Consider the following 144,179-nt stretch of genomic DNA (forward strand, 5'->3'; position numbering starts at 1 on the left):
TGTGTGTGTGTGTGAATGCCTCTGTGGTGTAGCAGCTGAACAGACTTGTTTTGGGACTGGAGCTAGGTGCTCCCAAACAGTGTGGCTGCCAAAGTACGGAGCGCCGCAGTCCCGGTTAATGATGTGTGAGAGGAGAGGAGAGAAGATAAGAACAGCTATTCCTCAGCACACGCAGACACGAGCTGACGTTTGATGCGCACGTGCACACACACGCACAGACACACAGAGACTGACGGGTCCAGGTTTATCTCCAGTCAAACGGTCAGACTGCCGGTGAATGTTTATTCACCAGCAGAGAGACCTATCATCCGCTGCCACAAACTATTGCCATCCACGGATATACACTGCTGAGATAAAAGGCAGCCCAGCTTGAAGACTCGGGGAAGACTCCAATGGCTTTTGCGTGTCGTTGACCTTAGAGTTAACAACCTAAACAGCTGCTCGTGCTTTTGTGGTCCTGTGTTTTAACTCAGCATGCAGCCCTCTGTGGCCCTCTGTGAAACACATCTAGATCAAATATTTTTGTTTCGGATCGGTGCGCATCCATTCACCTACACCAGCCAAGGGAGTCATTACCAAATTACCACAAACCATATCTCATTTTCATTCATTCTCGTGACCACTTAATGTTATTCAAATTTTCGGGGAGAAAAAAAAAATTAAGAGGAGATAACAGAAATGTAAATATATGGATAGAGCCCAATTTAAGATGTAATTTCACCTGAACACTGCTCATAATAAAAATTTAAAATTAGATTTTTGTAATGGAGGATGTTTGTAAATAGCTGTCTTTTTAAAGTGTGTTTTGTATGAATCCTTGCATTTTTGTCTCTGTTTGCAATATGTTTTTATTTTCTTTTCTTTTAGAGTTAAACTGAATATTGCAGCGGACACACAAACTGTCTTTTTTTTTTGCAGTGTCCAGTATTGTCAAAAAGTCTTTGTTACCACATGTGTTAAGAGGAAAAAAAAAAAAACAAAAAAAAAAAACTGGGGTTCAGAGTTTTTACATCGCCATTCAACAGGATTCTAGTTGCTCAGAAACTGTTCAGGACTGAAGCTTTGTCACCGAGCGGCTTTGAAATGGATAGGTCATTGAAACTATGAATGATAAGGCCCCTTCCCTGTTGGAGACAGCACTTAACTCTGCATATGAAGACTGTGTTATTCCACTGCCTTTGAGTTACCTACACCTTCCACTCCATTATGAAATGTAACAAAAACATTTTGCTCCACAAAGATTAATCTTTTCTGAGTTTTAATAAGTCTATTGGGCCAGACGGAGAGACGCAGACAGAGAGAGAGGGAGAGGGAAAGTACAGGAGGGGGGAAAAAAAAAAGAAAAGAAAAGGGGCCACGTATGAGAGTGTGACCGTACTGCGCTCGCCAATAAATCATCCGGTTTACACCACTCATTATCTCCCAGGCGGTCCTTTGTTTTAAAGTTGCTCTCTCTCCTTCTCTTTCTCTCCCTCCGCCCCTCTCCTTTGTCATCCCTCCTTTCCTAATTTAGCACAAGGATGTTGGTCGCTCATGGTTTGAGTCTCACTGTAGGTTGATTTCTGCTATTGTTCAAAGCCACAGTATTATTTTTCAATGTGCATGTGTAAGCAAAACCTGTTGAATTTGTTTCCCTTCGTTTGAATCATAACTGTCATTTTGTTATTTTATTTCTTTTTTTCTTTTTTTTTTTGCCATTCACTTTTCTTGCCGCTTCTCAGCGTAACCTATTGGCNTGTGTGTGTGTGTGTGTGTGTATGTGTGTGTGCGCGTGTGTGTTAGTCAGGGCTCGGTGCTGGGCCAGGAAACTCTCCAGATAGCTCAGGTATCAGACACAGTGTGTGAAATAATGTGTTCCTCTCCCTTCGCACCTCTGATGTTTGCCTTACTTACTATTTTTGATGGAGGATTTCCTCGAACCCTGAGTCAGTTCACAAAGCAGTTGTATTTTGTTAGACTTTTCCTACAAGTGCACAATGTATAGAGTTGAATAGATCATCATTATCACTCCATCTTCTCACTACCCGCGTCATCCATTGCGCTCATTCGTTATTTTTCCAAGAGAGTACCTTGACCTGGACTGTTGATGTTGAAGTGTGTATGTGTGTTTATGTGTGTGTGTGTTTCCGGGAATACTCCCTTCTCCACTGGTCTGATATGGGCTTTACCGTTACTCTGGTATTTATGACCTATTTGTGTGTATCTGAGGGCGTTAGTTTGTGTGTGTGTGTGTGTGTGTGTGTGTGTGTGTTTGGGCATGTCCAGACCTGTCTTGTATCTGGGCAGACTTATTGGCTTAGGGCTGGAACAGTAAGTTACTGTATCTTGAGCTTCAAAAACAAGACAGACAGACAGACTGACGCGCCGACAGGCAGACATCTTACAAAACCCTTCTAGTGCTCCAGCTGGCAGCGATTGAAGGTTTTTTATTGTGTCTGATGAGCTTTCGGGGAGATAGTTTTCAAGACAGCAGGCAGGTTGATAGTTGTTTGTTCTAGCCTTTGGTGCTACACTGCAAGCATCAAACAGTTAGTTTGGTGCCTGCTGCCTAGGCGAGATGGGTGTAGGTTGGATGGTGGGCACTGATTGGCTGGCCTACATAGGTAGGATGCCCTATATATAAGTTGGATGGCGAGCTACGGATGAACATTGGGATACAGTATTGTCAGATGCCAATTGCCAATTGGCTGCCATCTGTAGATGAGTCAGTGGTGTGCGCAGTCAGTGGCATCGCCAGCGTGTGACTAATCTATGTGCCATCTCCGTGCCCACACTCACCAGCCGGGGAGGAGAGAGAGCGAGAGAGAGAGAGAGAGAGAGCAGCGGATAAAGGAGAAAATGTTCCTGTGACTTGGCTTTAACCTGAGAGGAAGATGGCGGGTGGGGGTGGGGGCGCTTTGGGAGGCGGGGGTAGTTTAGATTCATGTTTTCCATCCTCCTCACCAGTTGTGCTGTGAAATAACAAAGCGCCTGTGAGAATTTCTTCCAACAGTTCCAAGGTGTTCCGCCAGCGAGGACACTGCAGCTCAGCTATCACAACAGCCAGGGCAGCGGGCGACCCAACAGGATGTCTACTGCAGCCTCGGAATGTGGTGCACGGTACGTGCACAACGGTGGCCGAAGCACTCCAGCCTTTAATGGGGTTGGGTTGGTGGCGGGGGGTGCCCGGGTTGTGGGTGTTTGCGAGCTCTGTCTTGTGTGCATGAACATGTGTAGAGTGCTTCTAAGTGTGTTTGCTATATTTGTGCTGTTTATGCATGTTAGCAGTTGTCTTCCCGCTCTCATCTCAAGTATCTCTCTCTCTCTCTCTCTGTGTGTGTGTGTGTGAATGCCTCTGTGGTGTAGCAGCTGAACAGACTTGTTTTGGGACTGGAGCTAGGTGCTCCCAAACAGTGTGGCTGCCAAAGTACGGAGCGCCGCAGTCCCGGTTAATGATGTGTGAGAGGAGAGGAGAGAAGATAAGAACAGCTATTCCTCAGCACACGCAGACACGAGCTGACGTTTGATGCGCACGTGCACACACACGCACAGACACACAGAGACTGACGGGTCCAGGTTTATCTCCAGTCAAACGGTCAGACTGCCGGTGAATGTTTATTCACCAGCAGAGAGACCTATCATCCGCTGCCACAAACTATTGCCATCCACGGATATACACTGCTGAGATAAAAGGCAGCCCAGCTTGAAGACTCGGGGAAGACTCCAATGGCTTTTGCGTGTCGTTGACCTTAGAGTTAACAACCTAAACAGCTGCTCGTGCTTTTGTGGTCCTGTGTTTTAACTCAGCATGCAGCCCTCTGTGGCCCTCTGTGAAACACATCTAGATCAAATATTTTTGTTTCGGATCGGTGCGCATCCATTCACCTACACCAGCCAAGGGAGTCATTACCAAATTACCACAAACCATATCTCATTTTCATTCATTCTCGTGACCACTTAATGTTATTCAAATTTTCGGGGAGAAAAAAAAAATTAAGAGGAGATAACAGAAATGTAAATATATGGATAGAGCCCAATTTAAGATGTAATTTCACCTGAACACTGCTCATAATAAAAATTTAAAATTAGATTTTTGTAATGGAGGATGTTTGTAAATAGCTGTCTTTTTAAAGTGTGTTTTGTATGAATCCTTGCATTTTTGTCTCTGTTTGCAATATGTTTTTATTTTCTTTTCTTTTAGAGTTAAACTGAATATTGCAGCGGACACACAAACTGTCTTTTTTTTTTGCAGTGTCCAGTATTGTCAAAAAGTCTTTGTTACCACATGTGTTAAGAGGAAAAAAAAAAAAACAAAAAAAAAAAACTGGGGTTCAGAGTTTTTACATCGCCATTCAACAGGATTCTAGTTGCTCAGAAACTGTTCAGGACTGAAGCTTTGTCACCGAGCGGCTTTGAAATGGATAGGTCATTGAAACTATGAATGATAAGGCCCCTTCCCTGTTGGAGACAGCACTTAACTCTGCATATGAAGACTGTGTTATTCCACTGCCTTTGAGTTACCTACACCTTCCACTCCATTATGAAATGTAACAAAAACATTTTGCTCCACAAAGATTAATCTTTTCTGAGTTTTAATAAGTCTATTGGGCCAGACGGAGAGACGCAGACAGAGAGAGAGGGAGAGGGAAAGTACAGGAGGGGGGAAAAAAAAAAGAAAAGAAAAGGGGCCACGTATGAGAGTGTGACCGTACTGCGCTCGCCAATAAATCATCCGGTTTACACCACTCATTATCTCCCAGGCGGTCCTTTGTTTTAAAGTTGCTCTCTCTCCTTCTCTTTCTCTCCCTCCGCCCCTCTCCTTTGTCATCCCTCCTTTCCTAATTTAGCACAAGGATGTTGGTCGCTCATGGTTTGAGTCTCACTGTAGGTTGATTTCTGCTATTGTTCAAAGCCACAGTATTATTTTTCAATGTGCATGTGTAAGCAAAACCTGTTGAATTTGTTTCCCTTCGTTTGAATCATAACTGTCATTTTGTTATTTTATTTCTTTTTTTCTTTTTTTTTTTGCCATTCACTTTTCTTGCCGCTTCTCAGCGTAACCTATTGGCACCAGCTACAATGGAAATAACGTTCCACCAGTTTGGAAACAACCGCATATTGATAAATAAAATTTTTCCCATGGAACTCGTGCTGGAGTGATGGTTCTTTCTTTCTTCCTTTGCTACGACGAATGTTGGTAAAAGATTTTATCTCTCATCTCACTGACCACCTTGGTTCATGGTGGGAGCATAAACCAGCCGCCCACGCTCACAGCACTTCCCCTCTCAGCCCCCCCCAAACCCTCACCTCAGGGGTCAGTGCTGCACAGATGGGTTTGTTCTGATACATTAGTCAGATTGAAATCGCAAGCAGGCTTCATAAATTCATATTCGGGGAGTATGGACACGCCTTTTTGCATAGTAACTAATACCCGTATCAACCCGCTCTGCCCTGGTGTCCTCCAGAATTACATTTCTTCATACATGATTAAATCTGATTGGCTGCACTCGGCATTTCCATTGCGTTTGTCTGAAATTACAGTCTGCATTTATCCGACTGAGGAACAAACTCCAAGTCCTTGGTGAAAGCAGAGATGCCATGAAATGTTATTAAAGTGATTGGGCATTTTCTCTGACAAACGCAGCAGTGTTTGTGGGCATGGCTTCTGTACGGCTGATGATGTGAACAGAGACGGAGTGGGCGAGTGAAGAGACTGATGGCAGGAGAGAGAAAAAGTCAGGGCAATGAGAGACATAATGTGCCTGTGGCTTCACTGGCTAGCCCCCCCCCCCGCCCAACTCCCACCTCCCACTCCCCACCCCTCACTCCAACCCCCACCCTCGCTGTTTTTCTCCATGCCCCAGGGCAGGTACGTTCATCTGGTTTCCTGGCTCGGTCCCGAGACGCCCCCATAGATCCACGTTACTGTGGGTTTATTAAAACCTTCCCCCCACTGAGCTACTGTGTGTGACTGAGTCTTTTTCTGTGTATGTCTCTGTCTTAGTGTGTGTGTGTGTGTGTGTGCGTGTGTGTGCGTGTGTACACGCGCGCGTTTCTTTGCCACAGGGTTCTTCTGTTGTTCTACAACAGAGTCATCATTACAAATACAAAATATTATTGTGCTGCAACATGTACAGCATCATTTTTACTCTTAATTTTTTTGAAAATGCATCGGCTAGATCTTTATCAAATTAAATATTATCTTTATATTCAATTGTTCCGTTTATCCAGTAGTTTAGGAGTTTAAATTTTTAATACTAGACATATTAGAAGATTTTTCAGCAGCTTAGATGATGATAAAGGGTTGTCTAGTCTCATTGCATTAATTTTTGTCCATTTACATGTCAGCGTTTAAGCATTTGCAAGCTGAGACTTCACTTCATTTGCATATTTAGACTCCAGTACTTTTTTTTTTTTTTTTTTTTAAACTGCAGTGAAAACACCCTGGTGAGTTCTCGCTTGTTGTGAGCATGTGTAATTGCCCACATTTTTTTTATTTTCTTTTCTTTTGTATAACATGTTGGCTCACATGTCTTTATAGATGAAACAAGTCACCTGGGAAAGCAACAGCTGCCAGCAGTTTGAGGTGGCTTGGGAACAATTTAACTTACACTCATTTTCATCCATGATCATGAATACTAATTGTGAGAAGAAACTCCCAGGAAGCCCCACCCCACCCTCTCAGTTCAGTTTGTAATGTGGAGAAGAAGTACATCGACACGAGATTATCTTAGGGTCACTTTTGAGGCACTGAACAACCTTTATTAGCATTCTTAATCGGTAAATGATGTTGAACTTTCTTCTTAAGCTGAAAGAAGTTGCATATATTGCATATAAATTCATAGCATGTCGCTGCTGTAGTAATTACTATCAGACTGATGTAAAGTAAATGAGCACAGTGTCTTTTAAGGTGAGGAAGCAAAGACGAATGCTTGTGGTTTTTTTTTTTTCTGTGTAATTCATTTTACATTGCACTGGTGGCTGTTTACCTCTGCTGATCTCCAACTGGTTGTGCATTAGCATATTTTACTTATCATTCCTGCCTGGAAGGCAAGTGGTTTTCAGGTCTGACGAGGCCACGAGGCCGGGGGAACTTGTGAAGAAGCCATGAATGGGAGATAAATTTTGTCAAGAGGAGATGTAAAGAGATACGGGAAAGAATTCAAAAACACTGGTACGATTCCTTCAGCAGTGTAAGTTGGCTCCGGATCTTAGTTTCCCCTCACGTTATTTCACTCCTACACAAAATCTGCTGCATGTGCAGACGCCACCCTTGTTCTGTTGAAGCAAGCGAGTGCAAACTCTGCAAATCCTCAACTGTGACCACGCACCAAGAAGGAGAGGCCGTCAATATGGCTCTTAAGCGACTTTGGTGTGTGCCATCACCTAATGTTTTTTCATATGGATCGGGCAGGAGACTCGTAACTCACACCACAATCAATATGACATGCTATGGGACATGTTCTTTCTCATGTAATGTACATATACATATTTAATGAGTTAATGCATCACTCGCCATTCATAAATAATGCAGGCCCACTAATGCCTTTCATCAAATGCTGCTCATCAAATATCAAGCAGATTTTTGGTCAGACTTCGAGCTACAGAGGAAACCTGAGATGGCACAAAGCAACGGAAACTGAGAGAAGAAAAACCATGAAAGGAGAGTTCATTAGTCAAAGAGTAACATATGGATCGTTCATGAAAGGGCTAATTAATGTGATTCAAATTCCAATCAATGGCTGGAACTATATCTAAACAATGTTCCTCTTTAATCCCTCAGAGGGGCAGGAAATGGAAATTCCACCAAAGCATCTTGGTTCTTTTGGGTTATGGTATGCTTCATTTTTATGTTTCATTACACATACTCTCTCTCACACACACACATACACACACACACACACACACACACACACACACACACACACACACGCACACACACACACATGCAGCCGTCAGCCACATATTGATAGCATTGTTATGACCAGAACATGCCTGATCAGGCCTGGGCTATGGCAGGGATCCAGGTCTGACCGAGACTCATCAATCATGCAGCGAGTGAGAGAACCTAAGAGACTTACACACACACACACAAACCGCCCATGCGGCTGGCTGCTGGGTCACAGGTGTGGAGACCAAGGAAGAAAGTGGGAATTATTCCCTCTCTTTCTTTCTTTCCCTCCTCCCCTTTAAAGAGAAACAGCTCTCCCTCTCTTTCTTTGCCTCCCTCCCTCCCTCCCTCCCTCCCTCCCACATCTTTGAAAACATCCCATTTCCATCCACATTTCCTTCACCCAATTTAAAACCCACACTTCATTCGCCCCCTCAGCATCACCACCCCTCTCCTCCTCCATCTCCTACTCTCAATTAGGCCAAGCCTCGAATCTCAGGCACTATCTCTGCTGGCCATTTATATAACATGACTCCAAAACGCATTTGCACAATTTTCCAATTACAGTATTATGCCTTGAAGCTTTGGTTCCCTCTGTCTCTCTCATTTCCCCCCTTTCACTCAAACTGCTCTTGATGTTTAACACTACAAAAGAGTCACCCCTGAAAATACAGACACACATTTCTACTTTAGAGTAATGGCCTTTTTTCCTTTATACATTGTTGATGTTTAAGAAACTTTTATTTTCAACCTGCTTTTAAGCTACATCAAGGCTTTGTGCGCCGGCCTTGGCTGACTGACAGGTGGGTGAAGGACAAGTAAGTCAGTGGAAACGCTTGGCAAAGCCAAAGAAGTAAATTAAAGTCATAAAATTTAAAAACAATATAATCAAATGTACCGTCTGACTCAGTGGTCTACCATTCAGGAAATATTACATGACATTACTGACTAAAGCAACCTGAGTATTTTAAATGAAACCTGACAATATTACAATGACATTCAAAAAATTGAATGGAAATGTAAGAATGTTAAATGAGAAAGAAAACCATGAGACTATTGATGAAAACTTGAGACTTGAAACTTGTTGATCAAAATCCTGAGGATATTAAATTACAGTTTGACAATACTGAATGAGAACCTGAGAATATTGGATGAAATGTTAGGGTTAGTTAATGAAATGTTGAGGAAAAAAGAACATGAGAATACTGACTGAACAAAAACCTGAGAACACAGAATAAAAAAGAAACGAGTGAAAGTGAATGTGACAGTGTCAAATGGAAACGTGAAAATATTTAAAGAAAACTTGAGAATAAGAGACGAAAACCTGAGAAAATGGAATCAGAACAATTGGACTGTTGAATGAAAAGGTGAGAGTACTGAATGAAAAATTTTAAATATTTAACGAAAAGCTTTATTACCTTTATTGTTTTTCAAAATAAAAACTCCAGACTATTTAATTAAATATATACACACAGTTATATGCATGATGTTCACATTATGTTGTTATCATCTTTATAAACTGTAACAGAGTAACAGTGTAACAGAGTAACAGAGCCTATACTGTGTGTGAAACAGTGAGTGCTTAAATATTGCTGAAATAACTGATGCATGGCCAGTGGATTTAAAGTCCAGGGATATACTCAAATGAAACCAGCAGCAACTTGCACAGACTTTTAACTTGAAAATACTACTACTGCTACTGCTAGTATTAGCAGTAGTTATACTGAACTTTACGTAGTAGCAGCAGTGTTCCTGGTGGCAATACAATAGTACAACAGTAATAACATAAGAAGCGTATAATCACATGAGCAATCTTATTTCCACAGCTACAGCAGCATTATTCATGTGCACACTGGATTTTCACAGCGGTCCATATCTTGTAGCCACAGTTATTAGCTGGACCTTAATGCTGTTTGGTATCCGTAAGCGAACACTGTCCGTTATGATTACAAAGAGCTGTACTTCCGGCCTCTCCGGGGTGGCCACTGAGAGCTGACTGGTCTATTGTATCAGTTCCTGGAAACCCAAGCTAATACAAGCGTTGCGGGCCACCCATCTGCAAACTAACTGACCTAAATACTGAGCAACATCTGTGGGGGCAGAGCTGGTGGATGCTGACAGATAGAGTGTGTGTGTGTGTGTGTGTGTGTGTGTGTGTGTGTGTGTGTATGTTAGTCTGTGTGCATGCCTATGTGTGCGTGAGTCTGTTTGACAATGACAGTGTCAGAATAATAACATCTCTTAGTGCAGCAGTGAAGGATCTCTCAATGTCACTCGCCTTGCAGAGATCAAAACAGACCTTTTATATTGGAGCTTCTCAGCTTAACAGACAAATTCACAGCAAATACCCTGCTGAGAAATTAAAACTGAGGAGAGCAGTCAGGAAGCATCATGAGCGGGCGCAGACATGCCTTTGTGTTCCCCGCGATGCCGTGGCTGCACAGCGGTTGACAGGATGCATTAGAGAATCCCTCAGTGAATGGTGACTGACCTAAACATGTGACCTAAGTGCTGCCCTACTTTTGAGGGTGCCACATGAGATCAAGAACATTTCACTTGGCTTTGTTTTATTGCTGGCTCCAGATCAGCATGCCTTGCATTTTGGGCGATGAACTACAGTACACATTCCTCTTTCTTTTTTTGCAGCAGTTAGAACAGCTTTGGGGCAACATTGTTACTGGGGCAACTTGTTTTCCCACACGCAAGCTGACATCAGTGAGACATCAGTGGAACGCAGGGGGCAACTGAATATTCATGAAGGGCAGGGACCCATTTCAGACCAATGAACACTCCCTTCCTCTCCCTCTCTCTCTCTCTCACACACACACACGCACATACACACACACACACACACACACACACACACACACACACTCACACACACACTGCAGTCCAGTCACAAAATCATACACACACAAAAAGTGCAAGGACTTGTTCCATACCAGCAGGCACATACTCATCTCACGCCTCACTGCACTCATTCATATCAAAAGCGCATGCTCATTACATACAACAGCAGAACACACACACACACATACACACACAGAAACACACACACACACATTAGGCCTCATACAATCATCTAACTTGACTTCTCTCATAGAGACATAATAAACATTTGAACAATATCTCTTAGCAGCGGCTGCTTATGAATCCATTAGCTCAATAAGTGCATTTCTTGTTTCATTATAAAATAACTGTTTAAAAATGGCTTAAGGCGAAATCTGCCATATGCAAAAAAAAAAAAAAAAAAAAAAAAAAAAAAACCAATGAGAGGAGACAGTTCTGCTTTAAGCAGATGGTTCCTAGCTGCAACTAACAGCTGGATTCATGTTTCTTGTTCATGCAGACATTGTTTGACATCGTGATTATTAAACAGGCCCATTTCAGTGCCGTTCCTTCTCTGTGTTATTCTGATATTGGTATGCAGAGGCAACCGCAAGATGAGGAGGAGTGGACGGTGCGATGAGAGGATAGACTTGGATGTGATGAGAGGCTGAGGGCAGTCAGTCAGTCTGGACGTTTGGCACGGAGACAGTAGATTCCATTTCCATGCCAATCTGCCTTGTCTCTTTCTGAATCAGACTTGACCTTCACAGGCTGATGACTCCAGAGGCCTGGGACCAGGAGACGCTTTCTGCCTAAAACCAGAGATACACACACACAGACACACACACACACTAAGATATGTTACAGCGGGAAGCATGCACAATGGGAAAAACATTCCCCCTCCGTGCACTCGGCATCTATATTTGCACACACGCACATGCAGCCGTAAGTATACACGTGCACGAAAGCTTTAACCATCGGGAAAAAAAGAGTTTCTCCATTGATTTACTGTAAGGGAGTGATACAAAGGATTGAAATGAGACCAGATCGTCTTTAGAGAGCCAACCCTCGGCGCAGATGGCTCTGTTTTTCATCTTCTCTCTCATGAGATCTCATTTTCTGTGCTCTGTTCAGCAATTTCACTGTTTTCCACCATTTGAGTTTGTTTCCATAAAGCAACAACAGAATCCAGTTCAACAAAACAAATAATAAACAACAACAAATGGCTCTCCAGAGGTTGTTTTTCTACCTCTCACAGGTTTTACACATTCCCCCATCTCCTGTGTCTACAACTACAACTACCCAAGGTCCAGGTATCTGGCACCCATCCTGGCTGCCCCCACCCCAACCCCCTCCACCGTTGTGTTTAAAGCCAGACGAAAATAGACCTTTACAAGTCGTCTAACGAAAGTGACTCCGGGCCCTCTGGTTAATTGACCACCTTTAATGAGTGTCAAACTGAGGTGGTCATTAGACCGGGGGTTGCTACGGGTCACCGCTGGGGTGAGACAGAAAGGAAAAAAAGAGGGAGAAAAAGTAGCGGAATGGAAGGCAGTAAAACAGCTCAAATTCTCTTCCTTGTCGTGAGCTCTGGCGTTGCTTTGCTGTGTTTGTGTTTGTGTGAGAACAGCGTGATGAACAGTGTGTATGGATTTGTTAATGTGCACAGCCTAAGGGCAGCACCTGTCCTGCTAAGAATCCCCGACATAGCGAGGAAAGCAGTGGCCATATGGGTGGAAATTCTTGTATATGTAATATTCTACATCTAGATCAGCTGTCCTTCATCCCACTACCAGCCTCATTCAGTTTTCTGCCTTAGCAGCAGCTGGCCTCTTTTCCACAAACAAATCTAATAAACAAGCCAAGGAAAATAGAAAGATGTTGCTGGGTTTTTTTTTTTTGTACGAGCCTGCTGGGCTGTCTGTCATTTTCCATCTTTCCTTATGATTTAGGAACCTGGGGCAGTAAACGACCACTATCATCTAGTCTGTCATCGCTGGTAGGGAGGGGATCTCTGCTTTCGTGTGTTTCAGATGATCATAAATACCTCTTTAAAGGCGAGCGTTTACTGTTGATGACCTCATTTCAAAAGCATATTGCAAACAAACAAAATGCCCTTGTCCTTTATTTTGTGCACTGTGCAAACGCTCCTCAAGGGTACTCGCAGACACACTCCTACATGTGCGGGCACGTGCGCACACGCACCCCTGTGTTATTGGATTGAAATGGAGCCCCACCACACATTTCCTTGGAGTATTGATTTAATCAACTGCGTATCATGTTGAGACCCGTATCATCTCATGCAACACACACCACCAGCAGCAAAAAGAAGCGATCCATCACCATTTAGCCGGACAGGCCCTTGTAGTCTAAACACGGAACCATTACGCATGGTTTAACACGGACACTTTGACCTCTGGGAGGTGACAAGGTCAATGACATCATTAGACAGAAGTCAGTCTGTGTGCCGGAGCGAGACTAATTGCTATCAGACCTCAATCACAACTAATAAATGCTCAGATTTGTTTCGATACTCATATTATCCACTTCTAATATCCTGTCAGATTTGTTGCCGTTTCCACACCGGCACGGGGAGAAGCTAGTTTTGCACCTCATTTCGGTTTGTTGCTACGGTAGCTCAGTAGATCCCTTTATCTGAAGACTCAGTTAGTCTATTCAAAGGTAGCTAAGCTTACAAAATAGCTAGAGGGTGATTTCCCACACACACACACACACAGATTCCCAGACTTGAAAATCACTTTCAAAGCAGGCTCTCCTCTTAAGATGCTTTGAAGCCCCGGAGAGGAGCTTGAAAAAGTGACGCATTGGGAACCTGAATTCTGAGTTCAACAGAAATATTGAGACTTTGTTATCCCTCGTGCACCCTGTAGTCTGGCCTGACGCTGCAGTTCACATCCTGTCGCTCCAACCTGGTGTTCGTCCTGGAGGCGCCACACACGGCCTCGCCCATCACGGCTTTGTCAGCGACCTCACTGGACCATGAACGCAGACAGACCACTCCGGAATGTCGGCAAAGGGCCGGTATCGACCTCAGCGCTCAAATGGACGAGGGCACAGATGAGTGCATGCAAACACACACACACACACACACTGAACACACACTGAACACACACTGAACACACACATATGTGAGTAGAAGTAACTTGATCCAATGACACAGGAGCTGCCTCAGTGTGCGGCTAAATGCCTTATCTCCCTCTGGCCGCGCTCCTCTTTCCTCTCAACATTCTTTCAGGTATTTGGCTGAGACCTTTTCTCTTTGTCTGCCCTTTTCAAAGACCTGCTTTATGCTGGGAGCCCTCCAGCCGTCGTGCTGCAATCTCCCCACTGCCTCTCTCTCTCCCTTGCTTTCTTTCCCTCTATCTCTTTCTTTCTGCCTTGCTTTCTCTTTCTAACCCACCACCCCTCCCTCTCCCTCCCCATCCTCCTCACCTGCTCACCGTGTCTCTCACATCCCTCTGTCCTCCACTCTAATCCCCCCCCCCTCCACTATCCCAGCTCGCAGTTGAAGATATCGTGCCACCTGTGCTGTGTCCAAGAGGAGTGTGGGGGTGTGAGGGGGTGGGGGATTTGTAGTTCCTGGCCTATGACGCTCAGACTGAAGTGGACTGAGGATAGACTAATGGGACCTGTGATCTGGTCTTTGTAATGCAGCGAGAACGGCCTCCCTTGAGGAGACGGGTGAAGTGGTTCTGGATATATAAGGGGTAGGAATGCAATCAGTGTGCATCTGTGAAGGGCCATCCAGCATCTTCAAAAACCACCAGACTAATCTGTCATGGGATAACTGACTAGTGATCACACTTCAGAAAGCAATTGCACCCTGCTACCTACACAGATGCTCTTTCCCGAGGTGATCTATGCATTTTTTTTCTCCCCTTCCCTATATGAATACAATCAACACAATACCTGTGCAGCTTTTGGAGAGCTTTAGGACTAATCAGCTCTGACAAGTGGAACAAAACAATTTAATACAGGGCTGATTTCACATCTGAGCGGCTCGTCATTTACATAAGCTTTTCACAGTCTGCTCACTGAGCTGCGACAGGCATGTGGTGTGCGCCCAGAGAGACCGGAAGGCTGCTCCAAATATTCCCTCTCTATCTGACCTCACCAAGGAGAAGGCTACACACATGTGCCTGTACATGCAAACACTCATTAGGATACACATGTGTGCAGATCTTAGCCCACGGTCACCGTGTTTTTTCCATCACACAGACACATACGCATGCATGCACACACACACACAAACTTTCAGTGTCCTGTGGTTAGCAGAGAGTGGAAGCAGTGGCGCATCTCAGTGCTGACTTAATGTCTTTTAACAGTTTGGCTCCAGGACCAGGGTTGGTCAGAGCTGAGCTAAAGCCAAAACTGGGCCTGATCATCTGTGACGGCAAAAAAAAAACCTGAGGCAAAGTGTGTGTGTGTGTGTGTGTGTGTGCGTGTGTGTGAGATATGTGTCCCCTCCCTCTCGCTCTCCTCTCATTTTCTCTGTTTCACTCTCCCTGTATCTGCATGTGTGTGCATGAAGTGTGTGCAGATGTGCGCGAGACACTTTGCCGGTGGAGGCTACAGGGGACAGAAACACCAGTGGACTGAATTGCCCTGGACAAAGCCACTGACAGAGGCATTAAAGTGACAATAGAATATTTACAGCCCACAGAGCTGATTCACTCTACTGCCTAATATGCAGCACATCAATATCCTGGAGAACGCTCATAGCACACTGCAGTGCATCGCGGTGGAAATTAGCCTGGCGTACAATCTCGCACACACATACACACACACACACACACACACACACACACACAGAAGAAACTACTAACTGGTGCTGACTTGAAGGCAAACGGGGAGGGATTGGGAGCAGAGCAGAGTGGGGAAATAACTGCTGCTCTGCTTGAGTAAGTTCCTCTCAGCACTGAGGAGAATAGATTGCTCTGTCCCCTCGCAGAGCTCTACCTCTCAGGTGGCCTACAGGACACCAAGTCACCTTGTCATTTAATATCAGACACAGAAGAACAGCTGTACCTTACGCATGTTTATACTGCTGGGGATTGGTGGCATAATTACCTGTGGCTCTGTGTGTGTGTGTGTGCTCATGTATGTTTGGGAATGATTTGAAGTTCATAGCCCAAAGGCCCCCGGGTTACCCCGTTCCACCAGAGCTCCTCAGAAAAATCTGCATCAGATCACACAAACATGTCATTCAGTTTGCTAACTTTCCTTCCCCCCCCCGACCGCTAACCGCCGATCCATTCCCCGTATTCACAGCCAGTTAGATCATGCTCACATGCACGACAGACCTCTCTCGTCCTGTCTCAGTTTCACAGTCCAGAGCTGTCGAAATAGCCAACATATGTTTGGAAAATGAATGTGCTGCGTGGAGGTCAAACAGTTACGCAGTGCACAGCTCTGGGCTCATTTAGTTAAGTACGGACCACCGCGTACTTAGCTTGATTATGAAACTCTCTCTGCTGTTGCTCTATGCTGCTTTTTAAATCTTTTATATCATTCATAATTCACCAGCTCAGGAAAATTAAGAGCACTTACAATGGTTGTAATTTGAGAGAATAAACAAGTCGGCGGAGTGCTGCATGTTGACAGTGATGTATTTACATAGCACTGATTAGAAATGTACAAATTGCTATGTAACATGCATTAGAGAGAAATAGAGACTGATATATTGCAGGCTGGCATGAACGCTGAAGTGTTGAAATACATTGAGCTCTAATCCTGGAATGTGGCCTCTATGAAATAAGCCAATTTCCTCAGTGTTTGGCATTGAACAGTGTATGAGAAGATCTCAGGAAAGGATCTGCAGACTTTCTGCTGTCGTATATTATGTGTTAAACATTGACTTACTATACAGTGATGTTACAGTTAAAAAGGTTAATGCTGTTTTATCACATGCACTGTAAAAAAAAAAATCACTTCCTATAAAAAGAGCAAAATACTGCAAAGTCTGCACTAAAATTTGCAAAGTGGGATGCAAAACTGAAAAAAAGTACTTGCAAAATTGGAGAGAGAAGTCACCCACAATGCAATGTTGCCAGAAAAAATAAGTACTACAATAACAACAGATCCGGACTTTTTGATTACCAAATATTTTCTGTGTCCAAACCTGGCCAGATCTCAACCATACAGATAACAAATACATATATGGGTCATTTGTAATGTTTCTGAAAAACACAAGTGAACAATGTTGATGGGAGGATTACATCAGGAAAAAACTGAAGAGGGGTTGTTTTGGAAGGAAATGACAAAAGACCTCTTTGGTGGTCTAGGTTGCTGAAAAAAAATGAATTTATAAAACACAATAATGTATACAGTTTACAGTTATGAGTTTATGCTTTACCTGCTCAGGTATATGAAATGTTCCAGTTATTACTGAATATTTCAGTCGTTCATTTTATTATAAAAGAGTAATTTGATCACTGACTTTTCCATTTAATTGTTAGAATAAAACGATACATATTCCTTCATGAAATTAAACTAAACATCATTTATATGGACACATATCTGTGGAGAAAATGGGATTAAATGGGTTAAATTAGGCAAAGATGTCTAGTTTTCTGTTGCAGTGACAGATGTTTGGGATATGTGTGTGACAAACCGTGCAATAAAGTTTTCAGTCTTGCTCCTTGTCAGCCGAAGCTGAAAAATAGATAGAACATCTTAGTAAGACAAATTAAGACCAGTTGTGTCGTGTTAATAATTCACGACAAATGGTGCTTGACAAGATTATTCATCTTGGATACGAAATAAAATTGAAGATTTAATCAGCCTAAAATATCATAACTTTCTTGAACTGCCTCTGAGTTTATCATTCAGATTCATGTCATATTGAGGTAAGTTTGTTCCCACGAACAGAGAGGCGAGTGAAGTAAGTACTGCTGGGTTTTACAGCATGCAACTGAAACAAACCGGTGAGTCATACCAGTCCCGCTGTGAGATGCTAAACTTTCTCCTCTGAGCCAAGTGGGAGCAGGAGCAGAGCAGCAGCGCACAGACGTGGATATTGACCAACAACAGACGACACATGAAAGAGTCCAGCCTGTCTGCTGTCCTTCATTAGGACTTGTCCGGGATGCAGCTGGATGTACTTACCTTTAATAGTGCTGATAATTAGCCCTGCCATTTGACATTCTCCCGACATAAACACACTGCCACTCACACACATATACACAACCCCACACGCGCGCACACACACACACACACACACACCGCAGAGTTTATTACTTGGAAGGGAATCATTATTAGGGATAATTTGAAAGCAATTTTGAGGCTCACCTATTACCTCTGTTTTGGTTCCTCCTGGTCATTAGCAGAGCTGTCAGGAAGATTGAATATTACACATTTAGAGGGGGGTCCCTGACTCCAGGTGTCAGGAGAGGTTAGGTAGAGCAAACGCAATGACAGACCATCACGCATAAAGCCGCGGCCTGTCCCCTGACCTGCACCTACATTTGTGTTTCTTGTTGAAAAATGAGTTTAGTTAGTCATTTCGCTCGTTTGTGTATTTGTGGGGGTGGGGGGGTGATTCCATCTGAGCTAATTCTGGGCTATGATTGGTTAAGCCAGTTGTGCCAGAGGTGCAGGAGGAAGTTAAGCACGTCTCGCCGCAGTTTTTTTTTTTTTTTTTAACTGTGAAAGATTAATCACTGTTTCAGGAAATGCGCTGGAGAGGCTGTGGAATATCAATAAAGGGCCCAATTATGAATTTGAGGTGCGGCCATTGTCTGTGGAAGCCTTCCTCTTGCTGGATTAATTATGAGGCTGCCTTTTACCTGCTGATTTTATTAAACCTTTTCATGTCTCAGGTTCCATCTATTCTTTGGGCATTAATATGCAGATCAAAAAAGACAGATTTTCCCTGGCAAACAGCGAGGTCATGCTTCAAATTAGCATATTACTAATCTACATAAAATTGCTCCAAAGACATAGTCTTGTTAGCGACGCAGCTCTGGGTGCAGTTTTACGTCGACTCGACCGTGACAAGGTTGAGTGGGCTTGTTATTCTAAATGTAACACTATTAACTTTACACTGGTACATTCCATGGTATATGCTTGCATATATTTCGTCTAAATGGCGCTGCGCTCATGGTCGGAAATTTACAGCCCTTGTATTGAATATCAGGCCATTTTAAACTTCACTCACTCAACTCTTTCAGCTCAGAGTGAAGAGGGAAACTGAAAGACAGAGAGAGCTGTCTGTGCCAGCATCTGAGGGCTTATTGAGAGACAGTAGTAGAATAGGCAAGCCCAGACCTATGAATAATCTGCCTGAGTGTTGTTGATATTTACAAGCTGAATGCAAATGTCATCGTCTCAATAGATCATCTCTTTTCCCTTGCGCCTGGTTCTTGGGTCTGTTTTGTATTCTCTCAGCACTTTAAGGTAAAGCCAGAGAAAATTAAATCATGAAATCATTACTGAGAAAGGTCAGAACATAAATATTTCATAATCTGATATTTTCTATGTAAGATTGAGTTTATGCATGGTGACGTTAAGGCCGTGAGAATCCAGAAATACCAGGCTACTGTGTCTTTATCTTAGCTAAGCAAGTTCACACTGTGATGGCAGGAAAATCACTGGCAAAATTTATGCTGAATGTCCAAACTCTGGCCAGAGTCTGGACTATGACGAATGAAAACAAGAGCCGCTGCACTTCTTTGTAGTCCCTGCTCCAGCTGTCTTGCATAAGTTAATCCTTTTTACCACTTCAGGCAGATCAATAAGGTTCTATACCTGCTGGTCCGACTAATAAAACGGTCGGGTAACCCAAGTCTCCACAGCGTGTCCTGGGCTGCTGAGGCCCACAAGTCTGTGCGTTCTGGCTCCCCACACCCTTCCCTTTCTTAATGATCAGGATTAGAGAGGCTGGGGCCTCTACTGTAGGAGGAAGCAGCTGCTTCCATGCTCATTATAACCTCACAACTCCATAGAGTGGCAACAGCTGGAACACACGTTTCAGAGGGAGAGAGCTGGGATACTACGAAGATCTCATGTGGCAATAAGCATTCCACAATGAGCAGTGAGCTGCAGCGCTGCGGCATTGCATGACAAGCAGATGACAGGGAAAACAGAAGTGAACTGACTGATGCATTAACCGAATCATTTGTTTAGGCGTTTTGTAATTTGATGTTATCGGCCGATGTCTGCTGATCGGAAATGCTGCTCAACTTTCCATTACTTTCATGTCATCTCATAATTACCCAAATTTCTGTGTAGATGAAGAGATGGATTGGTGGCAAAATAAAAACAGAGTGTCTCTTAATAGAGGATTTTAATCAAGGGAGGTGGCGTAGTTAAATGGCAACCGTTATCTCCGCCAGACTATATCTGCTACTGATGATAATAACAAGATGAGGTGGGCTAATGAAAGGGATGGTGGAGTACACTGATAAGGCTGCCAAGCCACAGTCCGGACTCAAATATTACTTGAATGACTTGATCATCCTTTGCATTTATAATGGGACGGTGGCTTGTCTGCACTGGGTTGATAAAATGGTTACAGAGTGCAAAAGTGACAGGCCATTTGCTAAACATAAAATCTCACAGCTATACCTGCAGTGAAACACAGTCGTACTGCGAATATGACCGCAGTGGCAGAGACAGAATGAGTATCAGTGTGACACGTAGACACTTAACAATAACGTTTAGAAAGTGAATGGCTGGAGCTGCCTCACTTGACATCCACTAAACACCTGTAGAAATTGAGTTTGCTCCCATTTAAGCTCTCTAAGAGCATCCATTTTCTTTAACCCCCCCCCACCCCGCTGTGAGAATGTGAAATATCCCTGCTGGCTGGCGAGGCCAAGGCTAGGGCTGAGGCGAGACGGACTGTGTAAATTACCGAATGCCTAGCCTTCTATAATTTTCCACTAATTGTCTGAAGGCTCTGCATTCAGGTGTGGAATAATACTGACCGGGTGGTGTATTGAAATTCCACTGCTCTGCTCCCTTGGGTCACATTCACAATCTCCAGCTTCGCAGCACTGTGAATCTAGAGTTTAGCCTTCTGCATGAGGTAATGAAGAGCCATGTGCATTCAGAAGAGTTCCTCCTCCACCACAATGAGGCAGTGGCACCTTTGGGCTTATTATCGCAGCACTGCTGTGACAGGTACAGACGCTTCACACCCAGACACCCTGAACTTTCATTACAGAGCACCTCGGCGGAGGTGCCGGAATCGTAACAAGGACTTTTATGTTCCTACATCCATCCAATCATGCCTGGGATAGAGCTCCAATAATAGGATGACACAGCAAGAGAAGAGAAGAGAAGAGAAGAGAAGAGAAGAGAAGAGAAGAGAAGAGAAGAGAAGAGAAGAGAAGAGAAGAGAAGAGAAGGAGTAAATAAATGAAACAGGCACAATAAGAGAAGATAATGGCAAATAAGCAAGACAATAGTAAAAGGCAGAAAAGGGATTTTGCATGATAAAGTAGTGCATGACAAAAGCTCCACAGCAGGCCTAAAGCTACTCCCTGGCAAGCCTCCTTTCCATTATAACCCTGCTATTGAATGTATGGACAGCATGTGGGTATGCATACATCCTATACCACTAACTCCCCCATGATGACTAATGAAGTTGACACAGGGCTTTAGACTATTCATGACTTGAGGCCTGAATTATTTGTTGGGTTGATGTAAGCAGACAAACTGTGTTTCCAGCGATCAAGCCTTAAGAAGAAAAAAAAAAAAACTGTCCCCCTCTGTGGGAATCTTCTGACTAGGCGTGCCTTTGATTTCAGAAGCACTGTCTCTGTTTCCTACATCAGCCTCTCACAGTTTACAGCAGCTCCTTGGGGTGGATGCTTTGTGCAGCTGTGGGCATGTGAGAGAGAGTCATGGAGAGACAGAGGAAAAGAGAAGGAAGAGGCTAAGCTAAACCTCATTATGCGTCTTGCTTACAGGCGTTGTGTGGATATTCTATTAGCCATATCTAAAGTGTAATTGTACCGTTGGGGGGGACAGTGTTGTCGGGGTGCCAAGCTTTCTCTCAGCGACTAGCGAAGTGTGGTAATCTCACACACCATCTCATTACAGTTTAAACCCCCAGCAGCTGCTCGCATTAGACTTTTATTACACGCTGCCGCTCACAGCTGTGCTGGCATAGCCCTGGACAGGATGGTGAGAGACGGGAACAAAGACAGACAGACACAGGGATTCCAGCACAACATTTGGCTCCCATCAAAAAAGTGGAAATATCGAAGCAGAGGGTTGTAATGACCCTAACAGCCTCTCAGTGTGATAACTTCGTGGCCCCCTCTACCCCAGACCCTAAACCGAGGCCAAGGACAGTCGCACAGATGGACCAAGTCAAACTCAGTCAGATTGGGATTCAATCAAAACTGCCAGAGCAGTGGTCATGCAAAAGCTTCACGCAGGGCCAGCTTTCATAAGCATTTGTCTCATTCTGAAAGCAGCATGGGGCGGTGGTCCTCTGTTATCGCAACAGTCACATCTGTTTTATGCAGCTGTAAATGTGTGTGTGTGTGTGTGTGTGTGTTTGTCTCCATGCTTCTATACAGGAAACAATGAGCAGAAGAACATAAACAGCTGTACTACATACACAAAATATTATCATATGTCTGGATGTTAGATTATGAGTAAGTAGTCCAAACCGCATCCCCCAAAAGAAAAAAAAGAATCTTTAAAATGTTTAGTTTTGCATACTGTTGGCTATTTTATTGAGGTACCTGTTGCACTATACTCCCAACATGAAGGTAGATGGGATTTAAAGCCACTAAACTGGTGGTGGGGAAATTCATATTGATATTATATATACTGAGTAATATACTGACTAAAATACTGGAACCAGCTCTATAAAAATCAACCAAGTGTTAGTTTTTAATTGTAATCTTTTTTTAATTAAGCATAAACTCGCACCAGTACGCTACAAGCCTCAGATTCATACAAAACAATACTAACAACATTGACTCGGTGTCCTGCAGCCCTGCTCATAGGGATCACATTATGAGTTTTAAATTGATTTTAAGTAAAATGCAACTCAAGTAAGAAAAAAAAAATGAGAGAACAAATTAGTTTAAAGCAAGACTGAATTAACACATAATCCTGAATGGAACAGAAGACAGGCCCAAAAAGATGATTACTAAGATGGATATGTAAATTAGACTCAGTATATCAAACTTTAATGAAGAAAAACTTTTCACATATTTTATGGGAAGAGGTAATATGTTTAAATCCGAGGAAGCTTTTGTAAAAAAAAAAAAATCATTTATTGTAGTTATGGGAAGAGATCATTATTTGGTATTCTGAGAGAGATGCTAGGGTTTCTGGCTGGTGTATATAGACCAAGCCAAAAAGAATGCAGGTTTACCTAAGAAAATGATTTTCTTGATTAAAAAAAAAGCAGGATTGTAAGAAAACATTAAGTCTAGACAGTTGGCTGAGGGACCACAGAATGCTAAATATCCAGGAGGGTGTTCTTATTATTTTGTACCCCCTGAATATACAGCATACAGGAGGAGCAAAATAACATAAACAGCACAATATAATGCAATCCTGTGCAATAGCAGCAAAATGAAAAAAAAAACAAACTTATCTGAATCAACAGCACTTTGACAGGCACAACAAAAGCTATACATAACAAGCTTCACAATATTTCTCCAGAGTGATTAAATGAAACTGCTATGTTGTCCAGGTGATCATGTTATTGTGTGTATTCATCTATGCATGCATATACTGTGCTCTCTGTGTGGCTGCACGTCTGTCTGTGCGGGCTCTGTGTGTGTGTGCTTGTGTTTGTGTGTGTGTGTGTGTGTGTCTCACCTTGACTTCAGTGTGAATGCGGTGTACTTGCAGAGGACACTGGGACACAGAGCCCAGCTGGGGAGGGAGATGAGGCACAGCTGGTGATAATTAAACCCAGCACTGTCTCCATGAAGGGGACGGGCGGCCATGCTGGCCTCGTGTCCCCTAGACAGAGCAGCTTGGATTGGGACTGACTACACCACAGTCTCCCTTCACTGTGTTCCCGGATCAGAGGGAAAAGGCACAAATCTGACAGCGACTCAGCGGTAGAAATATGTCTGGATAAAAACCCAAAGACACAGCTTGACTTTGTTGGTATTTCCCCAAATCAGCAACACTTTGTGATGCCACTCCTCGGCAGTGCTAGACAATGCAACGAGTGAAGGCATCTGAAAAGATAATTGGCCAGACCACTGATAACACGGAGGTTAACTGTAACAGACCTGGCCAACTTTATCAGCTCTAAATTTGCCTTGGCTCCGGTATGAAGCGTGGAAGCTGGCCATATCACAGCCAGGGCTTGCCCGCATCAAGCTGGGGCTGGGGTTTGTCTAATGTGAGGAATGCTTTTTCCTGTTTCTCCTCCACAAGGCTGATTAATTTACAATGGCACCTCACTCTGTCTCTGCCGCGCTGGTTCTGTATCATTGGAAATGAAAAGGTTTACTTTGGATGTTGTGTTAGAAAAGTGAAACCCTCGCCAGATCACCCAAATACCTTTTTGAAAAGCTACACAGCATGCCAACCCAAACAGTTTTACATTGAATGAATTGACCTGTCCTACATTTAAAAGGCCTGTACTTGGTGCGATGATAAAACGGCACTTTCCAAGAAACGTCAACCTCCTCGCCGTTGCCAAAACTGCAGAGGTGAATGACCTAGCGCGCAAAAAAATTGCTGTGTGATTAATCAGGAACGGCTTGGGAGGAACGCACTGTTGGCTGTTCCTGCGCCGTCGCCACTGTTTTCACTTCCCACTGTTTGTTTGAATAAGTTCGACTGCTGAACGGAACCATTTGATTACGAAAGGCATTGAGCTGGCTCATTAATGATGCTCTTAATGGCGTCCTCCATCATTGTGAAATCACTATGTTGTTGCACAAGCAGTCAATACAGCAGGCATTTCACTGCCTTTATTAAGTTACACTTTACTGGTCTGTAAAATTTGACTGCAGACGTTTTATTCGCCACTTCTTGATAGCTGTGCCGTGAAATATGGGCAGAGTGGAACATGGAGGGGCATCTATCTCGCTCGTCAACTTGAGCTTATCTTACACTTGCTAAGTTGTAAATAATGCCTGTTCCTCATCTCCCTTTGCCCACTATTTGCCTGCTTCATTGCAGCCTTCACCTGTGTGTAACTGTGTCTCCTTCGCAGTGAAAAGAAGCGAACAAGGCCAGTGGGAGATCATTAGCAGCAGTTAGCTCAGTTATTTTTCTGATCAGAGCCTCGATGCTTAGTCTCGGAATGTGTAATATGTCTTCATTATGGAAATCATTATTATGTATCCTGAGTAATGGAGAACCCAATTGCACCAGTTGTGAGTAAAACCGCTACAGGATTTTTTGATCAAATCCCAAGGTACAGACTTTAGATGAAATGAGCTTCATTGGCAGCGATATTTGCATTTATTGCCTGAGCTTTTTGCAAAGAAATGGTTTTTCAACAAAGCCAAGCTCCTATCTCCAACGCAAAGCATTTCCATGACAAGCATGGTTCTCACAGGAAGATGCGTCAGTGGCGCTGCTGTAAACAACAAGGGTACAGGCAGACACACAGTCACGTGCGCGCACCGTGATCAGTCAGGCGTGCGTTGCAAAATAGACTCTGGATGCATTATCAAGCGGATTAGGAGCAAAACTGATAAACCCTGTAAGCAGAGCAGCTCACAAACAAGTCATCTGTTTGTTCATTTGGCCTTCAAATTTACTCCAGTCTCTGTAACCAACGGAGAATGAGAATGACACTCATTTCATATCAGGTAACTATAGAGATTAGCAAACATACTCTCCCGCTTCAGTTGCCATCGCAGCTCACAGATAACGGCGCTTCCCTGCCTCACTTGTACACACGCACAGTGCAAAGCAAACAATTTAATTTCAGTGCATCTTCATGTCTATGAAAGGATCATTAAACTGAGGCCTAATAAATGCAGCTAAGGATGATGGATGGCTGAACAACTTCATGGTCCTCTTCCTGCCTCGATGGAGACAAGTTGTTTTTGCGATGCCTCATGCATTGTGACGTCTCCTCAGGGTTCTTGCGGGGAGGGAACTCACCCCACCCTTTGAATCCATCAAGCTTTTAGAGTTGGGGGTGGGGGGTGGGGGGTGTTGCTCTCTACAGCTTGTTAGAGTAACACGTATGACCATGTAGGAGCCCTAATGAGCGGGGAGCTAGCCGGGAGAACCGTGTCTGGACGACAGAGAACATAAATCTCCTGTCCTGCTCTGCACCCTGGGGACTGCACGAGCACCAAAATTGTGTGAGTCTGTGTGAATCTACAGAACCAGTGTGTGCGTGTGTGTGTACAGTATATGTGCGTGCGTAGGGGGTGCATGCATGCAAACACACACATAATGCAGATGACTATAGCAGTATCCTCCTGGGAGCCTCATCTACCATAGTTGAAAGAAGCAGGTTGTTTGAATTATGATCTAACAATAGTGTTCCACTCCCACTCTATAAATGAATGCAATACTGGCATATCTATCATTACCACAGGACTTGCAGTCAGCTTGCTTCTTTTTTACTTGGAACAGGTTTTGGAAATCAATCCAGCCATACTCTGCTTTGCACAAACCACCCTGCAGGTTATGATAATTTCCCTCTGTTTTCAGATTCCCCGTACATAAACTGCAGTCTGTGGCATTGATCGGATTTAATGTGTCTCACTCGCTTCCTCCCTGCTTCCTGAGAGAACTCTGTCTGTCTGTCTGCTATGCTTGTCTTCGGCTGTACCTCGGTGATATTGAGTAACATGTGCACTGGTAGTCTTCTTCCTGAGACATGCCTTCCTTCACCTTGCAGGGCGAATGACTGCAGTGTGAGTCGTGTAATGAAGGTATGAAACTCCATTAAAGTATTGATTTGTGGGTGAAGTTTACCTCTTGCACTGTGGGATACGAGCTGGTGTGCGCCTTTAAATAAAACTGTGTTTTCCTGTCTGGGTGGTGTCTGCATTAGAGAGAGAGAGAAAGAGAGAGAGGAGTATGGACAATGTGCTTGCATATGTGCCACAGCAGGAATGTGTACCAGAGTGTGTGTGCGTGAGAGAGAGAGACAGTGTATGTGTGAGTTATATAGCCCCTGGGAGCTGCTATGGTCATATTTTAATAACTCTCAGTATGTTGGATTATGTACTGTGGACTTGTAATATCACACCGTCAGGGCAAAGCCCTAACAGACTCTCTGTTAGCTGGCCCTTAACAGAAAAAAAAAACACATATCAGGGGACTCGCCAAAACATTGTTTTCAGTTTTGCAGCACTTGTGAAAATGTGAGCTCCCACATGATTCCAGTTCAAAGGTACGCCTTCGTCTTTTTGTCTGCCTCAGCACGCCGCGCTCTCTCTCCTGGCTACAATGAACAGAGCTCCAGGTTTAATAGGCCTTAAGTAGAGCACCCCCATTGCTGCCTTTGAAGAGCAAACACTCTTCTCGCGTGCACATGTACACACACACACACACACATATATATATATTTACACACACATTGCTGTGTGAGCAATAAAAAACAGTGGAACAGTGGCTACTTCTCTCTCTGACACATCAAAAGGGGTGCTGAGGGGAGTAATGTGTGGAATGATGTGTGTGTAGACCAAGGCCGGGATGCCATTCATGGTTGTAGCATTGTGGTTTTAACTGCCGGAGGAGCCTTTAAGGCTGGCAAGTTCCACACAGTAGTTTGAACACATGGCCTGCTGCAATCTCAAGTGCTGTTTGTGTAGTGAAAAAAAAGATTTGCCTCAGTGTCTTTTTTTTTTGTTGTACCTGAACAAAGTGCAGAGCACATAATTATGACAGTCAGGTGCTGGGAGAACAGCAGCAATATCACTCCTCGTCATTAAAGTCACGTCTCTCCCTCTATAAAGCAATAAAGACCATAAACTGCACTGAGACAAATCCAAGTCCTGTTTGTGAGAGAAAGAAAGTGAAGCTGAAGTGCACAGCATGGGTGCATCTGTGTGGGTGTGTGCTTGCATGTAAGCACATATGCATGTTCACATGTCTGACTGTGAGCTCTCATATAACTCAGGCACTGAAGGAGAAAGGGGAAAGTTACAATTAGCCTGCTGCCGAAAGCATAGCCTCATGCTATAAGGCATGTTTACGCTTTAGTCATGCAGTAATTACATATGTCGTCTTTTGTTTTCTATTTCCCATAAAATGGGGAACATAATGAGGGAAAAAGCAAATTAGAAGGAAGAAAAAAAAAAGATACTACACGGTGCTCTTTTCGTCTTCAAGCTCATTTAGGCCTCAGAGAACATCTATGAGGTTTGAAATGGGAGGAGAGGAGAGGAAGAGAGGACTGTAAACAGGGACTTTGCCTCTCCAGATGGGAAACTTCTGCTAAGCTGTAATGAGAATTCATAATGACGCAAACGAGCTTGATGGAGCTAGACATGGCAGCGCCTTCATTCAGGAATATGAACCCCCCCCCCCCCCCCCCAAAAAAAAGAACCTATTATAACTTTTTTTTTCTTTTCTTGTTTTATTCTCTATGATATCCATCTCGAGCTGTAAGTGGAAGAGAAATGTCTTCATTAAATCTTTAAGGGAACATGTTTCATTTCTTTTTCATTTTTCATATCTTTATTTTTTTTTTTTTACAGCCATGCCCAATAGGGAGAGTCGATGAAAAGGCAAGTACAAATGATAAAAAAACAAAGAATAGGAGTGGCTGCTCCTAATGGGCCTGTTTTCAGCAGCTGCATTAACAAGCCTGTTTGATTTCCTTCTCCTAAGTGAAGTTGTCAGCCCATGTGTCCAGTGTGCTATGTTTAGGGTGTCTAAAAGAGTTGTGTTTTCTGGCACCGACTGATAATAAATGCTAAAGAGGTGACCTTACGTCTCTTTCCCCCCGCGTTGCTCTACGGTCATTCTGAAAACAAACCGAGAAATCCTCCTGAGCCGAGGGTCAAGAATCCATCACCAGGGTTTTTTTTTTTTTTTTTTTTCTTTTTTTTTTTTTTTTACAATAACACACATTTCCATACCAGCACTGTGAGAACCAGGCCTGGGGGAATCAAAGAGAACTGCCTCTGGTTGGTGGTGAACTTCTCTCAAAACATCATAGTGCAACATATTACTTTCAATTGGATCGCTCCTGTGTTAAATAAGGTTAAAATACTTGTACCTCTGCGACTGGTTCTTTACATATGCAAATGTGAGAATACTGATTTGTCTGCTTTCATTTCCATAATGTGAGTCATGAATGTGCCTTAGATCTGCTTGGTTGATTTGCAGCTATGCTCAGAAAAAAAAATCCATATTTTGCACTGTAAAAAGGAACAAAGATTCGAGTTCTGCAAGGAATGCCAGATAACACACACACACACACACACACACATATGCCATAGTAGTTACACATATATGCACAAAAACACACACACTTTTCATAGACCAGTGTATTGTGAAAGAGTCCTATCATCGTGAATTACTTTCCCATGACTGTTATGATGAAAATGTATTGCCTTGTCCTTGGAAATGTGGCACAGCAGTCGATATGGTTCTACAGACTCGGTAATACTCTCCACTGTGAAGGCAACAGACTAAAGACGCTCTTCGACTGATGAAACAATAGAGGAGGGGGGGGGGGACATTCTTTTGCAGAGTCTGCATTATTGGATTTGGATTGTAACATGGTAGTATCAAGTTAGGCTGAGAGGGGTCTGTGAATATCACGTTGGAATCACAATAGACAAGGGCCGATTGTTATTGCACCGCACTTCCATTAATAATTCAATCATTTGACCCGTGACATGATTTCCCGTAAAACAATCTGATCCTCGGAGGGCTGATAGAGATATTTGAAATCTATGAGTGTGTGTGTGTGTGTGTGTGTGTGTGTGTGTGTGTGTGTGTGTGTGTGTGTGTGTGTGCGTGTGTGTGTCTGTCTTGACCTTCCCCAGTATGACACAGAACCGGTGCCTGAGGGTAGAAGTACAATATTTAGAGGGGAGGAGAGGAAAAAGAAAGAGAGGAGCGAGAGAGAGACAAGATATCAAAAAGTGTGAATACCGCAGCCGAACTGTGCTGCAGCGATTCCCGAACCAAAGATGTGCCTGCCCCAAGGGTGCTCCAATAAGCACGCCATAGATATGGAAGGCCTTACACAAAACTATGCACTTAAAACTGAGCAGCACTCTGAGAGCACAAGCAGAAAATCAGAGCAATGTATGCAGAGTGCATTAAATATAAAAACATAGTGTGTGAGTGAGTGGAAACAAAGGCCAGTAATATTATAATACATAGTTTTAGGGATCACTACTGACAGGAAACATTGCTGTTTCAGCTTCGGCCTGCTCTAACGCAAAGACTCGCACACGTGTAGGGACATAGACAAATGGAGGGCGACAGAAATGCGCACGCGCACACACTAAATAACTCCACACTGACGTGCACGCAGGCGGAAAAAAAAGCAGGGGTGCCATCTATCAGGCTGCAGACTGGAGCCTTGGAAGAGGAAATCTGTCCTGTGATGGCTGTAAATGAGGGTTGTGGCGGCGCTGTCACATTGTGTTTGGCTGGGACACAGGAGCAATGAGGGGCTTTCGAGTGGCGGAGGGCATGGACACTGTGTACAGATATAATGAACTTGGGAGATAGCTGGGGCATGGGCAGACACACTGTGATTCTGTCACAGCTAGTGGTGCACCTACTGCTGCTGCTGCTGCTGCTGCAAGAAAGGAAAGGAAGGAGGGAGAGAGGTGGGGAGAGGAGAGGAAGTAAATTGAGTGCAGAGAAGAAAAGAGTGAGGAAGAGGCAAAGGCAATGATCAAGACAGAAAAAACATAAGGAGAATGAGAGACAGAGAGGCAGTGGGAATGCAAAAGCAGCCCTGCAGAAAAACAGCAAGCTAATCGCTGTTGGATTGGTGAGGCAATACTGGTGTTATACCAGAAGAATATTTACTCTAATTAGAGCCAGCTAATGTGTCTCCAGGTATAAAGGCTGTCGGCACTTTCCTGAGAATAATTAGAAGCACAGAGCATGCATTGTCCAGGAGAGCAGTGCAGCGCTCCCTTTGTACACCATTAACAGTTCACTGACAACAAAAGCGGAGTTAATAGAATGTAATGTGGTCTCCTCACCCATCCGTTTGTTGAAATGGTCATTAGGGTAATGCAGAATAATTCCTTCCTTCTGTGCTTCAACCCAAAAAACTCAATGACTCCTCCCATCTCCCAAGTGCCCCTCTGCAATCTTTTTCTGAAGTCCTGCCTTTATTTTCCTCTCATTCCCCCTGACAGAGAATTTTCTCCAGTCTCTGTCCTCCACGTCAAGATGATAAACATGATTTCATGGTGCGTTACAAACACCAGTCTTCGTAAAACACACGAAATCCTCTATAAAAGAATTAATTCTGCTTCGGAGAGACAGAGCCAAATGTATAGATTTACAATTCCACACTCGAGTTCCCCACCATGTTTTAATGCATCATAAACACTTGGTGTTTTTTGGTCTCTGTTCCAATAAAAACAGAGCGCGGGGGTGTAATATCTGGAGCTGGGGGAAATTAAAGCTGAAGTTCCTCTCCTCCTCAGTGCACTCCCAGCACACACACACACTTAGACATACAGATACACACACATGGTTAATCAGCAGCCCAGAGAGAAATCTAAGACCACATCTACACCCAGTGGACGGAACCTGATACAACTACATCTTAACCCCCCACCCCCCCACCCTCCCCCCCCTTCCCACATTCCCCTCTTTCTCTTAATCATCAACAAACACACACACACACACACACACACACACACACACACAGAGTTCCTGTTGATAAATTAGACGCAAGGTTCAGTATGGTTAACTAAAGTTAATGAAGACTGAAACAAGGTAACCATAGAGGGGAAGTCTTTGAGAAAACATGAAGACTGCAATAGAAAACCAGTGACCATTCTTTTTTTTTTCCATTTCTGCTTCTGCTGCTATTTCCAAAAGTCCTTTCAGTGTGCGGTGACAAACATAACCCGTCTGACTGGTGGAAAAATAAATCATACTTTCAAGTGAAGACAAATGCCTTATCCGTTGGGAGTAGCCGCAGGCTATAGTCATAATGGCCCCCCCCCCCTTCTCTCTTCCTCTTGCCTCTCTTTCTCTTTCTCTCCAGGCAGGGAGTTTCCCTGAACTAGCTTTTAAATGTCCAACCCAAACCAGCCTTAGACAGCACAAAGTACAGCTTGTGAGCAAAGTGGATATTCCTGTTTTAGGGGTTTATTTTATGATAAACTCACTGATGGTGAGAAGCACTTTAAACCCTGGAGGCAAAACTGCTGTTCGGCTGCAATTTTGAGCGAACAAGACAAAACGAATTCGTCACATCTTTGACTGTCAAAACACAGTTACGATCAACACATGGCACAAGATCACGGTTCATGTCTGATCTCGCGTCAGGGCCATAAAATCACGGATTTCCTCACGCTGCAATCCCTGTGTTGTGTGCTGTGCCCGGCTCAGGGCCTTGGCTCGGAGCGGGCCAGGCCAGCTGCAGAAGTCTGTCTCCTCTCTCCTCTCTCCCCTCCTCTGCTCTCAGTGCTATCAGGTTGCCACTCCTCCTCCTCCAGCCCATTACACAGGCCTCTTTATGCTGCGCTAAAAGCTGCTCATGTTCAAACACTCCTGGGAAAAGCTCCTTAAAACACGTCAGGATGAGAGGCCCTGTCTGGTAAAATATTAATAGGAAGTTAATTGGTTGTTAATGGACTGGTGCTTGAGTAGGAATCGCCCTCCATTAGATAGGCCACCGAAACAACCCATTCACAGGTGTCATCTTACCACCTCCACAATCTAATTGTTTTCCGGTCACTGTAGCCGTGAGTTGTGGTAACCTGGTGTTAAAGACATTATTGCTCGAGTTTTATGTAAGGTCCTGCAAGAAGAACCGTACCCTGTGCCAACCACATTTCCTCATGAGCCTGGTATCGTGGGTGTTCGGTTACTTTAGTGTCAAGTTTGAAGTATCTCCACTTCTCTTTTTACTTGTGCGTTGTTTTCCTTTGTGTCACATTTAAAGTGAACTGTCAAGCTGAAACTCTTTCCTCCTGTTAATCTTTCCTTCATTTACACATAAGGAAATAGTTTTTACTTTTGTTGTTCGAGGCCAGTGTGTTTGTGCTTTCTGCGGTTGCCATTACCCAATAGGAAAAATCCCTCTTCTGCTAGAGTAGGCATGTAATATTGATGCAGAGCAGACTCGGAGAAACACAGAAATCAAATGGAATCTAAACTAAGTTCAAATGTCGACATCAACACATACATTTTTGATCATTGCAAACCTACAAGACGCCATTCCTTTTAAGGAAAGCCACAGGGGCATGTGTAGCAGGAAATATATTTAGAAATAAGTGATATTTCAGCGTGTCTTTCAATCCCAACTTCGTTCAGCTCCAATTCATTTATGAGAGGGACAAATACTTGTTGAAAGAGGTTTGTTCAGGAAATGGGACTTAAAACAGCGGTGGAGGTTCCCGAGACTGACTGCTTTTTACAGTTTGGCTCTTTAAATGCACCATGTAACTAAAATACACCAGCTCTTAAAGATATGTCATTTTCTCTCCAGGTCTACAGACAATTGTAAGTATTGTAAGACCCTTTTTTTTTAAATTAAAAAAGATTAAAAAAAACAAAAAAAACAATTCATTTTCTAATAGGATGAAGCTTTTCCTTCCTACTTTTTTCCACAATTTATTCCTAAACTGTGCTTTTTATTCAAATGCATTCTTATCTTCCGTTACCCTTTAATGCTATGAGCTCCCCTCTCGTGACTCTGACTATTTAACGGTAACCTCGCTCAAACACTGAGTGAGTCCGTGTCCAATTACATTACGAAGCAAATGTCAATGGATCCAACAGATGTACTGCTGCTGAGCTTCATTTAAAAGTCGCCACTAGATGGCACTAAAACACCAGGCAGCGCTTTCAGATCAGCAGGCATTTGCTGTTTCTTACATGATAAAAACATGAAATAAATCAGGCCAGGCCTCCTCATTTGACTCAGTGATATGTTCTGACTTCCTGCTGGGATCTATTACCTGGCTGGGTGGAGACTGAGATAATGCAGCGGTAGGAAAAGGCTTGTGATGTTTTCTAAAGCTTGTCTGTCCACATGGCTGCATGGCAGACTGAAATGAATCCATCAGACAGAGAAAAACAGGAAGATTACTGTATTACCATCGGCATGCACTCAACCAGATTTGTGCTTCTAATGCCGCCAGCGGCTCATTATCAACCCACAGATACACACTCATGCTTCAGTTTTATTACATGTTAAGCTGTAAATGTTGCAACAAATGAGCAAATTCTTGGCTGGACGTTTAACGCTTTGCAAAACTGTCAAAAAGCTACAATGAATACATGATGATACACGACAGAGCATCTGCTTTACACAAGAACACTTTAAGAAACTGTAGAAAAGTTACAACAGTATGAAATGCTCACTCTGGAAAAGCGAACTTAAAAAAACAACTCACCCATAGTGTTATTAGTCAACTTATTTTATGTGTTTTGTCTAATTACTTTCTTCATTGTCTTTGGTGTGACATTTTGACATTAAAATATTCATAAATATACATTTGAAATTTGCATTGACACATCTTAAAAGTGTACTTATTTCGTTGACACCTAAAACTATTAGAAGACTATTATTTCTATAGATGAGAACAGCTTTCAGAAATGTTTCTATCTGCCTTCAGGCGAGACAGCTTTGCTTCTTAGCATGCATGCCACAACCACTTATTAACTGTCAATCAAGGACTTTGTTCATCCCAGGTGCACACAACAACATTCATTGTGGGAGAAAAAAAAAAAATCTAGTCCAAATGTCAAGCGACTGCGCACACAGACAAGCTACGGTGATGTGAACTCTGCAAAAATGTTTTTCTCGCTACTGTCGTACCTCTCAAAATGAAATATTACCTGTTGTCACAATCTGAATGACGGGTTGAGGAAGTCTGCATGCTGGGCTTGTTGGCAACTCATGGGCTTGTGTGGAGGAATGCATGCTAAAAAAGTGTTTTAATCGGCTCCAGAAACATTTGGTGTGCGTGATACAGCAAACAGGCAGTAGGAAGAACAGAGTAGATGTAAGTAGATTACATTAGGCTGGAAGAATGTGCTGTATTCCCTTCTGTTAATATCCACTCACTGTGCTCCACTCTCACCCTGCAGGTAAAAAGGGGCTTACACATCTTTCACCTCATAAAATCATAAACCCTCTCCGGCCACTTCAGCTTTACCAGAAAATGGATGAAGGACCGAGTGCCAGAGCTCAAGTGACCAATAGGACGATCACAAGAGACTCCTCTCTCTAGGCCGTATTGTGGAAAAGGATGGGCTTGACCATGCCGGAGAGGATCTTGGGCACGTGAACGCTCACTATCTCTGAGATCATCTCTGGGAAGTTGACACGTGTCTGCAGGGACTGAGCTTGGATGAACAGATCATAGGTGAACTGGTGTAACTTCCTCACAACCTGAGATGAAGAAATACAGAGGGGTAGAGAGAGAGAGAAAAAAAATATGATACGCCGAGGTTATTAGTAACAAAGGCGATGCACTTAAACGTGTACAAAGAACAAAGCCTGCAGGAAATAACAAATGACATTCAAGCCTGTCTTTTGACACCGCCGTTAAGAAGTGGTTTAAAAAGATGACACTCATTGTGACGCCCTAAGCTCCGCAGGCAGTGTCTGAACTGCAAAGTCTTGATCAACTCTGGTCCTCTGCCTAAACGGCCCTGCCAGACAATCCCTGGCTGCCCTCCAGCTCATAAGGCATTAGAAGATCTGAGATGTGAGTGGGATAGATACAAAGCTGAGCCTTTAAGAGTAAATCCACAGTGAAAGACATGAGTCTGAAACTGCAGCAGTTCAGCTCTCTGTGGCCCCAACCAGTGATGTCAGGAGTTTTTCCTCTCACAACTACATGTTCTCAACAATTAGTATTAAAAGTTCTGAAGGTAATAAGGAAGAGAACAACTATGCCCTCTAGTGGTAGCACATTTATCATCTTTACATCTTCACACCCCGATTAACCAAACAAAAAGAATAGACTTTAAATCCATATAGTGTCGTTTTCACAAAGTCGCACATGTTTAGATGTTTATAATAAGCTTCCGCAGCCTTTGAAACCCACCATAGATATCAAAAACCTCTAAGACAGTCAGACATTTTATATGTTGTTTCAATAAAAAAAAGTCTCAAAGCATGCTTTATTGCAGATTTTACTGACTTAACTGATTTTATTTCTTTGTATTCTTTAATTTTATCTATTTATTACATTATGTGGCTGAAGCAGGAGTTTGAGCAAAATGAGTAGATGAATTGATGCATTGTAAGCCTTTCATTTGGAAACTCCTATGAAGCCATACTTGACACTACTGAGTATAAGCACTTTACTTATATTGTGAGCTTCTAGTTATTGAAAATCCAGGTTGTTTTATTACAGTCTCTGAAGGTTTTTATTTATTGATTTATTTTATACCTAGAGTTTATTCTAGAGATTTTGAAATGTTATATTTACAACTCCTACAACGTCTACTTCCAAATGAAACATTTTCATAAAGAATGGAAAATCACTGTGCCAGCCTATCCTCCAGTGGATATTAAACATACAGAAGGGCAGTTCACCCTGTGGCTATAAAACAGCAAATGTTAGGTGCTGTGACTCAGGCTTCTTATTAAGCTTTTGCAGGGACTTGACGATCAGACAGGTGAGCCTGTTAAGGGTTAAGTGTTTTTTAGGAAGTAGTAAACTATCCAGAGCTGAAACTGTCTGTAATGTGTAAATTATTTCAGCGACACACAATTTTATAGTTCAAATATTAAATGACAGAGCATAATTATAGTTTTGTATTGCTTCAATTTAAAATCTGGTCAGGACTCCATCCTCCACTCTTCAAAGAAACTAAGAAGACAGCTGGGGAGGGCAGAGATCACATGATGACTCTGAGCAGTTTGAGTATGGTTCGCAAAAGTCATAGATTTTCTGGGTTTGAATGTTAAATATAAAACCTAAAACACAGACATACACACAAACAGTAGCTACGAGCAGTTAAACTGTAGCAGGTGTAACACTCATCGCCTGCAGCTGGAACAAGTACCAAAACTGCAGAAGCTATTATTTTCTTTGTCTGTAGGTGTTTACATCTGTAGATCTGAACTACTGCTTCTCTTATTTATTAATTAATTAATTAATTAATTTATTATTTTTTGCAGATACTGTCACTGGCACAGGTTAGACTGTAGGCGCAGTCTGCAGCTACTGGATGATATCAGCTACAGCTGGTTTTCTGCTGCTTTGCACATGTGCGCAATGTGTCTTTTTTATTACAATCCCTTATGGAGTATTCCAGTTATTTTTTGATGTAGCAATACTACCACTAGGGGGTGACTCTTGTCATGTTCCCTCCCAATAAGCAGCCAGGCACAGACAAGTTAAAACAGGAGTCATATGACCCTTTGGTATGCGTTTAACATTAGCCGATGGCTGGAGATTTATGCACAAACTGCGTGTGAAAGAATGAGAAGGAATTTCTTTTGTCTGAATGATGTTACAGTTTGTATACAAGTGTATACAAATAGACTGTTACTTAAATTTGAAATATAATAACTGGTAGTCTCAGCTGAAGTGATCCTGTACTGTAGCCCTGCCTAATAAGTTAATAATAAGTCAACACTGTACTGTTGTAAGCCAAATACAGTGTTTGTGTACTCTGATCTACTGCTCAAGTGGTTCTAACTAAAATGGCATTTTTAGCCCAGTTCAGAGTTAGATGTGAAATGGAGTTGAGTGTATTACCGACTGGAGGTAGTCCAGCAGCTGTGTGAGCTGAAACAGTCTCTGTGTACGGGTGGTCTCTCCGCTGTGGCTGGCCAAACGGTCCAGCTCCTTGATGTAGGAGGTCCGCAGTTCATCAAAAGAACGTTGGCTCTTGAGGCCCTCCACTGGCACTGTGACCACAAAGTCAGAACACAACAATAATTTTCACAGACGTTATCCATCCCATCAGTTCGCTGAAGTATGGCTGCACTCTATTACAGTCATATTTCACTCGCTGGGTTCGACATTTGAGCTACTATTCGAGACATGGTTTTAAGCTGACTCACTGATGCTGAAGAGTACCAGGGCTTTCATGCAGAGGAACTCTTCTTGGGTGACCTTCAGCATGTAGAACCTTTGGGAGAGCAGCTTCATCCTCACACAGTGTTCATACATACTGGACACTTGCATCCGCTGGCTGTGAGGAATGGATGGAGAGAAAAAAAAGAAGAAGAAAAAAACAGCATGAGAGGAGAAGAAGGAGCACAGGGTGTGACAAAAGGTGAGGTGAGAAGCCAAGAGAGGGTCAGACAACGAGAAATATCGAAAGGAGAAAAAGACAATTAATGGTGGAAGAAACAAGAGTGGATGAAAGAGGAAAAAGCAGCAGAGGTGAGAAAAAATGAGTGAGATGGATAATGGAAAAAGAGAACGACAGGGAGGCAGAGAAAAATGAGGGTCAGCTACAAGGGCAGGCGTATCCATTACCATGCAGGTCAGAAGTGGCACAATAGAGTGACAGAGGGCTAATGCAGACAGAATGGGTGTTTTGCTAATGTTGCACAAAATATGAGCCAAGTGAAAGCTGCGACGAGGGCCTGAGGCTGGCGTTAGCATTCTGAGCAACGCCCTCCCTCAACACCCGAGGACAATTTACTGATAAGAGGCTGCGGGACTGCTACTTACACATACGCTATGATGCACAGCGATTTTGTTTTTGTGAACTTTGTGTTAACTTATTAAAAGTACAAAGAAAAGACAAAAGACAAGAGCTGAAATGTCTGAAACATTAGAGGCTGGAGGAAAGTTGCAGCACAAATTCAAACTTGTCAAAGTTAAAAAAAAAAAAGAAACAACTCAATGCTGTAGCGGGACTGATGACTGGTTAGGAGAAGATGAAACGGAATAAATCATCTGAGGTGATCCCTCTGCGGCCACATGCATCAGATAGAAAGGAAATGTAAGAACAGAACAGACTTGTTTACTGTCTCGCCTTAAAAAAAGCGACATTCATTGTGTGATTTTTCAGTCTTCCTTTCTCTGAAGCTCGTATCCCACTGTGCCTGTCTTTCCAATCGAGATGACAGGTGAAATCTCATGATATTCCAACAAACCCAATGTCACAATGATTATTACAGCTGTTTAGGTCCAAACAAACTTTCTTTGTTTGATAAAGAAACCTTGGCAGGTCTGACAAAACTTTTATTAACTTTGTTTAATTGAGAGTTAGATTTTTACAGAAGTGTACTGGGTGAAACGAATGTTTCGCACGACTTACTCGTTGAAGACGAGGTCTGGAGCAAAGTAGAGCATGGAGCTGTTAGTGAGTGTGTAGGACCTCCAGCCCAAGGCGAACACCATCACCCCCATCCATGACAACTGAATCACTGACATCTGATCATCCACATGCAGGTCACGGAAACCTGTTGACAGCACTCATTTTAATCAAACGCCTGCTCACATTAAAGTGATAAAACATGATTGAATGATGCCGCACAGTTCAATTAAATACATAAGAAGACTTCACACCGTTAACTACAGAGATTACACAGTGTGGATACATTGCTGGCCGTTTCCAGCCTGCAACTCCTGGCTTGAATATGAACATAGCCCCCTCTAGTGGTTAACATTTGAACAGGCTGCTTTGCTTTTACATAGGCTTGGCTGCTTCAACGTAGCAGTTGTATTTGCACAAAATTCTGGCAAGGCCTCTTACCTGGTGGACAAGATCTTGATGATATTAGATACTTTTTCTGATAGCTTTATAGCTTGTCTGAATGACATATACTGAACCCGAAACAACTGTGACAGCACTTCAATGCTCACATCCTTGGCAGAAACAGCCACACGTAGCATGGACTAGTTTCGTAGTACGTTACCTTGGCCCCCAAACTGCTTTACCTGGTATTGCCTTGGCCCAATGCACCACGGTTACCAGCTGTCTTTCCCCGAGCTCATTGAGACTGGTGAGCAAGGACGCAGGGCTGTCTGGCTGGGCGGGGTCATGTCCGGCATTGACCACGGCTGGCTCGATGGCCTGCAAGACGCTGAGGAGGGATAGGCAGGAGCGCAGGGTCGGGGGTATTCCTGGAGCCAGGGCCTGGGACGTGGCTAAAGATAAGACAGACACAAACCAGAAGAGTAACGCAAGAAGAAAATAACAATTGCAAATCTTTCATGACACTTGAGCTCGAGTAACGCTAATCCTCACTACCTTGAGCCCTGGCAGCTGCACTTCTGGGGTCCAACATTACGTCCTTCTTTCCCGCCCTCTCTCCTCTTTCTCCAGGCCCCCAGGAAGCCGGAGGTTGCTCCTCCTCTCCGTTTCTCGTCTGTCCGGCTCCCTTCAGCCTGCGACCTAGAATCCGCCACAGACAATACAGACAAGTAGAAGACAAAAAGGGCAAAAAGGGAGATAAGAAGCTTCAGTTTCATGTTGTCTAGTCTGATTATTACACAACAGATAGCTGGTGGAAAAGTCAAGTACATGCTGTATTTACTACATGGGTATAATTGTTGGCCCATGGGGCTGTTACTTATTGTAACCATGTGGAAATGTTTTTGATGACTGGCTGCTTAGCAAAAAAGAAAAAGCTCTTTTGGCCTTTGCTGAAATTCATTTGTTACACTGTATTTAAGATAGAACATCTGATTAGTGCGTTCTGATCCAGTTCATGTAAGATATCTGACTATCCTGACCCCTCTTTCCAAGAACACCCCACTCATACTTTCCTTTCTCTGCCTCTCATTCTGTTCTCACCTTTAATTCCTCACCTTTAAGGCTCATTCCGGACATGAAGCACCTCTTTAAACGACATGAGGCACAGTTTTTCCGCCTCAGTTTGTCGATGGTGCAGTCGTTCCGGCTGGCACACAGGTGGTTCTGCTTACCTGGAGGCACACAAAAGTCCTGGGGGATGAGGAGAGTGGATTCAACAATGCCTAGGCTTCCACTCATAGCAACGATATGTGGGTGTTTACTGGTAACAAATAACTCGCCCTCATAATGTCAGGTCACTGTGCCCTGCTTGCAAGAGCAGAGCGAGTGGGTGTAAGAAATTAAATCAACGGTCGCATAATTGTGAATGTGCACTCGTGTGTGTGTTTGTGTGTGTGTCACACCCACCGGCAGCAGCCCTCTTGAAGAATACTTTGCAGCTGCCACAGGTGACTGCTCCATAGTGACAACCTGAGGCGTCGTCGCCGCACACCTGACACACTCTCCTTTCTGAGAGGTACACACCTGGAAATAAACCCTCATGCCTGGGCGCACACGCACACACACGCGCGCGCGCACACACACACACACACACACACAAACACGAGACACACACAGGCAGAAACACATTAGAACAAAAAAAAAAGATTTGTTTTTAAAGGATTCAAAAGTGGGCACGCCGCCAGTGAAGCATTTTAAAAACAGTTTTATCCCTTGCAGCTACAATATACCAATAAAAATTAGGACATAGAGCCAAACAAACGTATTAACACCAGATTTAGGTCACTAGGTCTGTCCTCAGAGAGCGTAAGGCTGCCCGGCCGTTATAACAGGGCAGTAATTCCCCAAATCCAATTACACCAGGAGATTTCTCTGTCTCATGAATGCGTACATGACAAATGAAGTCAGTTTAAATACAAGTAAACCTATGATTAAAGAATTCCAGCATTAGTCTTTTATTAGGAACCGATATGTGGAAGTAGAACACTTTCTTCCGCTCCAAGTACAGTATCAGCAACAGGTGCTGTATCTCTTGTTTATAGGGACACTGATATATTAACTGGTGTTTTGCGTAGGTAGTCACAGCACAAATAAGGACAGTTCTGGAAAGTTAGGGGTAGTATGACCTTTGATTCAGTCTCGCATGCTGAAACACTTGGCCAAGGCCAAGAAGAGCACATGGGGCTGTTAGAACACAAATGATTTATGTTGATACATGGCTGCATCTGCGTCTGCCCAGAGCATGACTCCAAAATGTGTCTACACAAGCCATGGCAAATAACAATACATGGCTTTTGTGACATAATAATCACATTTCCTGCTGTGGTGATGCTCTGCATTTAGAGAAATATCAAGTGAAATCCAGTAAGTAACAGTTACAAATAATATAAATTAATTTATTAAACATAAATAAAGTTCATAAATTGGGTTTTTAAAAAAAAAAAAAAAAAAAAAAGGCAAACCAACAATGTAACACTCACTGAAACTAACTTTAAATCATTTATTATTAAATCGTGGTCAGGCATGCTGTTCACGCTTCTTTTGTCCTTTTGTTTCTGATTGAAGGAAGATGAGACTGAACGGGTCTGTGAGCACAGTCAGAACACGCACGCGACACGCTCTCAAACAGAGAGGGCCTTAAAGGTTAGGGTTAGGGTTAAAAGGGAACGGGGTGTTTTATTTTTTACGGCACAACACCGGTGAATAGACAGACAGGACGGGGAAAAAACTTCATGGATTTTTTTTTTTTTTTGACGGTGCACCGTCCAACAGATCCGGCGACCCACCGGGATTTGTACACCAGTACACCGTCACCTGGTGCCAATGAAAAACAGAACAAATCATTGTTTAAAAAATCTGTTATTTACCTGAAACTGCGATCTGCGCAATCCACCCAAACTGAAGGTTCGGTCTTGATAGTGGAAAAAGTGGCCTGTCCTTGAGCAACTGCATTTTGGTATCTTTCCACTTGGCCATACTCTTGTGCCATCGCTGCTCGTATGCCACCTTTACCACCCTGCTCACCCTTGCTGTACCAGACACAGTGGCATTCGTGCCTGGATGCCAGATGGGTTTGCCCACAATTACAATATTTACACAACAAATTATGCCCTCCGGATCCGCATCTATCTGGCTCGGATCGACCGCTGTATGCGCGCTCATTTGCGCACCACACACCCTGGGTATCTCTGTATAGGTTTGGATTGGCAGAGTAAGCAGAGTATTGTTTCAAAGGTGAGAGCTCATCCACCTGAGAGGGCGCGGGCAGCTCTACCAACGGGTTGATAAACAAGTTTGATTCCTTGCAGACATATCTGGATATCACCGGGCCACGCGTCATGGTTTGCGCGCTGTCCATTTCGCTCGATCTGAGCAGATCCATGCAGCTCACCTGCTGTATGCCATGGCACACTTCTCCAAAGTCGGCCTCTCTTAGACTACTGTCATTCAGTAGAAACCTGCTGCCCTCTGAGTTCATATTTCCGGCCGCTCCTAACGTCGACACTCCTCGGGAACTGTTCCCTCTGGTGGGGTCGCAGTCTGGAAAGGCGCCGCTGAAGCAAGGGTTCGTGTTGTTGAGCGGAGAAGACACCGAATCCAAACCCAAGGACACTGACACTGCCTTACTGAGCTCGGCAGTAGTGGGGCAGGCATGGGTGTCCGCGGTATCCAAACAATCCCGCTCATTCATTATTAAAGAGTTTCTCCAGTATATCGGACAAGCCCGAGTGAAATGTTGCCTTCAGCTCGCGTCGCGAGAGTTACAGCGGTGAGCTGGTTGCACGGGAAACAAATAAAACAACACTTTCCAGGGTGAGAAAACGCCTACCCAATGAGACTCCGGTCATATGTCTAAGCGGGGAGGAAATTCAGATCAGTCAGCGACGCAGTACTGCTGCTGCTCCTGCTGGGTAGGGGCGTCCCGTCGATCTGTTCTGCGAGTGAGGGACTGGCGAACTTTTCCACTTACAGTCTTTACGTGCGACTAAAACTCGCTCCGTGAGCAACGATTTGAATCAGCGTAAGGAGACTTTGTACTCTGGCAGGAAGAGCGGTTCACATACTCAACAGCAACTCTAAATGTAACTTATTATATCAATAGGAATTTCAGCACCGCGCCAACGGTTGTTTGAATGCAAAAAAAGTAATCCCAGGTCTCGCGAGAAGGGGCTTGTCGGATTAAACTGTACATCCACAATATATCACTGTAAAACTGTGACAGGCAGCTGCCATGCTCCCCAGTCCCTCAATGACAACTGCCATGTCTGTTCGCCATATAGCCTACTCATTTTTTATGAGTATATATATTATATATTTTTATGTTTATATTATTTTTATATTATTTATTTTTATGTTTATATATATAAGCAAATATCATATATCTATTACAAGGATGGTTAATGGAGCGTCTGGTAGTCACTGCAATTTCACGTGTTTATTTTGATTTGGTGGATGAGCAGTCAGCAACACGAGGAGGATGTAGAGAAGTCTACAGAGTACAAATGCTGTATACAACTGGAGTGACAAAATCAAATCGAGATCAATCAAAAACCTTTTAACTTAGGTATATCATTTCTTTGTGTGATATATTGTCATATAATCACATAGAATAAGGAAATGGATAGTCTGGGTTGCTGCATTGTTTCTGCAGCTGAGTCAGTGAGGTGGCAGAGGTGCAGTGGCTGAAATGGAGCAACTGGGGAATATATCTAAATAATCAGTGCCAATGCATTTATTTTCAGTTTATTTATATCTTATAGGTAAAACTTCTATTTGTAGGTGATAATTATTCTTTATTACAGCTCACCTGCTTTTATGCTGCACAGTTTGCCACATTCGGCAAGCAGGAGGTGATGCTTACACATGATTATAGGAACTGATGATGCACACACAACACATTGATAGTGTTTCTGTGTATTTTATTTCTGCAATAAAGTATAGAGAATTTAACATTTATTTGGAGTAACAAGTGCCTTAAGTGTCATTGTTTTCATTAATCAGTATTAATAAGGTTTTCATTAGTTGTCAAATTGAAATAACAAATGTGTGTAATAAGATTGACAAGGACAATAGCAAACCTTCTCGTAAATGAGAGCGCTGATATGTTAGCCTCATATATTTGCAACACTGAACTAAACTAGTAATGTGTTTTTGTTCCTTTGAAATTAAAAATTTATGTTCAAGGAGAGTTGTCATCTTCTTGTTGACGTACTTACCAATGAAATAGTATTAAAATCATGGACATTAAAGGCATCAAAGCACAGTATCAATATCATTTTATGTCATATTCACCTTCAGGTTAATTTACTATCTATGCAACTGTCTGCACCTACACTTCTAAAATTTGTCAATGTGTCCAATTCATCATCTATCCTGGTCCTGCTTTCAGTCTGAGTAGACTTTCTCACATAGACTCAAATTCATCAATGCGTTGTTTGGTGTTGCCCTGACGAATCTGACGTAGGGTCTTGTATTTGTCCCGGCCCGCCTTCACATTCTCAGCATGGATCAGGTCATTTGGGGTCTTTTTGCTCTCATCTACGGCTCCAGCCAGCTCGGAGCTCAGGAACTAAAAGAGAACGCAAACACACAGTGAATAAAATCCTCATACCTGAGATTCTTTAGGAGACTATTCAGAAGCCTTATCCCTCACTCCTGTACTCATCCCAATCCACATCTGAAAACACTCTATTGTCCATAGTTATTAAGTCCATTTTTGTGTTGAATCCTCTATGCAACATCATATCTTGTTTTGGCTGTGAGATAGAGACCAATTTTATTTTCGGTTGTGATAGGCCCTGGTCTGTATGAGATTCGCAACGTGAATGAAACCAGAAGAATGATAATGTACCTGCACCAATGTTTAATTATTCTGTGCACTGAATTATTAGTGAGATGCAATTTTTGGTGGCAATTAAGCTGCCAATTTCACAGCTAAGTCAAAACCTCTAAATGACTGTGTCAGCAGATGACACAGTTAATGTACCAAAACAATTTAATACAACAGCAACAAAGATGTGGTTTTCAAACCACAAATTGTATGAGGAGTGACAAGTGAGTGGCAGCCACCACAGCTGAGTGTCACTCAAGCATACTCTCCATACCTCATATTAAGCCTGGTATCTTCTGAATAAAACAGTTATTTTAAACACAATTTGTTGTCAGAGCCTGAAATTCTATGGAAACAAGACTAAGAGTCAATGGCCACACCAGTGACTCTGTGATGTTGAGTTTAGGGACAGCAGTGATTTGAAGTAAATTCTAATGTCAGCATGTTAACTTGTTCACAGTGATATTGCTAACATGTTGACAGTTCATATAGGCCCCCGCGTTAAGCATGTATTTGTTCATAAAGCATATATTGGGCAAATGGAAATTTCGATCTGATGATGGCACTAGATGAAATCTCAGGGGATCACCAAAGTCATTCAAATTTAACTCTCGGGACCCTGAACATCTGTAGCAAATTTCACAGCAATCCATCCAAAAGTTGTCAAGATATTTCTTTATGAACCACGAATATCAACCTCACAGTGGTGCTAAAATTCAGAGGATCCCCAAAGTCAGGTTTCATCCTTTGGGGACCATGAATGTCTGTAAAATTTTTCATGGTGATCAATTTTATAGTCCATGAGATATTTCAGACTGTAGTAGTGGATTAGCTGACAGACGGACCGACACTGTCATCCCTAAAGCCACACCACAGGTAAGCTACATGCTAACGTTAGCATGCTAACATGCTCACAGTTGAAGCCACACCACAGGTAAGCTACATGCTAACATTCATTAACATTCCCATTTGCTGTTGGGGAATGTCATACATTTTGTGATAAAAAACTGGTGCTGACGCTGGTGGAAAAGTTAAGGGATCACCAGAGTTATTACAATTCATCCTGAGGGGGACATGAATGTGCGTACCAAATTTCATGCCGATAACGTCCGACAGTTTAGAGACATTTAGTTTAAAATCAAAAATATCAAATGATGGTGGTGGAGGGAAGGGCAGTGGATCACCAGAGCTTCGGGATCTATCCCCTGGGTACCAAGAATATCAAAATAGAAAATGTCATGGCAAACCATTCTCTAGTTTTTAAGATATTTCAGTCTGGACCTACCAACCGCCATGGCTAAAAATATATTCACTCTTTATTTCAGGAGAGATGGTGTGTCTTAATATTAATTCAGTTTTGTCTCATTGGAGCTAGAGTAAGTTTCAATAGACACTCAGCATTCAGCTGTGGTGGTTCCTAATTTAAAGAACACATTATTCACTGAACCTTTACATTTAAATATTGAAGGCTTTTGGTGATTTGTTTGTCTGCACTCTTAAAAGCTCCAGGGCACCTCCTCCAGGAATGATCAACTCCAGCTGAACATGACCTCTGACCAAAAGGGATTAAGAGAGCAGCAAATCAATACAATAAGACATTTCCCTCTATCCACTTAACCTTACCTTGAGGTTTTTCTGCAGTCTCTGGTTCTTCTGGGCCTCTGTTACTCTTTCCTCCTCGCTGCGATCTCGGACCATGCCTGGAGAAGTCAGCTCAGCACTCGCCTCTGCACTGCTCTCATCCGTCTCGTCATGCTCATGCATGTGGGGGTGGACTGAATCCTGAATGTGGACACCCATGAGTTTAGTCTTCAGCTCGTCTTTGGTTCGCTCCAAATCAGCCTCCACCATCATCGCCTGTCAACACACATGACTTGTGAAGCACTGTGTTTGGATACTTCAGTGCAATTAGCCTACTAGAATTCATTCAGAATATGATGTGCACAATTTGAAATTTGGGGAACCTATTCTAACAAAATGATTTGTATGCCTGCACTGAGATACATTTATCCAGTTTTTGAAAACTAAAATCTAACTTGATGAACGTCTGTGAGGTCCTTTTACCCACTACAATTTTAGCTGTCCATTTAAGTGCTATCTAAAAAAGAATCTGTCCCCTATGTAATTAGCAAAATTGTTGTCCTCTGTGAATCAAGTGACTTGTCAGCATTGAGTGCAACAGTCTCCCATGCTCAATAGAAAATATAAATAAGGATAACGCTGCAGTATTACCTAACAAGAATGGCACTCAGTAGAGCCTGTAGCTGAGCCAAGCCAAAAAATTCCTACACAAGTGTGTCTAGCTCTAATAATAGAAGCATATAGTAAGACGGAAGTAGTCTGATGTATTTGTCATAAAACATAGTATTACAGTATTATAGTATTACATATTATAATTCCACCAAATTGTAGAAACTCAGATTTCAACAACATTAATATATCTGATTTTTAACATCAAGATCTATACACTATTTATTGACAAACTGATGAAAATGTCAAAAAATCCCTAATTTCCACATCAACATTTTTTGGGTTCTTCCCTGGGCCATGCCCCATCCCTCCATCAAGTTTGATGCAAATCAGTTCAGTACTTTCTGTGTAATCCTGGTGACAAACAAACAAACAAACAAACGACTAAACCAACCGACACGGGTGAAAACACAACCACCTTGCCGGAGGTACATGTGAAGACTACATGCAAGTCAAGCATAGTACTGCTTATTTGTATGAAAAGTTTTGTATACACTTTCGGGTACATTTTTTGCATACAATTTGCACATTTAATTGTTTGTTCTTGGCTTCATAGTAGGTGAGGTTTGTGAAATGTGACAATATATTGACACCCCCAAAAATCATACAATCACAATTTGAAAGTCTGGTGATTGTACTTGCCTGTGATTGATGCCTTGCTCCTATTTTACCTGGGCTTAACACTTAGTCGTGTCAGACATCCCTTTTGGCTCATGTTTGATTCATCCTTTACCTCTCTCATGGTTCTTTGATTAATTCTCACCCTTTTCTGCCACCTCTTTGCCTCCTCGTCCTTTTTCTTCTTGGCATCTTCTAGCTGGGAGATCTTAGAGGTAAGCTCTGCCAGCTCAGTGGCCTGTACACACACGCACACAAATGGGAAGAGAGTTAAGAGTGTTCCTGATATAAGGTCATTGTGCTCTGCCCGTGTGTGTGTCTGAGAGAATATATGTGTGTCTGTGTGGGCATGTACTGTATGTGTTCGTATGCAGCATCACGGCTCCAATTAATTTCTCATCAGTTCAAGCTGAAAATGTAAATCAATTTTTCTGGTAAAGGGTAAATATACTATCACGCAGAATTATTTATAGTATCATTTAATCACATCAATAAGTAGCTTTGGGGTCTTGCTCAATATATGTAAATGTACCATAATATCCTTGATAATCTGGACCCTACAGCAATGTTAATATATTCAAATGAAAATGTGTTGTGTATGAGTACCAAGCTTTCCTGGTTCTTGATCTGGGTTTCAGATTGATGGAGCAGGGCTGCCTTCGCTTCCACTGCAGCTCTGCGATCCTTGTCCAGGCGCTCCGCCTCCTCCTGAGCAATTGTCCTCTCTTTTTCCAGCTCAAGAGCCCTCCGAGTCTGCTCCTCCAGCTCTGGAATACACACGCACACGTGCGCACAAACATCCAACACACATATGCAGACATGCCCACATAGTATAAGCTTTAAAGATCCTGCATTCAAAAATATTTCAATATACTATGCCATTCATTTAATATTAAACAGCAATAATAAAACTCCAGTTGAGAAACATTTGTATTCAGAAAGTTGTCAGACCATCTTGAGCTCTCTTTGTCTGCTCTTCAATCTGTCTCAATCTCTCCATCAGCTCCATGGTCTCACGGGCAATCTTCTCTGTTTCCTTCTCAGCATTTTCTCGCTTTTTTTTCTCACTCTCAAGCAGAGCCCTGACAGGAGAATTGTGCATAAATACAATTCTGAAAAAACTATATCTCCTGACTGTTATTTCTAAAAGCAGAGAGAACACACTGTAAAGTGTTTTTTTTTTGTTGTTTTTTTTTTTTTAAAAGAGCCTTCATTACTTCCTTTTTTTCCTTACCTTTCCATCTGCCTCTTGTTCTTCTCCTCTCTGGCCTGAGCCTTCATCTGCTGCACCTCAATGGTGTCAGGTTTACGTCGGCGCATGTACAGGTCATGATTTCCCATACACAATGCAAGGATACGTTTGTTGATGCGAAGGCGAGGTACATAGAAAACAAAGTCCTGTAACACAAAAAATCACCAAGGGGTTTATTCATGACTCATGATCAACATCCCATCTGTTTTACATTTAGGCTTGAGTTTAAATAACCTGAAGGGATAGTTCAGGTTTGGAGGAATTTAATTATTTTTTTTCCCAAAACCTTTGGATGCTTTCCTTAAATCTGTGCATGCATTCAGAGGGCAAGTTGAACTGAGGGGCTAAACTCATGTTTGTGAATGGAATCAAATACCAGCTGCTCTCATTTCACTGCTCGCTGTAATTCATGCACTTGCTAAATTTTTCCTGTAACAAGGATGTAGGGCTTTCTGAGACCTCCTGTTTCTAGCTACAGTAAATAACTATGAATAGGCATATCTCTGAAAAAGTATTTGCAGGATCTTGCATGCAGTTGTAAAAATGTTTAGCTAATAATTGTTATTGCTAGGATAATTAGTACTAAGCATTTATCCCTAAGCATTGGGGAAGGAGTAGCTATTATTTAATCCCATCCACAAACACCCATACACGAGCTGAACCAAGGTAATCTCATAGTTCAACATACCAACAAACTGCACAGAGGGGCATCCAGTTTTGTCTGACTGTTGGTACGTAGGAAAAATAGCCACAAAATGAACTACTTTTTAATATGTCCTGGCAGCAGAAGAGCCATGTACTGTATTTCATGTAATGATATGCTTTATAGAAATGGTAGCAGCTGCAGATCACTATTGAGGATGACTAATAGCTATGTAATGGAATACCGGAGCCTTCTTGTCGATTGGCTTGATGACGAACTTCTTGTCATTGAAGGAAATGTTTCTGATCTCACTCCAGGGGAAGCCAATCTTTGGGGTCATCCTGTAAAATATTGGTATGGTTAACCGTTAGAGTATGGTCCACAGTAGAGCTAGTATAGCTTCTTTACACACAGTTGAAATATGGTTATGGCATGAAGGTGGTATAGTTGAGTGGTATCAAACTCACAATAACAACACACAACAAGTGTACCATTTTCATCGTCTTTATCTTGTATGTTCACATTCTAAAAGTTTCTACTTAGCGCTAAATACAAAATAAAGCTTGACTTGTAAATTGTGACTTACTTGTCCTTTTTGTCGTAGATATTGAGACCCAGGGCGTCCACTCCCAACCACAGCTCTGATCCTTTCTTGTTCTTGATGCTGAAGTAGTTGACCCCATACATCTCTAAATCCTGGGCTATCTTCAGGTACTCCACCATGGCGTCTTCTCTGTGGTGTGGAATAATTTAATGAGCTACAGAACACCTGCTTGCAAAAAAAATGTATTAATGACTTTTTTTTAAGTATATTGCTTCAGTACCTCAGCAGTCCCTTGTGCTCTTGATGCCACACTTGGATTCTTTCCTCCCACTGATTCTTATTCAGCTTGTGCTGCTCCAAAACCCTGGTTTTATCAGTGAAGAGGGCGTACCATTTAGAATTCAGACAATGAAAACTAGAATTAAGGCGACCTTTGGTTAACACTAATATGCACAGGACTCTACCTCTGTGGCAGCAGCTTCTCTCTTGTCAGGTATCCCGGTACGTGATAGTCTTTCCTGTAGTCTCCATGTTTGACCTGAACTGCATATGAGGCCAAGAGCACTGCAGTCTCAGGTGGACAGTAAATGTCATCATTTAGGATGCCCTCTTTTACCTTTTTTACCACAGAAAAAAGACAGAAAGACATGATACATGAATCCCGTACATTTTATAATGTTGTCTTATGTAAGTGTATCATAGTCATAGTGTTAATGTGATTCACAGAGAGAGAAACCCTATATGTTCTGGCAGTGATGGAAAGTAATTAAGTACATGTTGTACAACTACAATTTTGAAGTAGTTGTACTTTACTTGCATATTTCCATTTTATGCTAATTTGTACAATACTCCACTACATTTCAGAGGGATAATTGTATTTTCAACTCCACATTTATTTGAAAGCTGTTGTTACTTTTAAGACGAAGATTTTACACAATGGATAATATAACAAGTTTTTTAAAAAACAACATTGTTAAACATTAAACTAGTGGTTTCACAACCTTTTTGGCTTCTGATGTCTTACAAAAAGCAGTGTGTGGTTGGGGGTGTCACATTTCAGATGTCTAAGAGTTGCTAACAGCTCGATCAAATAGTGATTTTTCCCTCTGAACTTCTCACATGGTTTCATTTCAATAAATGTTCAAATGATCCAATGTCTCAAAGATGAGAAAAAAAGTCTAAAGGCTGAAAATACATTTGTTTTTTCTTCTTTCCTCTCATTAATCACCTCACGACCCCTCAGATTTATCTGATGACCCTGTATATAAAACTGCATATAAAGAATTACAAACTAGCTCCACCTGCAGCAGCTAACATGCTGCTGACACACTGATGCTTCAGTATTAATCATTCAATGATGTCATAATTTTTACATTGTTGTATTGATACTGTGTTCTGGTGTTTATTTCATGCACCTAGATTCATTTTTTGTGAGCATGTACTTGCTCCCTTATGGAAAACCCACAAGGGTTAACATTATCCGTGTGACTCATTGGGGAACTCTCACTGGTCGTTAAGATAGGTTTAAATATTTTGTTTTGATTGAGATTACTTACTTGTCATTGCATCCTAAGGGTACCACACTTGTATAACACAGCATTATTTACACTGTGATATCCACGTTTGTCCAAACTACATTTTGCATTTGTGTCTAAATAATTGCTGTTGTTGCATCAACTTTAAGTCCCTTTCTGCATACATGGTTAAATTTAAGAATGTGGATTGTGTGCATGGCATAAAAACAAAACAATGCTACAATCTCATTCAGACGGTTAATGAAATGAATGATTAGCAAAGTCCGTCATTACAACCTCATGTTTCACAGGTGCAAAATTACAGCATGATTCCCTTTAAAAACATCAGTATTCATGTGCACTCATGTCCAACCTGCAGAAAGAAGAGGCGCTGCGTTGCCTCTTGGATCAGTTCATCAGCGACATCCTCAGGGTAAAACTTGGCCCTGAACTTAATCAACAAAGGGTTGTCCCTTTTCACATCCTGGGCTGTCACCTGGGATTGGCCCCCCCCCACAGCAGCGGGATGCCAGAATGAAGACAAGGGTACTAATTAGCCTCAATGGGGTAATGTAGTAACATCACCAGAAAAATATTAACGATAACATCGTCATTTATATCAGGTATATGAGGTTCTGTGTGTAAAGTTGAGACACAAACTTTCTCCTCACCCTCTTGTTGAGCTTGAGCCAGGTGGAGAAGCCTTTGCTGTCCTGATACTGGAGGCCAAAGAACCAGGTTTCCCTCAGTCCGATTGTCTTCACTATCTAAACATAGCAAGTAGTACATGAGCATATTTTTTCCTGCCAAAGTTCCTGTCTGATTGTATGGCACAGTGTGTACCTGGTCAAAAAGCTGTTTGCCAGTTGTGCTGGGCAGGATGGCAAACTCCAGCTCAGCGTCCATGGTCGTAACACGAACATTTATCTGCCAGAGAAAACACGCACACAGGAGGATATACAGGAGATACGGGAGGAAGAGATCCCCGCTGTTCAATCATCTGTGCCACTGGAGAAGCATCAAGGAGCATGCAGAGCAACAACTGAGTGAGAAAGAGCACTACTAATTCTGTAATAACTTTGGTTGTTCTTTGAAACAATTTGTTGTTGTTTTTTTGTTTTTTTTGATAGCAAAATGACCAAAAAGATGAGGTTCCTTACATTCTTCTGTTCAACCAGGAGCATCCAATCGCAAGAGGTTGGTGGGGACTACAATCAAAAAATGAAGCCCACAGTATATTTTAGATTTATCTGAGAACATGGAGTTCATTCCATGATGCATAAGTATTAACGAAAGGGTGTAATCAATGGACCCATTTAACGTTAATCTTGCATAATAGTATCAAACCATATACAGTAGATATTTGCAACTTTTGGCACAGACTGGCTTGTAAAAAAACGAAAAAAGCAGCATAGATGACAAATTTTTCACTCCACTCCTCATAACCTTTTCCGAGATTTAATGAGCAAGGCAGCCTTCCATCAGTGCCCATAATAATAACAACAATAATAATAATAACACTAATCATAATAATGTGCTGGCAGTTGTAAGCATTGCTCAACAGACTGTTTCAGTGAATATTTATGAGAACAAGCAGAGAAAGCTTAACTTTATGTTTTGTTTATGTAGATAATATGACAACACTACAATAAATCCAGGAACACAAACACAACAAATCAGAAACATCTGGCAACTGCATATGATCATCATATGTTTTTCTCTGAAAAAAAAACAAACACATTTTTGGACTAATGCCTTCTTGCAGCCCTTACATTACAGAGTAGGTTCATAGCCAAACCACTACAGCTGCAATTTAAACATTTCAACCAAACATGAAACACAGTGAAAATGAAGCTATAAACAATGAAAGATAGCTACTTACAGTTGACATTTGTATTTTTTTAATCTCTAGTCGAAATACTTCTTCAGAGAGGTACTTGTAGAAACCTTTTCTCTGCGGAGTCATATGAAACTGCTTGCAATACCTACAAGGATTAAACTGAATGAGAATGGACCATTGTATTGTTCCCAAGTACTTCTCTCTTAGTTAATCCAATGGCAACCTGAGGCCCACGTACTTTAGACAGACAGCCTTCTTTTTCAGTAACCACTTTTCCTCTTACATTGATTAGGTTTTGATAGTAACTCATTCAGTGAGGACCTAGACATGGTCTTTGTCTCCCCAAACCTATTCATAGAAGGGCAGAAATCAACAGTTACTCAGCAGCAACCGATGTTCCAGTATCAGTGAAGGTGCCAGCACATTCTGCTAATCATATAATCCTTCCAGTTAATATTTTAACAATATGTTGTTATGGCACACACTAATTTTGCGGTTGGTGTGGAGGTGTGTTTGGTTGTATGCTTGTCAATAACTGCTCATATTGTACACAAGAGAGTGTTTATGGTCTCTAACAAAGGCTTTAACCAGCATTTTGCTCAAGAAACCCTCCCCCACCCCTGCAGATAATTATGTTTTGCAATAAAAGTTATGTATTGCTTAGAAGGCAAATTCAAAGACAGACTCTATAACAAATTATAATCTTCAGGTCTCCAAATTCCCAGGAAAACATACTAAAGATATGACCTCCATGCAGTGGTGGAGCATTACTATGTAGATTTTCTCAATAACAGTACTTATAGTACTTCTATAATTATGAGGTACTTGCACTTTACTTGAGCACTGCTATCATACTTCGTCTACTTTGATATTTCAGATATAAGTATCAGACTTTTTAATCCACTATACGTATTATAGAAAAGTAGTCATTGGTTACATTTACATAGAACATAGATTAATGTTTTGCATAAAAACTGGGGCATCAGCTTATGAAATACAATCCACTCTTATAGAATAAACAACTCAAAACTATGTAAAATAGTTAAATTAGCTCCACCTCAAGCTACATTAAAATGCTGCTTGGTAGAAACAGGTTATGACAATAATAATAATAATAATAATAATAATCTATTACTATATTATACACTGACAAAGACTATGAATGTAGTTCTTTTACCTAGAGTATTTCTTCCTTCAGGTAGGCTTATTGCTGCTTTCAATTAAGTAATATTTTTTCCATCACAAGCTACAGCCCTGATAGCTAACATAATAATTAGAGAGGAACTTACTCCATACTTTCCCTTGAGATGAGCATGATATATTTTCAGTTTCCCCTCTTTCCCCCTTCACTATTCAGTATTTTCAATCAAGTATTATTCATTAATTTACTAAATGTAACATTTAATGTAATTGTTGGAGTGAAGTTGTTTCAATCACGGTGTAAAAGATAGTTTACGGGACAGTGGATACCAGTTGACTCACAGGTTGTGTGTGGGGCAGAGTGCGTGGTACTACTCACTACACGTAGCCACGGTTTCACATTGCGGGCGCGTGCTCGTGTGCGCGTTCACCCGGGCTATTGTGTTTTTATCAACAAGGAGACCACCGTGGCCTTACGGGTAACAGAGCCAGCCAGCTGAAAGACAAGGGACCGCTAAACCATGGCGGACGAACAAGAAATAATGTGCAAATTAGAAAATATCTTGGAAATACGGTAAGACTTGGTCGTGGAATGAAATCAGTGGTTGCCAGATGTTTGACACCGACTGTGTACATTATGTTAGCTAACGTTAGCCGGCCAAGAATAAGCCCCAGGCTTCGCTTTTGTTGCTGAGCTAGCTAACATTAGCCGGTCTGCTGTGAACCCTTTCAATAGGTTTTTGCTCCTCTTGTGTAACGTTAGCTTGTCTCCGACAGGCTTACCAGACAATTGCTACAGGTTAAATAACAGATGAATACACACGAGCTGTAGATAGGGTGCATGTTCGTTTCAAAGACATATCAACAATCCAGATGTGTATCAACAAAATGCCAGATGTGCGCTGCCAATAATTGCTGTGGGTAAGCTAACTACTTAGCTACAGGCTTAGCGGTCTGTCAATAATTCACTTCACGGTGGCAGAATGGTGTTTATTTACCATTGTGTCTTCTTTGCAACAATTGATAACAAAGTAAGAGAACAGATTAGTTCACGGCTGGAGTAATTGGGCAATCCGCTTGACATTAATGCAGAACATCTATTAGGTTTATACTAAATTTGCACAAATTGTAAGCAATGCATATATGATGGAAAAGAATGTGTGTTGGTTTAAATTTTGTTGTTTTTGTGAAAAAAATCTCTTATTCGCATCTGTGTGAAAGATTATCTGACAGCTGCTGTCTCTTGTCTGTGCCACTCGCTTCAGGAACAAGACTATCCAGATGCAAAAAATCAAGTCTCGTCTGAAGATTGAGTTTGAGGCTCTGGAGTCCGAGGAGAAACATCTCAAAGAGTACAAACAGGAGATGGATCTCCTTCTACAAGAGAAAATGGCACACGTGGAGGAGCTGCGGCTCATCCATGCAGATATCAATGTGGTGAGTGAGTGCTACACAGAGAAAAGAAGCCTCTATAGAGGAAGTGTGACTGAAATCTCAGTTCAGCTTTAAGATGAGTACAATTCAGCAATGGTATTGACAATAGAAATGTTTGACCAACAATAAATAATAAAGATATTGTGGATTCAATTTCAGTGCCAGTAATATTATCAGTGTTAAATACACAATGTCTAGGCAAACACAAATAGTTTATCCTGAGCATATTTCATGTACATTTCTCAAATATCTAATCCTGTCCTTTCAGATGGAGAGCACCATCAAGCAGTCGGAGAATGACCTGAATAAGCTGCTAGAAACAACTCGCCGCCTGCATGATGAGTACAAACCTCTGAAGGAGCATGTTGATGCCCTCAGGATGACTTTAGGTCTACACAGACTCCCTAACCTCAATGAAGAAGAGGAGAAGCTCTCCTTAGAGTAAGTATACATACACATAAACAAACTCACACACAAAAAGCATGCAAGGCACACTGAAGTTCTTTTGAACAGATGTTGCTTGATGCAGTTGACAGACATGTTTTATGTCATCTTTAGGTTTCATGAAAGTTTCTTATTAACATAGGTTACAGGTTTTCAAAGCCATTTTTGACGCATGTTGTACATCAGAATACCTATAAAAGTATTTTTGACTACATATTAAAGGTAACTTTCAACATGTGTATGATACGCTTAAGCATGCAATGAACAGTTTTCATTTTAACTTTATAACTTCATTGCTTCACGTCATTCACAAACACAAAATAAAGTAAATGTAAAATACTGTCTTTATGGCACATCTTCAGTGTAACCACACAGATTCTCCTATATAAAGTATGACACAAAGACAACAGAAGCTCACTTCCAGTGCAAAGGGAAAGGGGAAAATATAGCAGCTAGTTGACTATATAAATATTAATTGGTCACAGTCAAGGTACATTTGATTTGCATGCCTCACAGAGTGATTGCCGCAACAGATGACATTTCAGTGCGCATCATCATAGTGTTGCAGAACAGAATGTGATGCTTGAAGTACTATGAACAAGCATTAGAGACAAGTATCTTCATATTGAAATTGTGTACTGTGCAAAGTCTAAAGTCAATCAGCTCACAGGGACATAATAAGTACTTTTGTTGATATTGTGTAATTATACATGACAGTGCAGATAAATGTAGCATAAAGTATACAAAGAAAAATTATCCAAGAATTGAGCTTTGTGGCACACCACAGAATTACGAGGCGGCTGCCCTCTGTCAAATTTTGTGCCGTCTCCAGCTCTCGACAAAACTCCCGAAAGGGTGTCTTCATGAAAACCGAAAACAAGTGTTTCAATCAGTTGAATTCTGTAATTTGGAACTGCAGTTGTGGCATGACACCAATGTGGTGGCACTGTAACTGCCAAGAGGAAGAATAGAGATGCAACTTTCCTCAAATTAAGTAAGAACTAAACTACAACGTGTCCCTACAGCAGGAATGTGTCAGGTGGTGCTACCCTGATATTTAGTGGTTCAAACTGGTTATTATTTTGTATCCAAGCATCTCCCGTTTCTTAAAAAGGTTTCCTAAGTAAACGTTACATTCCCATCCGCAATCATGAGGGCAAGTGAAACAATTACAGGCATTTAACAAGTAATAATTCATGTTACTGACGAGATATGTAAATTTAAATTTAACCACAAGAAGTGGAAGGGAGCAGTGATGAAGAAGATCAGACAGGACAAGGTGTCAAGGCAAGGGTGTGAAGTCATTAGGACTGTTAAACACAAAGCTGACATTTACATGATTTTAATGTCACTTTCTATTCACTTTCGTTCATCTTCCCCAAAGACATTTTAAGCTACCTGAATTGTAGTGTTTTGTAAATACTTAAAAAGTAGATTAAAGCAGACAAATCTTCCAAAAGAGCAAGCTAAATAGTCAGTTTAAAAACTGAATCTGTACTGCAAACAGAAAGTACAATAGCCATTTGACACACCATCATTGTGGATATTTAAGAGATAAGATATTAAGTTGGGGGCATGAGTTAATCCTTGTCTTGTTGTTATACATTTCCAGGAAGAAATTGAGCAGATTTCTGAGTTAACCTGAAAATGAAAATGCAGTTTGACCAATGTAGTGTAACATTGTGCAATAGTAAATGTGTAATCAAAGCATGCATATAAATAGCTACAGTTAATAGTTTTCCTGACAGTCATGTTGGGTGGTGAGGGATAGTACATGTTACAGCAGTCACATACGCTAGTGGCTGGTTTAGCTGCGTAACCAAAATCTTGGAATGTCGCCGTGGCAATGACGGGATGGTTGTAGGTCATGAGAATCTGGGACTACTGCCTAGTAGAGATGTCTATGCTCCGATCAGACTGCTCAGATGTCAAAGGCAAATTGTAGTTCCCTGCCCTCTTGTCAGTGTGTCGTAGTCTTTTTGTGAGGATGGGAAGTGCAGATAACAGGGTGGAGCTTATTCTCAAGTCACTGCTAGATGGAGCGAAGCTGAAGTGTGATGGAGAACTTAAACTTGATGCAGTTTGGTTATGAGACAGATACTTCCCTACATTGAGGGAATATCCTTTGAGTGGGAGATAATCTTACTGTGTGGCCGTCAGTGGTCTGAAAAACCGGAATGGTTTGTCTGATTTTATTATTTAGTCTCTGATCTTTATGGGATGTTGGCCAGATGTCCATGGCCCTTGTAAAATCTCTGGAATATCTCAAGCAAGTGGGACATTGTTTCTTGAAAGTTATGTTTGATGCACCATACACATTTCAATCACTTCCATTGTACTGGTGGTGGCAACAGAAGCAGCAAATATCTTAAAACATTGACCTATTAAATCAACACTACAATGTCTGTGAGACTAGGTACCATGAGGAGTAAATGGAAAAATAGCAGTAGAAGTACTTATCAAAAACTCTGCATGTTTAAAAAAATATTTTTTCCTTATGTAATGTTAGAGTCTCAGTAGCTAATTTTACATTCTTTAACATGTCTAGGTGGTAACATTGAGGACCTTTTGAATATTTTAAAGCTTAAAGACAAGTTTTCTGATAGGGGTTCTCTTGATGAGACATGTGTGTCTGCCTATTCAGAAATTCAGATCAAACTAACTTTCCCCTTTGTCCAAATTCTCTGGCTCCAGAAACTGACAAAGATGCTGTTATCCACCACATTGCTGGCACACAGAGAGGGCTGGCAGGTAGACTCCGAGCTCACGAACGGCTCTCTGACGAGCGTCAATAGTGGATGATTGCACAGTTCACTATAGAGCAAATCTTAGTAGTTTGTGCTACAATATGAAAGTGAGGTTGATCCCAGTGGTGGATTAGGAGAGTCAGGTATCCCAAGTGTTAGCTTTTGTTAATTTCATCATGCACGTTTTGATTTGTAGGAGAGTTAAATAGAGAAAGAGAAACACCCAGTGAATGACTCTTTCAAGCTCTAAATACAGAGCAGTGTGCAACTGGCCAGGAGCCTTTTTGACGAGTGACTGGGTTATTTATGGGGGAGGGGTGTAAGAGGGCCAAGGGTCATGTTCATGTTTTCAAGTGTATGTTAGGACAGTTATAGAGAAATCCTTTTTATCTGAGATTATTTTCTTCTATTGTACATTGTGCTAAAATACAGAAATGATTCTAACAGTAGTTGATGTCTTAGTCACAGGTATGGCTGTAAAGACATGACATCCCTGCTCACTTTTGGAATTTTTTTCCAACTCAGAAGTGCTTAGGGGATTTTAAAAAATGAATTTTAACTTCTCATTTTTGTTGGGTAGGATGTTGTATGTACTGCAAATTTCCTTAATGAATAAATAGTGGCATAACAATTCTCCAAACTAATTAAAATTTTTTTTTATCTTAACACAATTAGTTTTTGTTACATTAGTGAAGTTACGAGAGGTCAACAGCTGCAGCAGTGGCAGTGGGTCAGGGCTGGGGTATCTTGGTTCCCTTATCCGTATCGCTATATAAGATTGTGGTTTCGTTCACGGTTTTAGAATCGTTTCACCCATAAAAATTAAGAGCTTTAGTTTTGAGGCAGAGTGCTGAAACACTGCTGCTCTGCAAGCTGACAGCATTGTTGGCAGGCTGACTTCTCAGGCTTTGTGCTGTGTGGAAGCTTGGATGAGTTCATTTCTGACCAGGTGGTAGTTATCTCCCTTTGCCTTCATGGTGGCATGCTCCTCGAATGTTCCCTGAGTTTACGAGATAGTCAGAAAGTTGTGGCTTGTCCACTGTTGTTCTTCAGTGGTTTTTCTTTGAGGACAGAACTCATCACAGAGAGAGCTTTATGATGGTGTGTGGGGAGATGTTAAAACTATCACTCACATTTTGCTGCCAGCAAAGTCATTCTAGAGTCATTTTACGTAATAGTAATAGTGCCTACTGCAATTGTATTACAAGGTGTGATGGAACAACTTTGGAGAAAATTAAGTCACACCTCACAGGCCTGTGGAGTGTTAGGTACATTTTAAGCTACTCAGCGAGAGTGATACATCAGCACAAAACAGAGCACTCTACACCTCAGTAATAGCAAAAAGAAAAAAAAATCCCAACTGAAATACTAACTTATATGAAAACAAGAATGATATATCATCTGTATCAAATAAACTTCTATTAACCATGAATTATTGTAATGAGTGTGGTAATGTAGTGCTTGTAAATAGGCTTTGATACAGGAAATACAACCTATTAAATTTGTCCTGGGAATGCTCAAAGTTCTTCTCTATCATAAACCTATTTTGAGAGAAACCAGAGAGCGTAATGAAATGGGATATCACTTTTTTTTTTTTTTTTTGAAAATGGGCCAGTCAGGCATAAAGTCCAAGGCCAAATTTCTTTCCCAGCCCTCTCCTGCCCACACACACACAGAGACACACTCGCATGCATGCAGACAAACACTCTCACAATGACTGTACTTTTGCTCACAGTTGAACGTAAAAAGAAGATATCAGCTCAACTATTATTTTCTCCAATTCCATCCCTCCATACACAGCATAGATAAGCTCTAAATAAGAATCGCATCTAGCCGGGTTCTTCTCTTTCTTTTCTTTCAACAGTTACTTCGAGAAGCAGAAAGCCGAGTGGCAGAAGGAGCCACATGAGCCCGCCATCCCAGAATCCCTTGCTGCTGCTGCAGCGGCAGCACAGCAGCTTCAGGTGTCCAGGAAGCAAGATGCCCGCCAGACAGCAACCTTCAGACAGCAACCCCCACCTATGAAGGTATTACTCCTGTTGACCTTAACTACCTTCAATAGGGATGTAAAAGTAAATTCTTTTTTTAATAGTCAGTGGATGGTCTGAGCTATTAAAAGCAGCCATTTTAGGCGTAAGTCACAGCTGATTAAGCTGCACTTTGGATAATTTCTTTCCTAATAATAAAAGGCACTGTGAATTTCCAAGATGTAATTGGCTCTGAACTGTGCTATACATGGAGAAAATGGTAAGAAAACAAACAACCCTAGATGTAAATGAATAAAAGGCTAGGCATTGTCAGGTACCACCAGACTAAGTTCCTTGCTTATCTCTACAAGACAACAAAAACATCATGTGAAGTAACTGTTCTGAAATTTCCTCCCCTCTCTCCAGGCTTGCCTGTCCTGCCATCAGCAAATTCATCGTAATGCTCCCATCTGCCCATTGTGCAAAGCCAAGAGCCGCTCCCGCAACCCAAAGAAGCCCAAAAGGAAGCCAGATGAGTAGATCCTACTCCACCTTCAGCTTCAGTAGGGTTTAAAGGGAACTGGTCCAATACACTGATTGAAGATAAACCATGTACATAACAGTATATGGTTGAAATAACAGATCTGTGCTTCATTCAGTCCCCACTTTAATAGTAACTTGTTAAATAATCTGTCAACAATTGATCAAGGATCCAATAATGTCATTCTGTTGTTTGTTTTTATTAGTGCTTTGGATGTGTTTATATGTAACTGTATGACTTCCATAGTAGGTTTACTAGCCCCTAAACATTGTAACTGCAATAATGCAAAAAGGGAACTTGATAAAATGTCCAAATAACTTTGCCCACCTTGCTATTGTTTATTGCCTTAGATATTGTACTGTGTTTCCTAATTTTTTAATGCATGCGCGCTTCCATGACTGTCTGTTGTGTATTATTTGTGCCGATATAAAATTGAATAGTTTTAATTGCGAAGTTAAATGAAACACAATGTTGTTTTAATGTTTACAGTGTTCAAGTGACCACAAACTGGACAAAAAAGGCCAGACTCACTTGCTTTGGATAGTGTTGTGTTTAACTTTAATACAGTGATAAGAAAATAAATGGCTGTTTTGTACTGACTTTGTTACCATGTTCTTCTTTTGTGCTCAGAACAAAGGCTACACCCTTGTTCTAGTGGTGTGAAGGTAAACATCAACAGCTGTATCTTAAAAAGGTTACACAGTCAACATATGGATCAATGTTTATTGGGCAAATGTGTGGGTTTGCCTTGTGTGTGAAAATAAGAGGTAGGAATATGTTTGACTCCACCACAACGTTGTCTCTTTTATTGTATTAATACTTTGCCCATCATGACTGCAGCTATCTGTCTGGAAAAGGACATCGAGGTCTTGCTAAATGAGTTCCTGTAGCGTTTTTGTCAGGGTGACCCCTCATTTCATCTGTTGCCAGGGCAACTCCACGTTCCTTAGTGGTTGCTAAGGCAACCCCAGGTTGCTGTGACCCGCATATCTTCACCAAGTAGTTCCTCCCAAAACCAGTGAGGGGCATCGGAGGACTTTGGGAAACTTTGCACAAACTCGCCCCACTCCTATAATCCTACAAACGAGGAAGAATTGTTTAGGTCAGTAAATATCAGACCAGTCCACCTGGCATAAATATTAGTGACAGGTATGACATGGAGTTGGTCTGTACTTAAAGTTACTTACCTCGCGGTTCATGTGTGTGCTTAGTCTGGCCGTCAGTGTTTGGAACTGCAGTTGTGTCTTCTTCCTCCAGATAAAACTTTTCAAGGCCAGAAAAGCTTGTTCCTGCTCACACACACTGCAGACAGCGGGATCATGGAGCTCCACCTCTGCAGCCTGCCACAAAAGATAAACACACCGAGTGAAGAAATCAGGCATTTTTCTACAGTTATATCGACCACATCGTAAAACTGAGTCACATAAAATCGTCTCCTGACCCGTCTCATCTCCTCCTTGATGGTTTTGAGCCTCAGCATTGAGATGAGTTGAATTGGAACGGGCTGGACTTCGGGGCCTTGACACATGAGGCCGAGGGAGGATTGGTGTCTGTCCCGTTTGGTACAGTCAGGGAGAGGGAGGTTACTCTCTCTGTAATCTCTTAATTCGCCCCCTGCTATAACTTGTCTTCCAGTTTCAGTCCTCTCCTTCCCTCTGCCTCTTTTATGTTTATTATTTCTCCTCTCCTCCTCCTCTGCTGGGGAGTATGGGTGCTGCTGTTTAATTTGAACACGAGAAATCATTGTTCTGCAGTAACTTCTCAGGGCGTCCTCCTCCATATTGTAGAAAATACACCTGGAAGCGGTTTAAATTGTGTCTCATCAGTTAAACGGCGACATTAGGGTAATAATCCCTGATAATAACTGATTCTAACGTTTACGTGGTGACGTTAGTTTAACAAGGTGAAGCGGTAATCTAAAGCTAATAAACCGAGTACCTTAACCACGTATCTTCTTCCGGTCCTGCCAGACTATTCTGTGGAGTATTGAAAGGTTTGAAACTACAAACAAAAGTCATTAACAAAATGATTTTCCTCTCTAACCAACTGTGTTTACCCCTCTTCTTTTACTGTTTACTACAGCCGCACTTCCCGCTATCGGTGCATCACTACCGCCCTCTGGTGGTCGACACGAGCACATGAAGGAGAATTATTTAGATGCCATTCAAAGAATTTGTCATCAAGTTTATTTACTATTTATAATATCACTTGATTCGTTCACAGTGTCATATATATATGTGTGTGTATAGATAGATAGATAGATAGATAGACAGATAGATAGATAGATAGATAGATAGATAGATAGATAGATAGATAGATAGATAGATAGATAGATAGATAGATACTTTATTTATCCCCTAGGGGAAATTAATGTGTCCATTAGCTCATTGTTGATAATAATAATATTAATGATAAAAACAGTTGATAATAAATAAACAATAATAATTAGATTAGTCCACTTCCTTTGGCTGAGGTGTTGTATATATATAATACTGTATTATTTTTTGTTACTACAATCAACTTTAATGTGGGAAGTAAAAACTGATCGTTTGGCAAACCTTTGATACAATATCACATATGTACGAACAGAATCATTCTGAGCTGGTGATGTGTTGGCTTTACATAACTTGGCAGTGACATATAATGCTATTTTGTCTGGGGTTCATCTATAAGAATAAAAAAAGAGTAGTGATCAAAATCGGATGAAATTGTGGTTATGGCAAATATCGGCGATGCAGTTTAAAATCATGACTTTTATTATCATAATAATAATAATGAATAATACAAAATTTATGATTACTTTTTATGGCCTTTTTCAAAGAAGTCAGTGATGGATGGCTGAATTTCCCATGGTTGCTTTGGTTTTGAGGTTCTGATATTGTTGATATTTGCTCATATTCGCTCTGCCATGGCTGACTGGGACACTGGGTTAAAGAATGGAGCCACACCTAATGCTATTAGTAATACCTGTGCTTTTCCTACTGTGACAAGTCAAAATGTGCGCTGTGAAAAAAAGCCTATTTTATTGTACTGCAATTGCTGATTGCTCTTGTTTTATCACCGTTCTTGGGTTGGGATGTTTGCATTAAAACTGAACCTTGCTTGTCCACATTTAATTGTTCAATGTCTGTGTGCTGAAGTAAATAAACATATACATGAATAACTAAGTAAAGGTCCTTCATGTATTTGTACAATGGCAGGAATCCGGACTCTTGTGCCATCTGCTGAAAGAATGTGGTGTGTCGCAGCTTTCCTACTAGACATGGGGGAGTATGAAGACATGGGTGGGTTTGGCAGAGGAACAGCTGCCTGACTGATCCTCCAAAACTTCTGACAGTCACGCAGCTGACACGTACTAAAATGGCTGCCTCGGTGTGAATCAGGGAGACAGGGTGATAACAGGACACTAGACCAGAAAAAACTGCTTTTCTCATAGATTATTTGGTGTTATCATCCCATTGAGAAGTTGGGGTGGGAATGCAGTTGTGGGCTGTTGTTTCTCTAATACCCGCTGAAAATGCTGGTGAAGAATTCTTCCATGGTTCACACTGACACAGAGACACAGACGTCTCCATTTCATTTTTGTTTTTATCCGGGACACAGGGAAAGACAAAGTCACACTCACCAATCACAGACTGAGTGTCACAAGTCTATCACCTTTCTAATTATAAACCTGAGCCTTGACTCTCCAAGAATGGAAGTTTAGCCAGGCCCATCTGTGGCCTAAAATTAGCCCCCACCCCCCAGAAAGGAGCTCTGCCCCCTCTGTTGGCTAATACACACACACACACACACACACACACACACACACACACACACACATACTGCACTTTTTCACAACTTACAGCTTCTGTACAAGCATCACACACTACTTGGAGGAGCTTTCTTTCTTTCTTTCTTTCTTTCTCCCACATGACTTGGAATGGAAATTTGAAAGGTTTTAACTGAATATTTCTGGAAATCACATCATCTAGCAACAAGGTGAGGTAAGTGTCTTGTTTCAGTAAGCACCCGTTTGCAGCTGTTGACACAAACATTGTAACTTTGTTTCTACTGAGCAAAGTCTGTGGACACTCAGTGGGAAAGTATTCATTTTGTGTGTCTATGAGTAAAAGGCACTCAGAAGCCTCGCGTTTTATGTCTGCTCTGTCTATTTTGATGATGATTTGCCATATATAAAATAACTGTATCATGTAAACAAACTACTTTGGCTTTGTACTGTATGGTCATGGTAGGAAACTGTCATGGGCTTCCATGGTTAAACTTGATAAAGACCATGTGTAAGAAAAATAACTCAAAATGACAAGAGTATTTCAGCTGTGTATGTGTCTGGGTGCATCATCTTCTTTCTCTGTCACTGCAGATGGAGGGGCTTTGACTTTCACTAGCCTGGAGTTACATTATGGTTCTGGGCCAAGCTGTCAACATGAGTTTGATGGACATTTCTAAGATTTTCTCCCTGCTGCAGCCTAGGGAAGAGGATGAGGACAATGAGCAGTGTCAGGCCTTGAACAATGCCGTGAGCAGCGACGATGTGACTCTGCTCTCTGAGCTCCTGTCTCAGGAGAATTACAGGAGGTCTATCAATGCTCGGAGCGGGTGGGGGGTGCCGGTAACACCCTTGCGCACTGCTGCTGCTCTGGGACACCTGAGGTGCCTGGAGTTGCTGTTGGAGCACGGTGCAGAGGTGAGATTCAGAGAGAACAGTTTGTTGTAAGACTTTCAAATGAGGATGATGAGATGGATTTTTGAGAATGGGTGTGGAGGGGGTGAGGGGGACTCTACAGCTGTGCCTGCTGGTGGGTGTAATGGATACAAGTATCCTATTTAATAACCAAAATGATATACTGCACTCTGGCTCACACATTTCATTTAAAAGCCAAGAAAGGTTCTCACATTGTTCATGCAGGTCTTTTTCCTTTATTAAAAATGAGGAGTAAGAAATGAGAGGTGAGATTTTCATCACATTTTACACCTTGTGCATTAAAGGAACAGTGTGTAGGATTTAGGGGGAGCCTATTAAAACTCATAATTATGTTTTCATTAATGTATAATTAGCTTCAACTAAGAATTGTTGTGTTTTTTTTTTTAGTTAGAATAAGCCTTTCATAGCTACATAAGGAGTCAGTTGTTTTGTGTTTTTACGTTACCTGAAGGCCACCGTAGTTTCTCCTACACGCTTTGCTGGATGTCACTAAATCCTACACATTGGTCCTTTAAAGCTGCTTGAATTAATATTTTCATATGAACTATGGATCAAATGACTATGTGCAATATAAAAGAGATCACTAGTAGTGACAAGTCCAAACAAAACAGTTACCCAACTCTGCAGCTGACCTCAGTCCTCTGTAACCTTTTAGCATGTTTTAGTTTTGGTTTTGGTCAGTGTAACTCTGCTGTTATCAACATTGTGTACAGATGTTAGACAGCTGTTTTCAGTGAAAAAGTTCTGTTAAACTCACTGTAAACTAGCTGCCCAGCACCAAGTGGCAGCTGGACAAAGTTAGTGAGGTGGTCATCTATCTAGTGCCACTTTAAGTTCTTGGATCTTCAAACCACTATTTGCCCAGAGTGTGTTTCCTAGCGCTAAACCATGCTGGTGTTCTCCTGTGTTTGAATCCAGATTGACAGCCTGGACGTGAAGGCCCAGACGCCTCTGTTCACGGCTGTCAGCGGGAAACATCTGGACTGTGTGGTTGCTCTGCTAAAGGCCGGGGCCGATCCTAATGGCAGCCAGTACAACAACTGCTCTCCGGTGCTGACCGCTGCCCGGGAGGGTGATGTAGATGTGCTCCGAGAGCTGCTACGGTTTGGCGCTGAGGTGGATGTCAGACCCAAAGTACCAGAGTGGGCATCCAATGCCACAGCCTGCAGAGGGCCCCTTTATATCTCAGCTGTTTATGGACACCTGGACTGCTTTAAACTGCTCCTTTTGCATGGGGCCAACCCCAACTACAACTGCACAGATGAGAAGATGCTGGCCAGGATAAAGCAGCCAAAGACGGTTCTGGAGGTGTGTCTCCGTTATGGCTGCGGGGTGGAGTACATCCAGCTTCTTATAGACTTTGGGGCAGATGTGTATCTACCTACACTGATCATTGACAAGACTACAAAGCAGAATGAAGCTCTGCTTTTACTGCTCAAGGAAAGAGGTGAGACACTGATCATAGTAGATTCAGTCAGAGCTGCTCTGTGTCTGAAAATGCAAATGTTGATCTACCTTTGTTTTTTCTGTTTCTGCTCCAGTTTGTCCCAAAACACTGATGTCTCAGACTCGGACGACAATTCGAAGACACATCTCCTGTGCTAATAAAGAACCCGCCATTGACAGTTTGGACGTTCCTATAATCCTGAGAAACTACCTGAAGCATGACACCTCTGAACTCATATGATGCCTGTGCTAACGTCAAGAGATATGTCCAGTGAATTTTATTTTTACCTCGTTGCTTTACACCCATGACTGGATAATTAATTTCTGGCTTTGCCATTTCTGGTTTTCCCCGCAAGTAGGACGAGATAACGGATACTTACACAACCAATCTCAAAGTGCACACTGTGTAATATTTTTCTGTGGTTCCTTTAGAGGTCACTTTACTGTCACAGTGCTATAAAGTCTTTTTCTTTTTATTAATTATTTATGAAGTTTTCACTTTGTGACTTCCTGTAGATCTATGTATTAAATAGCTTAAGTTTATATAGATTTTTATCTCTGCAAAGCTGATAGAAGTGTCTTTTACAACCACAAACAGCAGATCATAGTTAAGGGCTCCGTCTTGGAAAATCTTCCATGTCCTTGGGAAGTGTAACACCATGGCTGACCACTAGAGACCACAGTAACACTGCATATCACTCTTGTCCACATTTGAGGCTTCTTATGGACAATTTTGATCTATATATACCTCTTTGCGTAACCTTAGGCTCTGTCCCTTTTACAAGTATCTTTACACAATCACGTATAGTCTCACTTCAGTTGCTTAGACATCCAGACACAACTGGAGGAACACTCACACACACACACACACTCACACACACACACGCACATACTGTCTGCATCACACCGGGATGTCTTAGATCTTGCTTGAAAAACAGTCTTGCATCTGTGGACTTCAAAACATTAGGAAGCGGAGCGATCAGCCAGCACTTCAGCACGGCCAACTGGGAGAATATATTTGCATAAGTCTCATTACTTATTGATTACAGCGTAGTTATTTGCAGGGTACAATTTGTGGTTGGAAGTTTGTTGAATTTTTTTTTTTCTTAAGTGGCTTGTGAACACCAGTCTGACGATGTTCTTATCTAATCTCATGTTTTTAATTCTAAGTACGGCCTTTCATTTGTGTTATGTCCAGGAGTTAATGTGTCAGCTGTTGGGAATGGGGGGGGCTAACAAACAGGAAATGATATCACACGACAGGAAACCCAGCACAATGCTCTTACTCACACTTTGACGCCTTGACAAGCAGTTCTGTAGAGGTTTTATTTTCAACAAAAGTACAGCTATATCAGATATGGATTGATTTTTACAGCGAAGTACAACATATTCCCAGTGCTTCTGATTACATCAAAACATATAATGTACATACAGTTGACATCTCCACTCTCCCATTCACAGTTTCTGGATTGAATAGGCATTATTTTTAAGGTTTTTCATTTCTACAACAAATAATCAAACTCAAAGGGCTGCAAGAAAGAAAATGACAAATGTTTGCATATGGTGACAAAGGATGTGGATAATGTGAGTAAATTCTTCTGTGATAGGCAAAAATCCAGACCTCAAACTAGATGGTAATATACAATGGATAGATTTCAAAAGTGGGATGTCAGTCTTCTGTTTACCTTGTTGTCACTGCACACCACATCGATATATGGCTCATTGAAGACTCTGTTGTACCCTGACTATTCTGAAACAACTCAGGACTGCATAACCAACCACAAGGAGTTCCTACTGAAGATGTCGCTATGCTAAATGTAAGTGAACGTGGTTACTGGCTGATGTACACCCTGGACTAAAAGAAATTACAGAAATCCGAGCTAACTCTGGACAGTCTGCTAACTTGGCTGTCTTGGTTTTATGACCGGAAAGAGATATTAAAAAAAAAAAAAATTAACTGCTCAGAAGGCTGTCCTCTCAGCTCGCAGTACAAGGTCAGACTGATAATTATATAAGAAAAATAAAACCAATATATACATCCTTTTAACAATGTGGCCAAAATGGTGCTATTTAATACTGCATTCAATAAATACAAGTGAGGAATTAATTTGTACTGTCAAGTCATTGTACTTCAAAGAATCATCTGCCATCTGAAACAAGAGCATGATATGAATTGCAATGCAGTACTGTGTGTGTGTGTGTGTGTGTGGGTGCGTGCGTGCGTGTGTGTGTCTTCAGGATTATGTTTATTTTTAGCTCATCCCAAGAGGTTTCGCATTTATTCAGCTCTTCTGCTTGACTACAAATCTATACACAAACACCCATGATCGGTGCTAACTCCTATTTGGTTCTCTGTTGTCATAGAAAAATTATACCCGTTTTGCCTCAGCTGTTAATGCCATTCCAAAAAAAAAAAAAAAAAAAAAAAAAAACAAACCAAAAAAAACCCCCAGCAGTTTGGACCATGACAGTGTAGGTTGGAGTCAAAGAAAAGAAAAAGAAAATGAGAATAAAGGTCTAAAAATAATGTTACAGTTTATAGTACCCATTATATCTGGGCAAAGAGAGCATCAGTGCCTTTCATTTCACCTATCAACAGTTCAGTCTTTGATTCAGCATGAGGAAAAGGTGTTTCCCCTCTACTTGACAATAAATAAAAACAGAAGCTACAACCTGTAATGTGAAGTGAGCAGGAGACAGGTGGACAGAGAAAAGAACTCCCTTTAGTGAGATGGTATGGGTTCACACATGAATGGTTCCACGTTGTGGGAAAGAAGATAAAAAAAGAAAATCCCATTGGAAGTTAAATGAAACTAAACAATCTGTTAAGAATTGTCTTAAGTCTCATGCAAAATATTGGATGCCACAAGCATGCATTTACCTGGTACTGAGGTCTACCGCACGCTAGAACTGGAACAACATTCGTCTCCAACGCAAAATACCAATATCCAAATATATGATCTGTTCTTTTTACAGTATTTACAGTGTGTAGCTGATAAAGGTAAAATAGATGATTCTTCTTTTGATTCATAACTCACTGTTAATAATATACTTTGAAATGTGAAACCTAACTTGACTAATGAAAATCTGTTTCCTACTATATATTCAAATTAAACCATCTCTCAGCATGTTAAATAGATAAAGGAACTCTATGTAGTTTCTAAACGTCTGAAATAAGAATTAACTTCTTTTTGTGCAATAAAATTACTGCTATGTACGTGTGATATAATATAACAAGGTGTTTTAAAGTGTTTCAGTCAGACAGCACAGTATCTACTCATGGAAAAGGCCTGACCTCTAAGTTTCTGTCCGAGTTGATCTCATGCACCGGGGAATGAGGAATCCCCATGTATGAGAGAGAAAAAGAGAGAGAGAAAGGAAGAGAAAGAGAAAGAGAGAGAGAGTGAGAGAGAGAGAGAGATGCAAGTCCCACACTGAAGGGAAAATACATGACTAATTCAAATCTGCCTGTGAAACTGAATAGATAATCACTAGTGGAATGCTGGAAGGCACTGTTAGATAGCATCTCTCCTCTCCGCAGCAGAACGGGCCAGCAAGTGCGCATGATTATGTGTGTGCGTGTGTGTGTGTCTATGTGTGTGTGTGTGTATGTGTCTGTGTGTCTATGTGTGTGTGTGTTAGCCTGCATGCTTGTGTCTGAATGTTGGTACTGGTGGTGGCGTGGAGTTGGGAGGTGGTGGTGGGGGAGCTGGGGATGGGGGTGGGGGTTGGGCGTAGCACGGGACCTGAGGTTATCATGGCCTGGGAACCATATCTTTTTGCTGTGCCAGACGAGGGAATTATCTTCCAAAACAATCTCACTGGGAGCCATCTCTACAGACACCAGCAGCCAACTCACCCATTTCTCAACTTTCTTTACTGAAACAAAACATAAATTACACAACATACAAAGCAATTCTAAGGTCTTTTTTCCAATAGGTTATAAGGCCTGTAAGAAGGCAAACAAATGACATAGAACGATATATAACTCTTTCATATCACGTTGCAGTGAATAGTGAAGATATATAATGATATATCACATTGCACAAGTTGTCATACTGTATATGTACTGTCCATCAGGTGATATAATTCAACACAAAATGTACTTCTGTATCTGAGGTCAAAATATGATCACAAACTATGGACAGATGTTTCACTTACATTCCAACTGTAGAAAAGAATACACCTTCATGATGTGTGTAAATCGGTAGTTTCTCCTCCGTTGATCTTCTCTTTCCTAACGCCTCAGTTGAAGGACTCTATGGCGAGGATCTCTCTCACAGCAGCTTCGGGGACTTTGTTGAAGAATCAAATCAATCTGAACAGGCCACAGTCCTTTGCAAATCACCTTAACAGTGCCAGCGCCAAGTGCCAGAACATGGATCAGATCTGGAGAACAATGTGACGGGGAGGGGTGCCAAGATTTGGAAGCTGCAGCCTTTAGAGACGTATGAATCTGTCAGAGGACACCTGCATGCTACAGATTAAATTCACCTTTCTGCCGTGTACTTTAAGACTGATATGGTCGTCCTGTTCATTTATAATGTCTGCCATTTTTCTGACCATTTCCCCTTGTGCTGGTTAGTGTACTCTCTAATTTCTCACACTGCTGCATTGCTCCTACTTAAATGAGAGAAAAAGTACTCCTCAGACTGAATATGTGCTGTGCTTTTTACAGTGTGAGCAATACAAAATAATTAAGTCAACTGATGGAAGTCTTTTTTTTTTTGTTTTGTTTTTACAGCTGATATGAAAAAGATATTATTTTAGACCTTGGCCAATGCATCAACTTCACTTTTAGCTCTCAGTGGATTTCCAGAGGTAGGCTGTGCTCTTTCCAAACACCCAGTGAGCTGCCAGCACAGTGCTACAGGGGTGGTCTCTGGGGAGAGTGGGGGAGGGGCTCTGACACAAGGCAGGTGAACCGTATAGCCTGCCTATCTCCTGCTCCCAGCTGTTTCATCTGAGCGGCAAGCTCTCCGTCAAACGCAACCCACAGCCCCTCGGCGTGATCGGATATGAATACCCTGTCAAAAGTGGTTGGTGAAAGGACGTAAATATTCTATTGATGTTCCGACTATTGATTTGTTCCCTGACCCGTCATATCATAGCCAATGGCAGGTTTCCAAAAGAATGAAGCTCTTCCTCTGAGAGCCACTGACTCACAGAGGCTTGAGCAGGTGGGTAGAGAGATAGAGAGGACAAGAGAGGGATGCAGAGAGGGAGGGAAACGCTGTGAATGTCAGACTCGGTGAAGAGAGGGCTACTATATTGCAGACAGCTAGAGAAAGGAGGATGGAGCGTTGAGAGTGAGAGGGAGATCCAGATGCAGACATCAGTAGAGCAGAGATGGCCTGACCAGTCTGTGATCAGCGGCGGGATGGATCTAACTCAGAGGTGGCGCTGACGGTCGAGCCTCACAGGTCCTTCCCGCGCCACAGGTGGTAGCTGAGGCTCGTCATTATTCAATCTCACATTCAGAAGAATGCAACAAGCAATCTCACATAGCAGCACAGCAAGATCTCAGCTTTTGGACACAATCATACTCTTAGGAGTGACCTGGCTTGGCCTTGTGTTTCTTTCCAGATGATGGAATAAAAATGAAATCATATAACAATCTCAATAACTCCAGGACATTCAGATGGCGTGAATATGCAGAATCCGAGGGAAGGAGTTCATGACAGTTGACTCATCTGGAGAAGCATGATAACTAAGAACGTTACTAACATATATGAATTGTAAAGTTTTATTTTTTTTCTCAATTTTTTAAATCCAAGTCTTCAGTCCTCTTGCTGCTTCAAATCACACTCTATATTAACATTGGTCCTTAACTTCGGAGTCTCTTGGGTATGTGTGTTTTTTTGTATTTTTCTTCATCATGGGACATGATCATCCAGTGTTTAGTGCTTCTAAGAAAAATAGCTGGTCCTTCAGAAGAGTCTGTGTATCTCTATTTCTTAAATGGAGCTAATCTACTAAAATTCTGCCAGAAAGGAGCCTGGCCTCTTTTGGATTGACTGAATTCAAAAACCTCTCCTTGTGCCATGTCCTCCGTTACCTCATACTGCCCCGCACTGAGGGGGTCCTGGGGGGGTGGGTATGAGGGGGGCGTGCACCTGTTTACACCTAGGGAGGCAGGTGCAAAAAGAGCAAGAAGGGTGTGAGGGGAGGGGAGGGGGGGCAAGGAGGCAGTGCAGGGCACAAAGCAAAAGAGACAAAGAAGGGAGGTGGATAGCAAAGAGGAAACATTGTCAGTATTGTATCTGGAGCAGACACAACAACACAACATCAAGTCATGCTTCCACAGAAAACAGGCACAAAGACATACAAAATGAGCCTTCAGTGTTAACATTCCTGCATATTAAACCTGAGATATGACACATCATGACCATATGATGACAGCTGAATTGGAAGAAAAGTGAAATTCAGCTCTAGCAATGACACAAGGGAGACTAAAGATGCTATTCAATCAAACTCTGTGGCAGGCAAACAAGAGAACTAACAGATTACATCTGATACAATGATGACACCAGGCATTTGGACAAGGGACACTGTTCTTCCATGTTTGTTGACAGCACTTTTGTTTGAATAGCACCCTCGACACTTGAGAACACAAGAGTGGCGAAAATAGAGCCAACAGAAAGCTGTTAATATGCGTTTAACTACGGTCTACAATGTCATTTAGCTACAGTCTACAAGCATCACAACTAGTGTAGCTAGTGTAATTAAAAATTAGATACAATCAATATTTGGAGATGAAATATTCAAAAGTTGCCATGGCATCTTAGAGAAACATGAAAAGATGAGAAACAGTGTCTTTTTTTAGGGTTTTTTTTTTTTTTTGCCAAACACTGTTTTAGCAGTTAGAAGGGTTCATGTTATTTGTGTTAGTGGGACCTGTTGATTTTGGATAGTCAAGATAATGCTTGTAAACAGATTGGACAGTGACTGCATGCTCCAATGCCAACGTTAATCACAACACCTCCCAATGCTGCTTAGCAGTTGCCATGGCATCTTATTGTGCTAGCTCTAAGGAGAACTCTAATGTATATACCTTTATCATTTTCAAACCATGTCCATACAACATGGCCCTCTTTCTCAAGATGAAATCTATAAATGAATCTGAAATTCAAGAGAGTACTTCACCTTGTGCCAGCCATGTACACATACAGCACTTAGAAACACACAACATTTACTTCTGACAGACATCTACAGGGATCCTAACGTCAGAGAGAACATTCCAGCAGTGGTCATTGGTTAATCAATACCTTAATGGATGGTCATGCTTATTGTGAAACTGGCAATAGCAAGAACATCAGTAATGGTAAATGTACAAACATCTAGCCTAGCACTAAAATGGCTAAATCTTAAAGGATGATACCAGCAGTTTGAGCGTGTGGGTCCTCTGTCTTTGAGACTTTGTCAGGAACTAGCATCCATGAAAAGCTTGTTTGACATGTTTTTCTGTTACTGAGATAGCTGGTAACTGTTGGGGTTTATGTTGTTGCCATAATGTTTGGACATAAAGTATGTTGTGTTACAGTAAAACAGAACATGTTTAATTAAAAAAAAAAAAAAATTAAAAATAACACGATTACCCTGATTGTTCTCCTGACTTCAAGGTGTCAGGACATTCCATTGTGCTGGATTACACAATACAAGGTAAAGGCACCGTGTTGTACAGTTTAGATGCTGTAATAAAACATAGTAAATCAACTATACAACACCTGTACACCTCAGAAGTAGGTATAAACTTACAAGACTGAGGGTATTCTTTGACAATCTAGATGTTACTGGAAGTGAAAAGCACCAACAACCACCCTAACTCAAAAAAAGAAAAAAATGCAAACAGTTGTCTGGGATATTAAATCATTTCAAGACAAGCGTGACACAAGACCCGCATGTCATGAACACTGGTATCGCCCTTTAAACTCAATAGTTCATGCAAACAGCCCTCTGTCTTTTCATTGATGCTTAACAGCTGCTTTACAACTCATATCAAGTCATCCTCATATATGGGCTGACAGACATTTATCTCAAAGGAAAAATATTGAAAGTAATATAGTGTAGTGAGACTGCATGAATTCACTTGACTTTTCTAGCTTACTCAGTACACGGCTAGTCTAGATCCATTCATAAACAAAGTATGCGTGTTTAAAAAAAGTGTAGAAAGTAAAAAGAAAAAAAGAGCAGGTTAAGGGAAGAGTAAACAGCGATGAGAAGACAGAGCACAGCAGCGAGGAAAAAAAAAAAGGAAATCACCTGATATCTTCTTGTTGCCTCACCTTTCTGTTTGGTCACCTTTCTCACTGTCATGGCCGCCTGCCGCTTCTGGTACTCAGAGATCTCAAAACCTAAACAACAATAAGATTGTATGTTGGACAAATGTTCCACAAAGAGCATGGAGATCATTTCAAAAAAGACGTAATAAGTTGCAAGAAGTCGCCTTTTACTTTGGCTTAAGAACAGCTGAAGCATTGTTTAGCTTTAGCTTTTCAAAACAGTAAAGCACAAACCCACATTTTGACCACAACATACTACATTTTGACCGTGATCCAGCCAATCAGAGCTACAGGCTGATCGTCATCCTCACTTTGTGTACATTACACTGGGAAGCTCGTGTTTTGTGCTAAAAATGTCCCGTTGTACTGCGCTTCAGGAAATACAACATGAAGCTCCAGTGCTCATTGTGAATGAAAAGCACCTCCCCGCTTTTCCAAACAGGGAGGTGCAGAGAGGTGCGTGACTAACCGATTTTCTCATCCTCTTGCACCATCTTCCTCTCCTCGTGGAAGGCCCTGAGCCAGCGGATCTTCTCCTCAGGCTTCTTGGCCAGGAAGATGTGGATCTCCTCGCTGTCTTTGTTGCACAATTTGAAGGCGTTCTTCACACTGACGTTGAAGTCATCGTCACGCCCGTCTATGGCGTCCCGCACCTCGTAGCGATCCATGTCAATGCGGCCCTTGTAGTACAGGATGTCCCGGCGTATCAGATCCTGGGTAAGAGGAGAGAAAGATGTCCGTTAATGTGTGTCTGTGTCTCTGTGTGTTTGTGTGTGCTGAACCTTAGAGGTGTCAACAAGCAGCCTTCCCTTGGTGTCCTGAGAGCCTGTCTTATGCAACCTTTTCCATCTGCTGCCCAAACATACAAACACCTTCCACACACATTGGGGGATGCCAAATTTCTCAGTAAATCTGTTCCTCACTTGGTATCACAAAAAATGAAAATAGAAGAAATACTATCATAACAGAAGCTTTTACACAGACTTACACACGTACAATCTAATACACAACAACACAACATTTCTGTAATATGTCATATTTTTATGTTTGTTTTGCAGATGCTATGTGACTTTATAATGCTCCGTCTTTGTTGACAGACTTTCTTAATATCGTTTTTGATCGTAGAACCACTGTAGCCTCATAAAATATACAAAAAAACTATGAAAATTTAATTTATATGTTTTTCAGCTACACCAGCACAGGGGCTGATACTAATGATTATTTTCATTAACAATTTATCTGCCAGTTATTAATGGATTAAACGTTTGATTGAAAACTGCACATCACAATCTCCTACAGTTCGGTGTGATGTCTTGAAATTGCTTGTTTGGTCCAAAAAATATTCAGCTGACTGTCACATACAACAAAGAGAAGCGGCTAACTGTCACACTGGAGAAGCTGCACAGACACAATGTTCGGCTCTTTTGCGTGAAAAATTACATGCATTGATTAATCAATCCTCAAAATAGTTGCAAAGTAAATTTCTGTCAATCGACTAATCAATTAATTGACTAACTGTTTCTGCGCTACACCAGTACATCAGGTAAAAAAAAAAAAGCATAACTTGATGTACCTTGTAGGAATAAGACTGCCACATAAAAATAAACCTTTGTCGTGACCATTGCCTCAGGACCAAATAACATCCAGTCCCACTCTGAGGTCAAGGAAAGGAAAACAAAAAAAGGAACCGGAATTTTTAACAAGCATGCAGAGACAAATCTGTATTCATGTGCTGATAAGGAAGAGATGAGAGTAAAAGATGGAAGACTACATGCAACGTGCTACTAACACACCCTGAGGGCTGCCATTATACATGTTATACTGAGGATGCTGAAGTACGAAGTGTAGAACAAAGACTAGAATTCATAACGGAACGTGTCTTGGAGCGTTGGACTTTATTTATTGGACCAGAACAGCTAACGCACATGTGTGCAGACATACTGGAGTTTATCTTTGGTGCCAGAGATGTTCAAATGTGATAGAAGGGGGGAGGATGAGGACAGAGGGAAAGATAGAGACACAGAAAGACAGTATATTAATATGTCTTGTATCTTTTTTCTGTGTGTGTTTGTGTGTAATGGGGAAATGATTTTTCTTCTGTGTGTACACGTGTGCGTGCCTGTGAGGATGCAGTTATTCAGCCTCTGTGTGTTTTTGTGTCTAAGTGTCTGTCTGCATCTGTGTCTTTGTCTCTGTGTGCATGTATTGCTGAGTCTAGCCGAGCGTGAACATCCGTCTGACAGGAGAGCACAGCCCTGGTGCATTAGAGCCCAAACTACCACAGCTCCATTTTGTGAAAGGTGCTGAGGAGTTGAACGCATCTCCACCGAGTGCTGGTGTGTCTCATGCAGGATTATGTAATCTATTTGCAGCTCTCGAGTACGGCTGAGGAAGTCACATTGTCTTCAAGCATCTCCGTCACCCGGCATGTGATATACACAACTTTCAAGAAAACAGGCTGAGGGTGAGTTTTAGCTTATCAGCTCATTTTCAGCCAACAAAGTCTTCAAATAAAAGGAAAGAAAGTGAACAAAGAGAGAGAGAGAGAGAGAGAGGGAGAGGGAGAGAGAGAGCACCTACCTTCTTACAGAGGACCAGCTGGTGATCAAAGAGGAAGAAGACTCGCTGCTGGCTGCGTCCATACGGCTGATAGATCCATGACAACTCCCCAGTGTAGATGAGCTCCGAGCTCCTGTCCAAAATATCATCCCCCTAGACACACATACGCGCGAGTGCGCACACACAAACACAAACACAAACACACACACACACACACACACACACACACACAGACACATACAGATACAGATACACAGTCAATAAATACAATCATCATGGCACAGCAAAGCACAATCAGTTTACTCATCTCATCCTGTGAAAACAGTTGGTATGGTCTTCTGTGGCTGAAGCAGCTTTGTCAAGTCTGAGAAATTAACCTTGATGATGTCATAATGATGTCATCAGGGAGCTGTCAGCTTGGGCTTGGAAATTACATTTTTTTTTTTACAGAGAGCCTACTTTATAAACTGGGACATAGAGTTAAGACATGGCTGTGTACCAGGCAGGGGAAGTCTAACAGAAAATGCTATCAAGTTGCATTATGGGAAATACATGCTGCTGCCTTTGGAAGCTTGAACCATATTAGAGGCTAAGGCTGTGTCTCAATTTGGAAAGTGCAAAGTATGGAACGCTGGGATCCCCGATGTATTTTCAAACTTGTGAAAATGGCGGCTGAGGAAGGAGGACACATTGTTGGCGCTGATGGCCTCATTCCCATGTCGCATGGAACAGGGTGCACACACAGGAAGATAAAATGTTCATTTTTAACTAAAGTGAGCAAACAGCTGGCAGATGTTTTGGTAGGCAACAATCAAGGTCAAATCGTCATTTCATGTAATCCAGATTGAGCCTTTTATAAGAATCCTAACTTTGTTAAATATAATATTAACTTTCTAGAATATCCCTTTAAATAACGTTGAAAATGAATTTTTTATTGTATTATACAAGTCATTCAACACAGGGTTATGTCTTGGTCTGAAAGATGTCATTTTCAGTTTGTTAAAAAGAAAAACATTTAAAAAATTTAAAAGCATTTCAAGCATGAACAAACATTAAATGAGATATTTTCCCAAAGCAGACTTGAAGTCGTGTAAAGCTTTCTACATTTAGTGATAGCGACATTAAGTAAAATCTCTGTCTCTGAAAGCTTGATGGTCATGAAAATGTTTTTTTTAAAAGACACATGGACTAACCAGACTAGACAAGATTGAGCCAGTAAAAAATCATTGGTGGACACCAGATGCTTTGTAATTACGCCACAGTCAGAACGAGCACATACCTCCCAGTCCAGAACAGAGGCTTGCCACTGGGCAATCTTGTCGATGTTCTCCAGCCTCCTCTTCCTTTCGTTGATCTGCTGAGTGACGTTCCGCATTACTGCCAGGGCCGCCGCCACGTATCGATAGTCACTACGGATACAATGTGCACATAATTTATTACTGCTGTAATCTTGCAGTAGTAGTAGAAAGTAGCCTATTAGAGACAGGGGTTATAAACTCAAGTAACAGCTGTAAGTCTGCTTGAGCACAGTCAAAATAACACACCACTACTTAATTCCAATCAGCCATTTTCTCTGACTACAGTTAACTCTGACTGCGTCTTTGCTAACTGAGCTGGATTTATCCCTCTGGCTTAGATGTGCTACGGATCCAATCCTCACTTTGGAAGATAATGCGTGTGTGTGTGAGTGTGTGTGTGTGTGTGACAGTGCTGTGTGTGTGACAGAGAGCAGGCCTATATCTGGCAGATTCTCCACAGCTCCTAACAGTCAAACACTGTGATCTGGCAGGCCTCGCTGGCAGAGCTGGCACCTATCCCTCTCTGGCTGAGAATGCGTGGTTTGTGAATGACCTGGAGCTGGCTGAGACACGCTGAATCACTTACACCATGTTTCTGTGGGTTTGCACGCATGAGTTTGCACATCTGGATGCTCGCATATGCGTCTGTTCACGAGAGATCATCTGCAAATGTTTAGATTGTATATTGTGCTTCTGAACTGTGCATGCAGCTTGTGGAACGTTGATGCTTGTATGTGTGCCAGCAAAAGCCCAAATTCATATTTAATCTGCAATCTATTTATATACAGAGCTCTACGCAATGATCCCATGGACACGCATCGATATGAAAATGATCTGACTTGCTTATGAACCGCAGCACTGTCGCATGGATTCCTTCCATTAAATGTTGTCCTCTAAAATATTCACAGACAACAGGGCAAAACAACATTTATTTCAGTGCATGCATGGACGAGCACCGCTTCAGCAGAATAAACCCAACACCTGCAACAGCTGCATCACAACACGATGCATCTGCAGCACAATGACGCACCAGTAATAGATTCTTTTTAGAAACAAATGAACTGGCCATCAACCAGCAACACATTAAGCAGATTAAATGTGATCTTGGCCAGGGCGTACAGTACCTGTGCTCCTGTGCAGTGTATTTGAGAAGCTCGGCCAACTGGAGTGGATATTTGCAGATTTTCTGGACAGGGGTGAGCAAGAAGCCGTCTATGGCGATGTCAATCATTTGCTGGAGGAGGCGACAGGCCTCGAAGAAGTGCTGGTACCTGCCATCCCTCATCAGCTTGCTCAGCTCCATACAGGCATCCAAATGGTTGTTACAGTATTCTGAATAGATCCAAAACCCATCTTGCTGTAGAGTAAAGGATAGGGGAGGTGCATGATCAATAAATCCTCCTTTCAATAAAACATGCTGGGGAGAAGCCGATATGTACAGAGGAACAGCTATGGTTGCTAAAATTTTTATTAGAGCTGTTTTCTCAAGATCATGACTTAATTATCTCGTTATCTTGAGATAAACTGTTTGCTGGTGACTTAATTATCTCCACAACTTAAATGTTATCTCAAGATGACGAGATAATTAAGTTCTGATCTTGAGATAACAGGCCTAACACAATTATTAGCAATTATGGCTGCTCTTGGCTGGACAGTGTGTAAAAGTCTATTCATTTTTCATCCTAATTTTTTATCAGAGCGAAAAAAAAAAGGAAGATACTTATGACAATACTATTTGGACTTACGTGTTCTAAAAAACATGGTCCGATTTCAGAGAGGTGCGGTTCCTCTGTGTTGTACTGTTTCTCCAAGTCTCTAACAAAGCCCATCTGGAAGCGGTAGATGTCCTCGATGTTGCCAAAGATGACCTTGAGCTGGTCATCATTGAACATGTCCACACGCTTCCTGCACTGGCGCAGGTAACCCTGCAACAATACGATTTACAACAACTGTGAGGTTTTCAAAGGAGATACAGTTTAAGTACCAGTTCCTATATTGTGATATGGCTGCAAGGCCATGAGTCAGAAAATGCTACAGAAATGTGCAATCTTCTCCTCCGCTTGTTTCATCTCATCACTCTCATTCCTAGTTTTGTTAATTCTTTGTAATAAACATGTCAAGTCATTCTTTAAGTAGAATACATTTGAATTAAAATGAACTATGATTCTTTTAAAGAGTCAAAAACAACTTTGTGTAGGTTGAACTGTGGTCCCAATTCGTCAGTCCAATTCTTGTGGTTAATTAAATGCCCTGAAGCTTTGGCCCTGAAGCTTTGGCACACCCTGAGGCTTTGGAAAAGATCTGCTGTAAGTGGTAGGTTTTTGCTATTTCACACTCCACCACCCACAATTCTCTCTGTTGTCTTTGTGAAATACACACGCTAAGCCTTTTTGTTTTGTTTCTCGAAGTCAAGCTAAATCCAAATAATCTAAATTAAAGCAGTGATGAGAAATGTATGAATGTTGAAGACATGTTTTCAAAATACTAAAGAGAAGAAATGATGGGTACATGTTGTACATTATGATATGAAGCACTTCTGGCATTTTGACTTCATGTGCAAAACCTAAAACCTTCAACCCTTTATTTTTACCTATGTGAAAGACACAGTTTGAAAATAGGTAAATCTCCCCTTTGACTGACTTGTTCATATCTATTTCCAAGCTATCAGGTATCAGTCAACTCTACTATTATACACCTCTTGTCTGTGCATGTTTATGGCAAGTTGGAGAATGCAGAATGCTCTAACAGACAAGAAATGTAGAGGTGAGAAAGTTATTACAAATATTTTGAACCATTACACTTCACCTGGAATACAGGTATGCAGAGGATTAAGATGATTACATAAGCAAAAATTTGCACTGAGAGTCAATGTGATGCAAAGCTTTTTTTGCTCTGTATTCTGATACAACTGTTATGCAACTAGCAACCATGCAATTGCTGTGCTGGTGACAAATAGCATTTTAGAAACATCTGCTTCACCTGAAAAGCAGAGTTATTGCATCTTACTTTAACTAACTTGTATGTATTAATGAATATTTTCACATTATCAGCAGGAAGACCAACTGGTGGCAATGGACTGATGTACTTCACAGTATGTTAAATTGTTAATGCTACTAGTTAGGTCAATAACTATATGTAAAATACTGTTTGATTATGAGTATGGCCTGCTCGCGATCATAAAATAAAATAAACATATAGCTTGTTGGTCATGACATGTCATAATTAATTAATCAGTCCATCATACAACAATCATTATCTTCTATTCCCATAGTTATTTGTTTCTGCTAAACCAGTTATCAGCTGGCACTGCTACCTCTTGACTTCTTGACTGTAATGCCATATATGTAAATTATACAGACAGAACATTAAAACCTTTTATAGAATGAATACTTTATCTGTACTGTACTGTACTGTACTGTACATGCAGACATGTATCAGACTACACAGTGGGCTGACAGCCATGTTGGTGAAAAACTTATGAAAAGTATGTATGACTTCCAAGAATTTAGGAATTAAATTGTTAAAATGTTTGAATGCTTGATTCTAAATAATATGTTGAGTTTTCAGATCCTGATGTAAGTTTGGGTGTGTCCTGTTTTGAATCCTTATAAAAGGCTTTCCATGCTGAAATGTAAGAAATGAAAAAGGCTTTTGTTTAATTTTATTAGGTGTGAATTCCAGCTCGTCACATCGGCATGATTCATAATATAATGACAAATTTAATCTGGACCAGATCACTCCAAGTGTGGCTGTTGTCACTACTGTGTACAAATGACATATTGTGTTTTCACATTTAAGAAAAAGATTATTTTTGGAGTGTTTTACAATCAAAAGAAAAAAAGAAGCAGGTCTGGAAAAAAAAGTGTGAATGTGGGAGTGTTAAGAATTCATCCTAGACCCTTGTGTAGCATCAAATTGCCTCTTCTCTCTCGTGCTTCAGTTCCTTACCGTTTACCTTTCCTACTGTTCACTGGTTTTAAAGCATGGCTTTATAGCTGGATGTAAGCACGTGTGCAATGGAGGATGTATGTGTTTTTCGTACCTCACAGATGTCCTTGAGGTGTTTTATGTAATGTCTCTCTGTGCTCATGATCTCATTGATGACATTAGCTCTCATCTGGTCTCGGTTCTGGAGAGGCGACCCCAGACACAGGCAGTCATTGGTCGGGTCCAGATGTCCATTCTGCACCTCGCTGGTTCCCTCAGCTGGCTCTGCTCCCCCGTCCTCCTGGTTCACCCACAGCTGGGGGACAAATACATTCACACACACACACACACACACACACACACACACACACACACACAGACACACACAGAGCCACACACACACACACACACAGAGCCACACACACATGCACTTGAATATGAAATGTGCACAATTAAGTAATAAGTGTATGAATCTGATGAAAAAAGTATTAGTAAACAGATGTGTTTCGGTATTAATATCACAAAATCTTTCCCATAAAACTGGTACCACTCACTCTTCCTGGGCATGAATCCACATATCACACAAACACACACAAACACACACACACACACACACACACACACACACACACACACACACACACACACACACACACACACACACACACACACATATCCCCATCACATACATAAACACCCATTTCACACACACAGAGCTTCATTTAGAGGGTGTCTGGTAGTTTGGACAGTGAGTCAGACTCTTGGTCCAGCATGTCAGAAAGGTGCGGGACAAACTGCCAAACACTCCAGAGTTTAAAATAAGCCTCTTTCTGAAACTGGTGCCCAGAGGATATTTAATGCCCAACTCTGGCCCTGTGTGTGACTCCCCTTTGCACATACACATGCATATACACACACACACACACACACACACAAACACACATCACACAACCTCAGGATTTCTTCACGCAAGCATGCACTCACCAACACTCACACTCACACACACACACACACACACACACACACACACACACACACACACACACACAGACAGATCCACACACATAGTGTATTCCACTCTCGCTCATAGAAAGGGCCGAGTGAGCGTGGTTTCAGATGCCCAGCAGCCAACACCTGATGACACACAGTTTGCCAAGAGAACATCAAAGAACCGACGGGTAGAATGCCAAACACAAGATGAGAAATGCAGCGCCACAGACAAGCAGAGTGACGGGTGGTAGAGCACTGACTGCAGACGAGAACTAGTTGCGCAGCATTTAGACTGAGAAATAGTCAGAGTCAATAGTAAATAAGAGTACTGAAGAAAATGATCCATATTTGAAATGGAAATAACCATGGATGTTAACAGGAACATTGAATCCAAAATACATCTAATTCTATGTGAATGCACTTGTATAATTTGAGTATAGGCCATCAAGAAGACATTTAACGTTATCTTTACTTTTGACTCATCAGTTCTGCCTCTCTATCGACCCCGTTGAGGATGATGTGATAACGTCATGGGAACGTTAATGTTTGGTAATGTCGAGGGTACGTTGCGTGGACAGACTGGAGCGGGCGGGTGGGCGGGCAGGCTGGATGGGTAGATGAAGCTGGGAAAACGCACCTTTGACGTGGTGTTTTGGAACCGTGGAGTTGCTATGGGGTTGATATAGAAAACCTGTTTTGTTTGGGGCTGAGGAGGGTGGGGTTCCACCTTGGAAAGAGAGAATGACAGAACAAAAAGATACTTTTTGGTTGACAGTCAGTCAGCCTGTCTGCCCTGCCCTCTCAGGAGTGAATATGGAAGGGTGGACAGGTGGGAATGGCCATGAGGAGTGTCCCGGGAGGGGGGAGTGGGGTAGGGGGGTGGGGTGGGGGGTGGGGGGGCTTATCTGCTGTGGAAGCCTCCACCTACAACAAGGATGCTAATTCTCCAATCATTCAATAAGTTAAGTGAAAGAGGTATGGAATAACATATAGTAGCTGGATCAGTCCTGTGTTAATGCAGTGTTGGGTTTAGTTGAGCTCAGATATGGGTGATATCATATAATCACAAGGTAAAGTGAACACGTTGTAAATTTAAGTTGATTTCAAGGATAGGAGTTGAAGGTGAAGCCAAACTTAAAAAAGGGGGCTCATCAGCATCTTTGTTTCGTTGTCCCTGAACACCAGATAAAGGCTCTTAGCTAGCTATTCTCTGATCTCTTGAGTGTTATGTATTATTAAAACAAAGCATTATTCAACTGTGTGTAAACTGTGTGTGGCACAAGCATATCAGTGTGTGTTTTTGTGCATGTGACAAGATACTTGTGCATGTGCACCTCCCAGTATGTTTATTTATCAGCTTTTGTGCATATGTTCATGTGCCTCCATTTCTGTGTGTGTGTGGGTGTGTGTTGTGTCTATGGTCGCTGGCCAGCCATGGCTGCAGCTAACTCACCCGTACAAAGCTGGCAGGGAACCATCCTTCCTCCTCGTCAATCTGGCCCCACCACCAGTCCTTGTTGGAGGCGTCCAGCACCTTGATGACGTCACCGGCCTTAAACGCCAACTCCCGGTCCGCCATGGTCACATGGTCCCATACCGCCTCAGCATTGACGATTGAACCTCCACTTATCAACTGCAGAAAGAGGAGGGAGAGACAGGCAATGGCTTATGTTTTATTCTGATTAATTGAAGCCACTGTTGTGGAAACACCACTAAAAGAGCATAAACATCACTGTAGACACTGACCAATAAATATGGACCCACGTGATCTAAAACAGCACATTAAACAAATTTGAAAGTGATTGTAATACACTACTCAGCCTCATTTTGGCCTCAATTTGTGTAAATTCTTGTTGTTAAACCCACTCAGATTACTAATGGATGCAAATACACACCCTCAAAGCCAGGGCCCACTGGCAGCTTAGGGATTGCAAACAGAACTACACAATAGCTAACACAGACCACAGTGTACAACACAACAAAATACAACAACACAAAAAAGGCAGAGCCATTAGTGGAGAAACAACACAGCGTTCAGAAGCACAGCACCAATCTCCACACAGGGATCGTAATTGGCCCATTATGACATTAGAATAATTACATGTGTTAATGTAATATAAATGCTGAGGAGCAAACAAATGTGAAGGGATAATCTCCCTTCCTTCATGCTGTCACCAGGGCTTGCTATTTTATCTGCAGCACAGTCTTTGACAAAACATGAAAGGATGACTCATCATATCTTTTCTATTGATTTTAACATCATGAATGAATAATGTGGACATTATGCGACACTGAAAATAAATGTTTAAATTGTGCAACTGTGTGCATGTACATTAGTAGACTATTGTTTGAGGTGCATGCACTGGATATAGTCTGTAAATGTACGAAAGCCTGTCAGGTGATCAGTATTCTTTACAGGGATTTTAGAGGCTAACGGTTGTTCTCATTAAAGGACAGGAGACAGCGGACAATGTTCCTGAGAAGGACCTGAGTCTGACATCATCCATCTACCACACAACACCACTATCCATCACACTGAGGACTTAGCTCTGTCGCCCTGAGGCATGCATACGCACACATGCGCACACTCACACGTGCAGCCACGCTTTTTTATGCATTAAACCTGGGTATGCATCTGTGGCACAGCTCCAACTGTTTGTTCCAATTGTTCTCTCCAAAGTAGTGTTCATCAGCATTCTCCAGTCCTGAGCTAACCATGCATCCAGTCCCTGGGGCTGTGGGCAGAGCAGCCAGCGCTAACCAAGCCTGACAGGAGCTGCTTAGGCTCTAGGTAAGGAGTTATCAAAAGCCTGGAGACAGGTTTGTCACATGGATGGACATGAAATTAGTTCTTTACTTGTATTAGGGCTTCTGCATATTAATATTGAGCTAGTATTATTTTTTAAATGGAGCAGGAGATGTTTTCCCTCAGTCATTTAAGATTGCTTTGCCTGTTATAAAACGAAATCCCTAGATGAGAAAACCTTTTAATATGCACCTCATCACTCCAGCACAAAAATGCTATTCTACCTTCCTGCTGATGCAGTGTATTTGGAAGAACGTTCATGAGAAACAGCAGATTTTGTGTGTGTATGTGTGTTTGTTTGTATCATCTGAACCCCCCCCCCCCATGAGGCTCTAAGCTCTCAGACTCAGCAGCTACGTTGCCCCTTCAACCTGTAGACAAGCATACCTCCCTGATGGTTTATTGAGACAGCTACAGGGGATATAAGCCAATCAGGGCAGAGGAGTGAACATAGAGGAGGGACGTCCATGCCTGGAAGGGAAAGAACAGCCGTAGTCATGGCGACAGATGAGGATGCTTCACTGGTATTGACAAGATGATGGGATGAAGCAAGGACACTTCAGGATGCACCAGAATATTTCCAAATTTAGGTGTGTGAGTGTCTCTGCGCTTGAGTAGACACGGACAAAGAGTGACCACTGAATAAATGCAATATCACTCTGTTATCTGCTATTAACATGACAAACCAATCACATTGCAGCATTCACTAACATGATCATCTCCATGTTGCTGTAAAATATAATAGTGTGGGCCTCTGCATGCAAATTTTAGATCAAAGACGTCTCTGAGTGGGATGATTCAATCAGGTATCACATAGGGCTGGGAGCTGGGGCAACAATAGCTCCAGTCTATATCTCAAAGCTCTCCACTACAGGAAGAGAGGAGGATTACCGCAAAAACATGTGTCACGCTGCCATGGAAACAGGACCAATGAATAGTGCTCAAAAAGATTAAAAAATCATTGTTGATTGAGGATATGGAATTTGATTTAAATCATTTATTACATAAATGGATAGTATAAAAAAAACATGCTGGCATAACTAGTTGAAGCCAAATCAGTTCTGCTTGACCGTCACCATCTGACATCAGGACCTCTGTCTGAAACAGCACCCTTAGAACAGATGAGCCTTGCCCCCCCCCAGCACCACTCCGTTTTCAGCCCCATTCACTCCAAGCACAATCTCTCCAGTCCCCATCAATCTGCTGTAATATGGGCAACAGACAGAAAGAGCGAGGGAGAGAGAGAGAGACAGAGAGAGAGAGAGAGAGAGAGAGATCCATTCACAGCCAATGTTCCTCCTTGCTCAGTTCTCTCCTTCCCCTCATCCTTCCATCTCCCTAATGAGATCAGCACTGCCCTCTCCAATACATTGCATCCTTTTTCCCTCTACATGTCTGAATAAATTAAAAGCATTACATAATCAATCTTCCCAATTCCTGCCTTAGCACCGGCTCCTACCTAGCTTGATCAAAAGGCATACAGTAAACACATAGACACACAAACACAGAGAAGTCCTGCAACAATACTCATTATTACCTGTGTGTCTACCAGCGGTAATGACCTGTGTCATCATTATGGTTACAATGCAGTTACAACATCAAAGATCAGAGAGTGAAGCAGCCGTCTTTCAATCGCAAAAACCTCTATTTGGGTCAATGCAAATGAATGCAGAGGAATCTATCCCTATACATGGACATATATGACAATGCTTTCTCTATCATATTCAAGCACTGAGAAGACTGACAAGGAAATATGTAAGAGTAAAAAGCCGATTCATTGGCTTATATCATCTTTGCAGCACAACACATCAGCATTCACTGCACTGGCAGCTCCACTGCATTCCAACATCCTCCTCTATCTCTAGCCATAGCACAGCTGCACCAAAGCACCTACAGCATCCCTGAGCAAACACACACACACGCCTTTAGCCAGCCTTACCATGTTTGTGGCATGTAACTGTTCAGAGAGTGTATGCATGGAGAAGTCCGGTTCATACAATCATGATAATTAAATCCCTTTTGGAAGCGGTCGAGGTGATGGTCCTCCGTGAGAGCTGAGTCTGAGATGTCGAGTAACAAGGTGCTGTATTCCAGAAAGAGGCTTCTCTTTCCGACGCACTGAGTGAGTCTCACGGTCCGTCCTCCCTGTGTCTGCCAACCCTGTTATGTAATACACTTATACCCTGAGTCTGGGAGCCAATCAAAGATGCTCTGCCTAAAACCGGTGAGAAATACACACACATCCTCACACACACTGTTGTCTCGCTCACACACACCATCCGCACATTGACACTTCTGACTGCACAGCATTTAACAGAACTCTATTAGAAGGCACCTGCCCTGGAGGGAATACAAATGTGTGAACACCTGGGACGTGTGCAGGACTCAGATTCAAAGAGGAACCACAAATAACACCCACCCAAGACTATCTCACACACACAAATACATACACACTCACAACATGTTCACATGTTTACATGTGAATACACATCTGTAAGTAGCACTGTGTTGTCACTGCCAGCCAAGTGAGCCATAACCACTATAGTATATAACATTATGATGTGATGTTTACAGTCCTGTGGGGGTCCCCGTGAGGAAATCTGTTTATGCTTTCTACCACAGTGATGAAAACACCGGCCCACATGCCACAGCATGTGATGAAGGTATCTATGTTCATAATACATGGCCACCAAACATTTTTTTCTACACTTACAGTACAACATTTACCACTTAAGTAGACACACACAAAAAACACATAGCACTTAGTCTGAGTGTGAGAGAGCACATACAGTATCTTCAAAAAACCTAGCCAGCCTGCCATCACTATTAATAGGACTGTCATGGACAGCTCTGGGATAGGCTTTTAGAATATCTATTTCTGACATCCATTCAACATTCATGACACCTGCCTCCAATCCTTTATTAGATTATGACACTGCATGTGGAAGGAAAGGAAATTGGCATTTTTTATCTCCATCTGACAAGCCTTTTCACTTGGAGGACATTTCATCTGTAGGAAATATGCACAAACACTGATACATCTTTTAATCAGTCACTTTTTAGTGACCAGGTGTAACAATGTGTGGGTTTCAGAGACAGGTGCCACATTGAAATGTTGCAAACGGGGGGTGGGGGGGTGGGGGGTGTGAATGTTGTGGGCTATGAAATGGGAGCTGAGTTTAGCTGCATCTAAAATGGGGGAAACCTGGAGTGACGGAGGCCCTCCTTTATTAGGCCTAGCCCTGCCTGCTATTGGTTACTGTTCAGATGAGATTACAATGATCCTCCAGAGTCTATGATCAGCAGCACAGACTTCTCACTTGCACCACTATTTGCTACAAATACCACATTTACTTCAGTGGAGAGACCACTGCTCAGCTATCAGCTGCCATATTGTAGATGTGGCTACAGTGGAGCACAATGGAAAAACAAGTCCTGACGCAGCAGCAGGCTGTGGTTAAAAACAGACCATCAGATTCATTTTGTCATCTAAAAATCAAATAAATTATTATAGAATAGTGGTAATCCATGCGCATAATCCACAAAATACAACATGGAAGAGAGAGGGAGATCGACGTGGGGTGGTGGTGGGGGGGACATATTTATATGCGGGGATATGAATTTCCAGTCACCACAGAAAAGGTAAGAGCATCACAGATCTGTATCCGCACAACTACGACCACCACCAGACAACACTAGCTATCACAAACGGTGAGAGGACACAAGACATAACGAAGGATTGGGGAGGGGGGTAACAGAAATACATTATGTTGTACCAACGTCATTCATTTCAACGCGTAGCCGTGATGGAGCGCCGGGTGTCCCCGCTCTCGACCAACGCGCACTGCCTTTCTCTCCTCTCCTGAGTGAAAGTGTGGTGCGCTGCGAACCGGGCCCCAAGCGCAGATCCATTAACGAGTACCGAGGATGAACATCAACAGCACGTTCACAAGCACCAGAACCGCGATCACCGTAAACACCGCGCAAGTCTGGACATCCAAGGCCATGGCGCAGTGCTGCGGGCCGATGCTGAGATGCGCTCTCAGTGACGGGCGGTATTCAGCTCCCCCGTCTAGACATGTAGCATCAAAGCCACCAAGAAATCCACCATTACAGTTAGGCGAGAAATGAAAAAAAAAACGATGCCCCTACGCCTCTTCACACTACGCGATGTAATTCATAAAGGCACGGGAAGAGATGCATCATCCTCACCATCATCATCGTCATCAGTCTGCACCGCGATTTCTCCCCGCTAGTCAACACCTGCCGGTGTTTCGCCTCTTCCCCTAAACCGACCGACTCTCGGGCCAATAGATTCTCACAGCAAACAAGAGAGAGGCTGTGCGCAGGCTGTTCGCAGCTGCCGAGCTGCCTTCCGGTGAGTGGGGACCAGGGAGATCGGCTGTGAGGCTGAGAGGCGGTCCTGTATTAATACTGATCAGCGCTCCACTGCAAGACTACCGGCATCAGCCATCACCTACAGTCGGGGGAGGGGCACAGCCAGCCCCTCGCTGACTACATCGACCACAGAGGCCAGAATCATAACCTCATTCATCTCCCACCCCGTCTAAAAATATCACAGTGCCGTGGTGATTTATTATTTATCATTAACAGCCCGTGATGAAGGAGAATAAATGTCAGAGTAATGGATGCAATTTTCTCAAAGTGATCACCACCTTATAATTTTATTGGCATAATGTCAGTCATTTCTGCTGCTGGTTTGTGGCCAGGCATCAGTCAGATACAGTAAGCCTAGTTGATCTGATAATCAAGCAGATTTACACCCTGTATTGCCACTGGTCAACCTGACGAACATCACTGATGCAAGCAGCAATCACTTCAAGGTGCCTTCCCTGGCAATGCAAAAGTATCTCTACATGAAAATCCAAAATGTTTCATGAAAACAGTTTGGATCTCTGTTTGAGTCTAAATTATTACACTTTCTCACATACATTTTAATATAGGCAGTTCTAGACCAAATTAAGTTAGTGTATCACAACTGCATTGTTGCTATTGTTATGTTTAGCAGTCCTACAAATGTTAAATTCAATTTTAGGTCTGTAGCTCCGTGTCTAGAGTCACAGGTTGACCTTTCATTTTATGATCTGGCAAAATCCACATTTGCGTAGGCTTCAAGATTTAAAAATGTCCAAAAAATTCAGGGTTAAGTTGTATTAATCAATTAATAGTTTAATGTGCTTAATTCACAATATACTGGGCTTACAAAAGGGAGATTTTATAAAAAAGAATCAATACAGCTGAGGTCAAGATGCTGTATCCTCACTCAATCCCTAGTACAGGTAGAGTTACAAAAATGCTGGATTTCCAATAATGCAACTTAAAACCGTATTTTGGTTGGACCCTCTCTAACTGGTGAGCAACCATGTCTTTCAAACTCCACACCTCCGGTTTGTAACGCAGGCTGTCTGTTATTTATCACAAAGATGAAATCTCCTCCAGAGTCAGAAAACCCTTCCATCTGTTTCTACAGATGTAAGTCTGTAAAAACTGTTGTACTCCCTGGGACTTGTAAACTGATCTTGATGTGTAAAATCATCAAAGCTCCTCTTTAATTTGATAACTATGTATGTTGTAATGAGACTAGGATCAAGTGCATTTCAATGTTTGTGGATACATTTTAAAAGTCTTTTTAATTGTGTATGCTGAAGCATGACACAAGTACATACACAAACACACACACACAATCCTGGATTTATACTACAATATTTACTTAAAACTGAGGTAGGGAAATGCCTTAACCACCAGTGTTGCACATGTGATTTCAACTGGTTTATGAGACTGTGCCAACCTCATTACCACTGTTGAGATGCCCTTGAGCAAGCTGGTTAACCTCAAACTGCCCTAGTGGAGCTGCTTGGTGTCCCAGACCAGACTGTGGTTGCAGAAACCACCTCCGGACATGGAGGTGTGTAACTGTGTGAGTGTGAATCAGGACATTATCTGAAATAAAGCATAGGACTCAGTTAACTTACTCTAAATAAATAAATGCACAAAAAAGGCTTAGTGGAAAGCTGAAACATGCAAAGCTCCAAACCCGCAACAAGAGATGGTTTATATGCAACTCTCTAAAATAAACCAAAGCCACCAAATTTGTGGACCATGAAAAGATAATCAGAGGCAGTGAGGCTTGTCCATACTAGGAAAAATGATGCATGTAACCTCCTAAGTCCACGACATTATGACAAACACTTTACAAAAGAAACTACTGTAAAACAGAATAACAATTACATTGTTACACACATTAAAAAAACCCATATCACTTTGGCCCAATATCATTATAAAATTTACAAATCAGCTCTATGAAGGTATTACTCCCTTGAATTAATCATGTGTGCCCATACGTTCTTGTAGCAGTACGAAGTGAAGTTGCAGGTTGTTGTGAATAGTCTGCTCAATCAGACAGGACAGAGGCTGTAGTTAGTTTGAAATCATGATGATTAGAATAGATTTTAACGTCAACCTTCAATAAAAATATCAAAACGTCAGAAACTTCTCAAATCACTCCTGCAGCTGTACATCTGTATGCTCAGTATGAGTCAAATCTTCACATTTGCACCAGAATATGGATAATGGTTCATTCTTTATGCTCATGGCTAACACGTTCTGAGAAGGATCTGTGGATGTTTGGACACTTTTTTCCACTATGAAACTGCCGTTGGAATCCACAGTGACCTTAGTCAATCCAGCTGATGTACCTTCCAAAAATACAGGATGAGTTCAGAGCGCTGTTTTCGGTGCAGTACTCCTTTAAGGCTCAGTGTTGTGAGTGAGTTGTGAGTGACAGGACAAGATGGCCCCAGTTCCCATCTGATGCACGTGTTTGCCATTGGCATGCACATCATTATTTTGGCCTTCATGTTCACAATGATACTTAAGGTGAACATTGTTTTACACATGAGCGCATCCATCAGGGCCTGCAGCGCTTGTCCTGGTGTCCGCGCCTCCTGTTGTTGGCAGATTATGAAAGGAGTACAACACGATCATGAATGAATACATACAGGAGAATTAGCTCGGTTCATTCCCCACACTCCCAAACCAGCCACCACCTAGTCAACCATCAAACAGCACACACAGACACACACCCTCTCTAATCTACACAGTCTTCACATTCAGCTGAGAGCTTTGGGATGGATCAAAAGACCTCAGAATAAGTTTAAAAGAATAACACCAAAGGAATGCACTATATCAGTATTTTTAAAGCCATAAATAATTTCCAGGGCACTTCTGCACATACATGCTGATAAAAGCAATGGCTCCTGAAAGCCAGGCTTTCAGTGAGTTGCAGAGAGCAGTATGAGGCATCACAGCTGAGATATGACAACCGTCCTCAAACAAGCTTTTTTTTTTTCTGCTCTGTGCTTGTGTGTGTGCATGTGTGTATGTGAAACGCAGAGTGAGCAGATTACATAAGCCTGCCCTACCTCTGTGGGCTCTCTCTCCAATCTCCCTGACATTTAGACAACAAAGGTCACATCTGAAAGTCTAAATCTGCACAGACACCAATGCTAATATACTCATACATATACAGAAGAGAGGCAGAGTTTTTAAAAATGGAAGAATATCTCCCACCAGCGGAGAATCACATGTTAAATAGCACTGAACTTAAACTCACTGTGCTTGAGTTACATGAACAACAAGCACTGATGCAACTAATTAATACAATTTGCATCATGTTCAGGACTGTCATTATTGTCATGGAGTCATACTATTATAACTGGGATGTGACTGATAATCACCCTTGAATCTTTAAATTCAAAATAAATAAATAAATAATTTCTATGCCAACAAATTCCAAAAACTTCAGAAAACTTAAAAAAAAAAAAAATAGGACCACATTAGAAGTCCAACCTAGAAAATCACAATTCACAAATTATGACATCAGAAATTGCTGTGGTCTCAAAGAATTAATCATTAGTGCAACCTCCATTTACTGGAAATTTCCCGAAATTCTCAGTCACATCCCATGGTCTTCATCAGCTATATAAAATAGTGTTTAGTCAACACTTTTTTAAGACAGGTGTAACAAAATATAATAAGCATTAAGTATTGTATTGTATCATGCTTATGTTCATGTATGTGCATTAACTATATTGCACTATACAACTAGTTTGATCATTTAAATCATTTTTCAAGCAAAAATGCTGAACATTGCCTATTTCCAGCCTCTCAATATTGAGGACTTGCTGCTTTGTCTTATGTATTAATAAATTAAATATCTTTGGGTTATTGGACCATGGTTTGGACGAAACAATCAATCAGAGGAAGTCCAAAATTGTGGTGGGAATTTTTCACAGTTTTCTGACATTTTATAGACCACGTGAAAGATTAGTCAATTAATCAAGAAAATAATCAGCAGAATATCACTAATGAAAATAATTGTTAGTTGTGGCTCTAATTCCATCCAATTGTTCATCCACCTTTCTACTTTATTGTCATCTATCAAGCTAAGTGTCTAAAGTAAAGGAAGCAGAGCAATGCAGAAGATGCCACTCTTTCATTGGTCTGTTTTAAGTTTTCTACACAATTGTGTATGTCCGTCTCCCCGTGCTTGTGTGGGTTCTCTCCGGGTACTCCGGCTTCCTCCCACAGTCCAAAGACATGCAAATGGGGACTAGGCTAATTGGTTACTCCAAATTGACCATAGGTATGACTGTGAGAGTGAATGGTTGTTTGTCTCTGTGTGCCCTGCGATGGACTGGCGACCTGTCCAGGGTGTACCCCGCCTCTCGCCCGAAAGGATGCTGGGATAGGCTCCAGCCCCCCCGGGACCCTACTAGAGGATAAGCGGTAGAAAATGGATGGATGGATGTGTATGTCCGCTGCACTTTCAAGGTGAGATGTCTCTGTAAATGTGTATGTCAGTCCTCACTGACCTCCTCACCGGTCATGAAGAAAGACTTACAGATAAAACTCCTTGTATCTGAAATCACATCCATTCTGTAACTTCTCTTAGCCTGAAACCCGGCTAGGGTCAAAAGCAGATTAAAAGGCAAATGGTGAACTTTGCTATGTGCCTCTGCACTCTCCTTATCATCGGAGTCGTAATAATTTCTATTACTGCAGCCACAACACCAAATTGACAGTCAATCTCATGATCTCACCCTTCACCCTCTCATGTGAAAATGACCCTGAGCCCCTTCCACAGAGGCAGCTGTTCACTCTCTTGACTGGGACATCTTTTCCCCGTGAGAGAACTGCTCCAGCACACATCACAGACCATGGTCCAATTAAGCCAAAGGGAGAAGATCATTCGCAAATGGCAGAGGCCGATCTAATGTCATCAAACTGGATTCTCTCCAGACCGCCAGTGTGCCTCAATATCCCGTCAATGAATATTACAAACAGATGTGAGCAAGTCGCATCTGCAACACCTTCCTTGAACAAGGTTGAGGAAATGGTGCCAAAGATCCAAGTGTAATTGCAGCTAAAATCCCCCGTTTATGCCTCAGGGCAATGTCTGCTCATAACAGTTAGTAGTATCCTGGTAGGACGTAGGGAGCCACACTGACAACCATATGAGGAATGTTTGCACCTCTCACCTTCAGATGCCTCCCTAGTTTTTTAAACATTTCCTTAACTCTAACACCAGTCAGAAGTGCATGAATCAAATTCATGAATCATCTCTTTCTGCAGATTTTACTGTACTGCTGGACATCCACTCATTATACAACCACGCTGTGTAGAAGTACAGTATAATGAACTGGTTGAATTCAACATCTGTTTTAAAGGAACACTGATGATATTCATACTTCATGTTCATTTACTGGTCTGAGATCAGCTCTAACTGAGGCTCTGAGGTCAGTCCGAACTCTACTGGCCTTTTGCCAACAAGCTCTGTCTTTAGAAAATCTCTCCTCGAATAAAACTACAAAATTCACTCCTAGCAAATGAATCTGTTTGTGGTCAGTAGGTATTTGGCTAATGGGAGGCAAAGCCCACCACACCCATTTCCCCTCTAGTCTGCTGCAATTCTTTTGTTCCCCTCCCATCCCCACAACAACCACATTGACTTCCTGCTTCCTCCCAGGCCTTCCAGCCACAAAGCGCCCTAAAAATAAATTGCTGGACTTTTCCTGAACACAGTTTTGTCACCATTGTTCAGACATCAGCTGTTTATTCGTTCATCTCAATTTGGCTGTTAGTGTAAAGGCGAGTCAGTGGGTCAGAGCATAGAAAACGTTAAGAAATAGAGTAGATGAGATAGAAGAAGGAGGTCGTGCCAAGTAGGGTGGAGAAATTAGGGTTAAAGACATCACAAGTGATATTCCAACATTCCTAGACCGAACGGCTGCAGGAGGAATATTCCTACTCATTCATGACACTGCCATGGGACCAGTAAAAATGAATTATTATTTCATGATAAATCAGTGCAAGGCCTGTGTGTTCTGGAGACTGTGTTATTTATGTCAGCCTCTAGTGATACTGCATAACATTGTGCAGTTCTAGTGGGGGAAACTGAAGACAGAACGTCTCTGTATAAACACTGCCAGAATATAAGGTATATCAAGTCTCTTGTGAAATAAAAAAGGCTTTTGAAGACAGGTTTGCAGTGGAGATACTGTACATAAAATATGAAGCCAATTTAATATACATCTCACCTGTTTTCCAGACATCTGTGACGGAAACTTGGCCATTACTATGCTGCTTTGATAACTTTATCTTATTTGGGAAAGAAGGTTAACTGTGGCATTAGTGGCTGAAAGCATACAATACACAACTCCAACTCAACACTCTCCCCCTGAACCTCTATTAAAAATCCAAATAACATTGGAAGCACAAGGGAGAACTCTCAGTGTTTGCTGACACAGCATACTTTGCTTGACAATTCCCACCAAGGGTTATGGTCAAAATTAAAGGAACAGTGCAACATTTTGTGCAATATGATAATTTGCTTTCTTGCCAACAGTACCAACATCTTGTTTCTTAAATGTGTGGAAAAAACAACAAGGGTTATGTGCAGGACTATTTCTTGGCTGGATGGACATATAACTTCTTGGAGATGCTGGTTGCCAAGCAACCTTGTGGTGATGCTCAGGGTCAAGTCACTGCACTTGACCACAAAACAGCAGTTATACGAGGTATAATAGGAGATATAACATGAGCTTATGAAGGTGCTGATTGCTGAATTTTATTATCTTTGGACAGAGCCTGGCTAGCCATTCCCCCTTGTTTCCAGTCTTTGTGCTAAGCTAAGCCAACTGGCTGCTGGCTGTAGCTTCATATTTTTCCTACAAACATGACAGCGGCATTAATCTTCTCATCTAATCTCTTGTAAGAGATATGTCAATAAGATTATTTCCCCAAATGCTGAACAATCTTTTAAAAAGATGATGACAGTGCAGTTCATTACAAAAAATAAAAAAGTGCCATTATATTATCGGATTATACTGTATTATATTACATTATGATTATACTTTTACTGCAATGCATTTCATATACATTACTTATTCATCACTATTAATTTGATTTCAGCATTTTCATTTTTTTTGACCCTCTTCATCTCTGACTAGTGACCTCCCTTGCACACATGTTGACTCCTTTATATCTCCATTAAGGCATCTCCTTGATTAAACCACCAAGTAGAAGATGTATCGAATTACTAATAATTCTGAACATTTTCAAACTGAAATCCCGGAAGCTCTAAACTCCTCAGCGAAGGTGTGGTAAGTGTGAAATTTCAGTAAAATTTCTCCATAGAGGGAAAACAGTGTCTCTACTAAAAGACACTGTAACAAGCTCCCCAAAGACAGCATTGTAGCTTTTCACAAACCGTAACAAAAAGGAAGCATTGAAGAACACTTGAAAATACAGGCTGTTATTTATTTATGCTTCCGTTCAGCATCAGTGCCAGTGTGTACTTAAATAAAGCCCACAGATTGGTCATTTGAGAGCTCAGCTGCGGGGCGAGGGATAAAACCAAATGACCTACGCTAGGATTGGGTTGCTTGCCTCAGCCAGCGCTGCTTTACTGTACTTCTACTGAGCTGGTTGTGAGTGTACTCAGCGCGCTTGCTAGTGTCACCATTCATCAGAGCACGGTCAGCCACCTGCGGCCCAAAAGCACTGGGAGGTAAGAGCAGTAGTGCCTTCCCATCCATCCTGAGATCTCTTGCTGCTATATTTGCATACACTATTTGTTGGATATTTGCTCTATGCCTCTTTGGGATTAGAATGTATATATTTAGATTTTTATTCTGACATTTCTGGTGAGTCACATTATTTGAAAGATTGCAGCTGGCAATAACGAGCCCACTCACCCACTCTAATCAACTGTCGTGCCCACTCTATGACACAGATGTGTAACTCACTGTAAATGTACAGCTCCACCTGTCCTCTGAGCCTAAATGATTGTACATTCTCACTGCTTCCACGCCACGAGAGTTCAAAAGCAGAGCAGCAGATTGAAATGCAAAACTCTGCAGCGAAACCATATTTGGGTGCAGGCTTGTTTGGCATTCTGTGTTTCTCAGCACCTTACTTCTTGTTGATAGGTCAATTCTTCCCATCAAAGACTTCATAGACTCCACCTGATATATGGCTGGCCTGTAAAACATTCACTAACAAGCTTGTCATCTAAAATATATGACTGCACACAGGCATGGATGCACATAGAAAGTCGCATACTCTTATACTCACTCAGACAAACACTTGCACACACAACAGGCCGCAGGAAGCAGGTGTTTTCACATGCCTGGAGGGAGGAACGGATGGGAGGATGGAGTGAATGGGGAGGGGGTGAGGTGAGGGAGCGAAGAAAAAAAAAAAACAGCGGGGGAGAGAAAACTTGATCTGAGGAGAGGAGAACAGAGAACAGAGATGGAAGTGATGGAGGGAGGGATGACGAGCTTTGAGGTCAGGAAGAAAGGGAGGTGGATGGAGAGGGGGAATGAGGAAGAAGTACAAGGAGTGAGGGGGTTGCATAATACGTGGATGTGATGGAGGGTTTTCTCTGACGCTGCATGTGGTGTAGCAGGGAGCCAGGGAGGTCAGAGGCAGAAAGTTAAGCTAAATAATGTACACAAGAAGTGGCAGCTGCCAGAAAAATCCGGCCCATCTTTCGCAGAGGCCTGCAGGATACATTCTAACTAGCAGAACACTGTACAGGCAGTTGGCTCCTGTCTCATTTTTTCAGGGCAGGGACAAAGTGACCAGGGCTGGAGCTATGTATTTTACAAATGCTCAATTAACATACTGTATATTTAGATCAGTTAGAGCAGTTATGCTCAGAAAAAGTCCCAAGAGCTTTATTTAAATAAATCCTTGACAGGTTTAACATGTTGTGCTTTTTGAATGGCTTTACCATGTGCTCTCCATTTACGTTTTGGTCACTGGGAATGTTGCTGCCTATGGCAAAGTTGTGTTGTTTCTTTCCTTGCAGAAGCAACACCTCACTTGGTTGACAATGACTGAATTGAATATGATGACTCTCTGCATTATTTGTGGGAAATTTCCAAGTCAGGTGGCTCAGCTTTCAAGACACCGACAAATTATGCAAAACACACATGATCCCCAGGACAACAGTCAGTCGAAATCAGCCTCTATGTTGATAAAGCAGCAAGATGACAACCCCTAATCAGGTCTGAATAATGTACTGGCACCACGGATGAGTGCTAAGCCTAGTTTCCTTAGTTTTTACCCCTAAATGTCACTGTTAGCTTCATTTGTAGAACTTTTTGGTCACATGAGATCTGATTGTGAATGAATTACTGCATAGCAAAGACCAAATTATGCAGACAGAGATTTGTGTTTTATGAACTGGCACTACTTAGGTTATTAAATCAGCCCTCTTAAAATGCAATGGCAAACTGCCAGTTAGGTTAGGAGATATCCTGTGTGGAAGGCTTTGGTCCCGGGGTAGCACAAAAGAGGGCTGATGCCATCTCCAAAATGTGAAGTGTTTTGTGGTCAGTTTCATAGCTGAATTCTTAAGTGTCTTTGTTTGTGCCAAAATCATAAATTTGCCCAAATAGTTTGCAAATAGACAAATACATAAACATAACTGAAAAACATGAATCCAGGAAGACGTCAATAACTTCCAGGTGCCACTAAAACGCTGGAAGGTCCTGGGCTGCACAACCTCCTCTCTGCAATGAAATGTACGCTGGATAGTTAATAAGTAATCAGACTGTAATGCGATATGGAAGTATACAATTCTAGGCTATTAGTTTTGTTTGGTGAAAAGGAAGAATGGCTACCGTGAAAGTTATCAGTGGAATTGATACATAAAAATTTCACAGTGAAAGAAAACTGCAACACATCTGAGCCTGTAGTGTTTCTGCCTTAAGATGGTGTTGTCACCAAACAAGGGATCATCATATTACCCACCACAAGGTGACATTCCTAAATGTTTATCCCTAATATAGACCTGTCAAAAAGCCATGAAAATAAACAGTGTATTACGCAAACAGTGGAAGCTGATGACTGTGGGTAAAATCACCTAAGCAGCCTGGGAAAAACCACAAATGATACAATTGATGCTGGATAACAAGCGCTGGAGTGCTTGGGCGTTAAATAGTCTCACAACAGAAATCACTGCACGTTGTGACATTACTGAAACCGTACACTGATATAGCCGCACTGTCCTTCTGTGGCAGCAACGTAAGATAGTCTGACTGATGATAGAAGGACAAGAAATACTGGCCCCCATGAGGTATAACACTGAATGTACTCCAAACAAAGCACAGACACACATCTGTACATGCACAGACATGCATGGTCTGACAAAATATAGAGTATAATGCTGAGATACTGTAAAACAGGATACACCAGTGAGTCAGAGAATTAACGCACAGCACTGTTCCTCCAGTCCCCAGGAACATGCAGCCATCTGAAATAAACGTGGAAATGGCTTTTGTAGGGAGCAAAGGAAACCCTCTCAACAGTTATATAAGAGAAAAGGCCCTGAGCCTCTCTGTTTCTCTTCCTAACACACACACAAAAACACTTGCCACATAAGCATGGAGTCACACACCTATGCATATCACCACCAACAACAATGATACACGTACACACACCTGACAGGCAGAAACCCATTCTTTGGAAGAAAACAGCCTAGGGAAGCTCTGACACAACCACCTGCTCAGATTCAGTCAGCAGCGCTACTATTTATCAGAGGCCACCACATCCTACAAAGCAGCATTAGCTGGTGGCTGCAGCAAGACACAGCAGAGACATGCGCCTGTATCTTGGCAGGGGAGCGAACACTGATGAAGGATTCTAGGTCACCTGTGGCTCAGAGTGCAAACTGTACACACATGCAGTTATTTTGAGGAAGACTTATTCCCATGGTTTGTCTCGCAGGGCTCTGAAATAAAGCTGGGGTGAAACAAACGCTACACGTTCACAGTGTGTTTGACAGAGATATCACTAGCCGGTGCTATTCATTCCTCACCAAAGAATGAAGTTGTTAATGCAATGACTCATACACCCTGACAGATGAATTCATCAGAAGAGCATGTGAAGTGTGTGTATGTGTGTGTTACAGAGTGTTATGATGAGGGTGTATCATAGGGGGTGAGGCCTAGGATGCAGATACAAAAAGAATCTACGTGGTTAAATTATCATATAAGCACTGCTGCTCCCCGCATGTGAAGAAAAGAGTATGCAGAAGAAGTTGTTGAACTCAACATTGGCCCTTTTCATCACTGCCCAACTAGCCACTGCCTGCTGACTCATGCGTTCATAATAAATAGATGGCATTGCATAATATGATTATGACCAGACAGACCCAGGTTGGCCCAAACTTAATCATATAAGATTTCTGTTGAAACTCTTAAGCTGCATGAAGTCTTTAATAAGACAGTCCCCCTTCCTGACAAGTTGACAGCAGAGCTTCGGGCACAGCATTAGTAACACACAGGAAACTGTCCTCTCATCTGCATAGGAATTAACAAAGACTGCTATTGCTTGGTGTTTGTTGGAAGAGAGAAGAGAGAGAAGAAGAGAAGAAGAGAAGAAGAGAAGAAGAGAAGAGAAGAGAAGAGAAGAGAAGAGAAGAGGAGAGGGCAGTGACTGGGGGAGAAATCCATTTAAATGAAAGGGAGAAGAGAGGCGTCAGCATTAGCAGTTAATCCACTGCAGTGAGAATGCTTTCTCTCTGCCTGCGGCCTCTAGGCTCCAGTAGTCATCCTAACAGGAAGACTGTAACATACACTGCACTCTATCACAAACAGCAGATCCGACCCTGACATGAGAACTACGCCAAATAAACAATGCGTGACTTACCAGAAATAAGACAGCAACACACAGATTTCATGCTGAGGCATCATCCATCCATGTGACTGCACTTACAGCTGCGTTACCATGTTATGTCATATTGTGCATATACAGTATGCATATAGATACATTTGATACCTCCATGCTCGAGATGTAGTTACAAATCCCTATCATTTAAGCCTGCAAAAAATGAACTTCCCCTGCCATTCAAACAAACACACACACAAGACATTTTCAGTGTTATGTGTCCACGTTCCCTACCCCAGGGGAGGGCCATGACACAAAAGTGCACATACAAAGGGAGCATCTCTCTTCCCCTCTCTGTTTCTCTCCCACCCCTTTTTCTCTCTCTCACCCACACGCTTTCTCTATTTAGCTCACACTTAAAAAGGCTGCCTAAAGATAGAAGCAAGAAGATGAGCAGGAGCCAGCGAGTGTCATAGCAACAACGTGCAGCGGCTCACAAACACTATTTAGACTGGTAAGAAAAAGTTATAATCAAAGCCTAAATGCGCTAGTATCACCTCTTCAAAGACACAGTTTACTAAATTTCAATGCAAACACGTGCCAGGACTCAAAGCTCATAATTCAACAGTTGAGTAGACAGCATACCTGTCATGAAAATGAACTAGTTATTGTACTTCAAATGTTGTGGGAAATCCTCACTAACTCCTTGTAAATTGTTTGAATTTCAGTCTATTCACACATCTTGACACAATGCTCATCATTGTTAAATGACATCATCATTTAATTCTTCAATAGTTTAATGTGAAAATACCCCATAATACTACATGCTAATGAATATGTGTTCATAATTCTGAATGAAACAAGCTATGAAACATCACCATGATGCTCTTTAATGAATCAACGGAAAAAATGGCGAAGAGGATAAAACTTAAAGCATGCGGCACTCAGAAGAGATTCAATTTGGAATGATCAAATAATAATGTAACTGCTGCTAAGCCCTATGCATTGCAGTTCTGCAGGAATAGATGTTGGACACAGCCCCAGAAATGTTCACTACCCCGTCAGGATGTTTCAGAAAAACTCTGCATCTCCTTCCACTAGAATCCCCCTGAGGCCACTTGCACATCAAAGCACCGATTTCTGAAATGCCTGGTTTCACTTCCTGAGTAGTATTACTCCAACATACTCTGAAGCTAATTTGACACAACTGACAAAGACACGTTACGATTCTCACAGATTCCAGCGCACCAGGTATATACAGTAGAAAAGATTTAATGTCACTCCGCTTTCTGCTGTGTTCCTGACAGATTAAAAAAAAACATCTGAAATGTTAGGTGTCCAGTTCATGATGAGTAATAGCCTAAGAGTACTGGATGACATTAATCCATATGACCACCATCTTCACGGATCAGTTCCTACATTATCTGATGCAACACTGACCAGAGCTCCGTCATCTCCATATTACCAGTACCAGTGAGAGGTGATCATGCTGTTATCTCACACCTACTCATATTTCCCTCAGGTAAACAAACTCAGTGTGACTTTACAGTGCGTACAGTATGTATGTGTATGTGTGTGTGTATATACAGTATATTGGCACTTAATATCATATATACAGTGGTCTCACAGTATTCTAAAGGCCTTGAAAGCCGAACAGAAAGAAGATTAAAAGCAGTGACTGGGTCAATCTGTATTTATGTGTGTGTGTGTGTGTGTGTGTGTGTGTTTATGAGGGTTAGCGTGCTACTCACTACATTGACCTGCAATGGTTCTGAACCAGGTCTCAGCCTCCTCCTCCTGCAGCTACCAGAGCCTCCAGACCGCAGACGCACCGATGATGACGACTGACCCATGTCCCCTGGACAGACAGACAAGTAATCAACTCAACAAACACATGTCAATCACAAGTCTGAATACTGATGCAAAAAAATACAAATTATGCAATGATACCTGACTGAGGCAGGAGCAGCGCCAAGGCGGTGAGAGTGCTGGGGGGAAGCGGCAGGGAGCGGCACCGCTGGAGAGATGCCCTGAGTGGGGGCTCTAACGGTGACACACCCGGGGGGCGAGACAAGGCCTGGAGGGTACTGAGTAGTTAGGGCATCTCCTATATTCTATACAGAGTTACTCTGATACATACACACACACAGTTGAATGCACACACTCCCCTGCCCTTCACGTTAAAAAAAATTCTTCCTTACTGCCTTGTCCCCCTTTTTTTTTTTTTTTTTTGCAGTGAATTAAAGTATTTCACATCCAGCAAGTCTATTCTGGTGCATTGGTCGGTGTGCATGCCCTGCAGCAAACCATGAGAGACTATACATCATGCCAACCGGGCGGTCTCTCAGGTTAAAATGAACTGACTCTGAGTTAGGGCAATGAGAGGTAGAGCTTATGGGAGCGATGAGGCAGAAAATTGGCCACAGAGAAAGACTGAGAGTGAGGGCGAGAGAAAGAGAAGCCACAAAGAAAGAAAGAGAGAGAAAGAAAGAAAGAAAGAAAGAAAGAAAGGGCGAGAGAAAGGGAAAGAAAATGAGAGGGAGAGGGGGAGGTGAGCTGAGGGAAAAGCAGCAACCAGAAATACAGGCCTCTATAAATGGGGCAGAGCGTGCATGCATTGTTGCAGCTAACAGTGGTGAGCGGTGTATAAATACTCAGTTAGTACCCGGCTGCCCTTCAAAGTCCGTAGTGTGTGTTTGATTCATTATGGGCTTGGGTTATATTTATGAGTGAGTTGGTGTAGACTACTTCCATTTTTTCAACATCACAATGTAATATATACATAAATATATATATATGTCTGTCTTATATATATATATATATATATTTACTCAGTATAAATGTGTATTTTATATATTTATGGGACTGCTTATTTGTCATTTTTATGTCAATGTTTGTATGTTTGCTTTGAGTGAATGTATGCATGAGTGCCTGTGTTTGTTATTTGGCATCTTACTCTGTGGTGCAGCTCCGTGGACTGCGTCTCCCTAGTAACACTGGTCTCTATGACAGAGCAAGGCCTGGAGCGAGCAGCCACCCGTCTCTGCCCCGGAGAGTGTTGCATGGTGGGAGCAGGCCTGCGTCTCCGCCGACACAGCGAGCCAACCTCACTATAATGGCTGTAGAGATCTCGGTCTGGGTTTGGCCTCCACAGGTCCAGGACAGCTGAGGCCGGGCGAGGACGAGGGCGCAGGGACTTGTGATGTACAGAGGTCTTCTCTGTGCTAGAGTGGGGCACGGCTGAGCCTGGCTGTCTTACACTGCAGCCTGTCTGGCTGGCAATCTGCTCACACAGCTGTGATTGGCACAGATACTCAGCATTTTGGCCCAAATAAAGGTGCAACAATGCATTTCTTGTGTAGGGAATTGGGAGGAATGTCTCCATAGATTAAACAAAATCTATCTCATATTTCATTTCAAAACACTGTAATAGCTATGAGCTGATGTTCTTAATGGCAATGCATCAGTAGTTAGCCACAAGTGCCAAGACTGCACCTTAATGGCAGATAAACTTCAGAGAAGATTAGAAAACATACAACAGACTGGTGGATTTAATTTGTAAACAGTTGGTAATAATGGAAGAGGATTTTCCCGGTTGACATCACTTCTCATAATTTATTGTAGACCTGCATATTAGCACCCTTCCCAAAACACAGATTCACACAGCCGTTGCCCTTGCATAATAAACCCCTACCAAAGTGTGCTGAGTATTGAGATGTCATATCTCATTTTGTCATTAGGAGTTAGGGCTAACATGTCCTGACTCGTTGGTGTGACTGGAAGGAAGATGACTAATGCCTCCACTGGAGTGAGGAGGGAAGGGTGCCGTCATGAAGCGCAGACGTCACAGAGCTCTAGGGCTACCGCAATTACACATGGCCAGCTCTGTGGGAAATAGGGTTTCCTTGCATGCTGCACAAAGCTGGCTAAGCAGGAAAGGACAAACTCCTCTAGTATGATGTTGGACACCATTGTAATTACTGACTATTTCCTCTTCTCTCCAACAGATGGGGCAAAAGGACAACTGTAGAGTAGGTGCCCAATACATGTCCTCACAGGCTGGTGTCTTGAATGTTTTTGTTTCTCCCTGGCACTTAATGAACCACACCTAGGACTTACATCATGAGGAAATGAGTGATAGCTCTGGCACCATTTAAATTCTAGTTTGTTGTTGATGATTTTAAGAAGCAAAAGAATGACCATGGTTAAAACAGTTACATAAATGATATTTTGAGCATTTATGCAGTAAATTACATGATGCATGCCTCTGGCGATGTTAATGATGTGGAAAAAGCCTGCAATGGAATGTGGTTATGGCATAAATGTGAGACAAATTATACATGAAAATGCTATTCTCTCACAAGAAACACAACAGTAGTTTAGCAATACAAATTACTGACTTCTCTGCCAAATGCATTTATTAAAATTCAGTGGCTGGTACTTAATGCAGCTCATTTTCTTTTTAAAGTCACATACCTTAAATATTTCCTCTGTGGAATCTGTTGCTGGTACGCTATTGGTCGTGCTCTCTTTATCACCTTGTTGTGATTGGACATTCACTTCCTGTATCTGGTGGGAGTCAGGTGGAGCATCCCTGGAATCCTGCTCATTTCCTGTCTGTCCCTCTATCTTTTCCTCTTGACAGAGACAGTGTAATGGATCCTGTTTAACCTCTGCTACTTTTTTAGTGTCTGTGTTTGTACCTGACTGAGGGATATGATTCTCTACTATAGCTGTGGACCTGTGGTTTGTCTCTCTGTCTATATGTTTGTCTGTACCCTCAGAACTCTGGAGGCCATTGACAGCTTGAGATCCTGGGCATGCCCTAAAGGCTTTCAGGACCACGTTCGGGGATCGTCCACCTGTCACAGGTGTCGGACCCTCACTGTCAAAGCCACTGGAGTGTAAGGATTTAGTGTTCACTGGTGATGATGGGGTAGGCTGGGATATTGGAAGTCCTTCGCTGTGAAGCGTAAGGGACACACTGTGAATGTTGTCCACTGTGCGCTGTGTGGCCCGTGGGGAGCTCATCGGAGTCCTCTCTCCCTCTGGAGGAGAGAAGGAACGTGATGTTGTCCGCCATTTTCTGGCTGTCTCTGCTACACTGTTGAAAAACTTGAACAGACCACCAAAGTGCCCCTTGTTATCAGAGTGTTTTGGGGGCGGAGGTTGAAAGTCTCTGACACTCTCAAAGTCTACAGAGCCATAATCTGAGTCAATGGTTTTGTCCAGAGAGTGAAGCTCAGAGTCAAAGCTCCGCTCTGAGTAGACGGGATTGGCCTTCCCCAAAAGAGAAATCCTCCTCAGGTAACTCCACACATCTTTGTGCCTCCTTCCTCTTGCCTGGTGGGTGCTCGGGCTACCTTTAATGGTGGGCTCTTCAGAGCCTGCAGCAGTTTTGTTACAGTTGGTTGAATTGTTGTGAATTCTTTTAGTATAGAAAACTCTTTCAGATGGTTTACAACCATTCTGAGTCACAGGCTCTCCTGTTACAGAGGGCTGATGGCCGTCTATCGGAGCTGAGAGGTCAATATCTTCAAATGAGCAGTCAAATTCTGCTGTATAGCCAGCATATGAGTGCCTCTTGCCACGGTGTCGAAGTGTGCCCCTGCTGGACTGCTGTGGAGTGCCAATGTCACGGCAGAAAGAGTCCTCATCCACAAACGAGCTGCTGAACTTTGCAGTGGACAATTTCCCTGCCCTCCCCCTAAACACAGAGGGGGATTTAAGCTTCTTGAAGGAGCGAACTTTGTCAGCAAACGAGAGTTTAGGGATGGAAGCCTCCCCAGGCAGGATCATGGAGTGGGGTCTGCGCTCCAGCTCTGACACAGCTCTCTTTCGGTTCAAGATCTTCCAGATACCCCCTGTGGCACGGGGCCTCCGGTTGACCTCTTGTCTGTCCTTGACAGGGGCCTGAGAAGAGGCAGCCTGGGTCTCTCCCTGCCCCTCTGCAGGCCCTGGCCCAGTCTCCTGAATATAAACACTGCTGGTTTCATTCTCCACATCCAGAGAAACATTAAACACTCGGTTGACAAACCCATTAGGGTTGTTGCTCTCAGGGGCAGGGCTGTCTGTCTGTTCCATCCTCTCTCATTCTACAGTGTCAGCTATCAGCTCCAATGGACATCATGTCTTAGGCCTCTGTCTCTTAAACACCTGGAGGAACAAAACCACATTTTTATTCAGGAATTTGACATTAAAATGACTGCCTTGTCATTTTATATCATTCTTATTCTCTCTGAACTTGCTCAGAAGGCCTGTAGATGTCCCCCCATAAACACAAAATACAGAATATTAAATATTCTGAGTGGATGGTCAGCTACATTCTATCTACACACGAGGTCATATGTTCAAGAGTAATAAATCTGTAGTATTACTTCAACATTAAAACACAATGAGACCATTAGAGGGCTCATTTTGTGATTCTCAGACAGGCCTTTTGATACCATGAGTCAACAGTCACAAACACCCAATGCTTCCCTCCCCCCATATTTGGTCCATATTATCCAAAGTAATTATTTGAGACACAGTCCCCATCCACAATTTAAACCAGGAGGCTGCGTTGTCATGGAAACACTCACTACAGAGATGTCTGGTTATTTCAGGCCTGCTCCAGCTGCGACATCATCACAGCTCAGATAAGCTCCCTCTGAGGAAGAAGATGCTGGGCAAGTGCTATACTAGCTACTACATGTTAATTACCCCCCACCTCAGCCCCCCACCTCCATTTCATAATCCCTTTAATGTATGGAAGCATCTTGTGTAATTGGGGCCTCCAGCATATATCTTTGTTGGTACATGAGATCATCACTAAGGATATGTTTCAATTAAGCTGGCTTCTTCGCAGAATGTCACAATTTCATTTATAGGCTATGCTTTTTACTGATAAGCTGTTTAAGAATACTATTAAAAGACAGCACTCAGTCAATCCAAAAATGTATGTATGTATGAAGGGATAGTCACATATTCGCTCTTTTTTAGCACGTAAATGTAAAATGTGACGTACTTCACTAGTATCTACCCCACTTATTCTGATAACATAAATGTGACATTTTAACTGTTGTAAAGCCTGCTTGGTAGTTATAAAGGCACATAAACAAACAAAACACACATAAACAGGATATTTTGGTTGTTTTACTCCCACAATATAAACAGTCACAAAACGTAATTCAGTTTCCATCTCAAACTTATGACAGATGAATAACTTCAGCTTGGGTTGGGCGTCTCAAACGTTTGTTTAATAAATGGCGTCAATAAAATTGTCGTTAACGCTGCAGAAGTCGGTTTCAAGAAAGTCATTCATGCAGTTAGTTTGGCGGCATTTAATGACAATGTAAGCCGAATTAACCGCCCGTTTAAAATTCAATATATTTTCGGAAATTGCTTATCAAGTTGTGCCCGCGAATGAAATAAACTATCGATCCTGTTAGCGGCTGTTAAAGCTGTTAACTTACCTCCAGAAAACTTCCCCGTTTAAAAGGGCATCGCCGTTCTCGTCCTTGAAGTCAATAAAAACACCGCCTCTGCCACCAAAACTTACGCTGAACTTATCCAGTGCACTTCATGGGCTTAACTTATATCCATGAGTAAGGCTGAAGTTATGTTGCGGACAGCGACTCCTTTGTAGATGACATGTGTTTGGGTTTTTTTGCCTCCAGACTTCGTCAACTCTCATCAAACTGAGAGAAACTCCCCGAGTTAGCGACGGACCGGTGAACTCTTGCCCTGTAAGCTCCTGCAGACGCCGACACTCTGATTTGTGATAAAGCTCTCACGCAGACGGAGCAACACACACACACACCCACACACCCACACCCACACACACACACACACACACACACACACACACACACACACACACACACACAAGCACCGACACTCAGAAACACATAGGCTACCAATTCACTGTAACTGTATAATTCAAAGTGTGTCTTTTGGCTTTTGGATGGGGCCAGGTTTGGCTTTAGCTAAGCTAGATATTAGCTATGTATCTTACAGTATATTAACATTGGGATGTTTTCTTTTGCTTTTAATATTATTTTTTATCTATTATTTCATTAAAATTCAAACTATTTTCCATAGCCATTATAGCACATTTTTGATGCAGCCTGTACAGAGGAGTTTTTTTTCTATCTTGTTTGCTGGATGGATTCATAAGGAAGCTCTTATAATTTCTAAAGGAACATCAGTGAAAACAAGTGATTGACTGAACTCTGGTCTTACTAGCTGATCCTCCTTTGGGATTTGCGTTGAATGTGAAAATCCTTCTATTGAAATGACACAATGGGGAGAGGGAGCTCATGGGGGGGGGGGACTGAAGGAATTCACAAAAACTAAACAGCTAGAGAGCTCCATAGCTGTGGAAGAGGAGATGGTGGAAGAAGGGGCCTAAATTTAAACATTTCCTCTTTGTCCTGTTTTGGGCCCATTGTCATCTCATGGCGTTCTCCCTTCTGCACAGGAAGGAGTGGATCTGACATCAACGCTCTCAGGCTGACAATGCCAGGAAGTCTGTCTGACTGTATGTAAATATCTCTATGTGTCCATGCTTCCCTTGCTTGCCCGTGAAGCCGCTCTCCTCTCGCTGGCCCTCTCCGTGGAGCGGCTTTAAGTACTTGAGGGTGTAGTAGTAGTAGTAGCAACATGGTGATTTACATGCTACACTTCCCCCATAACTCATATGCAAGTGTCACTGCGAATTACAGCAGGCTCGTCTTCAAATGACCTCTCTTCTCATGGAGCATCTTTACTACAGGGCTTCATACAAAGACCTAATAGGCTCATTTTTTATTTACATATATACACTAACCTACATATGTCCGTTTCTGATTTTTGTGTTTTGCCATTTCTCATTTGCCCTGTCATTTTTCCTCATACTTTTGCGTTGACTCGCTGTTTGTTACTCTCCTTCCCTTCCATTCCCTCATTTCTTCCTCCCTCCCCTTACTCACTCACTTCCTCATAACCCCAAGCAGTCTTCCTGCCGTCCTCTCCCCGTCACAAAAGACATCCTGGCTCAAACAGGCCAAATGTTTCAGCTCAGATCTAGTTTATACAGACACAAAACTAACCTCTTATCTTTAGAAAATAAATTCATCCAAACAGCATTTTGTTGAGTGACAGAGAAGCATGAGAGGAAAAGAGAGAGAGAGAGAGAGTGTGATGAATGGAGGGAGACAGATCAGAGATTTATAGACTCAACCAAATGGGCCTGTGACTGAAATGATAAGTTTTTGTTGATGTTTGGCGAGCCACGTACATTACAGCGAGTTTACTTTGTTGCCTATTTAACTGCGAGTGTTGAACACTCTGAACAGAGCTCTTTGAAATGATGTCATTGGCTTCTCGTTTTCAGAACAATCGACCTCTTCCTCCTCTTCCTATGACACGGTCCCCACTGGTGGGTTTGGTGGAGATTACTGGAGACAAACACTCACCGAGTTTAGGCCCAGCTGTAATTATTTCACCAGTCTTTGTCAAAGCCGCTGAGTGAAAACAGGCTGCCGTGAAAAAGCCGGCCAGACAGGGAAGAGGGGGTGGGTGGGGGGGGGTGGGGGTGGGTACAGATATGTTGTGATATCAAATGAAAGGCTTACTAAAGCCTGGGAACTGGATTCAGGAGGTGTAACTCGTGTGAGAACAGCTGGGCTTTGAGTCAGATTTTGTTTTCAGTGCAGGTGTTTGAAGCTAAAACACTGTGTGGTTGTGTAATGTTGCTGCATGTCCATGTCCATGTCCATAGAGGGAGATGCTGATGTCGCCATGAGCATGTATATACTATGGCTCCTTATACACACACACACACACACAGATTAACATTTTTGCCCACTTTTGGTATAAGATATGCCCAGGTAGTAGTTGCCTGCAGTGGTAGAGGAGAGTTTGAATTACACTGACATTCCTGACATTCCCTCAGCTCTGACCTGCATACTTCCCTGGCCTGGCTGCACATGGCACTAAAACACACACACACACTCACACTCACACACACACACACACACACACACACACACACACACACACACACACACACACACACACACACACGCTCATCCTGCAGTGACTTTGATCTTAACTGCAATCAGTTTGGGATAATCAATCAGTTTGGGTCGGTCACAGAATCACGCACAAACACACACATGTACACACACACACATACATATATGTACCAGTTCACATGACACACACACATGGACAGCAGGAATGTTAACATGTGCAAAGGTCTGGATGTTGTTGGTGATGGTACAGGTTTCGCTATAGCAGCAACCTACACATGTAGCAGCCATCTGAGAGGCAGCGAGAAGGAGTAAGAAAGAATGAAAGGGACAGGACAGAGGGAGTGTGTGTTTATGTGTGTGTGTGTCTGTGTGCCGGGAGCTTTCAGCTGGGGACTTTCAGCCATTATCAGGATGAATCTGAAAACAGGAAGGCGGGTTCCAATAAACAAGACGAGCGGAAGACAACCACAGTTCTACTTCCTGTTTTAGAACAAGGGAGGAAACAGCAGATTTTTTAGGAATTCAAATCAGAAGCAGCACTCCGGAAAGACCATCTTTATAATACTTAAAATGCTCTTGCTTTGACAAAATTATGAGCATTTATGGGTTCACTTTTTTGTTCTGTTTGTGACACTACTTGCTTTTTGTCCCACCTTTTTTTTCATAGTTAGTTTTAACAGAGCAGTTTTTATAGCTTTTCCTCGGCTGCTGTCGAAAGTGTGATCAGGCAGATGTTTATCCCAGTTCTGTATCTGTGTGATTGTTTATCTGGCTCTGATATCTTGCTATACAGGCCTTGGGCTGAGCTGGACTTGGCTGTGTTTGTGGGTCAGCAGCAGTGAGAGGAAAGCAGTCTGGCACACAAAACACCATTTCCGCTCATCTGGGTGCTTCCAGCTTCTTTGGACAGCAATGTTTCTGATTGGGAAAACCCAGGGGAGGGGGTGATGGAGGCTGGGATTGTAGTCAGCAGAGCACGGATATTTAACTGAGAGGAACAAAAGGAGATAAAACTCTGCAAATCATCAACACATTGTGTCGGTATTGCTGAGCAGAGTAAAGGGGTTTGAGATCTAAGGCGAGATAGTACACAATTAGTAGTGTGATTGATTGTAAACTGGTGTTCCCCCTTCACTGATACGTCACTGAGAAGGTTCTTTTAGAAATGTCTGTTTTATCTACTTGATGAATGTTGACCTCTGACCACATCATTGTCTCTGGTCAGTGTCCTCTGTGCTGGTTAAGCTGTGAAAACAGTGGTCCAGGCAGCCCAGTTTTCAATGGAGACGGAGGAATTGCAACATTATTAGGCCTATCAGTTATAACGGGATATAATCCCTCCCTCCCTCCATCCCTCTCTATCTCTCTCTGTCCTCTCTACAGCTCCTCTAACCATGTCCTAGTTAGAGGCTGAGGGATATGCATGGCAAGTGTGCAGCTCTCTTCCCATGCCTTTGCTGCACATCCTCTGTCTTATATCACCAAGAGAGGGAGCAGAAGAGAGAGCGAGGCTGTCATTCTGTAAGTTAACATTGTGCTTTAATATATTGAACAAGTAGTATAACCACATTATTCATTCACTCATAATCCCGACTTTAGTAAAAAAAAAAAGAATCTTTCTCCGGAACATCCTCTCTACTTAACGTCTAATCCGGCCTACAATTTTTAATAGGAAAAAAAATCTTAATGTTATTTATCACTATGATACAATCAAAAATAGCTATTTTCTATTACCATGTGATTTTTTTTTATAAACAATGAGAGTTTGTGCAAAACAAGATGACACATTGCATCTTTGAATGCTTTGAATAGAAGAACCCACTTGAGTATAGGACAAACCATTAATGGTGAAACATTGCTAACAGGGTTCACAGTTATGCTCAAAAAGTTTTTGAGCATGTCTTTAAATCTGGATGGAGAAAATGGTGAAACACTGCTAACAGGGTCCCCCCTTTAAATGCTCAAAAAGTTTTTGAGAATAATAGAGACCAGCAGTTTGCAGATGATGCAAACTTTCCCATGTGCAGGACATGCATTGGATTATGCATATACTTGTGCTATTCTAAGTGTGCACCACTCCCCACCATCCGAGCAACCCTGTTTCAAACACACATGATGCTTACACTTAGATCTCTCTGTCACAGTGATGTAACTGCATGTAGAGGTTGTTAGATTTGCCTAACATCCAAAAAGCAGGAATGACCTCGGGTGAAGAGAGACACCTAGCTGGGCCGAGTGAAACTGTTCTCTTACTGTAATTTATTTTCCAACAGTGTGTGAAAGGCTGTTTTTGTCATATTTGATGCATGTCTTTAAATGCTAAATACACAGAGCAGTTTCTGCAGACTGCCTCTCATTGAAGCATGTGCTCACTACCTGTGCATGTGAAACTTCCTGGGTAATGTTATTTTACACACCAATCTGCAATTGAGAGCCTCTGCCACATGATGGCACTCTGGCTCTTCCAGTGACTGTGACTGCATCTTGCAAGTGGAATAGTGGATTACAAAACAATCCTTTACTATTAAAAAATCATATAGCGTACATGTGAGAATATCGTCTATTTCATGAGTAATACCACACATGCAAAGGTTTCTGGGGAATCAGCCTGAAACCGGAGGAACTGATCTAAAGTGATGAACTGAAATTGACCAAGTTTGCTATGAAGATTTTAATTAACTACTAGAGTTCTGTGGTTTGGTTCACTCTCTCACTGAATAATTTGTTACTAGCTATTAGACGTGGTTCAATGAGAAACTGCTACCAAACCTGAGTAAAGGGGTGTGATTGTGCTCTGCACCTGAATTTAGGTCCGGTATTAATGACAGAGGTACCCTTAGGCTCCCGGCTCATCTCTTTGCAATGAAGGTGTAGTTACATGTGCAGTAATTCCATAGTAACAGCCCGCCATATGTGCTACCAGGAATCCTCTCCATCGGGATTCAGCCTTTAGCCGCGTGTCAATCAATGGAATCGTGGTTATACTGCTGAATCTGTGACCACAGATACATTTTTTGAGGAAATGTGCCTTGGGCTGAAATGTAATTTGGTGTGAAAGTAAAGAATTAGACCTCGGAGATGTGGCTAGCATTAAAGGTAGATGTGATTAAAGCTACAGGCATCGATTGGATCTCTGTTACAAGGTACCAAGCCTCGGGATGTTCTGCAGAATAGCGGAATCAGTCTATTCAATTTCATGATTTTTCCACTGTGACATTGTGAGATGATTTCATTTGCCTTACACATTTGCAAAGAGGCTCCACAGCATGATCTCACACTTTTGCTGACCAATTCCATACAATCTGAGGACGCCTAATTGATACAAGTTAGGTAATGGCTTGGTTTAAATTAAAAGCTACAAGTCAAGTGGAACTTTCTCATTTATTATTCAGTAAAGCACATCGTCCTTGCTTAGAGGCTTTAAGAGGCGAGATAAGAGGCTTTTTAATCTGTGTATGGGAAACATACGTCTGTCTCAGCTCTCCACTCCAGTCAGTCAAGAAGAGGAGAAATCAGCAGAGCCTGTGTTTGTGTGTTTTTATGTGTCCCGTATGTGTTTCTCCATTTTACCTGGCTCAACATTCATTTATCTATGCGTGCTTATTGAGATTACAGAGTTGTGTGAGGGAAAAGAAGAATTGTGGTTATTAGGGGGAAAACTGTTGAAGAGGTTAGAGCCCAGCACTCTAAGCTGAAGCCACTTTTGCTTTCATGTTAGCAGCTGTCCAAGTCCAAAATGGCCAATTACCATCATTTCTCTGCTGGTGGTGGTAATGTTAGTCAGACAGTCAGAGAGAGAGAGAGAGAGAGAGAGAGAGAGAGACTCTGAGGGAACCAAGAGCAGATGAGGCAGAGGAAGCTGAGATAAGCCAGAAAATAAAACCATATTTCCACAGCATGGAAATCAGACAACATCCACCATGACAGAAGGTGAATCCATCATCTGCAAAGGAAATAGATTCAATTAGATGGGTCCCTCTGGTGTGTGAATATACACAGAGATTGTTTTTATGGTAATGATTGTAATTGCAATGTCTCTGAGCCCTTTCACATTGATTATGCAGTGTAAATAAGCAGAGAAACATATTGTGACAATATATACAATGTATACATAAATACACAATACAAACCACAAACCCAGTGTTTTTTTTTTATCTATGTCCATATATATGGACATAGATATATAGGTGTGTGTGTGTGTGTGTGTGTGTGTGTGTGTGTATATATATACATATGGACACAAGCAGAAAGAAAAACAAAATGAAGAAGAAGCAAGAAAAAAGACAGAAAAATGGTTGTGTGGTATCTCTGCATGAGTCTGTAAGCATGCATGTGTTATTATTATTGAGAGTGAGATGAAGACTGAGTTTTCCCCAGAGACGACTCTACTGATCTGTTTCTCAGTGTCTCAGTCTGATCTTTGCCAGGAGGTAAACGCTGTTAGAGCTTGAAAGATTGCGTGCACAATATTTCTTATGGGAAATATAGGATATTCACTTACAAACAACATGATGTTTTTATCACGCTTTCTCACAATCTAAAAAGCTAATCAATCCGAGCCAATCAAAGTCATAGACCATTAATGCTTAGTAGGTGAATATGACTGGATTATTCTCACCTCTTTCCATTTTGATAATCCCTGAAAGAACATGTTGCTTTACAGGGGACAACCAGTGCACTGTGTAATTTCACAGAGACAACAAACATGAACCTCTTCAACCACAGGCGAGGTCTAAGTGAAATGACATTTCTCAGTTAGGTTAGATGAAGGATTGCCTCGTGTCTTTTCATCAGGATTGATAATGCCGCGCACAGTATTACATGTGGGTGGCTTTGGTTGCTACTGAAAAGGAATATAGAGTCTGTTTTCTGACCTTTCATTCGACTGGCTAGACCTTACCAACAGATTGACATCAATATCAGACTGTCTCGTCTGACAGGGGAAAAAAGAGAAACACACCATTCTGGTGACAGAGTATGATCTGGGAGTTAAAGCGAAGAGTGGCAGACGGGTTTAAAAACACCTGTACAGGAGACTGATGATGTTGAACTAGAGGGAAAAGGCATTGCAGACCTGAATGATAATAATACAGAACAAAAATAACAGAAAAATGATTCCAGATGAATGATGATTTTTTTGCTGGTGATTCCAGAGGCCAGAAGTTGAAAGAGGCCGATCGTCCTCTGTGGTCCAGCCCCGAGCTGAGACCCTGTTAATTTTCATTTTAGGTCCTTGTTTTCATTTGATTAATTCTAATGCGGCTTTGCCCAGCCTGTGACGATAACAATGAGGGTTGCATGTCTCACTGCCTCCATCTGTCCTACTAGAACATGTCTGGGAACATAATATCACCAGAACGGTTAATCTGCCTTATTTACTTTTCCCAATATGGCTGCTTTGTCACACACATCGTTTGTCCTCCAGGATAAATATTTCCCCAGTGCCCGTGCACACTAAATGTTGATTTATCCTCAGCCTGTTAAACTGGCCAATCTGCATATGGTGTGTTTGTGTTTTGTCAGGATGCATCCACTGTGACTGTGAATATATACTATAATTATCATTTAAGTGTGACAGCAGAGCTGGAGTCCATTCATTGGTCTGCGGAGACCTGCGTGTGAACTGTGTTGTCATCTCTTCTTGTGTATTGAAGATGTCTCATCTGACAAAGGGCTGATTTAATAGGAGAACAATTTAATGTTGTCTGATTTCATTGTAATGAACAAGATCTCGACTCATTTTACTCTCCTCAAAGGGAGAGAAATAAGGGGGGAGTCGGAGAGAGAGAGAGAATAAGAAAGAGATGAAGATCTGATTCGGCGTCTAACTATTTATGTTGCTTGAAACAAAGAGAATTTGGAGCAGGCCATTTAACTTAATGCTCTCTCTTCTTTGCTAATGGTCTGAAGATAATTAGTATTACTAATCAAAACACTTGTGTCTCCTCTCCCCTGGTGTGTCATTTTCCCCCAGGGCCATTGTAAACTGTCTATTGCTATGAAGGGCACTCAATTGTTCCTTTTATGTTTCCATTGGATATACATGAGCACAATCTAATGTATTTCCCATCTGCACTGTTTATTGTTGCAGCCTTAATGCCTTCAGTTCATTGTTTTTTGTTCGAGTCAGGAAACATCACATAAAAAAACAAAAAAAAACAAACTTAAATCACCACCATATTTTCCTGATTTGGATTCAAATTTATCGACCAATCTTAACTGGATAGACGCAAATTGGATAGAGCCAAGTGTCTAGCATTAGTAGGAGAACAAACATTCGAAGGGATTTGTTGTCATTGGCTCAATAATTCAGCTCAGTGCTGAAACAATTAGTCAAGTAATTAGTTGATTATCTGATTAACAGAGAATTAATCCATTATTTTGTTAATTGCTCACCATTAAAATAAAATTAGCAGGTAAAAATACCAAAGATTTGTTTGCTTGTCTGTATTTATCATTTTAAATAGGGGCTGCCACTTGAAAGAAAAAAAGAAGGGGAATATCCTGCACACTGCTCTGCTCTTGCTTAGCATTTACTGATCATCCTAACCTGAACCTCAAAGATAATCACTTTATGATAAAAAACAAAGAAAAGCAACAAATCATCATATATGAGAGTGTGTTTGACACATTTGCTTGATAAATGACTTAAATGATTAATGGATTATCAAAAATTGCTGGCCATAGATTTTCTATCAAATGATTTACCGAAATTGTTTCAGCTCTCTATATAAATGGGTTTTTAAATGTAAGTCAGATCAAAGTGCATCCTTTGAAGATATCAGACTTCTGGAGGCTCTTTTATTAACATAAAAAAAACAAGACTAAGATTATACAGCCATACTAGCTGCTCTGTGAGACTGTACTTGTATGTTGTGTCAGTCATTCACTACCTACCTACTCACTATCTAGGGCAGATGTTCCCAACCTCTCATGGCTCACTTGAAAATCTCAAAAATGTTGGCGGCCCACATCCGACCCCATAACAACACAGAGGCCAAATAATATGTTCTCAGAGCACTTTGTATTTCAGTGATAATGATTGAACACACAGGACTGAACTGAAAGCAGGGGAAACTCAATTTTTATTTTTTGTCTGACAGAGAGAGACCACTTGTCGATTCACCATCAGTCTCTGACGCTTTCCTTTTAATTCTTCCTGTTGCTAACCAGCTACCCATTTTGACACTCTAGTTTTTGTAATGGATGTAATCTTTTAGCGTACAATCAGACTGAGGTAGTAAACAAGTATGCAATGTGGTCTGGTGGTCACAACATAAAAGTTCCTATCACTGTGACAGGCCTTAATGCGAGAGGAACAAATAATAATGAAAGGAGTTGTTAAACCTTTGTAATGTCTTTAAAGACCATTTCATTTTAAAACATTTAAAAACATTGTTTGTATTTTTTGTTTATAATTACATCTTTTCACCAAAATTGTACTATTTTGCAAATGATTTGTCAACCCACTTGCAATACCTTCATAGCCCACCAGCAGGCCCCAACCCACAGTCAGGGAGTTTTATGTAGAGGACTGTATAGTGAGCTAATCAGCAAAATGAAAAAACACTTTTCTCTGCACCGCATTTTTTTTCTTTCAGCTTGAGCGCAATGCATGATGGTATATATTGCTTGGTTAGTTGACCATCGCTTGTACACTACTTTTCACGATGCATTATGGGATGCTATGAGACCACTGTACATAGAATAATGAATTCTCACTATAGATTCGGCACTAGAAAGCACAGAACAGCACACCACTAGAAAATGGCAAACTTACTAGTGGACTATACAACGAGCAGTGACTGATATCGGACACAGCCTTGATGGGGTGGGTAATCTGTAGTCATTTTCACAGGCAATCCATCCAATGGTTGTTGAGATATTTCAATCTGAGCCAAAGTGGGGGACCAACCTACAGATTGATAGACCAAAAATGTCATTCCTAGAGCCATGCAGCTATCATGGCTGAAAATCCTGAATACATACACTTGTCCTTCATGACACTAACCACAATTTGACTCCCATTTTCTCTGTACAGAGGTACTGCTAATTTCATAACTAAACTGAAGTTCACAACTTGAATCAAACCAGGGTGTTCTTGTTGTGAGGCAACACTGGAAACTACAGAGACTCTGACAACAGACATAAAACAGCACAATTATAAAAGTGTATAAAAGCATAGCAACATTCACATAGCTGAATTATAAATCCAAACATGATTAATTATCAAGGATTTACCAAGTAAGTGGAGAGGATGGGAAACAAAAGAAGCCAAGAGTATATTCTGCTAGTTTCTGTAGAGTCTGTATTGTATTGTGTTTCTCCCTCACTGACACTTTACTGAGCACAGTGGATATTGGCACAGAAGAGTGGGCTGGTTTTGTGTGACTATATCTCAACAAATTACATCCTGTCATGGATTATAGATTAATTAGTTTGTCCTCACCTGAGAGCAATGAGTGGAATCTAGTGGTGAAAAGACCAGTTTTACATATCTGTGATTAAATAGCGTCAAATTACTTTTTAGAAATATAAACCTTGTTGAAACCGTGGAATTTTACTTTTGTTTTCACACTGTGAGACTCTAATGGGGAGGGAGGGGGACAGCCACATGACTAACTGAAGTAAGCTGAAGTAAGTTACAGTTGCAAAACCATTTCTGTATAATGTGAATTAGACTTTAAATTAAAAGACAAATACTCTTCGTACCTATAGGAACATATTTTCCTGGGTGTCCCTGGATGTAAGATGAGGCTTATATACAGTGTAATATACCTGGCAAGTCCAAAATAACTCTCCTCAAAACATCTTTGGATGGGGTCTAGAACCTACATGGTTGTAGAGTTGTGTCCAAAGTTTACTTTGCTGTTCAGTCTTAGTTTGATCATGATTTTTCTCCACCACAATGGAAGGCATTATGGGGACTCCTGTAAAAAACAAGGCCATAGGTTGTTTGAGCATCAGGTTATTATGACCCATAGTGAGTGGATGGATGGATGGGTCAACAAAGGGAATCAACAGGGACCAACATGGGTCAACAGAAATATGACAAAAGAGAGTAGTGTTCAATTCCCATGTGAAACCAGCAGGTTATATTGTAACCATGACAACAAAGATCATCTAATGTTGAGAAAGTACTTATTTTAACCCCAATCTTGATCTTTTCCTAAACCTAATCAAGTAGTTTTAGTGCCTAAACCTAACCAATCCCTGATTGTTATTATAGTAACCATGACGACGAAGGTAAGTACGCTGCTGTCGGTACAGTCCCTGTGTTAATTATTGTGAACTGAGGTCCAGTATCAGGGGTCGTATCAGAAGGGTGAAAAAAACTATGGTTGTTCGGTTTGGAGGACTTGTTGCTATTATGACTTTCACTAACCGATGTCTCCACAGGGAAAGATATGTCCTTACAATGTTATTACTGTTTTGTCAAAGAAAGTTGAATATTATTATTAAAGGAAAAAGACTGGCCGAGAAAGTTCTGTCTATTTCGACTTTACAATACCCAGCATTCATTGCATACGCTGTACTCTCAGATCACACCATGAAGACACCTGACAAAATGTCCCCAGCCAGAGCAAACTCTGCGACTGCTAGTTTAGCTAAAGTTTGTGTCAGAGCAATACACACAATATTGCATTGAAATACAGATATTTGTGGAAATGCCACATCCTGGAGGTTTGTACTGTGCAGTATTTATTGCAAAGCTCTGAAGTGTCATATGTGTACAGGATAAACTGTTGCTACTATGTTAAAGATTCTTTGGGATTAGTAAAGCCATCTTGCTTATAACTTTTCAAACATTTTAAAGCTGCATTAATCAATATTTCTAAATTATCAAGGAGTCAAATTTCTATGTGCACCTTGAAAGGTATCACTTGCAGTGACAAAACTCACAGAGCATTTTCATCCAATTTGCAGCTAGTGGTTTCCAGTCTCTATTGTTCCGGTTTTATGGGCACACATTAGCATATTCCACTACCTGAATATTCCACCATATTCAGTGGTGTTCACTCTCACAAACCTCATCTCAGGCAGCAGGCACCAATTTCATCAAACAAGCTCTGATAAAACTACGGTATACTATCTCGCTGACAAATTTAACAACTACCTGACACAAAACGTTAACAAAAAAAAAAAAAAAAAGAAAAATGAAAAAAAAATTGTTAATGTGAATGACAGAATTCTGTGGTCAGTAGTGGTCATGCCAGTGCCTGTAGGAGTAGCCTGCAATCATTTTTTGCAGCAACAGCATGTCAGTGTTGTGTTCGCTCCAAGTGTGGGTATTGACATGGCGCCAAAGAATTAATTTACCTCGCTTGAAAATATATTATTATTCATGAGTCACCTTTTGCAGCAAAATCACTGATCATCCTAAAAGCTGTTGAGGGCTAAGCCTGGATCAAAACACAACAAGACAGTGAGAGTGGCTGTGACTAACAATCCCTGGAGAGAAAACAACCTTGATGGGTTTCAGACACTGCTGGTGTCTGACAGGGTTGTTTGGCCTCTCCCTAGTGCCCTTATTCATGAGACTTCTTCAAAAACCCTACATCAAACTAGCCTAGTGCTCCATGTGCTTGATGATAGAAAATTATATCTAAATAAAATATGAAAAGCGAGTGCGCTTGAAAGTTTCTGTGCGCTTATTGTCAGATATGTGCACGGTATGTGGCAACTGAAGAGGCACCATTTGTGTATTTGAAATCTCGGACAAAAAAAAGAACAAAAAAGAAAAGATTAGCTAATTTGAAATCTCATGCATATTCAGATATTAAGGTAGGGCAGCCTCACTCTTGAAGATGTTCCAGAGTGTTCCAGCTTTACTCATCTGTCACGTACTTTGTCCTGTGCAAGAACTCTACTAGGAGAGGGTATGTTTTGCAAAAGACTCCTTTCAACATGTGCCTTTGGCAAATGATGAGCCCCCTGGCCAGCTCAGCTCAGCTGTGATGTGCATGTTGGAACTAGTGCATAATAAGAAAAATGGTCTTAAAGTGCGAAAAATATCATTATTTCTCATTTAGCTAGCCCTCTAAACTCTTCAGCATGAGTCCTACCAGAGAGGATAGAGTGTTCCTGCAGCTGCTGTGATTATGTGCAATATGCGCTCACTGTGTATGCGTGTGTATAATTCAGCTGCACGTGTGCATGCTTGCGTTCTTACATTTGTATGTGCATGTGTGGGTGTGTGTCCCTCTGAGATAGGATTAAGTGTAGATAGAGTTTTCAGAGTAGAACCGATCTCTCAGAGAGTCAGGGGTCTCTGGGCTCTTAGTGCAGAGCCCTGCTTCTCCTTCTCGGCATTTCCACTCCCACTCCTCTCAGCACCATGCCTAAATACTGTGGGGCCTTGGGATGAAACCTGGATACAATACTGTAGTCTCAGGGTTGTGGTTCCCATTTAAAATCACCCTGGATCTTCTTTTCTCTACAAGTGGTAGAAGAGTGGGAAATCTGTTAATGGAGAGATAGATGCTGTTTTTGCTTGCCTCTCTTCCCAATCACTGTGGGTGTCAGGCTTTAAAAACTGCAAAAAAAACAAACAAAAAAAAAACAACAAAAAACTGTTGAGTATGTGAAGGATGAGCAAAGAGGGTGCCGAGAATGTCCCTGTCATATTCAAGGCTGGAAAGAAAAACGCACTGAATACCCGTGATGTTTATATTTTCCATCACCCAATGTCCGTGGGAGAGTGAAGGAACAGTTTTTTGTTTTTTTTTCTTTTGCGCACAGAGCAAAATTGCAGAGACAAGCAGACATTACCTTGCAAAGTCAAGACCCAACATTTGCGATGCGTATTGACATATTGATTTTCCTTGGCAGCTATTGGCAGAAGGAGTAAGGAGGATGGGGCCGTGTGTGCGGGTCCACGGAAACTTGGTGAGATCCAGGCAGCATTATGCACACCAAGAGAATGAGGCTTAGCATATATTGAGTGTTTATCCTGCAGAATAGAAAGTGTGGAGCACCTTTGCTTAAACTCACTGACTGTTAAATTGGGCTTAACTAAAAATCCCTCTTACACAAACAGAAAGTGATCCAGGGCTTTATTTTATTTATTTATTTCGCATAAAATCTTTCTCCATGGGCATTTTTACAAAATACGTTCCTCTGTTGTATCGATGGGGTGTCTCTGCTTTACATGAAAATATACAGGTGAATGAAAAAGAGCAATACGGAGGGGGAGTATGGCCAATAGATGAAGGATAATGTGTTGAAAGAGGTGATCTGGAGGAGAGTGAAGGATATCCATTGTTTGTCTTCTTAAGGGCAGGGCACACATGGGGGACAGAGCTGGAGTGTATGTGGATTAGCGTGAGGCTCTTTCCTGAATATATAACCAACCCAAGGTCTCCTCTCCTGTCCCCTCCTCCTTTCTCCTCTCCCCTCCTCCTTTCTCCTCTCCCCTCCTCTCCCCTCCTCTCCCCTCCTCTCCCCTCCTCTCCCCTCCTCTCCTGTACAATGTCCGTCACAGGAATTGTGAGAGTGTGAAATATTAACACATTTAAAGTATTCTTACTGGACACCCCTTTGATGTGAACAGATAACAAGAATAACATATGACAAGTATGTAACTTATGCAGTTCACTCACGTTTTTTGCCTGATGTAAAATGGGTCAAAAGTAGAAATCATGGTTTGCGATGCATTTTTTATGGGTTGGTTTATGAGCAGGGATGGGTAAAAGTAGAGTAAGTCAGGATAGATTTTGGTACAATATATGAAATGCTCCACATATAAAGATATAAAATAGACTACAAAATTGTGCAAACACAACTTGAAAACAAAACAAAATACAGTATTTTTGTTTGAAAAATTCAATAAAATCTCTTTCCCTTTAGAGAATCACGAGAGTGTTTCACTAAACTAGATCTCACGCGGATGAACTATCAAACAGACTAAATGATCAAACAGCAAAAAATATCAAATTCAAGAGCAATCATTGGTACAGCTATAATAATTGCTCCCTCAGCTGATGTGGTCAGGTATTATTCTCACGCTGAGTAGCATGTTGTCAGGTTTTTTTTTTTTTAATGATTTATATAGTTGTTCTGTAGAAACATATACACTCTCTCAAACACCTGAAGTAGCCTACGTCTGTGCTGTGCATTTCAGTCTGCCTGGTGCTCTTGTTTGCCCGCAATTAAGAGCTTAACACAGTAAATCATTGCTTTGGATGTGTGGAGCATGCAGATGGCACAGGCAATAAGGAGCATGACCACTCATGCCAAATTCTGATTCTTTTTTTGCTCAACCACTGAAATTGAACGCATTAATGCTGCAGTAAAACAAGGGTCAAATAACATGTTTGTAGCATGTACCCACCCCCCAGCCCCCCTCACTGACCTCTTGTTGGTGAGAGTCTGATTAATGGTCATGTTTGATTTGCAGCTGGGGCTATAAGCTGTTGGGGGGGGGGGGCTTACAGCACACAGATAAAATAATGTGTCTCCAGATTGGTGTACAGGGTTATACAATGTCCAAATGGTGCTAGTCAGATGTATACAATTAAAGGTCTGAGGGATATTAGGCCAGTTCTGTTTTTTTTTTCCTATACAGCATCTAATACCAATTGCAAAACATGTTGTATTATGCATGTCAAACATATTTAATGCAAATAGTTTGACATTTTGGGAAATATGCTTATCTACTTTTTTGCCAAAAGTCAGATGAGAGGATTGATGCCACTCTCATGCCCGTCTGCTGAATATGAAGTGTAGTTTAGCCTAGTTAGCTTGGCTCTGTAACAAAATCCAACCACTAGCGCCTCTAAAGCTAACTAATTAACAAGTTGTATCTCATTTATTTGGACAGATGTTGTTCCCTTTGGACAGAGGCCAGCTAGCCATTTCCTCCTGTTTCCAGTCTTTATTCTAAGCTAAGATAACTGGCTGCTTGCTGTAGTTTCACATTTACCATTAAGATATCACTGTGGAGCTTTTTGGATCTTTTCAAGTAAATAAGTTTATTTTCCAAAATGTCAAACTACTGCTTTATCACAGTTCAGCATTATTTTTTTTTACACATAATCCCCACAGTGGGAAAAATAGACGCTTTATGCATGTAAGACTACCAACAGCACTGTGGCTTCATTTGAACCCTCTGCTCTACTTGTGTCCCTGTCACAGAAGACGTCATGTATTTAAGCAGTGATGTGGCAGGTGAAGCATTCCCAGATACTAGTTCCTCTCATCTCAGTGCCTTCTATATCCCTCCGTGGAAATACACACACACACGTATTTGGAATCACACAGTGAGACAAGCTGAGAAACTCACACTAACACATGCACTTGTAACACATTGCCGTTATGTTTCAGCTGATGCTGGAGGGCTGACGGTAAGACACAGCTTACCCCCAACTGTGCAGGCATGACTTAGCCTGAGTTTTACAACCAGAGTTATTGATTTACTCATTATCTTCTTCACAGGCGATCCCCCTGTAGGGGATCAAAGGCCACCACTCCATTCTCCTCTATTCTCTTCTATTCTGCCCTGAATAGATAACGATTAAAGGGTCAGTTCACCAAATCACAAAAAAACATATTTTCCCACTTACCCCTATTGGTATGGAAATTATTTTGGTTTTATTTCACCACATCAGATCTACTTTCAATGAAAGAAATATTCACAATAAGAAATAATGGATTAAATGATGGAGAAAGATCAAATGTAATGTTTCAGTGCTTTGAACACCTACTGGGGCAGCAGCAGGCATTTTAGATATGGTTATCTTTGTACATAAAAGAAGAATAAAAAGAGGAATCAAATAAACTAACTTAACCATGACATTATTCTATTTTATTCTATTCTATTCTCAAAGGTTATTCTGACTTTGGACACATCAGTTGAGAAAACAATAACATGACAATGTCCATGCAGTAGCTGTTTTGGAGCTTTCAATCATATCTTGATCATGTCATGATGAAGGTCGTCAAATTATCAAAAAGCTCTAGAAGAAAAGCTACTAAATGGACCGTGTGGTGAGATTATTTTGTATTCCATCCTACTTTATTCTGTCAAAGTTCATTTTTGATCTTGAAACAACAGTTTCCAACAGGGTCCATTTAATATCTGTTCTGGAGCTTTTGACCATATTACATGATCTTTATCAGGATATGATCAAAAACTCCAAAATAGTTACTAAATGGACCTTGTGGTAAGTCTGTTTTGTATTCAGGTCTATTAAGTTTCAAAAGTTAATTCTCTAAAACAAAGAAAACAGTTTCACTACAAGGTCCCTTTAGTAGCTATTCTGGAGCTTGAGGTCATATTACATGGGCTTCATCGGGAAATGGAGTTTGTCCAGTTGTAGTGAATTTGTACATTTTTTTTTTACTAAATTTTTCATCTGAGCACTAGTCCATGTTGGGTTAAATGATGAGGCTCTAAGTTTGATCTTGACCTTTGAAACAGCAGTTAAGAAAACAATCTCACCATGACATGGTCTTCATCTTGATCATAATCATGACATGATCAAGAACAGCAACTACATGGACTCTGTGTTTCTCAACTTTCTATTCTACTTCAATTCTATTTTAAATTATATGGAAACTGACGCATACATTGACAGACTCAGCTTGAGAATCGCTGTGATATTCCTTTGTTTATGCTGGTGGTATTAACAGTCAGCACAAATCACATCAGGAAGGAACTGTGTCATTGTGCAATAATTGGAATTATGCAAATAGTCACAAGGCAGCACTTTGTAATAACCACACTTATTCATAAATTTCCTTTTTTATTATTAGTTCACTCTGAGGCATGGACTTGCTTTTTATCATTTATGTGGTATTCATTATTTTCTGTCACCACCTTATGTCGCTTTTATTGTGTTGACTTGTAAACAGAAGGACATGAAAAAAACAAGTGCGTCCTATTGAACAATGAGCAGGGAAACAAAGTTAACAGTCAAAGAAGCTTTTCATGCATAAGTGTTGATTTCTCTGGGGAGGATCAGCAGGCACTTTTTCTCTCCCTCCCAATTCGATCCACTCCTGCGCTGCTGTAAAGTTAGGCTCTGAAGAGACGGAAGAGAAATCCATACGTGTCTCTGTCTGGCCATTGATATTCTCCTTACTCCCTTCTTTTTCTCCACACCTCCATCACCCCATCGCTGCCTCTCTCTTGTTCTTGCTTTCTCAGTGGGTCCGTGGTGGCCAATCCATCCTCACGCCCTCCACTGGCCAGGTCAGGACATCCAATATCCCATGGATTCAAACTTTCTCTCCCTCACGAGCTGACCAAGTAACAGCCCCTCCAACCCACCCACTCCCTCCGCTCTGTCTTTCCTCTGATTCAAGCTCACATCAATCTTACAATCCTCTCCTTCTCTCTTTTCACCTTCTCCACCCTCTGTTTCTGCTGCGAGATGGTTGCCATGTTTTCCCTTTCTCCTCTAAACGCATGAAGAATACTCACCTGCAGGCGGAGGATCACATAATAATTCTCCTGCCCACTTCCACCTGTGACCTCCACTTAGTCTGAATAGTCAGAAGAGCTTTATTTTCCATATTTTTCTGCTACATTGAAAGCCCTTTGCTTTATAAATTATTTTTTATGATGTTTTTGCAAATAGACACAGTATAGAGTTTTTTTGCACTATTTAGTAGCACATTACAGTAATGTGATTACTTTTTTCAGTAATGAGCGTGTGAGCAATTACAATTTGAATTCAGTCATTAGTAATCTCAGGAACACTCCTTTATGTTGACAATTTGGGGGTCATTTTATTCAAAGTTCAATAGTGCCGGTCCACTACATTAGTTAGTTTGACAGAGGGATCATGTGTTGCCAGCTATTTTCAATGGAGCCGGCTCAAATAGTCACTATAGATGCTGATCGATTATTATATCATGCAATAATTTTCCCTGACTGTAACAACTTCTATATCTGTTTTTGTTTTAGACAAAGTCCCAAAATGAAGTCAAACTACAATAAAATAAACTGACTCTAAGCTTCATCGATAACTTGTTATTTTTAAGGCTGCTGTCATCTCATTACTGTAATATGAATCTAAATCCACCTCTATGTTGGCTGTTGTATAAACTGTGGAACTGAAGTGTCAAGAGGAGAGAAGATCCAAACCCTAGAGTAAACTCACTCTTGCAAAACAACAACAACAAAAAAAAAAACCTTTAACAGTCAAGCTACATCGTTTACAAAAACAAAGGAGTTCCTCGGACAATGGGGATCGGTAATTGATTGTTGGGTAGGCACATTTACAGCTCATTTATGTTTCTGTCTGGCTGATGGAATCGAGCGAAATTGAGCGAGAATGCAGCTTATTTGGCAGCAGTGGCGGGGACGTGGCTCGTCTCTACCAAAAAAGGGAACAATGTGACTCAATATAACACCAAAGTTGTTGTAGGTAGCTTGCTAACATTGATAAGCCATAGATAGATAGATAGATAGATAGATAGATAGATGGATAGATGGATAGATAGATGGATAGATTGGGGAGGTTGTGTACAGATATTGCGCATATACCACATCGGTCTAGCTGATAGATTGTAATAAACCCAATTTATTATGGGAGATGGAAACAGCATGTCTTTGAGGTGGGAGCAGAGAGGCCTGGGTTGGATTGTGTTAAAAGCACTAGAAAAATCAAAACAACACCCTGACAGAGCTATCTGCATTTTTTAAGTACACGCACACTTTTGAAGCATAAAAAGAATGGCATCCTCAACACTAAATTTGGCCTGGTAAGCAAATTGCAGTGGGTCCACATATTCGCCTGCCAAAATTCTGAAATGCAACAAAACAATCCTCTCCAAAGTTTTCATTATGTGTGAAGTGAGGGAAAGTTTGGAGAGGATTGTTTTTTGTTTGAGAGAGTTGGATGTCAGATGTAAACAAATAATACTCTTCTATGACAGCATCTGGTGTTTGGCTCTCCTATCATTGCTTTTTTACTGTAGCCATCCTTTTGGTCGTGCTACGCCTAACCTCATTCTGTCACAGCAACACCCCAGTGAGAGCGGTGGAAGGTGATAAAAATCAAAATTAATGTGCAATTTAATGTATACATAAACCCACACCTGGACTAGCTGGTGGTGCTACTGTAACTGGAAGGCTGCTACTATGGGGATGGCTTTGATTCTTTGCTTTAATGCTGCTGCTTTCTCTTGGCCCCACATGAAGAGGAAATTAGACGGCTACACGCCGCCACACACAACCTTGGGCCATTTCCAGTGAAAGAATTAGGAAATTAGAAAAAAAAAACATGCAAACTACAATTATACGACTCAGACCTGATGTGGACAGCACATTCTCTTGTGTTGGTCGGCCTTTTAGAGAATAAAGATTCAAAAATACTGCAATGCCCTTCTAGTTGGTCTCCCTTGATGCACAGTGAAACCCTTACAGATGGTCCAGAATTCAGCAGTGCGTCTGGTTTTCGATCAGCCTGAAAGGGCACATGTCACTCTACTGCTCATTGACCTCCACTGGCAACCCATGGCCAAACCGAATCAAATTCAAGTCACTATTGCTTGCTTTTAGCATGACCTATGGGGTCTGCATCAAGCGGCAATGTTGGGTGCTGAAAAACTGAAAAACACAGACGCACCAAAAGCTACAATTCCTCGAATGACCACTTGAGGCTGGCTCCAAAATAGAGCCAACATCCCATGTTAAAATTACCAACTTAACAGCAGAAATAAACTTGTTTACAGCCTGGTACAAAAAACAGTTTTGATCTGTATGGTTACTTTCCCCTTTCGTGGCAAGTACAATCAGTTTGGGGTGAATTTTTACACAACTCACCCATTTAAATGTTATTAAGGTTTAAAGTTATGCACAATTGAGGGAGTGCCGCTTTGAGTGACAGGTGGTTGACCTTATGCTTGCCATAAAAAGCCTCTGCTCCACACATACCCCATCTCTTTGCCCATTTTTGGATTAGCCAGGAGTTAGGGAGAGTCAGGCACTACCAAGTTGGTGACGGTTCAGTAGCCCAACCCGAGATTCAAAACCACTCTTCAGAAACCTATAAGTGATGTCACCAAGGCTACATCTACCCATCTACTTGAACTCAGTCATACATGTTTATGTTCATTCACAGCCACTGCGTTCCTCCAAAGAACGTCGCCTGGCGTTGCCATGCCTGCACACAAAGCAATTTCTGTCCCGACTGTTCCCGTCTGTTGTTCCCCAACGATCGAACAAGCTACCAATGCTTTCAAGGCAGGGGCATCCCTCTCTATCTTCAAGAATCTCTTAAAGACTCATCTCTTCTGAGAGCATCTCCTCTCCTTACACCTATGATACCCTAACATGCCTAGCTGGCACTTACTGTGCACTTCTTTACCTGATCTCCTTGAACTCTGTCTTATTGAACAGATTCAGTACTTCATGCTTACTCCAAGGTCTCCCACTGTATAGAAGCTTGAGTGCCATCCCTCACTTGTAAGCTTTGGATAAAAGTGTCTGTCAAATGAGTAATGTAAAGTAGGCTGCAAAGATTTCCATTTAGCTTTTTCTTACATGTAATTAACCATTGTGAAAGGTGATAACATTCAAATATGGACCCTTTGGAGAGAAGGGGTCAAATTATCCCCCATAGGTTGGATGTTAAAATTCTGCACAGCGTTACTCAGGCTTTTTTAATTTTAAAAGCACCATGAAAACTTCACCCCACCCCTCCAAAAAAGGGGTGCATCTCTTAATTACCGACATGGAGCCAATTTGCGTCGAGCATGTCTCTCAGCAGATAGTGATAATCATTATAATTGCTTGAAGCGTTTGTTTCATGCAGCAAAAGCAATAATGTTCACTCAGATCTTCTATAATAAAGGCTTTGGCTGAGCACTTGGCTTCCTCCAAGCTGTTATACAGTGACTGGACGTGAATAATCATTAGTGAAATTGAAATGCAGGGGTAAATACATGGCTGTGTCTGTCCTTTCCTCTGTACTGCCTGTTTTTTTTTTTTTCTGTCGGTCCCTGGGTACAGAGCCAGAGGCTGATCAAAGACTGACTCTGATTCACTCTGAATGATCAAGGAGAAGAGACAGGGAGCTCTGTGATTACTGAACATTGACGTTGTATCAATTTCAATCATTCTACAATACGTGGCTGTCACACACAAGGTGTATTATTCACTCTGTCTGATCACCTGGGATCCAGTCGTACGGGTTTTATTGATCATGAGGGATATTCTTGCATTTTTCATGAGGGAGAAGAAATTTTGTGATCAAAAGTGCCACTGGCTCAAATCCACTGATTGCCTTGAAAGGTCAGGGTTGAAGAAGTGAGACAGGCATGCTCTCTCTTTTGCAACAACTAGGCTACAGCTGCACTGGCTTTAAAGCAGTTTGTTATTTTTAGAAATTTATAGAATAGAAACCATTTACATAATGAGAGTTAGATGAAAAGATCGACACCACTCTCTTATACAGATTCCTGGTAAATATCAGGCTATATTCAGCAGCTAGCTAGCTTAGCTTTGCATAGAGGCTTGAAATAGATGAAACAGCTAGCCTGGCAGTGCTTGAAGGTAACAAATTTCACCTTCCAGCACCCCTAGAGCTCACCAATTAACACGTTGTATGACGTTTTGTTTAATCTCTACTAAAACCAAAGTGTAAAATGAATGTTATCTGTTCTCTATTTCTATTTGTTGGCAGCACAGTTTCCAGTCTTTTTGCATTTTAAAACAAAAACGATCTCCGTTCACATGATCTGTTTTTGCTCCATATCAGAAATGATCTCTGTCCACACTATTGCACCTGAAAACACATATCATATGACCATTCATGTATACTGGGCATGCTTGTGCCGGTGTAAACAGGTAGCAGATAGTCTACTCTGCCGTTGTGTAGTTGTGGAATATAATACGATTAAAATGCAGAACTGAACTGTAAAACAGCTGCTAGCAAAGACGACAAGGTCAGTAACGCTTGTATTTCGTTATCCATGTTCCTTTCACCACTGGTAGCCACGACTGATGAGACCCAATCAAGGAGCGACTGTTGGTGTCTACGTCATTGTTCCCAAAGGTCTCCCTTTCAGCCTGTCCAGAATACAACGCAACCCCCGGAGTTTTCAAACTAAAACATAGTAGTGTGGACGTAGCTTAAGTTAACTGGTTCTTGGATGTAGCCTTGTATTTCACACAGATATGAGAGTGGTATTGATTTTCTTATCGAATTCTTGGCAAGACATAAAATTAATGCACATCCCAAACTTAACCCAGTGGAGCTGCTTTGTAGCTAACTGCAGAATAACGCGGCTCTGCTATTTTGGAAAGATGTAACTATCTGAATAATCCATCCATGACATGAGATATAAGAATATACTTTTAGTCAAACAGAGTGGTGCAAAAAAGCATAAGAATCTTTGATTTACAACCACCGAAATGGATTCAGTTGTCACAGTGTGGCTGTTGCCTGGTATGAGGATCACAGCACTGCCGCAACAAAGATGTGGGTTGTTCTATATCAACAGGGAAAGTGGTTCTCCTGAGGAGACTGAGACGTTTTGTTTTGGTTGTGGTCTAGCAGTTTACTGTGTTCTACAGGTGACATGAATAAAACATTCAGACCTGTCAGAGGAGGCACCTTGGCTAGAGGTTCAGCTGTCCAACTGCAGCCAGAGAATAGAGGAGTACCCCATCAGGAGAAGTTCGCCAAATCGCCACCATTTGATAGAAAAAGCTGCAGGGGCAAGATAGCAGGAGATTGGGTGCAGATTTAAAGCCCCATGATGCATATCCACAGGTTGGCTGCTACAGGGTAATACCCTTTGAGGATTACATCAATATTGGAGCTAAACATGTAATCATACACTGAGGCCATGCTCCAGATCCATCTGGATAACCTTCAGCCTCATCAGAACGAATAGCCTTAGCTGGAAAGAAGGTTCTTGGAATTATTCATAGGGGAAGCTGATGAACATCACAAAACATTTGAATTTAATCTCAACATGCATGACAGAGGATGAATTTTCAAAACAAAGCATTGATTGTGCTGCTCAGCGTTTTCCCCAGGACGGCATACAGATCCACACAATCGCAAAAATGCAGTGTAGAAACACTACTCTGTTGTACTCTTATATGCCATGACCAGCTTAATCACTGAACCTGAGAATCAACAGAGTCTATTTAGAGCCCTCATCTTAGGCATGAAGTAAGCCGAATGGATTCAAGATACAATCCTGTAACTTTCGCTGTCACTTAATTGCAAGACTACTCCTTTGATTAACTCTCAGTCCTTCTCCCACTCTCTCCGTCCCTCTGGGAAATGAGGAAGGGGGGGGGGGGGGGTATAAGACATGAGTGACAGCTCGTAGTTTATCAACAGCTGCCCAAAGCTCTTCTCTACCATAGCAGATGTTCTCTTATGGATTAAATCTTCCTAAATAACATGCTAACAAAATAAATGCAACTTGAGATCCTGTCTGGTCTCAGTCACTGTAATTCTCCCTGTAAAAACACGATGAACTAATTAAAAGTTTTTTTCCAGTGGCCATAGCAACTTATTGTTGCTTGTTGGCCAAGAAGGGGGTGGCATGCGGCAACAGATATAAATGCTTTTCAGTAGAGTCACAGTGTGTCTCCCGCTCTCTCTCTCAAAGTCAGCCATCTTCATCAACTAAATGAATAACGCATGGCAGTGTCTCCGTAATGTAAACATGATATCCTGCTTTCTGAAACCTGGATTAACCCCTTATCGCCTTAAAAAAAAGCAAACAAAAAAAACTACATATGCAATCTGGAGTATCCCTCAACTCAAGTTCTGTAGTAAAATGAGAAGTCAAGTCTGCTACTGGGAGAGGCCAAGCAGTCGGACACCAAAGTGGATTCAATTTCAGTGGTGGAAGAAGTATTGAAGTCTTCTACTTAAGCAATAGTACCTTAAATAATAAAAATATGTTATCATAAGCAAAAGTCCTGCTTTCATATTTTTACTTGAGTGGAAGCACAGAAGTATTAGCAAAATTTACTTGAAGTAGCAAAAGTAATAGTAACTAACCCTTCCTTTACCCACTAAGAGCTGTCCCCAGCGGTGGAAAGCAACGCCAATTATACATCCTGTTTCTATCACGTCTTTTCTTCTACCGAAGTTAGCATGCTAACCAGCTTGCTGCAGCCCACATCAACCCGTCTCTTCTTGTAGCCTCTTGTATTATAAAGATGGCTGAAACTCTTGTCAGGCAACAATCACCACCTCCCATTCCTGGCACGAAACCATGTCCAGCAGCAGAGAAAACAAACAACAACCACAAATAGCCCCTCTAAGACTAAAAAAAAGTCCTTCGCTGAGTGTGAGCAATAAGACATATTTTTATATATATATATATATATATATATATATATATAATAATATATATAATATATATATATATAACTATATATATCTTTATATATATATATATATGCACACACACAGACACACACACACACACACACACACATATATTAGGGTTGAGTTGAAAAAAATCAATTCTCCTGTTAAAATTGATCCTCATTTCAATAATCCAATATCGACATACATCATTTACACTCTCTTGTGGATGCATCACAACAAGATCTGTGTCAGGTCAGTGTAGCTGTAGTGCTGCCGGAGCTGCCGGCGCGATGCTCCGCCACTTTTTTTCTAAAAATGACGAAATAAAATGTGCACAGTTTGCAGAATTTGGTTGATATATATCTACATTTTTTTTTTTTTTTGGGGGGGCTTTTTTATGCCTTTATTGATAGCACAGTAGAGAGAGACAGGAAATGGGGAGGCAGAGACAGGGGGAATGACATGCAAGTGCCGTCCGATGCGGGATTTGAACCGGTGCCAACTGCAGCGAGGACCTTAGCCTCTGCATATGGGGTGCCTGTTTAACCAACTGCGCCACTCAACACCTCTGTATATATTTACATTTTTAAGCGCTTGAAGATCCAATCACTAAAGCGGGTCATGCAATCATACCACGTGGGCTTGGTCCTAGCTCAGTGGCCATGGAATCGGGTCCGGCCCGTGGCCCTTTGCTGCTTGTCATCCCCCCTCTCTCTCCCTGACTTTCCTGTCTCTTTCTCACTTCACTATTGGAATAAGGCAAAGATGCCCAAAACAATAACTTAAAAAAAGTGTCCATTTGCTTCTGAGCTGCTCAGTGAATTAAATCGTTAATTAGTAAAGATGAAAAGACAAAACTTCCTTTCATTCATCATTCACTGTTCTGACAGTTTCTTTATCTGTGATGCATTTACACAGAAACATGACAAAGTCAGTCTGTTACACTTGAGCTGCTAGCTCGCACAGACTAGCTTGGTAGCTTCACCTGACCTCTGCCTGCACAGCAACTTCTCTGAATGGATGTTTCCAATGTGGCTTAATTTGCTGGACACAAGTAAGTAAATGCATGTAAACTTGTCACCGTAGGAACGGTGGTTACATGAGCTTTGAAAGGAGCTACCATGTGACCATGTGATTGCACCATAGGTGTGCTCTGGTACTTAAACAAACTGCACTACACCTCTGCACGTGAGAGACAAAAACATAGCAGACACGGTCCAAATGAAGTCAGCGGCAAGTCTGAAGGCAGATGTGTGGCTGCATTTCAGATTTAAAAACTATGTAGACAGTGAAGAGCTGGTCAAAGGCAAAGCTATATGCAAGATGTGAGGAAGAAGTGTTTGTACATGTTCATACACAGTGTAGCCGGTGCACAGCTGGGTACATTAGCAACACACATTACATCTATTATTTCTTGAGATACATGTCTAAACTGTTGGTCATGTTAAATAGACAGCGTATTAATGCAACTGCTCTGTGTTTATTTGTAATGTAAACATTAATGGTTTTAATAATGCACCAGGTTAGAGGAACGATTTACAGCAGTAATTCTCTGAGAATCTCATTCATATCCAAGAAAAATTGATGTTGTAACTGAAATATTTCTAAATTGATATCGAATCAAAACGAATGGGGAATTGAATCGTGACCTAGTGAATCGGAATCATATATAAGTGACTGTACCTTAGCCCTACTTACAGCAAAGTGTACAAGTAAACTCTAAATGATTGAGATAGACTGACTGCATCTGCCATTTTGTACATTCTATTTTTGTTATCTTTATTATTATTACACAGAAAAGCAGGATCCTCGGCTCTGTTTCTGTGCTGCAATCACTGTGGAGCTACACTTAACCAACATAAGAGACCTCTGGAGCACTCTTCAATGTAGAGAATTTCTAAGTCGACAGAGGTTTGATAAATAGTGAAACAGTGAAGGATCTTTACATTTGCCTTTCACTTAAATTTGATAAATATGTGCCCTGGATTGTACATTTCCCATAATGCAACCAACATCATCAGGGTTATTTTGTCAAGACTTGACAAAGCTCCTCCAGAGTCAGAGGAAACCTCATTTAACAGTTCTTACAGGCTGATTAGTGCTCCCCATCACTAATAAGCTGACCTTTGTGAGTCAATTCAGTGGAGTTCGCCTTTTAATGCTGTAGCTGGTGGAGGTGGAGCTAATTCTAACTACTTAATATACTGCTAGGTAGTACGACATGTACAATGCATCATATCTTCAGTTGTTGGATGTGGCTAACACAGTCCATCAGAAATGTGGAGACTAGAATCATGTAAACATACTTACAGATGCTTGAGGACTATTATATGGCTCCAAACCTAAGGACTGGGACTTAATCGAGGAGTCACAAGATAAAAAATTGAATCAATTTTTGCGAGAAGTCCTCTTGTGTTTGTTTTTTCATGTAAATTACTGGATAATTCTGCTTCCTCAGGCCTCTAAAAATGACTCAAAAATAGATCTCTTTGGTCAACCCAATCATAATCTACAGACATATATATATATATACAGTATATATATATATATATAAACGGAGATGGTGAGTCAGAAGTACACAGAGCTTCATTTTATGCACCCAAGTCGATGAAGATTGGATCATGTAGACAAGATTTAAATGTAAAGTCTGCGTGATTCATTTAAATCTCAGGCAGGTGAAACAAAGTCAACTTCAGATAATGACAATAGGATTTTTATAAAGAATTTCAATTCAATATTAAGATCAATTCTATATTACAGTAATATAATCACTAAATCACTCAAAAGGCCAAAATAGAAATGTTCACTGAGAAAAACTGAGCAGCTTTTGCCTCAGGCAACACACTGTACTATATTTCGCAGCAACAGCAGAAATCACACCTCTAACTTTTTAATTACACCCTTGAGAGGCGCAGTTGACCTGTACAGTGATGTCTGCCCGTCTCAGTGTGGGCTCCCCAGGCCAACCTCAGGTCATCCTGTCTACGCTGGACCCCTGAGATCTTCTCCTCAATGAGGCCCAGAGTGCTGATGGAGTCTTGAGGTGTGACCCATGAAGTGGTCCACCCTTCCCCTCTTCACAACAGAGGACCCACTCCTCCTCTAATTTAATCCTCTGAGCTTTGAGACTGAAGTAGACGCATTGCGCACGCGCACGCACGCACGCACGCACGCACGCACGCACGCACACACGCACACACACACACATTTTTTTTTGTTCTTCTTTTTGTGGCATAAAGTCAACCCTGATTGAAAGTCTTCTGATTTAAGTTGTAAATTTGCTCTCTTTTTATGCCCATTTGAATTCCAAAACTCATCCCTTCTGTGCCTCTCTCTATATCTCCCCTGCACCCCTGTGTCTTGGATGTGAATGTAATCCTTCAGGGGTTAAGGTGTGAAAGTACGTGATGCGTCATACAAGAAGAAAAACAGGCTGTTTTTCTCTCAATATGCTGCTGTTCTCAGTATTCATCTCTTGTAGATGATCTTGGGGCTGAATATATACATGCATGTACAATATGCAAACCAGTACGGGTGTTTGTGTGTGTTTTGTTAGCATTTGTTTTGCATTTGTGCACACCCATGCATAAGCATCAATTTTGTATCTGAGGTTAAATACAGGCACTCACCCTTGTTTATGCGTGTTATTTCATGCATGCGGCTGTGTGTTTATGTACCAGACCAAGCCTATTTGCCTCTGAATTTTACGGCCATTCAAATCATTTATTCACTGCCCGGCCTACAGCATAGCTTCTGGCCTGCAGCTTTGTACCAGCAGCTGGGTTGCACAGTCTTCCCGCAAGCTTCCCCCACAATCTCTTCCTCTTTATCATGCATGGCACACCGCTGGACTACTGCAGGCACAGAGCACTTCATCACCACAGCCTGCAGAGAGAAGCAGAGACAGACTGGAAGATGGGCTCAGGGTTCAAGAAGACCCCTATTAGGATGGGATATCCCATAGGCTGCCTGACTCAGCTCAGCACTTTTTGCCCTGGTTTCAAATATAAGTTAGGGGATGATGGGGTAAAATAGGATGTCCTCATGTTTTAAGATTATTGGCAAATTGCTTGGTGATAAGGTTATGGATCAACTTCATTTTAATTCACTCAAACCAGCAGGCGTTTCCCTGCTTAAATTCCAGCCCGAGGGGATATCTGCAGCTAACAGCCTTGTGGAGAGGTTTCAGTGCTGAATTCTGTCAGAGGACATCTCCGCTGAGACAAAATGTTGAGTTGAGACAGAGGGGAGCGGAGGAGGGAGACTGTTTCCTGGTGTCAGCTCTAACTGGGCTGGGAGTATTCTAGTTTCTCTCAGGTACACTGATATCATCCCTGGCTGCCTGCTGCGGAGAGAAACAGTTGCACCGAGGTGTCAGCTTTAAGTGGGTAGGGGAGTTTTGTCACCGATCAGCTATCAGCATTTCACAGTGACTGTTCACTGAGGTGTTCTCTGAGCCCACTGGATGTGGAGCTCCGTTTCTGCCTGTCCCCCCCCCCCCCCCCCCGTTATTTTTTTGTCTCTTCCTTTAATCTTTGTCTAATTTTCTCCCTTTATTTCCTTCTATTTCATTGTTTTCCCTCCCCTCCCCTCCCCTCCCCTCCTCTCCTCCTCTCCTCTCACTCTCTCAGGAGGACAAATAATCTCTTACAGTATCATGGATAATGGCTGCTCTCTATAACAGAGCTGTCTCTCCAATTCATCAGGTCTGACCTTCAGGATGCATCTTGATGAGTGCCGAAGGTAATGACACCGCTTCACTTCCCGCTCCACATGCCCATAGTGGTGAAAGACTATAATCAAAAATAAGTTTGCATCGGATGTGATGGTTTGATCTGATATGATTGTTACTGGGATGATACCGACAGACAAAGTATTGACTTTCTGGCGTTTCTTTATTAGGAGGTGTACGCACTCTTGGGTCTCTCATTTAATTTATACAATATAATTTTCACTGCATCTGAAGCTAGTGCATGAGAGCACTTTGATATTCGACAAGTCACAGCAAAATGAATTTGTTCATGTTTTCAAAATGTATATTAAAGGGTCACGGTGTCCCTGCAGGCATTGGGACTGGAGGAAAAAAAAAAGAAGAAAAAAGAAAAGTGGTGGCCGTGTAGCAGTGCAGGCTGATCTCCACAGAGCCTTCTCTCTTGTCTGTCCGTACGTCTGTTCTGCTCCCTGCCAAGCCGCCTGGAGAGATAGAAGCATGAGCAGAGTCGCTGCCTCATAAAGGACATTCTCTACCCGCTTCTGGTTCTGGGCTGCCGTTCAACCGTAGGCAGACTGCTTCCTGCGTGTGTGGGTAGAACAACTCTATATCATCTGTTAGTTTCAATAGACAGCTCTTTGTGGAGCAGCTTAGTGTATGTTTGTCACAGTCCCAGCCAACACATGTTTGACAGTGATCAAATATTTGTGGTGTGTGTGGAACCTCCTACTCAAAGCAGTGAAGGGCAGCGCCACCAAATCAATACATATCAGTTTTAAGGGATCAGAATGATGATAAATGGGTGGGGTGGGGGGTGGGGGTGGGGGTGGGGTTGATGAGCAATGGCCTGTTGTCTCATGGCTGCGTGCATTATTTTCCCTGGGGTGGAACACACAGGTGCAGTAGCACATTTACCGTTTAGCATTTCAAATGTCTTAAATCCTTATTAGCGGGAGCCCTAATTGCAGAGCCAGGATTACTTGGACGCGTAAGTAGTTAGGATTAAAAGTGAGTGACCTGATAGTTTGTCACTGTGTTAGTGCACATGTCCATCTCCGGCAGCGAAGAATAATTTCTTCCCCTGGAATGATCCCTGATGGCACAGACAGGAGTCTTCTATCTCTGAGCTAATGAAACCATTCTGACACATCATTCTCCCAACACTAACTTTTATCTCCTGTCCTCCTGCAGACTGCAGTAAAATGACCATTATTCTTTCTATGAGCATGTGTGTGTGTGTGTGTCTGTGTATGTGCATGTGCGTGTTTGTGTGTGTTTATACCTATTGCCTATGTATGCGTGAACAGCCCTCTCTATTCATCAAGATGTCACCTGTAATGGCTGCTAAATTAACCATGTGTTTCGGGGAGCAAAGCTGGCTTGATAAATCTCTCTATGGCAGGAGGAGTGTGTGGTCCACTCCCATCCACCTCTACTGTGACCTTCCTATGGTGGGCCATCCTCCGCTGACTGGGGCTCCCAAACAGCATCTCCATAGAAAAGATCATGAAGTGTTAACGGGTGGACTGCACAGTGCATACAGAGAGCCAAAGAGAAAACAGCCACTTACTGAAAAATGTATGTTCTACAACCTGGCCTCTGACAACAGTTCTTTGCGTGGGTTTGGTATAGTTCAGTTTACTTGACATTATGACAAAAGAGTTCACACACAATTCAAAAAATGTCCAAGACTTATTTTCATGGTCCTT

General features: G+C 41.8%; 6 protein-coding genes and 1 long non-coding RNA gene across 12 annotated transcripts; 2 read left to right on the forward strand and 5 right to left on the reverse strand.

Moving 5' to 3' along the window:
* Positions 1–904: 904 nt before the first annotated feature.
* On the reverse strand, positions 905–5,086 carry LOC111226649. Its single transcript, XR_002665316.1, has 2 exons — positions 5,041–5,086; positions 905–1,727 (listed from the first exon to the last, which is right to left on the reverse strand). It is a non-coding gene; the product is annotated as an uncharacterized LOC111226649 (long non-coding RNA).
* Positions 5,087–33,928: 28,842 nt separating this feature from the next.
* Positions 33,929–43,417, reverse strand: LOC111226503 (androgen receptor-like). Its single transcript, XM_022751689.1, has 9 exons — positions 42,352–43,417; positions 40,892–41,028; positions 40,540–40,656; positions 39,980–40,123; positions 39,667–39,876; positions 39,044–39,188; positions 37,833–37,963; positions 37,525–37,676; positions 33,929–35,198 (listed from the first exon to the last, which is right to left on the reverse strand). Exons 1-9 carry the CDS (start codon positions 43,173–43,175, stop codon positions 35,034–35,036), a joined length of 2,025 nt encoding a protein of 674 aa, XP_022607410.1. The 5' UTR covers positions 43,176–43,417; the 3' UTR covers positions 33,929–35,033.
* A 702-nt stretch (positions 43,418–44,119) lies between these two features.
* LOC111226581 (moesin-like) lies at positions 44,120–54,135 on the reverse strand. 3 transcript variants are annotated; one of them, XM_022751807.1, is made up of 14 exons: positions 54,018–54,135; positions 52,979–53,062; positions 52,807–52,902; positions 52,509–52,631; positions 51,086–51,237; positions 50,902–50,985; positions 50,664–50,810; positions 50,322–50,418; positions 49,417–49,580; positions 49,134–49,264; positions 48,789–48,949; positions 48,328–48,420; positions 46,938–47,096; positions 44,120–45,053 (listed from the first exon to the last, which is right to left on the reverse strand). In XM_022751807.1, exons 1-14 carry the CDS (start codon positions 54,099–54,101, stop codon positions 44,889–44,891), a joined length of 1,740 nt encoding a protein of 579 aa, XP_022607528.1. In that variant the 5' UTR covers positions 54,102–54,135; the 3' UTR covers positions 44,120–44,888. The 3 variants fall into 3 exon arrangements, with proteins under 3 accessions (XP_022607528.1, XP_022607526.1, XP_022607527.1); XM_022751805.1 differs by having other exon boundaries at positions 46,938–47,171; XM_022751806.1 differs by lacking the exon at positions 54,018–54,135 and adding an exon at positions 53,296–53,333 and having other exon boundaries at positions 46,938–47,171.
* A 1,407-nt stretch (positions 54,136–55,542) lies between these two features.
* On the forward strand, positions 55,543–62,822 carry zc4h2 (zinc finger C4H2-type containing). Its single transcript, XM_022752111.1, has 5 exons — positions 55,543–55,689; positions 56,381–56,552; positions 56,818–56,990; positions 61,605–61,767; positions 62,134–62,822. Exons 1-5 carry the CDS (start codon positions 55,637–55,639, stop codon positions 62,245–62,247), a joined length of 675 nt encoding a protein of 224 aa, XP_022607832.1. The 5' UTR covers positions 55,543–55,636; the 3' UTR covers positions 62,248–62,822.
* A 137-nt stretch (positions 62,823–62,959) lies between these two features.
* Positions 62,960–64,295, reverse strand: LOC111226796. The gene is made up of 3 exons (XM_022752110.1): positions 63,690–64,295; positions 63,436–63,588; positions 62,960–63,325 (listed from the first exon to the last, which is right to left on the reverse strand). Exons 1-3 carry the CDS (start codon positions 64,026–64,028, stop codon positions 63,089–63,091), a joined length of 729 nt encoding a protein of 242 aa, XP_022607831.1. The 5' UTR covers positions 64,029–64,295; the 3' UTR covers positions 62,960–63,088.
* A 1,788-nt stretch (positions 64,296–66,083) lies between these two features.
* Positions 66,084–68,793, forward strand: asb12 (ankyrin repeat and SOCS box containing 12). 2 transcript variants are annotated; one of them, XM_022751836.1, is made up of 4 exons: positions 66,084–66,234; positions 66,612–66,935; positions 67,872–68,400; positions 68,495–68,793. In XM_022751836.1, the coding sequence occupies exons 2-4, from the start codon at positions 66,651–66,653 to the stop codon at positions 68,638–68,640; spliced, it is 960 nt and encodes a 319-aa protein (XP_022607557.1). In that variant the 5' UTR covers positions 66,084–66,234; positions 66,612–66,650; the 3' UTR covers positions 68,641–68,793. The 2 variants fall into 2 exon arrangements, with proteins under 2 accessions (XP_022607557.1, XP_022607558.1); XM_022751837.1 differs by having other exon boundaries at positions 66,084–66,229.
* Positions 68,794–74,034: 5,241 nt separating this feature from the next.
* arhgef9 (Cdc42 guanine nucleotide exchange factor 9) lies at positions 74,035–106,281 on the reverse strand. Of its 3 annotated transcripts, none has more exons than XM_022751839.1 (10): positions 106,216–106,281; positions 86,909–87,088; positions 84,581–84,781; positions 82,284–82,463; positions 81,663–81,895; positions 80,520–80,649; positions 79,262–79,393; positions 77,151–77,394; positions 76,685–76,753; positions 74,035–74,525 (listed from the first exon to the last, which is right to left on the reverse strand). In XM_022751839.1, the coding sequence occupies exons 2-10, from the start codon at positions 87,032–87,034 to the stop codon at positions 74,350–74,352; spliced, it is 1,491 nt and encodes a 496-aa protein (XP_022607560.1). In that variant the 5' UTR covers positions 87,035–87,088; positions 106,216–106,281; the 3' UTR covers positions 74,035–74,349. The 3 variants fall into 3 exon arrangements, with proteins under 3 accessions (XP_022607560.1, XP_022607559.1, XP_022607561.1); XM_022751838.1 differs by lacking the exon at positions 106,216–106,281 and adding an exon at positions 92,042–92,082; XM_022751840.1 differs by lacking the exon at positions 106,216–106,281 and adding an exon at positions 92,042–92,082 and having other exon boundaries at positions 74,468–74,525; positions 76,662–76,753.
* Positions 106,282–144,179: the final 37,898 nt, after the last annotated feature.

Source organism: Seriola dumerili, unplaced genomic scaffold (assembly GCF_002260705.1).
Source record: "Seriola dumerili isolate Sdu_G_001 unplaced genomic scaffold, Sdu_1.0 BDQW01000161.1, whole genome shotgun sequence".
NCBI classification, from domain to species: Eukaryota; Metazoa; Chordata; class Actinopteri; order Carangiformes; family Carangidae; genus Seriola; species Seriola dumerili.

Coding starts and splice junctions, on each gene's coding strand:
- LOC111226503 (XM_022751689.1), bottom strand. CDS start 43,175: ATGAATGAGCGGGATTGTTTGGATACCGCGGACACCCATGCCTGCCCC. Junction 40,657..40,891: donor CTTCAAGAGGGCTGCTGCCG/GTGGGTGTGACA, acceptor GTGTGCCTCCAG/GTAAGCAGAACCACCTGTGT. Junction 35,199..37,524: donor TGCTGGACTACCTCCAGTCG/GTAATACACTCA, acceptor TCTTCATCTCAG/GTTGTGAGGAAGTTACACCA.
- LOC111226581 (XM_022751805.1), bottom strand. CDS start 54,101: ATGACTCCGCAGAGAAAAGGTTTCTACAAGTACCTCTCTGAAGAAGTA. Junction 53,063..54,017: donor AAAAAATACAAATGTCAACT/GTAAGTAGCTAT, acceptor TTTCTCTGGCAG/ATAAATGTTCGTGTTACGAC. Junction 50,419..50,663: donor ATCTACGACAAAAAGGACAA/GTAAGTCACAAT, acceptor AATATTTTACAG/GATGACCCCAAAGATTGGCT.
- zc4h2 (XM_022752111.1), top strand. CDS start 55,637: ATGGCGGACGAACAAGAAATAATGTGCAAATTAGAAAATATCTTGGAA. Junction 56,553..56,817: donor TCCATGCAGATATCAATGTG/GTGAGTGAGTGC, acceptor CTGTCCTTTCAG/ATGGAGAGCACCATCAAGCA. Junction 56,991..61,604: donor GAGGAGAAGCTCTCCTTAGA/GTAAGTATACAT, acceptor TTCTTTCAACAG/TTACTTCGAGAAGCAGAAAG.
- LOC111226796 (XM_022752110.1), bottom strand. CDS start 64,028: ATGGAGGAGGACGCCCTGAGAAGTTACTGCAGAACAATGATTTCTCGT. Junction 63,589..63,689: donor TCAAGGAGGAGATGAGACGG/GTCAGGAGACGA, acceptor CTTTTGTGGCAG/GCTGCAGAGGTGGAGCTCCA. Junction 63,326..63,435: donor GCACACACATGAACCGCGAG/GTAAGTAACTTT, acceptor CCTCGTTTGTAG/GATTATAGGAGTGGGGCGAG.
- asb12 (XM_022751836.1), top strand. CDS start 66,651: ATGGTTCTGGGCCAAGCTGTCAACATGAGTTTGATGGACATTTCTAAG. Junction 66,936..67,871: donor TGTTGGAGCACGGTGCAGAG/GTGAGATTCAGA, acceptor GTTTGAATCCAG/ATTGACAGCCTGGACGTGAA. Junction 68,401..68,494: donor TTTACTGCTCAAGGAAAGAG/GTGAGACACTGA, acceptor TTTCTGCTCCAG/TTTGTCCCAAAACACTGATG.
- arhgef9 (XM_022751838.1), bottom strand. Junction 84,782..86,908: donor TCCCTGCCAGCTTTGTACGG/GTGAGTTAGCTG, acceptor TTTGTCCCCCAG/CTGTGGGTGAACCAGGAGGA. Junction 76,754..77,150: donor GCAAGAGGATGAGAAAATCG/GTTAGTCACGCA, acceptor ATTGTTGTTTAG/GTTTTGAGATCTCTGAGTAC.